This window comes from Dermacentor variabilis, chromosome 10 (assembly GCF_050947875.1).
Source record: "Dermacentor variabilis isolate Ectoservices chromosome 10, ASM5094787v1, whole genome shotgun sequence".
Classification (NCBI taxonomy): domain Eukaryota; kingdom Metazoa; phylum Arthropoda; class Arachnida; order Ixodida; family Ixodidae; genus Dermacentor; species Dermacentor variabilis.
Window position 1 is genome coordinate 59,063,576 of NC_134577.1, and position 129,780 is coordinate 59,193,355.

Sequence of the window (129,780 nt, forward strand, 5' to 3'; positions counted from 1 at the left end):
GTATTTGTATTTGGAGTATTTGTATGTCGCCATAACAGCGTGGCTACACAGCGGCGCGAAGTTGGAGCGATGGCTCGACTCTCCGCTGCGCAAAAAAAAAAAAAAAAAAAAGAGAAAAAAGAAAGCGCGTTCAGGATGCGTTCTACGTGACGCAGATGTTTGCGACGACTGAAACACTCTCCGTGGTTACGCAGGCTCTTGCCCACACTGCTCACTCATTTCATTTCTCACACAAATGATCACGATGATCATTTGTGTCAGATACCATTTTACATTCGATTTCAGCTTCCGCCAATGTTTACGCGTCGCAAAGCTTCAACACCTCGTACCGCTCGGCATTTGAACATCCTACGAAACAACAACCAGATATCGTTCTTCAAACACCCATATCTCGAAACAATTGCGACAGGACATTCATGGCTGACCCATAGAGCACTTTGTCATCGCACTGGCCCTCTTTGATGCACCCTGGCGCGAACGATCGCGTGGTTGCCTGCTTACTCCGCCATGCGTTACCCTCCCCAATCAGTGACTTCTCGTCCTCCTCCTGTCGATAACATATTATCAATATTTATCGAATGAGCGCGTCAGAATAAAGGTTCACTTACTTCGGCGCAGGAGGGTACGTAGGCAGGGGCTAATTTGTTTAATGACAGAAAAAGCCGCACCGCCGCGTTTCCGGTTTTGCAGGCGCATTGTAGACTTCATTATCGGCAAGATGATCAGCATATATATTATGTCCACTGAATGCCTGAATGAAAGAAGAAAACGACCCGCCGCTGTTGCTTGGTGGCTATGGTGTTGGGCAGCTAAGCATGAGGTCCTTGTATCGAATCCCGGCCACGGCGGCCCCATTTCGGTGGGGGCGAAATGCGAAAACCTCCGTGTACTTAGATTTAAATGCATGTTAAGGAACCTCCAGGTGGTCCAAATTTCTGGAGCCCCTCCCCTACGAAGTGCCTCATAATCACATCGTTGTTTTGCGCGCGTAATTAAAGCCCCCATAATTAGATTCTTTCAAGAAGAAAACTGTAGGATGAAGCATGACGTCAGGCATCCAGACCTCGCAAGCAAAGTTTATTTGACGCTCTTCTCTCCCGCCTTTTCTGCTTTGACTCGCCCAATGCTGACATCGCGTATTGAATCCCGGGAAACAGAATGCCTTGTAGTTTTCAGTGCCGCTTTACGCTCGAGCCTATATCAGCACCGCAAGTCCCCACCGCACGCGCGCGGTCGTGTAAAAAAATTGCCCACGTCGAACGCTTGCGCACAAATTTCTATTTACACCGTGTACGGTTAACACTGGGTCTACCGCGCAAACCGAAATTTTTGGGCAAGTGTTCGACATGTGCAATTTTTTTCGCACGACCGCACGCGTGCGGTGCGGCTTGCGGCGCTGCTCTGCTCCGAGCGTATATCGGCCTCTACCGTCGGTAGCCTGTATTTCATGGCTCCACTTCTCGGCTTCGACTCAAGTACTGTCTGTGCACGTCTCTCTCTCTTATCTCTCTTATCTCTCTCCCTTCTCCCTTGCCCCTGCGTAGGGTAGCCAACCAGACTCTTGACTGGTTAACATCCCTGCCTTCCTCTTCTCTCTCTCTCTCCCTCCCCATACTCGGCCTCGATACTCGGACGCATGTTGTTGCCGCAGCAACTGCAACTCTAGCTTTGGAGCGTCCGCACCATTACCCGCGTGTTACAACTTCGGAGCGGTTGCGCGAGTGGAACGACGAAGCCCACAGTGGAAGCACGCGGGACGACTAGAAAACAGTGCGTGCCATCGTGTGCTTGAGTGCCTTTTCCTCAGATTCCTCCTTTCCATTTTCTTTTACACCATAGGCTTCAAGATTGTCTCGCGACATTCCCTTCTATAATTGTTTTTCTTTTCTCCATGATCGCGAAGGGAGCATCCTTTCCCGATTATCACTATATTACCCCCGTGTTGAGCCAGCCTACTGGATCCTATATACCTGCAAATTTCCTTGTCTTATTACACCACCCAAACTACCTGCCGTCATCAACTGCGCTTCTCTTCTCAGCCGCCCACGCACAGTTTCAAGCGGTGACTGAATCACGCGTTAAAGAGAGGATATATTACTGGCCAAGATATTACTGGCCCATGGGCAGAAATGGTTAATAATGAACTTTTCAAAGCATAGAGCTTCCTAATCGAATTACTATAATGAAATCTGGTGCTGCGCTAGTTCAGATATAATCCATTAAAAAAATTCACCAACGATTACGATACTCATTAATGCGAAGTTTGAGCTCAAATCTATATGTGTTTACATTTCATGTGTCAATATTTAGCACTATGATTACATAGGCACACGCTTTCCATTAGGAAGAGAACGCTGTGAGTGGCGCACTTGGCGCGGACAATCTACATGTCTCGTGCGGTACATCCCAAACGGAGCGAAATGTGACGCGACTGCCTCGCTAATCGGGAGAGAGGGAGAGAAAAAAAATATATTTCAACCATCGAGGTCGTTGCTCTTGAGGTCGAGTGGGTGGTATCCTCATTCCAGGACTCCACTGGCCTTGGCTGCTCGACGAACTTGCTGAACGAACGTTTCTTGGCCCGCCAGGGTATCGCCGGACAGCTGTACCTCCCGCTGCTCAAATGACGTGCTAGGCGTCTTTAAGCGTCGAGGTTTGCTCCCGCAGCCTCACGAGATGTGGAAGAGCGTAGGGCGTGTGTCGGACGCACCAGGGGCAGATGCCGCGATACGTTAGTGGGTACATTGCGCTGTATCTGTGTAGGTTTGGGAATGTGTTTGTTTAGATAAGTCCGAGAGCTGCTGCCTCTGCATTGCTGAGCTTTTTTTGGAGGGGGAGGATAAATCCTGCGGTCGAGCCGCTGGATGTCGAGGCGTCCGCCGTAATTGTAAGCAGGGGCACGAACTCAATGGGCGGGAGTTGATGAGGCGATTGGTTTTGGCCCACTCGGTTGATTAGCGCTCGAGCTAAGGCGTTCGTCCTTTCATTTCCCTTGAGTCCCGCGTGGCCGGGCGTCCACGTGTTTCGATGGGAATCTTTGGATATGAATCCCCAGTTTAGACTGATCAATTACTCCTAAAACCTGATCTTCACTGATTTGGCGGGAGAAAATATGTAACTGTTGCTCTAGGAAATGAATGAGAAACTTGTATTTTAAAGTCGGAGACTTAGCGAGTAACCCCGCTTTTCCGCACGGGGTATGTGCGTTTCTAACCTCTTTGGTGGGCCGATCCTGGAGACAGGGAAATCGAAATATCAGTGCCGCTGGGGTCGCTGGGTATGCGCCACAGGTATGTTCCCCTGGTACGGTTCGCTGCCTTTGACATATCAGATAGCGAAGCTTTGATACGTCAAAGATAGCGGAAGCACTAGGGGTCTGTTCACTGGCTCGCGACTTCGTTTGAAAGCCGTAGCAAGCTGCGTCTCATATGGTGGCATGTCCCACGTACCGTACGTGATATATGAAAATATGCGGGGCTTGATTTCGTATCCCCATACGTTCGTATGATATTATTCGTATGTGGCGTCTGGGCTTCCTTTCAAAGCTTTCAGCTTTCTTTGGGAATCAACTGCAGTTTTCTTGCGACCGTCTAACCGCTTTCGTGGGCCGATCCCGAAGATAGAGCAGTCTAACACATCGGCACCACTGGTTCCACCAGTACCGCTTTCCACTTATACCGGCGCTACCGCATCGGTGACGGCACCAGTGGTGCGGTAGCAAGAGCAGCGTTCTCACATTCTTTCCCCCGTGACCGCTTGAAATTTGAGACGCCGTCGTTGGCGCCCACTGCACTGCCGGTGGCAGAAGGCACACGGGTTTCTGAACTGGTCCTTGAGGAATCGGCGCTCGAAGTACTCGTTGATTTATTTAGCCGGCACTCTTTGTGTTTGGATTACGGGGTTTTACGTGCCAAAAGCACTTTCTGATTATGAGGCACGCCGTAGCGGAGAACTCCGGAAATTTCGATCAACTGGGGTTCTTTAACGTGCACCTAAATGTAAGTACACGGGTGTTTTTCGCATTTCGCCCCCATCGGAATGCGGCCGCCGTGGTCGGGATTCGAACCCGCGACCTCGTGCTCAGCAGCCCAACACCATAGCCACTGAGCAACCACGGCGGCTCAGACATTGTATTTATTTGTATTTATTTTACTACCTTTGAGATGTTTTTTTTTTCTCTAACGCACATGTTGCAAGCTTTGTGATATTGTTCCTGTGTTTTAGTACTGAGATCTTTATGTTTGTAAAAAAAATTATCTATCTTTATACCGCTCATACGATAAGTTGTGTATGCGATTTAGTTATTCTTTTTTTTTATAAATTGCATGCATGTTACTTTACTGCGTTATTACAAAGCTTGAGAAATTCATCGTGAATTTGTCGTGAAGTGCTCGTGCACAATGCCAGCTGTTCTGCGGGTGATCAGGGCCTTGTCAGGCTCCTGCCTTTTGTCTTGGCGCCCTCTTTTCGTTGAAAGGAAATAAACCTTTACTTACACTTTCACTCCCGGGTTCGGATAAGGCACTAAGGGGAGCGCCACCCACAACACATAGTGCAACACAGATACCTCAAACAACCTCTCTAAAAGCATGCTAAACGCATTCTTGGGTTGCAACTGGGCTTGGCTCTTGAGAATATTTCTTTTTTCGCCGGAGTAGGGCTCGTGTCAGCCAATCAGCAACGAAAACTGGCTGCGTGTTCCAGAATAGAGAGGAAAGCACTCGCAATGTGCACTACTGCTAATCCTTTCGTAATCCTTCCGTTAGCCTTCCGTTAAGCTTCATCCCATTTGGCGTAGCGCGGAGCGGGATCAGCGGCAGACATTGGAAGAGTACGTCTCATAAGGTTCTATCTTCTGGTTGGCTTATGGGACCCGTAGCTCCGGGATATCAAAGAGGGAAGGTCGACGCGGGCAACGAACACATACACGACAGGACAGGCGTCAACTTTTAAACTGAGTCTTGTATGTTTTCGTTGTGTGCGTTTGCTTTGCGCCGTTGATTTACGGATCTCTGAGTCACCAACTAGCTGAAATCAAGGCTCTGCTTTGACTCGCATCTCTCGCTGCACCGCGAGGAGCTAGTGAGACGGAGTGTAGAAATTGGCACGACTGGCAAGCTTGCAGGGAAGCTGGTCATCGGAAAATTGCATCGCGCGGTCACCATGGTCTGCCCCACATCTGACTGAGTTGCAGCCGTAACCTCCAATATACGCGCTTTGTTCGGCGAGCGTCACGCCATGAAGATAAAATAGAGATAGCTGGTCTGCAAGGAGAGCAACGAATTCCCCCAGCCCCCCCCCCCCCCTTTCACGCCCCTTCCCTCCCCTTCAATACGCCTGTTACAGGCGTAACTATAGGAAAGAACGCTTATGAAAGAGAGCGAGATAAGGCCATTTTGCGAGTGCGGCGTGTCCGTTCCGGCGAGTGACCATTGTCTGCGCTAGTGGGGAACCGCTGTACACTTGCCGATACGACGCGTTTTGGCAACGTGTTGGGACAACATGGCGTCACGTGACGCTGTCACCTTTAAACGTGCGCTCGTAGAGAGGCCGTCAGACGCGACGTCACTGGAAGTTCCGGGTCGGGTGTTTCTCCAGTTGTGCAGGGGGGGGGGGGGGAGGCTATGCGCGAGAGGCACGCGTTTCGCGTGAATGAATCAGCCTTATGGGCCCCGATAGTACCTTTCATTGCAAAAAAAAAAAAAGAAGGATTGCGAATTGGACGAGTTGGGAAGGAAGGAAGGAAAAAGTGAAGAAGGAAAGGCAGGGAGGTTAACCAGTTTAGCTCAACCGGTTTGCTACCCTGCACATGGTAGCAGGATGGGGGGATGAAAGATGGGGAGCAAAGAGAGAGAGAGAGAGAGAGCACATAGCACATAGCACAGCACACACACACTGTCAGTTACAGTCCGTCACTCTTGCGTGGTACGCAGAATTCTTGTATTTGTATTCCTGCGGCGCTGTTCATAGAAAATAACTGGTTGCCCACCGCGATAGCTCAGTGGTTATAACGTTGCGCTGCTGTGCTCCAGCTCGCGGCTTTGATCTCGGTTGCTGCACCCGCATTTCCGTGAGGGCGAAACGAAAAAAAAAATGACAAAGAACGCTAGCGTGCTTTGATTTAGGTACACACTAAATAATTAACTCGATGTGGTCAAAATTAACGTGGGGTATCCCATTACGGCGGGCCTTATAATGCAGGCCATGATTGAGGGTCGTAAATCGGCAGAATTAAATTTTTTTTAGCTTGATTGCTAAAGCGGAAACAACGTAGAACGTGCTATTGGGTAGCGTTAGAATCGGGTAGAGTTAGTTATCGGGTAGTTATGGAAGCCTCCACTTTACGTTGACCGCACCACACTCTAAAAAACGTTTACACCATTTGGGGTATATATTTGCCACACAACAATAATCGTCATCTGTCTTGCCCGCATTTCCTTTCTTGAAAACGTTGCGCTCGTTACTTTGCTGTCGAGAATGCTCTGTCATGCTGATAACACGCATGTCGTTTGTGATTTGGAAGTACCGGGCTCGCAGCGTTAAAGAAAGGAAATGCGGGCAAGACAGATAACGATTATTGTTGTGTGGTAAATATACACCCCAAAGGGTGCAACTGTGTTTAGAATGTACTATACCGGCTAGATTGTGGCTTACGGCGTCAAACACGCGTGATAACTTATACGAACAGGCCGGCCGTGAGAAATATGTAAGGCAAAGAGTGGGGCTGTGTTTGTTAAATCTGCCTTTGCTGGAGCAACTTCTTTCCTCGCAATACGGAAGAATGGAACTATTTTCCAGATGAAGTCATTCAAGGTAGCTACAATTTTAACGATACACGAGAGGAACATCAGCGCCAATACACCTCAACTTGTTATGCGCGCAATTCAATTTCTAGTTTTTCTCGATACCATTACGTTCCTGTTCACCTCAGTAGTTTTTGCCGGCTGAATATAACGCCATAGTTCATGACGATCTTCGCACTTTCGCCTAATGGTTGAACTTTCGTATTTTTTTCGAAAGTTTTTTTTTGCAATGTTTATGTAAGCTTATGTGTCCTTGGTTATACCTGTGTATAAGCAAGAATTATGTCCCTTCTGCTAGGGCCCAATGACCTGCAGTATCTTGAAGTCAATAAGTTAAAGAATTAATTAATATTTGGGGTTTTACGTGCCAAAACCACTTTCTGATTATGAGGCACGCCGTAGTGGAGGACTCCGGAAATTTTGACTACCTGGGGTTCTTTAACGTGCACCTAAATCTAAGCACACGGGTGTTTTCGCATTTCGCCCCCATCGAAATGCGGCCGCCGTGGCCGGGATTCGATCCCGCGACCTCGTGCTCAGCAGCCCAACACCATAGCCACTGAGCAACCACGGCGGGTAATAAGTTAAAGAGCCCAGTTGGGAGCGCTTTACGAATGTTCATGATGACGAGTTAACTTTCACCACCCCTGGCACTTTACATTGCATCGCTGCTGAAATTAAGGGTCGCTTTTTATATTTCGATCCGTAGGATCGCAGAATTGAATGCTCCTGCTTAATGCTCAGCAGCCTAGTGCTTTAACGACCACGGCAGGTATTGTGGTCTACAACTTTCCATCGCGCCCCTGCATAAGACATAACACACTTGCCATATACTGTCGCAGCCAATCATCATCATCATCATCATCATCATCATCATCATCATCATCATCATCATCATCATCATCATCAACATCAACAACAACAACAACCTGTTGTGGAATACTCCTCGTTACTATCGTTATCATCACCATCATCACCCCACCACCAGCACCATCATAGTCATCATCATCATCTAACACCCGCTTCAGGACGAAGGCCTGTCTTAGCAATCTGCAGCTTCCCTTGTCTTGCGCCAAGCCACGTTATCCCGTACGTTCAAATGCACCCTTCTCATCCTGCCGCTTTCTACTGTGCTGCCTTTCCCTTGGCACGCACTCTGAGACTCCCACAGGTCGCCGGTTGTCTGCTGTACGCATCACATGACCTGCTAATCTGCCCCCTTTTCATCCTAACCTCATCGAGAATATAAGCTGCACTCGCCTTGTCTCTAGTCTTTGCCGCCTTCTGTATTTCAACGTGGCACTTATCGTTTACCCCTCCGTCACTCGTTGCGTGGTCCTTAGCTTCATTCCAAGCTTGTGTTACACTTCCAGTATCACAGCCGCGTGGGTTAGCCTTGGTAGCAGCCGCTCATGGCTTGATTGAGAATGCCAGCCGTTTCTCTCCCTACCTAATTTTTACTTATCGGGAGGTTTCTGTCATCTGATCTGGGTCTACCCTGTGACTACTTGGCCTAGTTGAATGATGTACAAGAGGCGGACTCCGATAAAAAAAATACTGTTCCCTCTTGTTAGGCTACTAGACACTACTTTAGTCATTTGCACGTTGCTTCTTTTTTCTGCGACTTGAGAGGCTTATGCAGGATGGTGTACAACGATATGCGTCTTTAACAACGCTACAGAACAACCGAAACGGTTCGAGTTGATTTTTCTAGCCTGGAGAAGCCTGAAAGCATATAGCTTGTTTACTAAACGACGATGTCGTTGTGACGGGTTCGATTCGATTTCCGGCTGTGTAGGAGGCACGTTGATGGACTTTCTGTCGTCAATAGCAGCCCTAGAAACCCGCAGAAGAAAGAGAAACGAAGGAACAGAAGAAGCCAACCCTGTTCACTCGAGAAGATTGATTGATCTATGGGATCCCAAGGCAACAAATAGGGCTACGAGTGACGTCACGTTGGTGTCCAGAATTCATGGTTTAAACAACTTTCTGCGTGCCGAACTGTCATGTGAAGGGGACTCTAGCTTCTTCAAGCGAAATCCTTTCGCTTTTGTTGTAGGCATAGTCTTCCTTGCTGAGTTACCGCCACTTTTCCGTAACGGGTATGCCTGTTTCCTAGCCTCTAGCCTATTTCATAGGCCCAAACCGAAGACAGCGCAGTCCAAAGAGAAAAAAGAAAGAAGAAAAAGGAACGTCTCACAACTGGTGATGTTGACAATGATGAATCATATAGTTTATATTTAGAGCCACGCCGACGGTGGCAATGATGATGGTGATGAGGCGGTTGTGATGGTTATGAAATTGATGACGACGACGATGATGATTATGGCGATGATGCTGGCAACTAATGAAGAAAAGTTCGAAGGCGATTCGATCTCTAGTGAAAGTCGACCGAATGTTGACGCTCCAGCTTGGCTTTCACAATCGATTACACGGTTCGTACACCCCATTCTCATCCGAACGCGTCCGAAAAGCCGTCTTTCATCGACTTCATCATCATCATCACCATAATCATCATAATCATCATCATCATCATCCTGGTTACGCCCACTGCAGGGCAAAGGCCTCTCCCATACTTCTCCAACAAACCCGGTCATGTACTAATTGTGGCCATGCGGTCCCTGCAAACTTCTTAATCTCATCCGTCCACCTAACTTTCTGCCGCTCCCTGCTACGCTTTCCTTCCCTTGAAATCCAGTCCGTAACCCTTAATGACCATCGGTTATCTTCCCTCCTCATTACATGTCCTGCCCATGCCCCCCATTTCATTTTTCTTGATTTCAACTAAGATGTCATTAACGCGCGTTTGTTCCCTCACCCAATCTTCTCTTTTCGTATCCCTTAACGTTACACCCATCATTCTTCTTTCCATAGCTCGTTGCGTCGTCCTCAATTTAAGTAGAACCCTTTTCGTAAGCCTCCAGGTTTCTGCCCCGCAGGTGAGTACTGGTAAGACACAGCTATTATACACTTTTCTCTTCAGGGATAATGGCAACCTGCTGTTCATGATCTGAGAATGCCTTACAAACGCACCCAAGCCCATTGTTATTCTTCTGATTATTTCCGTCTCATGATCCAGATCCGCCGTCACTACCTGCCCTAAGCAGATGTATTCCCTTACCACTTCCAGTGCGTCGCTACCTATTGTAAATTGCTGTTTTCTTCCGAGACTGTTAAACATTACTTTAGTTTTCTGCAGATTAATTTTTAGACCCACTCTTCTGCTTTGCCTTTCCAGGTCAGTGAGCATGCATTGCAATTGGTCCCCTAAGTTACTAAGCAAGGCAATATCATCAGCGAATCGCAAGTTACTAAGGTATTCTCCATTAACTTTTATCCCCAATTCTTCCGAATCCAGGTCTCTGAATACCTCCTGTAAACACGCTGTGAATAGCATTGGAGAGATCGTATATCCCTGCTTGACGCCTTTCTTTATTAGGATTTTGTTGCTTTCTTTATGGAGGACTACGGGGTTGTGGAGCCGCTATAGATATCTTTCAGTATTTTTACATACGGCTTGTCTACACCCTGATTCCGTAATGCCCCCATGACTGTTGAGATTTCGACAGAATCAAACGCTTTATCGTAATCAATGAAAGCTATATATAATGGTAGGTTATATTCCGCACATTTCTCTATCACCTGATTGATAGTGTGAATATGGTCTATTGTTGAGTAGCCTTTACGGAATCCTGCCTGGTCCTTTGCTTGACAGAAGTCTAAGGTGTTCCTGATTCTATTTGCGATTACCTTAGTAAATAGTTTGTAGGCAACTGACAGTAAGCTGATCGGTCTATAATTTTTCAAGTCTTTGGCGTCCCCTTGCTTATGGACAGTGGCGTAGCAACAGGGGGGGCCGGGGGGCCGTGGGCCCCGGGTGCAAGCGGCCAGAGAGGAGGGGGGGAGGGTGTCATATGCGTCTGAAGACACCCCTCTTTCCGCCAGCTACACCCGGGGAGGGGGGTGACAGAAGACCTATGGGCCCCGGGTGCCAGACGACCTAGCTACGCCACTGCTTATGGATTAGGATTATGTTAGCGTTCTTCCAAGATTCCGGTACGCTCGAGGTCATGAGGCATTACGTATACAGGGTGGCCAGTTTCTCTAGAACAATCTGCCCACCTTCAACCTTCAACATCTTCAACAAATCCTTCAACAAATCCTTCAAAAATCTGCTGTTACCTGATCCTCCCCAGCTGCCTTCCCCATTGCATAGCTCCCAAGGCTTTCTTTACTTCTTCCGGCGTTACCTGTGGGATTTTGAATTCCTCTAGACTATTCTCTCTTCCATTATCGTCGTGGGTGCCCCTGGTACTGTATAAATCTCTATAGAACTCCTCAGCCACTTGAACTATCTCATACATATTAGTAATGATATTGCCGGCTTTGTCCCTTAACGCATACATCTGATTCTTGCCAATTCCTAGTTTCTTCTTCACTGCTTTTAGGCTTCCTCCGTTCCTGAGAGCATGTTCAATTCTATCCATATTATACTTGCTTATGTCAGCTGTCTTACGCTTGTTGATTAATTTCGAAAGTTCTGCCAGTTCTATTCTGGCTGTTGGGTTAGAGGCATTCATACGTTGGCGTTTCTTGATCAGATATTCCGTCTCCTGCGACAGCTTACTGGTAACCTGTCTAACGGAGTTACCACCGACTTATATTGCACACGCCTTAATTATGCCCACAAGATTGTCGTTTATTGCTTCAACACTAAGGTCCTCTTCCTGAGTTAAAGCCGAATACCTGTTCTGTAGCTTGATCTGGAATTCCTCTATTTTCCCTCTTACCGCTAACTCATTGATCCGCTTCTTATGTACCAGTCTCTTCCGTTCCCTCCTCAGGTCTAGGCTAATTCGAGTTCTTACCATCCTATGGTCACTGCAGCGCACCTTGCTGAGCACGTCCACATCTTGTATGATGCCAGGGTTAGCGCAGAGTATGAGGTCTATTTCAGTCTCGCCGTTCGGGCTCCTCCAGGTCCACTTTCGACTATCTCGCTCGCGGAAGAAGGTATTCATTATCCGCATATTATTCTGTTCCGCAAACTCTACTAATAAACTCTCCCCGGCTATTCCTAGTGCCTATGCCATATTACCCCAGGCCGGTTTATGCACTTTTATCAACACGCGGATTTTTTTTTTTAATCCGGTGGAAAATTGCGCGGCACCGGGATTCGAACCACGGACCTCTTGCACGCGAGGTGGGTGGTCTACCTCTACGCCACCGCTGCACTTTGCTGCATCGACTTCAACCAGACTTTAAATCCGCTGAATAGCCTTCTAACTTTTTTCTAGCCTATTTCCGTTTCTAGAAAGGAAAATAAGCATTCTTCTCCTTCTGTTATAATACTGGCCACCTCGGCTTCCTTAATGTGCACCTAAATTTAAGAACACCAGGTGTTTCTTTCCCTTTTTTTGCATTTCGCTCTCATTGAATTACGCCCGCGGCGGCTGGGAAGCCGTCCCGGGACCTCGTGCTTAGTTAGCAGCCGCGCAGTCGAGCGAAATTATCACAACAGAAGCCTTGCGACGATTATTGCGCTACTGTTATTTCGCTACGCGAGAGACTCGATGCGTTCGCATAACAACACGCGAACTCGACAACGTCACCGACAGACAGCGCAGCTACCGTAGCTATCAAAAGCTACAGCTCGCGACGGCAAGCATATCTTGCTAAGGGTCTCAGTGTTTGCTTTGAATCCAGTGTTACGTAAATAAAAACGCGTGCTACTGGCGGTAACACCGACTTAGCAATCTCCCGAGCCGACTGTACGTCTTCTTGGTGGGTCTCCCCCTCCGCGGCCATCGTTATCGCGCTGCCGATAAAGCGAATTGGCGATATCGCCACGTTTCGCCACCTAATCGTCCTTTTTCAGACGCCGACGGCGCATCGTGCAACCAGTTCCCCTCCGGCTGCCGGAGGGTCAAGCAGCTCTCTTTCTTTTTTTCGTTCACAATGCACATCCACCGGTCCGTCGCCTTGGTCCTGTGCGGCCTGTCCTGGACGCTCGTCCTGGGCTCGGCCTCTGGCCTGGACGGCGACACAACTCCCAGGAGCGACGCAGCAAAGGATTCAGCCTACACCTCTACCACAGGACAGGACCTTACAGGCGGGGCCGCGCGCGACAGGGACGGTGTTTCAAACGACACCGACGTCGTGGTTTTCACGCCTCCGGGCCGCATCGACGTGCAGGAAGAACAAGACGTCGTCGTGCGGGTGTCCTTCACGACGCCCGGCAATCGTACGGTATCGGTGACCAGCGCCGACACCGGCGTCGCCACGGTGGACGTTTCGCAGGTGTACCTGCAGGCCGGGGTCAACGGCACCGGCTTCAACCTCACCGTCCGCGGAGTCTTCGTCAGCTACACCAAGATCTTTTTCAAGGTGAGCGCGGCACGAATGGGCGTTGTGTTACGAGGTTGCGGGTTGTCAAGTGAAGTGCCACGCAAAGTTGTGCGGAACAAAAGTAAAACGGGCTTTGTTTAAAGAAAATGAAACTAAAGGAAAGCATATCGAGTACCGCGTCGTGATTCCGGCGGTAACGAAATGCCCACGAAATCACAGACAAGAAAGACGCTGATCGTATGCACACTCTTGACTGCGACCGCAATGACAGCAGCCGACGCAGACAGAAACTGCAGTGCAAAACCGGTATTATGATGGACTGTTATACGGCCACGTCCCGCGCAGAACTAAGTCCTGAGCTCGACTACCAGCCATGATGGTCTCGTTCCGAAGCGGACGGCATGCAAAATTGTTCTTGTAGTTAGATTTAGTGGCACGTTAAACAACATCCAGACTGTCGAAATTATCCCGGAGCCCGCCGCCACGGCGTCCCCTAATGTCCCCTGTGTTGCTTTCGTACGCTAAACCCCATAATTTAATTCTGATGCATTCAGCCGGTGTTCGACAGGCGCCCGAATGTAGCGACCCGTGCTCGTAGGTAATCGCGTGACCGGTAATCGTATCACTGAAGTGCGTCTTCACGTTGTGAATACGGTACGCCCGCACTTCACCTGGCATACACAAATCTTCGCCGTTACGGATTTGAGCGCCCTGCGACAGTTTCGCTTCAAATGGTTCGCTGTGTATTCGTGTCGTTGCAAGCATACGAACCTTATACGGGGCATTTCTTGTAGAAAGCGACCGAGTGACACTAAGGAAAAAAAATCCGCCTGAGCTCATCTTACGTTGAGTTTCTGCGTAATTGCGATTAGCATTAAAGCAATGTGTCGGCACGCCACAGGGGAAACGTGTCCCTCATGATGCACGCGCTGCAGCGAGGCTCCTACTCTCTCGCACTTCCCTCTGGACACGTTGCGCCACCTAGCGCTGCCGCCGTAACTACCCCACGTGGCGAGCGCACGAATATATATCCGACGACTGCCTGAATGTCCATGACGCGGGTTCGTTCCGCCCAGCATCGGATAAAGGTTGAGGAGGAGGAGGAATAAACTTTATTTTAGGACAGCAGATTTCAGACCTAGGCCTCTCTACCTAGATGACGGCCTCGAGCCCTTGGGCCCTGGCGGCATTTTCGGCCTGCTGGATTGCCTTGAGTTGGTCTTCTGGTGCACAGCTGAGCAACACGGTCTTACACTGCTCTCTGGACTCGTGTATTTTATTCCGTGCGGGTGTCCGAGGACAAGCCCATACCATATCTTTGAGGTCGGCCCTTTCTTGACAGAATCTGCATCTATCCGGCTAAAGGTCCGGATATAGTAGCGGTGGTGGGCCACCGGATTCGCATATGTATCTTTTTGTAAGAGGCGCCATGCCGACGCTTGCGGTCTACTTAGCGAAGAGTGCGCAGGAGGGAAATGGGCCCTTCCCAATTTATAGCGTTTGGTGATCTCGTTAAAGCTGGTCATCCGGTCTCTCTCCGTTTCCAGTATTTGCTGCGTGTCGCCTGCTCGGCCCGTCTGTTCTCGAGTCAGGTTGTGCGCTATTTCGTTCCCGGGTCGGGAGGAGTGTGCGGGTGCCCATAGGATGTGAACGTCTCGATCTTCACGAAAGCTGGTCGAAATTCTCGGCGCTTGCATAGTTCTTGACGGCTGTCTGAGCTGCCCACACCCATTGGCTGTCACAGTGACGGCCGTCACCTAGGTAGAAAGGCCTAGGTTTCAAACCTGTTGTCCTAAAATAAAGTTTATTCCTCCTCCTCCTCAATATTTATCCTGTGCTGGGCGGAACTAGCCTGCGTCATATACATTCAGGCAAGCTTGTTCGGATATATTCATGTGCCCATACCCAGTGACCCAGGTTGTCATCAAGGAGTTCACTGAACAGCGGCGCATACCCACTATACGCATGCAAAAGGTGACCGCGTCTCGTGCATTAGGGGCACGTTACAGATCTCCCGGTGGTCGAAATTAATCCGGTGTCCTCCCCCCCCCCCCCCCCCATGGCTTGCTTCATAATCAAATCATCGTTCATCAAACTGAGAATCAGTTTTATTTTCCTCAAGATTCCGTGTAAAGCACGTAAAACCCTCACGTAAAACCCCCAGTATTCAATTCAATTCAAACTCCTTCATTTATTATATATGACACGTATTCTTACTGCAGCCGCACTGGGTGAACAACTTAGGCGACGCAGCGACACGCTGAAATAACTTTTGTGGGGGGCGAAATAACGTTCTTTTACTAGAAAGAGACAATAGAGGAGCACGTAAAAAAACAAGACTTGCCACATCCTGTCGCAGAGCCTCAATCGCAACTTTGCGCTTGTCCGTGTCGATACCCTGTCGCTTGTCTCTGAAATTTTGCGCAATATATTTTTCTCAACTGCCACCTACGATATCTGATAATTTCTTTTCTTTATCTGTCGCTGTGGAGGTTCATAGGCGTCTCGTTTGTTCCACAATCGCTAACACCGATAGACAAAGAAGCCTTCGACCACTTCGTAAAGTACGCATGGACTTCGCCTATACCGGATTGTAATTGCACCGCCCTTAATCAAGACGGACCAATGCTCCCGATGGGATTATTATTTTTCGGAACGCTCGGTAACTTGCGAAAGCGTCGGTTTCGTAAGTTACCCGGCTACCTCGCGAAAGCACCCAGCCAACTCGGCAAGCTCGTTAAATAATCGTAGCTGACATAAGTAACCTTTGTGATAGGCGCGTCAGTGCACCTGATGTCAGCGGCTATTCCTGTTGTACCCCGTACTGTCTACTGTTGCACTTTAGTGTTTTCAAAGTGCACCTTCCATTACACTCTAAAAACATGAATTTGATTATGTCGCTAGGTTTTGAGGCAAATGTAAGCAGTTTCTTGAAAAAAAAAAAAGGATAACCGTTGATTAATGATTTCTGTCGCTCACCCTTGAGTTGTATTTTTTTCCTCCATTGTATTTCTATTTCTTTGATACTGTCAACCCTGTTCCTGGGGTAATTACAGGGAGGGTAATGGGTCGAAAATACATGGTACATAATATTCATACATAAAGCATTATACTCTATGTAACACACAAATTCACTGATGCTATCGGTAATCAACAGCAGAAAAAACAAGGAACAAAGAACAGGGATTGTACAAAAAGTCAACAAGTAAATGCTCATGCCAATACATAGTATACATCATCACACACACAAAAACATATCTAGCACATTTTCAAAATCGACAGACCTTTCATTGCTCACAATCACGTTAGGCAAACTGTTCCACATTTCGAATGTGTCAGGAAAAAGAGAAAAGAAAAGCATCAGTGCGTGTTAAATAAGGTTGGATAGCTCCGCTATCGTTTAGACGATCGCATCTAAAACGATAGATGCGATCGTCAAACGCGAGTTAATGACATCTTAGTTGAAATCAAGAAAAAGAAATGGGCATGGGCAGGACATGTAATGAGGAGGGAAGATAACCGATGGTCATTAAGGGTTACGGACTGGATTCCAAGGGAAGGGAAGCGTAGCAGGGGGCGGCAGAAAGTTAGGTGGGCGGATGAGATTACGAAGTTTGCAGGGACGGCATGGCCACAATTAGTACATGACCGGGGCTGTTGGAGAAATATGGGAGAGGCCTTTGCCCTGCAGTGGGCGTAACCAGACTGATGATGATGATGATGATGATGATGATGATGATGATCTTCTTCCTGATGATATATATTCAGTTTTTCATACAAATAAAATAAGTTGAAAGTCAGTGCTCTTTTACTCTGCCTGTCTGTTATTGCTTTAACTCTGTGCACGCCGTGAGCAACGAAAGGCTACCGCCAAAAAAAAAAAAAAATAAAGAATATAAAGCGAATCGCTTTCTTTGCCTCTTTCGCCCGTTTTCCTGGATGTAGGGATGGTCGACTAATTAATTTATTTGATTGAAGATGAATAATTTGTCACCTGACCTTTAATAGATTAATCGCATTCGATGCAGGTATTTTTTAACTATTAATCGATAAAACATAATTATTGTCAGACACTTCAAGGAGGTTGAAACACAGTTATCTACTTTTGTAGGACCATACTTTAATGTTTTAGAGATGGAACCAAGTTAGAAATATACGGGTATAATGTTGGATAAAGAATAATCTTTAATTTGTTAAACACTAAATAGAGTTGGCACAAGTCTCCTTTCAAAAGATCAACAATATATGTTATAAGATGACAGAGTAGAATTAAACAAGATACGTGGCACTAGTCAGTTCCAGTACGGTACAGTTAAAGAAGAAAATAAGAAAATTTGCAAAAGTGAAAGGTGAAGTCCTACTAAAATAGGCAGGGCATTGAAGTATGCACAGGGGAAAAGAAATTTACTGACTTAGGACTGTAAACCACATGCACTTTTCTGCAGAGCGAAGGAACGTCAAGTGGCTGGGACCGTTTGCGAGAAACCGACACATTCTTTGAATAGCCGCGCGGCCAGCACGGGAGAATAGACGCTCAGAAGCTACAGCTTTGCCGGAATCGACACGAACTCCATCGCTATGTCATATACATGCTCCAACCTGTCGCGCGTGCTGCGCCACCTCTTTAGCGGTCTGGGAGCGACACGACGATCAACGACTGCGTTGCCATGGTATGCCTTGAATTGAGGACATTTCAAGCCTCCGTCTTCGGGTGGCGTGGTGGAGTGGGGGGCAGAGAGGGGAAGCGCTGGGCTTGTGCGATTCCATTATGGTACGATTTCAAAATTTTCGCGCCACTCCCGTCAAGCTCTAGAAAACGATTCATCGAACATGTCTAATCGATTAAGTCGATTAAATGAAAGGTGGACATCGATGAGGAATAAACGCTTTGCGGCATACCTTTCATCGATCAATAGTTCGTCGATATTACCAACCCTGTTTTATGGGTGGGTGATTCATGATGGGTGGTCAATCTCTGCAAAGGAAATCGTTCGTTCGTTCGTTCGTTCACGCTATTCGCTTACCTTGACAATGATCGTCAACGGTTTCAGCAATTTTTTCTTTATCCCCTGGAGCTTTGACTAAAAGTGGGGTACGAATTTTAGGGCGTCAAGCGCCCATGATCCCTGTAAAGTCGCTGAAGACTGGACGATAAGTTATCGCCCCGACGCTGATGTGACAAACGTGGGGCGAGTGAGGGTCGGTGACGGAACTCGCTCATAGAGAAAAACTACCACCCTCCGTAGTTAATATGGCGTGGATCTGCTGAGCACGAGGTCGCGGGTTCGACTCCCGACTGCGGCGGCCGCACTATGAAGCGGGGGAATACAAAGACGCTCGTGCACCGTGCTCGGGTGCACGTGGAAAAACCCCGGGTTGACAAATCTAACCCCGAGCCCTCCACAACGACGTTCCTCATAGGATCACATCCCACTACGTTAAACACCCCATCATTGTTTAACATCATAATAATTAAAAAATCCTCATCTGTGGCTGAGAGAGAGAAAGAGAGAGAGAGAGAGAGAGAGAGAGAGGCGTGTGAGTTTCAGCTTTCAGGATGGCAACGGCCTCCGAGATACGGTCTTAGGCTACCGTGGATTCACTGTTGATTCCTTCACGTGACCCTGGGCATAAATCTTTTGCATAACTAACCTACTTGCACCCTTGCTTTTCGAAGAAAAGAGTACAAATACATTACTATAAGGTAGCAATATGTTTTCCCCCTTTATCAAGTGTATGACTGTTCGTATGACTGTTTTTGACCTGCTCTGCAGGTCTGCGCTTTTCATGATTCCGAAGATGCATGACGCGGGGTGAAACTAAATGTCCAATGGACAGAGCTACTTGGCACTTGAAGGAAATATTTCTCGACGAAGTCAAGCCTGCCTGTCGAAGCGCTGGCCCGAGCCTGAAACGTCCCTTGACCAACCGTTGTTGAGCACTTCAAGCTTCCGTCGCCCTGTGAACCCCGCGTCACTGTTTCGACATCTCGGCTAACGTTTCAAAGTAACTACGGTGCCGCAAAAATACGCGATTTCCTGTCCCGTCTCTCGCCATTCAAACAATGCGCGGACTGAGGTGTAGCGCAAGATAAAAACTGAACAGTTTCTCGCCGGCTATGCCACTTCAAGGGAGACGAAAGTAAAACTTGCAGCGGGGAAACAAAGGGGCACGTTGCGTAAGCAGGGGTGTCCGTACCAACATAGCTTAAGGCGATAAAATGGGAGTCAAAGAATAGATAGCGACCACAGACTAAGGGGGCTCGTTAAACGATAACATTCAAAAGAACTGTTTTGAGAGCGAAAAAAAAAAGAAACGCGTGATTCTTGGCTTCGGGCTTGCCGTGGTTCGCTTACACTTGGTCACAAAAGCTTGTTGCCAAGCGCGCAGGTCGAATACAAAGTTTACCTTCGCATATACACGCGAAAGAAAAACCGAGCCTTTCTTTGGCTACGGTTGAACCCGTATAAAGCGAATTAATACCCATGTTCAGCACGCGAAACTTATTGACCGATACTCATGTGAAGTGATACCATCATTAGGAACTGAACATTGGATGTATCGAATATGGAAAGCCTACTCACCCGACTCTTCGGGGCGCGCTTTTGCCCTGGGCATGCCGCGCTGGCACTGTGCCGGCAATGAAGGAAGTCACTTGGATCAGGTCTAGGCAGCCTCTGTCATCGAGCACCGCTTCGTTAGCGACGCCGAGAAACAGTTCGAGGCGCACGCAGAAATTACTGTCTTTACTGCGCGTAGTCTTGTTTTCTGGAAGCGGATTCCTGCCTTGCTTCTCTCCCGCCCTGGACATATCCGATCCGCGTATAACTAACGCGTCGCAAGAGTTCGCGTGAGGTCGTTATAAGCGAATTCGAGCGCTTCAAATCCCCCGATCGATAGAAATATCTTGAGCGCATAAGTCCGCTCGTAATAACCGGTTTCGATTGTACGTTACCCGAACGGTGCAACGGAGAGTGAACAAAGACAAGCCTCCGCCTGGAGGGCAGCGTTTCGACAAGGGGACAAGTTAAACAACACACGTCATCACAAATGGTTTGTCAGAGAACATTGCTGGCGTACGCTGTGCTCAGGGGGTCTCGTAAGAATTGAAATCAAAGGATAGAACAGAAATTGGCAGAGTGCAGGATGTCCTCTGACGATCGATTCGACAGTATCTTACCCCGAAAAACGTTCATGACGTTTATTGCTCACATAACTTGGTACTTCGATCGTTCAGCTGAGCGCGCGCACGCAAACTCACCAAGCGCCGAAAAGAAATGAACAGAAAGGGCCAGCGCCTGTTTAACTCTACAATGTCCGTCTATCTGTTTAACTCTACAATGTCCAAAGGACCAGCCCTTTGTGAGCGCTGAGTTCAACAATGAATCATGTTACCAACTCGCCCGACTTTCAGTTCTATTGTAGCCTCGGTACTGCGATAGTAATATTCCGGAACAACCAGATCGGAACAGAGCTTTCTGGACAGCTTAAGGAGTTTGAGTGTAGTAGTACCACAAGGAAAACAAGGACAAAAAGAATGCTGCTTCGAGCGTGTGCATTATGCTTTTTGTTCTACTCGCATTAAGTACCCGAAGTCCGTGATGGCAGAGACTTGTCCGTGCGGGCTCATTATACATGAGGTGGTAGTGCGACGAGTGGCCTTTCTGCGCGGCTGTTTGTCAAGCGAAGGTGTTCCCTAGTTTGTTCTTTTCCCCCTCTCGGTGGCTGAAATTTATTTATGTCGGAACTTGCGACTCGTCTTGTGAAAGTAAGCTTGTGAAATGTTTTTACCTGCTCCCTTCGAAGAAACTTCCTCCCGTCCGTATTTCCGCAGAGACGATTCGCCGGATTAGGTTATTTTCGTGTGCCGCCATGTTTCGTTTCTCGCCGAGTATTCTATTTTTATTTTAGTCAACGTCGCAGCAGATGAGGAGCCGGCGCCTACACAAGGCGTCAACGTCTGCTTGCACAAATAAAACAAACAACAACAACAATACCGTCGCGTATGCAGCTGGTGGGTGGACGGGTGTTTTTATCAAGCAAACTCTTGTTAGAGAAACAGCCCCAGCTGCTTCGGACGAGAGGCGGTGTTTCGCACTGATTGTCGTTGATTTTTTTTTGGTTGACTGGGGAGGACGTTCAAAAAGTTGGCAACAAATGTGTCGCTGGTGCTTTCCCACAACGTTGTGGTCGAGGCAAGGGGCAGTGATCGTTCTCATGGCAGGAGTCATACTGGCAGTGCCGATGACGCTAGAGGCGTACCGAGATGATATTTTCTCGACTTTTCACATTTTTTTGCGTTTAATGAATGTTATGGGCCTCGGAACCCTAGGATAAAATAATAAGCGTAAGGAAGGCCTTACGTAATTTAATGCATTAGCTCTTCAACGAAACCAGTTTCGCATTCCTTATCCCAAGAAGTGTATGTGTCGTTACGTCATGATCAAGAAGGTGGTCACGTGGGTGCTGAATATCTCGTCGTTCTCGCAGTCGATCCGGCTTACGCGGTGATCTGTTTCTCTCCACACCGTGGCCCGATGTAGCGTCAGTGTAGACAGTCGAGCCAGCTGGCGCTAGTGCCCAATGTTTTGCTGAATCAGCTCCCACCCCCGACCACTTTCGGCGTCGTGACAAATTTGACACACACACACATCTCTTGGGAAATGAAACTAAAACTGTTTCCCAGGAAAGTCGTTATAGTAAATACTTTAGGGCGCTCTTGGGGCTTGCTAGTAATTCCATTTTTTCGGTAGGCTGTACCTTCATTTAACAAAAGGAGGGGGATGGAAACTAGAAGTCGAAAGTGTCGTATCAGTAATCGATTGATTCTATGCGGCTTGCGAGTTTCAGCTTTCAACTGACACGAGAGATGCATAAATGCCTAACTGCTACATACCGTGTAAGGGTGCTGGTTCAAACCCTGTCTTTGCTCTTTTTTACACTGTGCATTTACATATTAATGACGTGGCGCGCGAATGTAGTGGGTATTATTTATGGCCAGTTTCACACACACACACAAAAAAAACGCGTCTTTTTCGCGGTTGCTTCAGAGAAGAACGTTCGGCGCTTACGTGAGTTTCAAGCAGTAAGGAAAGGGTTAACGAAACTGATGTCTTGATGATCGTTCTTTTTCAGTGTAAAAAAAATTGCTCGGGCCAAACACTAACGTGTTATTGGGCAATCTGTAGCTAAAAGCCTCGACAGCGTTTTTTAACCAGGGATTTGTATGTCTATATTAACGTTCAGTATGCTTTCTGAAGTTTGAATTTGTTCGAGTGCTTTTCGCTGCTTTAAGAGGGGGGACTTTGGGCCCGTTGGTCCGACATCTTTAAAGAGGAAAATAACCACGACTTCAGACGGGACATGACGAGGTTCGTCCTGTTCACTCCTTCATCACGTCCTGTCTGAAGTCGCGGTTCTTTTCCTCTTTTCGCTGCTTATTTTGTATTATTGAATTTACTTGATCGACCGACTTGTGTTAATCGCAGAAGCTTGCTGTAGAACGGGGCATTTTCGTTTTTCTATATTGAGTGCTTAACCACGTTTGCGCGAGGTGGTTTATTGCGGGAGAGTTTTCGTATTACCTAGCGGTATCATCCTACGATAATGAAACCATTTCTCGTTTGTGGAAAATTTCGTGCAGATAAATATAAAATCAAGACCAACACTTTTTCGTTGCCCACCAGCCGCAAGTTACCTTGGGTGGCCCAGACTGTATCGGTGCCCCGGCATTTTGCTGCTGTTACGTCTTGCTAAAAGTAAAGAAGTAGACAAGAGATGCCTATGGACGAGAAGCGACGAACTCGCGGAGCGAAATAGCTGTGAAGCATGGAATGTGGTCCTGTTATGGGGACTGCTTGCTTTCGTCGCAACAGGAGTGAAGTTTCGTTCGTAGTTCTTCTGAGGTGGCTCGTTGCTTAGCGCGGAATTCGAAAAACCCCCTGGGCGTCCCAGGTTAAGGAAGCGTGCGTCACCGCAAACGACGTGACACGTCGGAGGGCTACGACATCAAAGGACGTCGCGCCCGCTCCTGCGCAGAAATTGGTGATTGCTCACGTGATTATATTCTCGACGAGGCATACACAGCTAAGCAGCAGTTCCGCGCGACTTGGCATTTCCTGTATTACTGCCGTATTGAAGGCTCGTTCTTCGTACTTGTCTGCCGCGTCTCTCTTGCAACGTGCCAATGCGTTTCAGCGACTCAAGAAAAACGATTCCCCGAGTATCCTTAAAAGATATGTTCACTTATTTATAAGAAAATTATTAAACACATAATAAAAATGAATTTTATTTTAGGGCGTTCTATTTCTTTTTTTTTTTTAGAACTCATAGCCAGGCCGGTGTCCGTGCTCGACCCTTTCTTGGCGTTCGCTAGGGAGGGCGGCCTCGTACACTTTAAACACGTGTACCCGCCGTGGTTGCTCAGTGGCTATGGTGTTGGGCTGCTGAGCACGAGGTCGCGGGATCGAATCCCGGCCACGGCGGCCGCTTTTCGATGGGGGCGAAATGCGAAAACACCCGTGTGCTTAGATTTAGGCGCACGTTAAAGAACCCCAGGTGGTCAAAATTTCCGGAGTCCTCCACTACGGCGTGCCTCATAATCAGAAAGTGGTTTTGGCACGTAAAACTCCAAATATTATTATTATTATTATTACTTTAAACACGTGACCTCGGCCAAGTTCCAGTTGCTCAGTTTGTTCCTTCCCCACAACCGCTTCTACAAAATAGGCTAAGAAACCGTCGCTATCTCAGTAAACATATATCCATCCACCCACCGTTTTAAAAGGCGTCGCTCACTAACTCACAATCGCAACGGACGCATCGCCACTTCATTAGAAACGTGAACTACGTCACCCCAAAATCATGGCCGCTGGTCAACGCAAGGTTGCTCGTTCGATTCCCGGAAGCGGTGGACGCTATGTTGCGGTTCAGTATTGCAAGAACGCTCACACGTATTTAGATTTGGGTGCAGGTTAAAAAGAAAACGTCGTGCGGGCATAAATTTTATCCGCAGCGAGTCGACTACAGCGCCTCTCGTAGCCTAGAGGTGAGACTCGGGAAAGTTAAACCCGAGATATGTACGTCACGCTCCACCGTACCGGCGCCCTGCAGACTCTACAGTCTCTGGAGGAGATTTCGCACGCAAGGCTGCTCTGACGGCGCAAGACTGTTTCCTTTTCACGATTGTCGATGGCCCACGATATCCGCCCCCCGCCCCCCCATACTCGTCTATTTGAGCCGTCCGCGAGGTAGTTTATCCACCCGCCAATTGTTACATGAACAGTGTGATCGTTACCGACGTATAGTCACGTCCCAAGAAACATTGGAGTCCTGAGCAAGATAGCCGCTATCGGCGATGCGAAAGCACGCACCTCAACAAAAGGGGGCGTCGGGCGCCCAGCCAGTTCGTTCGCAGATTGAAGACAAGCGTCGCAGTCTCTCAACGCGATGACATGTCCAAGAAGCAGCGCGTCCTATGTTGTCGTTATCGAGGAACCGATAGATATCGACACGAGGGGCGACCAACGAACTCCCGAGTCGAGAGCAGGTGTAGCTGCCATGTCTGCGGCAGCCTTCCAGTTGTCACCAATTGTGAGCGCGTCAGAGATAAAGCTCAGGAAGTAGCTTTAGGGCCTGTACGTAAAGTGTCTTATGCGACGTTCTTCTATTTCTTTTTTTTTTCGCCATACATGTTCACTCAAATGCGAATTGCCTAATACGATTGCGAGGATCATTCGCGATCTTCATTTCTGGTCCATCTTGGCCCGGACTTTCTGTAAAAACAAGACAAATATTAATGCACATACTAGATGCTCGTAAGGTGAACGATGCCGCGAGGTGCTGCGAAAACCTAAGTAGATAAAGGTCTCGTAAGTTACTGTAATAATGGGTGCAATATTTTGCTGTATGCTACTGTATCTTTAATGTTGCGGATATGGACTTACGTTCGAAATGTGCTGTTTGAACCTTGTTTGTTGTCATGTTTTTTTTACTGAGGCGAATAAACGAGGTGACGGCACCAGTAAACGGTTCTGGACAGTTCTTGGAATATGCAAAAAAGATGAGTCACGTGTTATCTACAGGCATCACGTGTATAGCACATGGAAAGCGAGAGAGATAAAAACAAATGGGAAAGGCAGGGATCTTAACTGGAAAAAGAAGGCTTCTACTTTGTTACTCTACGCTAGGAGAGGGTCACTCTAAATTCTTCTCAATATTTTCGATTTATGATAAAACGGAAACGAGATATAGCCGCGGTGGTGTCTACGGAGACCTATCCACGGCTTGCCATTTTATGGCGGAACTGAGCAACGCCCTTTGGTTCTCGCGTGCCTCCGTAACAAAAATAAAGAAAGAAAAAACAGAAATTGCGTCGCCCTAGCTTCTGTCTTCAAGGAGGCGAATCCGGCCGCTTATTGTACGTTCCGAGTACAGCGAGATAACGTCGCGCAGTGGCGAGCGAAAAAAAAAAAAAAACCTGTGCGAACGAACCCGACCTTGCCGTTACCTCGCCGAGGAGGAAGAAACTCTGTCGGAGTACACGCGGCCTGAGATCGGTAGCCCGCCCATGGCGCAGGTCACGGAGAAGGCACTCGCCGACCTGCGTATCTTTGGAGTGCTTGCAAGCGTGACTCGAGGACAGTTTTATCTTACGCAACATACGCGCAGTTCAAAACAAAGCGCCAGTACGTATAGTTTCCCAAGGAAATCAAGCGAGCGAGATATAGGTGCCTTGGCCCTCCCGACCTGGCAAGTTGCACTCGAGGATACAACGAAACTGAGAGAGAGAGAGAGAGAGAGAGAGAGAGATAGATAGATAGATAGATAGATAGATAGATAGATAGATAGATAGATAGATAGATAGATAGATAGATAGATAGATAGAGAGAGAGAGAGAGAGAGAGAGAGAGAGAGAGAGAGAGAGAGTGCAGCTGCAGCAAACCGTGAGACCCTGTCAACCGACGTGCCGACCTATTCCAGGTCGGCTGCCATAAAGCATGTACTTCAGAAAGAAAAAAAAATGCAATGGTACAGACACCTACGTTCCATGCTGGAACATTCATAGTGCTCTACACTGATAGTCCGCTGGAACCCACATGCTGAAATCGGCAGGCCGGTGATATCGGGGGCAAGTGCCTGTCGGTATGAGCTTACTCTTGTGTGTATTGTCTACAGCGCACGTCCGCGTATTGGACAACGTACATTGTACCATAACACAGTCACCAGCCACCTACCTTTCCCTGTATTTCCCACTTCCCCCTTCCCCAGTGAGGAGCAGCAGGGTAGAGACACGCTATCCAGGCCGACTTCTCCTCCTTTCTCTTCATCAAACTCTCCTACCTCCCTGATGTTTTGTGTCCAGGCAGGCCGGTCGCACGCGGCACTTGTGCCAGGGTAGTACAAAAGTTGTACATGAGACCTCTTCCCCACATGGAGCTGGGGTTTGGAGCGACAGAAATATACCGCCTACTTGAGGACCAGAACTCCAAATCAGTGGTAGTTGTCCCTCGTGGCAGTCTTTAATACGCATGTTGTCATTTGCGACACAGATGTACGACAGGAGATCCGCCGACTTCTCGTCAAAGGACATGTAAATCAAAGTTTAATACCGCTGTCTCACGTTATCTCTTTCTAATCGTTTAGCGAATATATCGAGTAGCATCTCAGCAACTGTTCTCGCTTCGACGAAAATGCCGGACTCTCCGGTGTGGCTTCAGCCGACGCTGGGCAATTGACGTCTTACCAAAGCTGAGGTCCTGAGAGCTCCACACCTTGGAAGCCCTGAAAGCCGCACGAGCACTTCTGTGCTACCTGAGCAGTGAACGCAACAAATTTGAGTGCCAGACTAGAATCAATATTTATTAGTGAAGGTTTGGGAATATTACAGGTACTTAGTAGGCAGAGTGAAGTCACCTCCTGCACGAAAAAATTATCATATATAAGCTCATGATAGCAAGGTAATGTATCGCAACATAAGAGTGAAAAAAAGTCAGTGATACGAAATAAACGAGAATAATTTACTAGCGTTGTTCCAAGGGCACTCCAAGAAAACGAACAAAGTAAATTGTCTTGTTAGTCTGCCCGCCACCGCGATGCGTTTTGTCTAGTGCACATAGCTAACGAACTCTCTTGCCTAGTTTCTCTTCCTTAACCCTATTTCCCTCCTTTACACGTGTACGGTAGGCAGCTGAACGTTTAGTCACTCTCTCCTCTCTCCCTTCAAATCATTTTTCTTTACTAACTCTGCGTGTATAATACGCAGACATGCCTGCTGGAGGACGACGCAGAGACGAACTGCACGGAGAACAGCTACCTGGTCGCCGTGCTTCGAAACCCCACGGTGCTTCAGCAGTCATTCCCGTACCTGATCGCGATCATCGTGTCCATCAACTACGTCAGCATGGGCTGTCAGATAGACCTGAAGCTCATCGTCGATACGCTCAAGAAGCCGCTGCCTCCGTTCCTGGGTTGCGCCTGCCAGTTCCTCTTCATGCCCCTGGTGAGAACTATGGTTACGTGTGTACAGTGTGGCCCCCTTGCGTGAGCTAGAGGAACTAAGTCCGGTTTGTTTAACTTGTAGCACTCGTTGAACGGCGCACCAGTACACGAGCACGGGAGAAAGGTTATTTTGTTCTCGTGCGAGGCTACGATTATTGTTTGATATGAAAACTCGCGTACAGTGCATAGAGAGTGAACTAGGGAAGGAGCATGCTGGCAGCTACCACCGAGAGGGGCACAAAGCCTGCCTTTAGTTAAGGCAGGAGTTCTGGTAGGAACAGTCGTCGCTGTAGCTCTGTGGTAGGGCATCGCACGCCAAATGCAGAAGCTGTTGGTACGGCTCCCACCGGATACAAGCTGTCTTTTCGTCCAAATTTGTTTTATTCTTCCTAATTATTTCTAGGTGCGTATCAATTAAAAGAAGTTAATTTCCTCTGTACCTTCCTTGGTTTCATTGTGTGCTGGTCTCTTGGGGTTGTCGCTGACGAAAACGTGAGCCTCGCGGTTCACTTTATTCTTCATCGAATAAGTGTATGTAAGTGACATATTAAGTGTTTGAGGTAAAGAGAGTTCGGGAGGTTGTTTTGCTGGAGATAAAAGTACTCGATTTGGTGCGTCGCGCGTGTTCGTGAGGTTGCGCGAGCGAGTGGTAATGATATGCGCACTGCCCCCTCACGCACTGTGACGCTGAAGTGTTGATACGAAATATACATAGGCGCCTACTGCTCTTATCTCACTAAAGTAATGCGTTGCTTCATCGATTTAAACGAATGGTGTCGCGTCAAGATTGTGCCTTATCAGTCGATCTACCTCATGCACTAGGTGTTTATTTCCTCCTCAACGTCCTGGTAGCTTCACTGCCAGTGGATACAATGAATACAATGGAGAGGGAAGTAGGTAATTTCCTATCCTTCCGCCAGACCCGCAATTTCTTATCGTGACTTCACCATAGCACTTATCTCTCTCGCCATGCTTGAGGCGCCAGCCCAGGGAAAAGATGTTTGTATTCCGCGTAAGTCTGGTCTGAGATCGATGAGTGCCACGGAGCAGCGGTCGCTGTTATCGTGTACAATCTCTTAGTACGGGGAATCCAAGGGACAGGACGAGGCCTCGTTGAATGGGGTCAGGGATGTTATTAGAGAGTTTTCGGTTACGGGAGGCAAGGGGCTTGTGCACGCAGGAACTAGGGTCGACGGTACTGCGCCTGCGCACGGCCTGACGTAGAAGTCTGCGCATGCGCAGTACCGTGGCCCCTAGTTCTTGCGTACGCAAGCCGCTTGCGTCCCTTAATCTAAAACTCTTTATTAAAACGTTTTCGACGACACAAGTTCTCCAAGCTGGGTTAACGCTAATGTTAAAATTGGGCGCAGGCTGACTACACTGTAGGCACGCACCCAGCTCCAAGATCTATAGCTGATCGATAGATTCAGCTAGATTCAGATAGATTCGGTAGATTCGTGCTCTGTCAAAACTCCAGTTGGTGTTGCCGCAGGGCGTAAAAGGAAGCTGCAGTTATCAGCTGGAAAGTACGGGATGAGCGTGCCCTGAATTTCTGTAAATTTCTTGGATTTTATTAAACACATAAGCTGCAGCTTAATGCTAAAAGGAAAACGAAAGTAAATCTTGAAATAATTAGGAGAACCGATTCTAGAGTCTGGGTTTTTATACCGCGGCTGTTTATTCCAAGCCGCGGTATATACGCCGTACGACGCCAGATTGATTGCCTTTCTCGTACAACCGTGCTCGCAGGAATCGCTCTAGCAGAGGGGGTGCCACCTTTGTCGCTAGGGCAGATGGGCACAATGCTGATGTGTCCGTAAAACCCGAGAGCACACGTGAACACGCGTCAGTTCCACGTGTTTATTTATGCGTATTTGTTTGACAGCGAAGAAAATATGACGCACATGCGGTGACCACAGCGGGCCCTCGATGACGCAGCTCGTGATATATGCAGTCAAACGCGAGCTACACGAAAGCCTTCTATCGTAAACCTGTTCGCGTGATATTATTGGCAACGTTCAGTGCTTCGTACGTCTGCATCGGCTCGCGGACTTGAATGGTTTGTTAAGTGGGTGTCAAGCTTCCCAATTCACTAGGAAAGGACTTCAGTGAACCTCAAGTAGCTTGTGAGCAATCTAATCTTAGACGTTCTTAGGAGTTAAACATTTGTTTCTCCCTGTCGAGTGCTCTTTCGAGTGAACACATACTGTCGCGAGTAACCCTTCTTCAAACATCTTGAGGCTTTTGTTTCTCGTCAGAAGCGTGAGGTTCCTCTTGAGCTGAGGGTTACACTTTCTTTTTTTGTCGTTGTGAAACGACAACGATACACACACTGCCGCGAGAAACACTTGTTCGAACATCTTGAGGCTTTTGTTTCTTGTCAGAAGTGAGTTTCCTCTTGAGCCGCTGAGAGTTATATCTTTTTTGTTGTTGTCGTTGTGAAACACATCTTGAGCCTTCACAGTGGCGAAAGTCGACTAGATTGCGCGCGCGCAGAGAATGTAAAGCTATAGATGTGGCTGCGGCAGCGCAAACAGACCGGATCGCATGCAGAGCATCTTATTTCTCACACAACCGACAAGGTGCACAAACATACACACACCAGCATCCATCCTTGAGCAAAGACTTAGACAATGCGCGTTCTACGAGCGCTTACGACCGTCTCACTCCCGTGCAAGAGCTACTGCTCGCCGGCCCGCACTTGTGCGGCACGTACGTCAGACGTGCTTGAACGCTCGCAGTGAACACAGCAGCACAGGTGCCATTGAAACAGACTTGTTTGCCAAGCGCGCACCAAGGCGGACGCCTCAGTCATTGACGTCTGCTTCTGTGGGAGTGTCCTCCGTGCCTCTAAGTGATTTCGAGGCCTTGCTCTAAAGAAAGTGAATTGGTAAAAAAAGAGACTGTGTAGTCACTCTTTTGTTCTACTAACTTAAAAACAATGTTATGGGGCTTCACGTCTCGGAACTGCGCAATGGCTTACGAGGGGCGCGGTAGTTATCGGCTACGAATGAAAGGGTGAGCATTCGCAAGCATACTCCGTATTTTGGTAAAGCTGACTAATTAACTTACTTCTTTAAAGCGCAAGCTTTACTGGCAGCGAACTTGCGATTTCGCCGTGGCGGTGCTCCGAGGAGGCACATGACGTCACAACGCGCGCCTCGTCGCGGATATTTTTCTCTCTCTCTCGCTACCTAGTCACTACTGCGCATGCGCCGCTAGTAGCACCGAGCCACAGGTGTTCCGCCGCTGCGCAGCGCCGCGCCTCCCCGCCGCCGTATGGTATGACGTCACACCGCGTTCCTCGTCGTTGCGTTCGCCTCCGCTCGCTTCACCAGCTGCGTCGCATGCCTGATAACATGTCGGAGGGATGAAAAGAAGAGCTCGCGTGCGCCGCAACCACAGTTGAGGTGGCAGTATGGACGGCGACAATTCTGATAAGCAGGAGGAGGCCTCGAATCGACATCGGAACGAGATGAAGAGGAAACAAATCACCCAGGAAACAGACGAACAGCACGCTGAACGACTGGCTAAACGCCGCAACATAGGTAGACAACCAGACTAACCTGGACTTGCAATCAAGATTAACCAAGGCTGGCCATGCTATGCCTTAGCTTTCGCTACGTTTATCCTGGCATCGCCGAGATAAGCCACTGCGAATTTTTTGCCATTCACCATTATTGAGCGGAAATGTTTAGACTGCGCTGGCTGTGTTTATACTGCATTTATACTGCGGTGTTTTTACCTGCAACTGTTACGACCATACGCCAGCGTTCTGGCATTTTGACACCATCGAAATACGGCCGCCAGGAAGTTAAACCTGCCCGACTTCTCCATGGGTTGGTAGGTTTTTAGGTGGTTTTGGGTAGGATTCTCTTCTCACCGAGCACCAACGGTGCCACCTGATGGACTGCTGGAAGCTCGTGGACAAAGCCGACGAGTCTGCATAAAGAGCAGTCGTCTTTCAGTAGCTGCACAGCCACGTGACTATGTGTAACGTAGGCACTGCATTGCGTTCGTCGAAAGCAGGTTCCGTCTTAAAGAAGCAGGCCCCCTGTGAGTACTTTTGCCCATAGTTTTTCTACAAAAGCAGCTATAATTACTAGAGCGAACTCTCGCGCTGCAGCCGTTCAGTTACCATTGGAATGGTAGTACACGGGCTTGTTTAATCTTGGTGCTTGCTGTTTCAAACACTCTTGTGACGTCATTTATTACGCTTCATCTTTCGATACTACCAGGCACTCAGTTTTCCAGACAGGGCTAGGCAAATAGTCCGTATTCACGCGCGTATTCATTGCGAATAGTCACACTTATGTTGCAATAATTTGTTCGGAATGATCACTGTGCACAGTCGCAAAGCCATTCGAAACTAGAAGGATGAAGTTCAGGCGAATCCACGTATAATCCATCATTTCAGTGCTGGCTGAACCGCCTTACCTACAGATCCCGAGGACACTATATTGCCGGAGTTTCCTTCAGAACATTTTAAAAGAAACTCTGTGTTTTCGCCAATACCCAGCAGCTTGTAGCCGCAGCCATGCGCTGTCTGCAGGGCGCGTCTGCTTGAGAGAGAGAGAGAGAGAGTAAACACATTTATCCTATCCACAGATATCTGACTCGCATGAAATGTGGGTAGGATATCGGGAGCCCTCAGTCCAAGGCCTCGCTTGTAGCGTTCTCCAGCGCGTCGCTGAAGCAGACCTCAAAGTACCGTTTGACCCTAATGTGAAGAAACCGTGGCCAGGCTCTTGGCAGTGGGTTTAAACCTGAGGGATGTGGAGGAGATTGGGGTGGTGTCATGTGGGGAAGCAGTCCCATGAAATGTCAGGATATTGGTGTAGTTTAAGCAGTGGCGGTACAGTGGTGGGTCTTCTCGACGTTGTTGACTAGTACGTATAGTCGAAGAACGGAAGCCTTAGCCTCGAGCAAACGCTTCGACTTGATGAATGCGTTATGAAGACTTCCTGCGAAGACTAGTCTCCTTGTGGATACGTCGAGTCTAGTCTTCCGCTGGCCCTGTCTTATTGGCAAGCAGGACATCCAAGACGTACGTGACGGATTCTCAGATCATACGCGAGGTGGCACGAGCACCTGCAGCAGACTCTAGGCACTATAAATTTCACGACACTTAAGTAATCTGCGGCACTGTCGATTCCTCTGCTGTTAGTTCCACGACAGTTGGTTGACTTATTCTGAACAGTTTTATTTCAGAGGACAGTTTGCCAAAGTGCGAATGGTTGAAGCTTGGGCCGGTCGCTGCATGGGCACATGTAGTGAGTGGTAAAACTGAATAGACTGACGGGACACAAAAAAGAGTGCTAGATCACTCTGATGATCCTTTGCTTACCCTGTCGTGCGCTGTTCCCTCATATCTAGCATGGCATGGCCTGGTCATGGTCAGCTAAAGCCCAATTTAGGCAAGTGACTTGTGCCCCTTTTACATGGCCAAACTTATAATGGACGGTCGACCTGCGTGGAAATATTCAAGAGTGGCTCACTTACGATTATGAGTGGTCTAACTGTACATCCATCAAGATGTTGATCGCGCGGCAGATTTTTCACGCACGTATAATGCTAGACGTGATTAGGTGGGGGCGAATTAGAAAGCCACCGGATGACACCAGATGTGCTGTTACTTCAACCTTCGCTTTGCAAGTCCGGGCAATGTGGTGAGCGAATATGTTGATGTGAGACATTTATTCGTGGGTTATCTTTTGCTAAGGTATATTTTCCCCCACATTTGTTGTAGCAGTGAGTCCTGAGCACGTCAACTGCAGCTGTCGATCGCGCTCGAGGATCGTTATGGGCATATCGATAGCAGAGTTTCAGCAAAACTTAAGTCAAGCGAGCTTGAAAATGGCCTTGAAGCAGTGCTCGATCTTCCCGGAGTTGGATCTCGATTGACTCTAGCGCAGCGGTGCCAGCGTAAAAGCGCAATTAACAAGACAGGTAGGCACAACAAGCGCGGTCTATAGTGTGCATCCATTTTGTTTTCTGTGCTTCTGCGGTGACTCGACCATGCATTCTAAAAAAGCGTCGCTTGCTTTTGTTCACTTGACTCAAGCACGCTAGAAACCGTCAGTGACAACATAACTTCAGATTACAGGAGCACTCGCTTGGCACCGGTGCCTACAACATGCACCACACGCAGTGTTTCATTGTTTTGAGCGAACTGATCCCTTCCGGGGCGATTGTCGTTTGTTTAGAGCACAAACATGGACTGTGGCGCAACCTTTTGGCCATGTACAGCTTCCGTGTACGCATCAGTGGGCTGTGCGGTGTGTCGACATCCTTTTGTGAGATAAAACGTGAATGTTTGCTCGTGTGGCCTTGTCGGTTCGCGTATTGCATGCGAATATTTCCCTATTACGTATGGAGAAGTGTCATCTCACTTGCGACCAAGTTTTTAGGTCTAGCCAACAGTGCTGGCGCAGGTTAACACTCCCAGAGTTACTTCTAGTTACGTAAATACCCCAGGTTACGTGAATACCCCAGAAAGTGAATGAGAAAACGGCACCGCAGTAGCTCACTTGGTAAGAGCATTGCACGCGTAATGCGAAGACGTGGGATCATTCCGCGCCTGCGGCAAGCTGTTTTTTCATCCACTTTCTTTACATTAATGTACCATTTCTTTAGTTCAGTTAGTCAGTACAAGCCATTTCTCCTATGTTGTCCTTGGCGTCTTTGTTTGTTGGCTGCTTATATATATATATATATGGAACATCACAGCAATGCCGATGACGTCGGCGACAATTCGCCTGTTAATTGCTATCGCAATAAAAGGGCAAGCATATGCATTGTATAATTGTCTATTACAGCAGCACTTTCATTCCAAAAAGGAAGTAGTAATATACCATACAGGCGATTACCAACTTTTGAACACACGCACAGTAACAAAAAAAATTCACTTCAATATAGAAAAATCAAGGTAAATGCAATAGACAAGCTAGAAGCTAAGTTTTGCAAACATCCGAGCGTCATGGTGTTCAGCAACGGATATAAAATGTGTGGCTTTATGCTTGTTCAATGAAAAAACTGGTGTGCTCTTTTTTGACCAGGGACATAACTATAACGTGGTGCGGAAGCTTGAGGATTTAATGTTTGGGCTTTTATCACCATAATTTGCCAGCATTTTCTGCGTAAAGCAATTAGTGTGTCGCCAATCGTAGGTTTGAAATTAACTACATAAAAAAGGCATCCGATTCGGTTTTTACACTTGTTGTCGAACTCCTATATTCTTCTTGATGACATACTTGCATCTACCATCTGCGTGTATTTTTACATAAATAGAGGGGTAGTATGGGTGCATCGTAGCGCAGTTTCATAAATTTTTTTTTTATTAATGGCAGGTTTAACGTATTAGTGTATGGTTTCCAAACGGGGAGGCGCAATGAAGACTGACGTGCGCGAATGGGTAGTATAATTTTTCTTTTCAGACACAGAGCGGTAAGTCTTTTAATCTGCAGATGATCCTAAGCGATTATGAAACACTGTTGTTCGAACTAGTTTCAGTGACTCTCGTTTCCGCTCTGAAGCAGGACAGTTCAACGGGATTCTACGAATAATAGAAAAAAAAAGCAACCGATGGCAGGGTTTGTAACGCAACTGCAAAGTCTGCGCGGTGTCCGGTTTACTCAGGCTATCTAATGAATAAGGCATTGAGATAGGCGGTGTGGTAGCGCGCGTCTGTGGTAATCTTAAGGACATCCTGATCAATCGTTGACACCATGCGCGATAAGCGCCTTTTTCGAAATGGACCCGAGGTACTTGCGCGAAAGAGGAGCTGCACGTTGCGATAGTGTTTTTGTAGCACCAGCCAAGAACTACCGTCAAGGATCCGTGACATCGGCTCGATGAAATATACTTCATGTGCAGGTAGATCGCGGACGACGAAGTCGTCGCGTAAACCACGTACGGGCGCCTACAAAAGTGGTATACTCCACGCAGTCCACGCTGCGGGAGCCGGAGCAACGGCAAAGTGCATCGCAACGCCATCTGCAGGCAGCATCTGAAATCATGTCTGCCGATAATAACGGGCGCCCATTGGCTGTCTCGATCCCAGATGCCGCCTGCAGATGGCGTCGCGATGCAGTGTGCCGCTGCTCCGGCTCCCGCACCGTAGACTACGTGGGGTATACCACTTTTGCCGGCGCCTGTACCTACGGAACATCATGAACAGACTTTAGAGCACGCCTCGGGCGGCCGTTCGTGCGGCGAGCGTCGGCTTTGTCCCTCGTAACCGAGCGAACGAGCGCAGTGAAGGATGAAAGCGAACGCGGAGCACAGCGGGAGACGAAAGACGGCGATCGCGAAAAGAGCACGAGGAGGAAAGCGGAAGAGGAGGGTGCAGCAGAACCATGAGGCGGAAAGTGGAGGAGGAGGGTATGGCGAGAGCGCGAGAGGAAAAGCGCAGTGCCATGCAAGAAGGGCTTTGCGGGCGACGATGGCTACGAGATGGCGCCGGAGTAGCGCGCGCCGTCTGTATGGAAACAAAGCGCTGCATGAGCCGAGGTCTGTCTGCGGCGACTGCTGTGAATCGCGCCTCTCGTGATCTCCGGATTAGAGGCAGTCGCGCTACACTTCACCCTGTTTGCAACGTACCGAACGAGACATTGTCCGAGCGAGCCAATATATCGCGAAAGGAAAACGCGTATGGAGCGGCGCTCAAATTTTGCATTACGGAGTATCGTAATGGTCGGGGAATTTGTTTATGATTGAGAGTAGCAATACTTTTCTTGCGAACCTACATCAAATCTACACGTGACCCGATCAAGCGTGATAACTGAAACGTGTTACCATAGTTTGAGATTAGGCTGCGCGCGCGCTACCAGATCTCGGTGGCTATCGTGTGACTTCACATATAGTTCCATAAAGAAATATTGCCGTTAAATCTGGCGCTAATGTCTGTTGATGCCCGTGTGGCGGATGGACGAGCATGGCATAGTGTACTTTAGTTTGCCTGACAGGAATGGCGCGCATTCGCAAGGTGGGGTTGGAAAATTTTTAAAGGACTCGTATCAACTTCGTCCTTCACGCATTGACCGAGCGTGCTGACGTCAGTTTATAATCGCGAATGTATTGTGTGACATTATTAGCTTGATTTATTTTTCCGGTTTCTCTCACTCTGCTTTCACGATGACTGTTTCAGAAGCCACGTCTGTTTTCACTGCGAATGACGCGCAGTGATGAATTTAACTGAGGCGTGGCGATATGTTTCAGCGAACACAGAACTCGTGAACGTTTTCCTCGGGTCGTTTCTCAAGCGCAGGGAGGAAGGTCGAACCGCCGTTCCCGAACCGGTCAAACACAGGTTTCTCTCTCGCGAAGCCTTTGGCACGCTGTTTCACGTGTTTTTCGCTATAGGAGTAATCGTCGAACACTGGCTTATCTTTGACCTACGAAAAAAATAAAGCTAACGGCGCCGCCTTGAAGTGGTTGTGGCTACCCGGTCCAAGCCCTTTGTGTATTTCGACCTTGCCGGAAAGCACGAGGCATTCTCATAGCGAATGGCTTCTGTTGTACGGCGGTTCGGTGAGCGTTGCGGGACTGATAGAGCGCGCGCGATTTCCCCAGCCAGGCTTTGGCTGTTTGTTCGGGCGGTGCTCCAAACCAGCAACACTTTCCGCACTGATTATGATGAGCCTCAAACATTGCACGTCCTTCGGTGTGTGCGAGAGATGGCGGGCGGGCGGGCCAGGAATCTGGCGATCAGCGCTCCGTTGCTAACTTTTGTTGCGGCGCAGCGAAGACTTGGGATATTCCAAGTGTGGTGTGACTCCACAGCAAGCGAAGTATATACTTGCTGTAGCGGGCAGTTGAAATTTGTCGTTCACGTTGTATCTATGCGCGGCCTTGTTTAACCGTGACGATAGCCTCATGCGCAGAGTCACCGACCTGTCTTTTTTAAAACCAAATGTAACTCTATATTAATCATGCTTTTTTTTTCATACCGTAATGCAACGATGTCTGAAAGGAACGCGTTCTTTGACTAGTTGGCAGACTTCAGATAAGCAGAAGTGCATTACGGAGTAAAGCACCCAACACGAGAGGCTATCAGGATGGGAATGCACTGGTCCCCTTATCTTCCGCAATAATTAGATGATAGTAGTTTCCCTTTGTCGCTCGTGCCACATTTACTCTAATCTAGGCATCCATTTTCCCCTTCATGCTTCTGATTACGATAGCAATGTAGGGTGCTCAGGCTTGTGGCAATGCACCATTCACGGACTTTACTTTCCGGCTCTTCCACGCCAATCAAGAGGAAAAGAAGGAGGAAAGGGGAGTGAGGATGGCTGTGAATATGGCGAAATATATAGTAGGTGTTGATTCAATCACGCATAATTTCTCTTTTTACATTCGTGCAGCTGTGCAAAATACCAAAAAGAATCGGTGAGCATTCAAAACCTTCAAGAACCTTACCTATTATAATAACTTACGTATATTGTCAACAGAAAAGCAATAAAGATTTATGCCGTATTTCTTGCGCTCATGCGTAACTATTGCCGCTCTACTTATTTAGGTGCGATAGTTCAGGAGCACGAGACAAAGCTGAATCCGAACGCTGTGTTAGCTAAGTCACTGCCCTTTGGTCCATACGCTATCCTACGTATTACTACGGAAAAATTTCGCCTCGTCGTTGTACTTTTTCATTTATGTTGGTATCAGTTACATGGTAATGAACTCAAAACTAATCTATTAACGCTCAGCATTCTTCCTCATGCTTGTACATCTGCATTTATATACTGTATTGACTTTGCTACAGTTCTCAAAACAGGTTTTTATTAGTCTGTATATCCATAGTCTGCTGACTGTGTTTTGTTCCTCCCAAGCAAACTAGAACGCCGGTGAGAAGCGTGTGTGCTCGGTACGTCCTTTCAACTCAACATTTTTCGCACGTGTTAATGATTGATCTATACATGGGGAGGGCTTGTACCTACGAAGGCCTGCTCTCTTACCTTGCAGGTTTCCTATGGCATGGGCCTGCTCTTGCTCGAGAATGCTCTCATGCGGTTCGGAATCTTCATGCTCGGGTGCTCGCCTGGTGGAAACTCGAGCAACCTCTGGACTCTGATTTTCAACGGCGATGTTGCGCTCAGCGTCACCATGACGTTCGTCAGCACCATTGCCAGCATAGGTGAGCTTTTGCGTGCCTCATAATCAGAAAGTGGTTTTGGCACGTAAAACCCTAAATATTATTATTATTATAGGTGAGCTTTAGGGAGACTAGACGTCTTTAGGAAACAGTTCTTTTTTTCTTCTTTTTTTTCTGAGTCCTCTTCGCTTTCGTGTCGGTGCTAAGCCTAGCGTAGCGAGAATGCACCGATTCTTAGGCACATTCGACTGGTCGTTTCCTAGCGCTTCTGCGAAGCTGGAAAAGCCATTTAACACACACGCACAGACAGACGGACGGACGGACGTGTGTATGTGTATGTATGTGTATGTGTATGTATGTGTATGTATGCGTATGTATGTATGTGTATATGTATGTATATATTTATATATCCGGAATACACGCTACTAAAGTCATTTGTCTCAGTAATAAAGCTTCGTTGTCGTTTTACACTACCATCAGAGCGCTTTGAAAGCGCTATGAAAAAGCGCTCTTGAAAGTCAAATTTGCCATTAGCTAACCGCACTGTTGAGCGGGAGGTAATTGTGATGATTTCCAATGGCATTTCCTTCCAAACTGGCTGACGAATAAGTCAGATCATATAGTAAAGCCAACAAAGCATTTTATATATATTACAGTCTAACGTGCTGCCTATCTCTCTTTATCTTGTGAAGTTACTAACTGTGCTTGTAACGACCCCGACTCAATGTCTTTCAGAAGAGTTGCGATGTGGATCAGTTGGTACATATTCTTGAGATTTCAAGGAGTCAAAATACACGAAGTCAGTGTCAGTGACCACCAAAAAACAATCTTTTCCTATTATGTGCAATTACTTCAATCTCTTAGCATTGAATTTCGCACAGTACTTGTACTAATGAGACCTCTGATATATAATTCACGTGTCGGACACGCACGTACACTGTAACGTATTCGCGAGGCGCGATATTGTATGTATTGTATGCATTTGTACGTAGCTGTATTTGTTAGTAGTTTGTATGCGGTTATAATGTTGGTAGTTCATTTCAATGCATTCAGCTGTGAGTGCATTGTTGAATCCAGCTGAGAGAGAGAGAGAGAGAGAGAGAGAGAGAGAGAGAGAGAGAGAGAGAGAGAGGGAGGGGGGAGGAAAGGGGAGAGCCAGGGAGGTTAAACAGATGGGAAGATCCGGTTTGCTACCCTACGCTGGGGAGAGAGGGGAGGGGAGGTAAAGTGACAACAAAGTAGAGATAAAGGGTTGTAATTAAGGGTTGCACATCACATGACTATGCTTCTGAATTTCTCTTATGTATGCTTCCCCCCTCCCCCCTTGTGTAATACCCCGACAGAGGCCTTTAAACCTGACGATGAGAACGATGACGATGAGAACGGAACGGATCATGCCCTTCCACTTCACCTCTCTTGACTGATTGGCGCGCATGCGCATTTCAGTGGCCGGTGCGCCCCATAGCGGAAATGGCCTGAAATACAGCAACTGCGCCAATGAATTGCTAATGCCTCGGGTTAACGCAAAGCTTCACTACAAGTCTTATTGCGAGTTTGCACTTCTCTGCACCTACTCTATAGCATGATCATTATTTTATCCGCAGGAATGATGCCCCTGTGGGTGTTCATCCTTGGGCGGCACATGTCACCCGAGACGGGCGCGTTGCGCATACCCTTCTCCAACATCATTGCCAGCCTTGCAGGCCTGGCCGTACCCTTGGCCATCGGCATGGCCGTCCATAGGTTCAAGCCTAAATGGGCCCTGGCGTTGACTAAGTACATCAAGCCCATTACCATCATCGTGTTGATCGCCATCCTCGTCTTGAGCGTCACCGTCAACAAGTAAGGGTTGATCGCGCGCAAATTGCTTGCATTCCTATCGTTTTGGGCCGGCCTATAACAGTAAGGAGGGTTATTTATCATCGCCTCGCTCTCGTTGATCTATCCGATCTGCGTTATGTTATAGTTTTTTTCTCTGAATTTCGCCGAATGTATTAGGTAGCTATATATATATATATATATATATATATATATATAGTTAGCTATATATTAGGTAGCTATGGGCAGGTATTAGTGGTTAAAAAATCTGGACAACATTAATTGATGTTGTCAAGTTGTAGTGACGGTGAAGAACACGGTATTGCGAAACTGTGAATCAAGAAACTAACTTTTTATTTGGACGCGGACTTGTGCCCACAAGGTGAAAGCGGCGAGCAGAGTCGGCGGTTGTCGAAATCTGATTTGCGGCTCAAGCGCGTTGGCTTTTATGCACGACTCGTCGAAGGTTCTAGTGGAATCGCTGGGGCCTGCGTGCCTTCTAGAAATCACTATGCAATTTGCCTGACGCGCGCACATTCATATAGCACAAGGTTCGGTTACAACATACAACTGATTGGACTATCGATAACATTCGAGAAACTTTCGATGCATGCGGGTGCATCCTGAGCCGAGCGATTCCATTTAACATTTGTTAGCCGGAGAAATATAAAGAAGTACACGTGTCAATGCCCCCATCTTAAAAAAGCATCGTCCTGACGCTGTAAACACCAAAGTCAAAAACAAAACCAGCGTAGTAAAGAAAGAAAAGAAAATTGTCGCCGTCCATACTGCCGCCTCTACTGTGGCTGCGGCCCACGCGAGCTCTCCTTTTCAATCCTCCGACATATCAGGCATGCGACGCAGCTGGCAAAGCGAGTGGAGGCGAGCGCAACGACGAGGAACGCGGTGTGACGTCATACCAGACGGTGGCGGTGAAAAAGGCGCGGCGCTGTGCAGCGGCGGAACACCTGTGGCTCGGTGCTACTAGTGGCGCATGCGCAGTAGTGGCTAGGGAGCGAGCGAGAAAGAAAATTGGCAGTGGCTTAGCTCGGCTATGACAGGATATGCGTATCGAAAGCTAAGGCATAGCATGGTTAGCCTTGGTTAATCTTGATTGCAAGTCCAGGTTAGTCTGGTTGTCTATTTATGTTGCGGCGTTTAGCCAGTCGTTCGGCACGCTGTTCGTCTGTTTCCTGGGCGATTTGTTTCCTCTTCATCTCGTTCCGATGTCGATTCCAGGCCTCCTTCTGCTTATCAGAATTGTAGTCGTCCATACTGCCGCCCCTACTGTGGCTGCGGCCCACGCGAGCTCTCCTTTTCAATCCTCCGACATATCAGGCATGCGACGCAGCTGGCAAAGCGAGTGGAGGTGAGCGCAACGACGAGGAACGCGGTGTGACGTCATACCAGACGGTGGCGGTGAAAAAGGCGCGGCGCTGTGCAGCGGCGGAACACCTGTGGCTCGGTGCTACTAGTGGCGCATGCGCAGTAGTGGCTAGGGAGCGAGCGAGAAAGAAAATTGGCAGTGGCTTAGCTCGGCTATGACAGGATATGCGTATCGAAAGCTAAGGCATAGCATGGTTAGCCTTGGTTAATCTTGATTGCAAGTCCAGGTTAGTCTGGTTGTCTATTTATGTTGCGGCGTTTAGCCAGTCGTTCGGCACGCTGTTCGTCTGTTTCCTGGGCGATTTGTTTCCTCTTCATCTCGTTCCGATGTCGATTCCAGGCCTCCTTCTGCTTATCAGAATTGTAGTCGTCCATACTGCCGCCTCAACTGTGGTTGCGGAGCACGCGAGCTCTCCTTTTCAATCCTCCGCTATGTTATCAGGCATGCGACGCAGCTGGCGAAGCGAGCGGAGGCGAGCGCAACGACGAGGAACGTGGTGTGACGTCATACCAAACGGCGACGGCGGAAAGGCGCGGCGAAACACCTGTGGCTCGGCGCTACTAGTGGCGCATGCGCAGCAGTGACTAGGGAGCGCGAGAGAGAAATATCCGCGGCGAGGCGCGCGTTGTGACGTCATGTGCCTCCTCGGAGCACCGCAACGGCGAAATCGCAAGTTCGCGGCCAGTAAAGCTTTCGCTTTAAAAAGAAATCCGAGGACACCTAAGCACTTATAAATTGCGAGTGCGAAAGCATTAATGTTCCCTTGAACGCGGCCGAGTGGTCCTTCGAGTTAGAAACTAATTCTCGCTGGCAAGCGAGCGCGTTCAGACGCTTGGCGCGTTTTGATTTGGCCCTATCACGGTTGGAACGCAGGCGAGAGCTTGCGCGGACGAGGAGAGAGAGATTCCTGATTGGGGGGGGGGGGTGAAAGGTGGGGCTAAGTGCAGCGTGGTAACTGTAACTGACGGAGAAGGAAGGCACGGACAACGGCTTGCGAGAGCGAGGGTGATGCCGCGGCGACGCCCTCTCCCCTCACTCAACACCTGCCGCGCCATCGCAGCAGCGGGTGTCCCCTTTGGCCCACTCTGCTCCATCGAGATGCGCTCTGACGTGGCGTCGCTGCAAATGGGGAATTTTCCTGCCGTTTCGCTCCTGCAGTTGACAGACGCCCGATTTTTCGCTCAGTGGGCCATTTGACGTTTTCGCATCAAAATATGCGATGCACAGAACCAAGGTAGTGTTGTTTGGCGACGCGCAAAACAAGTCGGACAATATTTCGTATGTTGCTTAATTGCATAATTGCATAATCAATCAGAAAATTGTAGACTCTCATGAGAAATTCCCGATCCAGAGAGAGACAAAAGGGGAGGAAAGACAGGGAGGCGTTAGTCAGTGTAAGTACCGGCTGGCGACCCTGTGCTGAGGAAAGGGGTAAAGGGAATAAAAGGAGAAAGAAAAATAAGAAACCAAGAAAAATTCACACAGTAACGCGATGCTACGCGCTACAACGTTCAAAGACGGTCGCACAATTCACAGGTCCTTAAGAACTTCAGCAAAGCCCTTAAGGCATTGAGTTCCAAATCCCGTCTGGACCAGTGTCCTAGAACATTTTCTTCTGTGAAAGGGCGATCGTCCAGTTTTCCGAGCGCGATCCGCCTTTCTGTTGCTCTACAGGTGCTACGTAAAACATTTTTTCCAAGCCTGAAAGAAGCCAGCAAAAGCACTCCAAAAAGTTCCGCGCGACTAGTTGCGTGGAACTTTGTTGGGGTTTTCGGGATTTCGGGGTTACCGCAGTGCTTACGTGTTATTTGTGCCTTCGAGTTAACGTGCACTTGGGCTATCATGCAGACCTCGCTTGTAGGGTACGTATCGGGATGCGCGTTTTATTATCGAACGCAGTCACTGTGATCCTAAACGCCCCTCGTTTTCCGCCACTTTCAGGTACATTTTCCTGCTCATGACGTGGCAAGCCCTGCTATGCGGTGCCCTCGTCTCCTGGAGCGCCTACGCATTCGGCGCGCTGGCCGCTTTCGTGGGTCGCCTCAGCCGAGCGCAGATCATCGCCGTGGCCATCGAGATCGCCTTCCAAAACAGCGGCATCGCCGTCGTCATCCTGTACACGTCACTTCCGCTTCCCGACGCCGATCTCGTCATTGTGCCTGTCGTCTGCCAGGCGATCCTGCAGGGCGTGCCCCTGTACGTGCTGTACACGGCGAAGCGCATCCAATCGTGCGTGTCCAAGCGGCTGCATCCGGACGAGAAGCGAATTCCCGAATCCACTTCCTCCGAACCGGAAGTGGAAAGCGGACTATTTCCGGCGAAGGCCGCCGATGGAGACGCTCGGGCCTCTGCGATGCCTAACAAGGATGCCCTGCAGGAGCTCCAAGACGTGGCCACCGACTTCGAGGAGAAGAAATCTCGGCTGTGATGTGTGCACGAAAGAGGCCGGACTAAGAACTTCAGAAAGGAATATATCGGTCCCTTTCGATTCGGCCAGTGATAATCTCTCGCGCATTCCTGCGCGCAGGTTTGCGCGTGGACGTGGTGTGTGGTTTTTGAAGTGGCCTTTAACAGTGTAATATATGCATTGTCACCTGTCGCGTGCTCTCTGTACAGTATATAGTTCTTCAGTAAGGATTGGTGACGCCGGTGCGGGTGCGATTGTGCTCAGTGTTTTAACGTGTGCTCTTTTTATGGGATTGAGCGGCAAGATGTAGAATCTGCGGGTATATGTCTATATTTCATATGCGCTTGCGGTCACAATTTTTCCACGGTCATAAGACGTACCGTGGAGTTATTCGGGTATTCGCCTTGTAAGGACGCTTTCGCTGAATTGACATTGAGGTTGTCCGTTAATCCGGGGGATATGAGGAAAAGCGGAGAAGTGCGTATTATTTCAACTCACTATTTTATCACTTTTCAAATGCACAAGCTGGAGAACGCAAGGTGTGCACTTCGTTTGAATTCAACACCGATCTTTTATCGTTATATAAAGAAATGACGTTTTATTGCTTCTACATTTTGTGACTGTGCATGCGGGTTCACTGTTCTAAGTTCGCCCCAGTTTATATATAATTTTAACATTGTGTCTACTGGATATATTATCTGTTGGATGTAATTTTAGTCAATAATATAGGTTCATTGTATTTTTTTAGCGGGGAAGCATGTTAGTCCCTGCCATCTGCCGGATGTATTGTTGATACCTTTTCTCGCTTCGGCATTGCTGCGCGTTACAGTTTGTTGTAGGTTTTAATCTGACCTTTTATACTGCCTTCTGTTCGTGCACTGATGATTCAAGCGACAATTGCGCCCTTTAGTTTTTCAATGCAGAATTGTCATCGTTCAGTGCCCCCATTTTAAGCACGGTTATATATAATGGTAGTTGTTCACCACTCCTAGAGTTTTAACTGTTTTTTTTTAAACTTCAATGCGAATATGTTCATGTTGAAGAAGTTATTGCAGTTAAACCGCAGGAAACTGCAGAGCATTTTAACCGTCGGTGTTGTTTTAGTGATACTGTACATTTCTGAGTGTTCGATTCAGAACTTCCTAAAATGCGAGTACGTTGTGTGCGCGTTACGTAACTCTTAGCTCTCTTCCGGCGAGAAATACAACCGAGAAACGCTTTTGTAGAACATGTGTGCGCTCAATGCGATATTTGGGTGTGTTGCGCCGCTGTACATGACGTTAAGATTTGTAGTTGACACCGATGCCAAGAGCGACTTAATTGTGCAATAAACACATTTATTTTTTTCAAATTGAAAGCGATGATGCCTGTCACTGACGTATGTTCACTTCCCCATCGCAGCAGCTTATATATTCCTTCTAGGCGCTCTGTGCAGAATTGTGTACGCCAAGATACTGCTCAATAAGCTGTCGCGATAAAAAATAATTCGATGCTTATACCGCGGATATTAAACAAGAAAAGAAATTCTGATTGGACCTTTTCTGAAAGATTGAATATTGCGTTCAGCATGCATTAGTAAAACGAGCTGGAAGGTAGAGGCGTACGGTCCTTGGCTTTACGTGTCAGTATGCCACGCAGTGGGTTCACTTGTTTCGTGGTCTTTAGGCAATGCTTTACATCAGATATATACTTTTTGAAGAGATTGGAAGGGTGCTTTCGAAGTACGGTGAACATGAAATAGTTTACATTCAGACATCTGAGATTCCTGCTGAGAGCTCAGGCACGGAGTCCGCCATTCGGTCAATGCGATAAATCTCGCTAAATAACTAGAAACACTAAATCCGATCTGCTGCGGTAAGCTTTCTGATTCTGAAGAATCGACAAATAGGGGTCGAACCAAATTTTGTGTGGACATAATTAGTTTTCAACTCAAGGGGATATTCCTGTTGTTGCGCAAGTTCAATAACCACATATAATTGCTGGGGGTGTTCATGCTATAGCCCTACTGTGCGGGATCACTTATTGAGCAGCTTGACCAGCTTTCGGACGGAAAATTCCGCCTGCAGTAAAAGCCGCAGGCCGGGACACCATCGCGGAAATATATATATATATTTTATTCAGTAGGAAACACGAATGTGTTCATTCGCCCAGGAAGTATTCGGGAACTCTATGCGCACTGCGCCAATATAAAATGGATCACTTAATGCGTGTGCGAACCGGAGTTGCGGAGCGCTAACTATGGATTTGAAATGGTTTCAGAATCATCCTGTATTTCTTAAACAGCTGGAGCGGAATGAGAATGGAACGATGGCATCAGTCAGGTAGATTAGGTGTAAATAGAACGGGAGCCTGAGATTTCGGAATGGAGTTAAATTGGAATGGGCACCTAGTCCCTGAGCACGGAACGTTGCTCATAAGCGAGCCTACAAAACCGTCACGTTTGCCGTTTAGACGAAACTTGACTTGGCTAGTATATTGGATTTCTCTATTTTTACTCAATAGCCGCTCTTTTGATACCTACCTGGAGGTACCTCTGCCGCGGTAATCGTAAACAGCATGGTATTCTACAGATCCGGCACTTGAGAAGACCTGGCAACCGTTCTGCGTTACGAGGTACTGTATTTAAAGACAGCAACTTCTAGATGTCCAGGCTATACTTCGGTTTAGCAAGAGCCTCGAAAAAATGGTCCCCGCTGTTATGTAATTAAATGTGAAAAAAAAATGTCCTGCAAAGCGTAATAATGTGTTTCGCTTTTATGTCGGTCATCGAAGTGAGAGATTAGTCTAGTTGGATGCGTGGTATGCACAACGGCGTAAGGTTGTTTTGTACTTTGCTTCGCGCGAATAAAAATGGTTTCAAAGAACTATAGATTTTTGGAAATAGTGGACTTCCTTTAGATGAAAAGCCTTGTTCGTACATCGCAGGGTGCGATATCATCGTGAACCGCCCAACACTTGGGCGTCTAGTGTGAAACTAACGTCAGCAGAAACTAATCTCAGCAGTCCCGAGCGGCCGTGAAACTGTGCACCATGCTGTCGGTGTACCGTGCTGTCCGAATTTATCGTCACGCTCGGCTCCAAATAAATACTTCTACTAAATTGAAGTATAACCGCGTAAACACGCCGGAGCGTAGTTACAATTATCAAAGCCTCAATAATTATAGAATTCTCTTTTTTGACTTTGACGACGTCTGGAGGGGGATCGTCTGCTCTGTGACTTTGTTTTTTTTTTCCTTATTGAGACTAAGGCGGGTCTTCGGAAGAGGAGACTGCATGACAGGCGGTCACCACGAATTGACAAGTTTTGGGGGCATTTCGATCTTAATAACTGAATATATTTTGCACAACCATGATATATTCGTGGCTTCTAACCTGCCAAGCATGCATAGCTGTTTGTTGACGCTATTTGATGAGGAAGGCAATGAAGTTTAACAATGTTTTATGTATTTCTTTCTCTAACCTTGTTACAGCTGTAATAATTGTCTCGAGTACTCATCTAGGATATTTGGGAAACAAACTTCTTAAAGTACAGGTACTGTGTTGGCGAGACTTGTGCTCTATTAGTAACAGGCATATGCTTTGCCATTCGAGTGTTCGTGCAATGATTATTTTGGTGCCTCATGATAGTCTTCACAGCACATAGGCTGACAGGTTTCTGGCGAAAGTAAAGCTGACTATGGGTTCTTTTAAAGCAGCGGAAATCACGGAGATTAATAGCAACAACGCTCTGCAAAGATACAGGCCACAAAGCGTGTTTCTTCTTGTGCAAGAAAATTGCACGTAACATTATTTGTAACGTTGTTAGGCATCAAAAATGTGTTTTTTTAGTTACGAGGGACGCAAGCTCACGTAAATAACTTGTAGAGAAAGCCTTTATTGCCGGAATTGAAGGAATGGACTTGATAATTTCCGCCGCTCTAAGGGTGGGAATGTCCCGGCTCTCACCATTCGGAGAACTTAAAAGGAATCGGGAAATAGGTGTAACTCCGCTGTTCCCAATTCGACTGTGGCTGCAACGGAGGGTCCCACTTCGCTGCTCTGGTTCAAACTGTTTCCTGCATACATGTAATCACGTTAAAGAATCCTCCTCGCTGAAGTTCTATTTTTCTATGTTTCAGGGCAGGAATCGGGAACAATTACTACCATTAACGGAAAATTTAGTCTCCATATTATATTAGTACATTGTCTGCACATTCTGTAGATTTCATACTTTTGCATGTACTATCACACTCTGTACAGCCTATTGCGATTGGGCGCCGTGTCTATACGAGATAGTTTTTTTTCCTAAACAGCAAAATATAGCTATGCTGTTTTGCCTCGTGCCTTAAGACACGGTCAACATATTCCCTTCAGTGAAGAATTATAATGAAGCGTCGTTGATAAAGGTAGAGGAGGTACATAATTTCATTCTAAGGTCCAGCAAACTCCACTGAAAGGAAGTCAAAGCGGGGTAGCATGATGTTTTCCATATTGTCTGGTCAGCCCTCATAATGATGGATATGATTGATTTGGTCTTCAGTCAAGCATGTCGCGTTCTTTTTCGCACAACACGTGAATCATGCACACGCCGTGAAAGCATGTGAACAAGTCAGTTATTGGCTGCAACCTATGCGGGAAAGGAAAAGTTGCTTTTTCACTGTTGTTCGACGGAACTCGACACGTTGATCGTGCCGTCAAACATGGCAGCGCGTTCAGCAAGCTGGCTGTGTGTACCGATACACTGAAGTGAAACGTGGCCCCATTTAGTATGCAGGGGTTTCATGTCCGCGGCTGTTTTCTTGCCAGTCCGCTGAATAGAATTGGCAAAGGCAACACTCCTACACAAATGCGTACGTAGTTACTGAAGGTGACATCATTGAAATGGCGAATACGTAAGGCCGCAGGTGCGGTCTGTGCGGAGCACACAAATTTACTCAGCGTTCAGTAAGCGACCGAAGTGTCGATTAGCTTTGCCGCCATATGTCGTGAATCTGGTTGAGCGAGAAGGCCAGCCTAGCGGTTTTGAAAAGGGTCTATTGTACGCGTCAAAGTTACGAATAACGATAGCGAGTACTATCGCGAATAGTAGGACTCGAAACTCATGGCAGCTAAAGTCCCTGTATGTAGGCTTTTTTTTTTCAGCGTACCTTGGAACTTTAGCACTGATCAGTACGCTGGCACCTACCTCTGCCGCGATGCTAATATTTCTACTCGTTCACTTTGGACAAATAGGACTCTGCATTAAAAAGAAAGAAATCACCGACAGTGACGATACTGCCTAATGCGAAATTAGAGCGCAGCTGTTTAGGTGTTTTGAATTCGCGATAAATTGAGACAAATAACTTGAATCTGAGCGTCAGAGTCCTCTCGGAAGCGGCACTGAGCGTCTGCTTGAATAGTTCGTTTAGCAGCTGTGGCAGACGAAACACTTCCACCGGTTGCATCGCTCATTGTTCAGAAAGAAAGCGGGCACACGGGAAGGGGTGGCTCGCGCGGAGAGCATTTTCTAGCGGCGGTGGCGGCGCAAGCGAAGTAGCGCATGCGCAGTTGGTACGAAGCCCATGCTAGCGCTTTGTTCCCACGTGTGATATTGGTGGACGGGCTCACCGCATGTCTTAGTAATGACGTCATCGACGGCCGGGTGGCGGCGCACTCTACTATGGCGCCATCTCGTAGCGGGTCGCCGCCGTGCAGCACGTCTCGTGCGGCGCACCGCTTTCCTCCTCACCTTTTCGCCGTGCCCTTAGCCTCAGCTTTCCTCCTCGCGCTTTCTCTGTGCCCCCTCCTCAGCTTTCCTCCTCGCACTCTCTTCGCTATCGCCGCATTCAAATGCGCTCCTCTCATTCGTTCTGCCGGTTGCGCCGACGCCGATGCCGAGACCGACGCCGTGGTCGGCGCTCAACTCAGTTACAGGTGCCTAAGAGCTACGTTCTAAAGATGTTACGCCGCCCCACAGTCGCAGTCTGAGATGTAAGCACTTCGTAGTTCAATTTATAATTGCTTGATATTTGTGTTTTTTAACTGACGATTGCTTGAAACTCGCCAAGTTATCTTCGGCACTGATGGCATTGCTGTTTCTAATTAAAAGCAGAGTCATTTCATTCTTAGTAACAGTGTGTTTTCCACTGCCTTAAAATTTTGTTTGTCTTAATGCGATGTATGTGGAAGGATGGTTTGATGGTGAGGCTGAAAGCCTGAGAATCCGTCCTTTCAGGAGTCGGACTCTCCACCAAATCGAAGCGCACCTACAATTTGAAATCTATACGACCCCTTACGATCTAATTAAAATAAATTGTGAAGGTCGCGAAACTGCACAGTGTGTTAGTTAAGGTGCCATGGCTAGTAGAGGGTACTGGATTTTGACCACCTGAGATTTGTCAACGCGCACGCACAGCATGGTACATGAGCGTTTTTTGCATTCCGTCCTCCACCTGACATGCCTTCGCCACAGAGTCTGATGGGTCTGCTGAATTTGACCTCACCCTCCTGGCGCCTGCCGCTGCGTCTTTTATGTATTGCTCCCGAATCATCCTAGGAAAAGATGCCGACAGTGGTGCTTTGCTGCATTGATTGCCTCGCACAAACACACGTGCGTACGTTTCCATTCAATGAAAATTCTTGCGAAACGAAAATTTGATTTTGTCTGCTACAAAAAAAAAAAGAACTGCGACAACATAAACAATGATCTGTGGCGAAACTAAGAGCAACCCGCCGTGGTTGCTCAGTGGCTATGGTGTTGGGCTGCTTAGCACGAGGTCGCGGGATCGAATCCCGGCCACGGCGGCCGCATTTCGATGGGGGCGAAATGCGAAAACACCCGTGTGCTTAGATTTAGGTGCACGTTAAAGAACCCCAGGTGGTCAAAATTTCCGGAGTCCTCCACTACGGCGTGCCTCATAATCAGAAAGTGGTTTTGGCACGTAAAACCCCAAATATTATTGAAACTAAGAGCGATGTGCCAATCTTTCGAAACCGAAAAAGTGACCGAAGCTGTCGTATCACGTGACCAAAGCGATTCCGTTGCGTCATTTTGGCGGGGGCCTGCGCTCGGAGGAACAACGCGCGGCGCCAGGCGACGGTTGCTGCATCGCCGAATGCAGTGGTGCATGAGTTGCCACTTTTTTTTTTACTGTGTGATTCTCTGTGATTTTTTTTTCTATTTTTCTTTGTGCGCCGATAACTGCGGCTTGAAGCTATTGTCATCTCGGTTACCACGCAGTCCTCCACTGGCAGCCTAACACGTGAGTAGATCGTCTTTTTTTTTCCTTTCCTTTTTCCGTTCAAGCGTCGACAAGGCGTCGTTTCCTCTATGGTTTTCTGCTCATTGCCTTGCTCGAAACTTCCGCAGTAAAGGCACGTTCACACCGAAGGCGGAGCGGGCAAGCGGACAAGCGGATCCGGCCAAGCGGCCGCGGATTTTCCGCTTTGCGGAAAATACGCGGCCGCTTGGCCGGATCGCGCCCGGACCGATTTTTTCCGCGCGGATAAGTTGGCCGCTTTGGCCGCAGCCAATCAGAACCCGACATTGCGGAAGCGCTGGTGAAGGAATCTAAACGAATGTCTTTCTCTGGGCTTTTCGCTTGTTATTCAAAAGCGTCAAAACGGCAAGTTGGGCTAGTTAGTTGGGATTGATAGTAAGGTTTGTTACAGCGCAACACAAGACGAGGACAAAAGAAGATATAAAACAACGACACGGCGCCGTGTCGTCGCTTTAAACCTTCTTTTGTCCTTGCCTTGTGTTGCGCTGTAACAAATCTTGAAAATCGACTAGACGAGTGGCGAGTAAAATGCCAACGATCTCGTCTTCTTCGTCTGAGCTCATCATTTTGCAGAAGTAGATAGCGAACGGGAGCGCGCCGACCCACGAAGAAAAAAATATCGAAAGTGCGCGCACAAACCCAAAGTGCCGCGAGATGGCGGCACGTCCCTGAAATTGCTAAAGAAATTGCGAGATGCCCCGCCCTCCTGGCGGCGCGGATAGCCAGACAACGCGGCCGGTCTGAACAGGCGCGGGCGTTCGTCGCCTCGCCGCTTTGAAAATCCGCTTGTCCGCTTAGACGCTCCGCTTTCGGTGTGAATGTGCCTTAAAGCCGCCCAGGCCGAGCGCGTTAGTCTATGTCGTATAAAACGAGGTCCATCTTCAAGACTTCGCTAAGTGACATATTCGAAGCCACTGCGAAAAGTGTACCAGCCTAAGTGCGCACAATAGCACAGGTGGCCCGTGAAGTATCGTAAGGGGACGTGCTAAACGGGGCCACTCGACAGTTGTTGTTCTTAATGCTACGGAACAGACATTGTTGAGCAAAGCGATTAAATTCGCGTGGGAGCCCAATGCACATAGGCCCCTGCGTGTGTAATGCCTCTTTTATTCAAAACTGTGCAGCCTACCATGAGACTCATTTATCTATTTGATGGTTTAGCTGCACTCTGAAAACCCTCGCTAATCTGCCTTAACCTATCGCTTTCCGGTCTGGCACCACTCCTCACTCATGGTACAACTTTGAAAACGTCGCACTACCAATTGCAAATTATTGCCACGTGTAGTCGGGGCGTTTTAAGTTGCAGGCGAGGTACTCTATAGGCTACTGACCTTACGGGGCGTGTTCCTTTTATGAAGTGCATTTCCTCTTAAATGTTCCACACGGACGATATGTGCAAAGCTGAGCCGTATAACTCATTTTGTAATCCAACTGCAGACTATGCCCAATGCGGGCTTCTTGCTACGTTCTCAACATGTCTCTTCCGTTTCGTCTGACCAGGGACACTGTAGAACACATGGAGAAAGTTGAAGCGTACGTTGTACGATACGCCACAGTTTACTCGTCTCGTATGCTTTATCGCAACTGCGTGGCATGAAATGACTTGGCAGTCATTTGCTTTGCCAAAGAAAAGTAAATGCCATGCACTTGAGATGTGGCAGCTTCTTACCTTTTTTTGCAGACAATATTGGTGACGTGTAACAGCTTCATCTGTCTCGTATTAAGTATGGTGGCGTGACGCGTTTTCTTCATACTCGATTACTGAAGCTGCTAGAAGTACCTTTATAAGGTTGTTTATTTATTCTCTAAATCGATATTGCATCTTCCATTCACTGTGTGGTGTGTGCTGTTCCTCGTTGCCAAGTTTGTCTTATCCTTTGTAGAAAGGCCCTTGGAAGATTATTGTTTCAACTGTTCGATGCTACTGTCTTGCATTTTGCTCGAGACCTTGTTCAAACTCGTCTAAGTAGACGCCCAGAATGGTTGTCATTTCATAAGGGTGGGCTCCGGGTGCTCTTATTGCGCCGCTGAGGTCGACATCGTGAGTACGATCCCGGCAACGGCGGCCATATTTTAATCGACGGAAATGCAAAATTCTCGTCGACGATTTAAGTGCACGTTAAGTGACCCCATGAGATCAATATTAATCCTGATCCCCCTACTACGCTTGCGTCATAATAAGATTGATTTTGGCATGTAAAGCCCTTGTATTTAATTTTTTATGCTTTTCTTATGATGGGTGTATGGGTATGGGTGTATGGGTGCAATGGATTGTTAGATATAAATGCAGAAAGGCAAGACAATGCAATTGCGCATTGCCTTCTTTCCCTCTATATTGTCACGCGTAGATTGGCTCGTTTTCCTGCCGGTGATCGTTTTTCACCGGATCATCACTGCTATTGAGTAATCGCTTGGCCCAAGGCGCAGCTAAATTACCCGGAATTTCTTAAATGTTGATAGCCGATTCCATAACGGGACAGGCTTATCAGATAGCGCGCGTGACTCGACTGCTGCTTCAGACTCACCAATGTGCGCGAGTACCAGCGATAACCTGCATGCAGTGTGCGCTGATGCACGTATAGATAGCCGACGGACCTTGACCCGCTAGTTGAGATTTCGGAGACCGGTGACCGCATTAACTGTTTTCATTGTGATTTTACCGTTGGTTGCCTTTGTGGGCACGAGTACGCTGCATAGAGTGTCTCAGAATCTTAACTAGCGCGCTTGGCAGTGTTTGTCGTTTTTTCACCGTTACTACAACGCGGCAATATGCTCCTCCCTTTGCAGGTTGTTTTATAGTTTTTAAAGCTGTCATGGGAACGTCAGGTTCAATGCGTCACTGTTGTTTTGATTCTTCTTCAGATTTTACTTTTGTTTCTATGTTAACGATCTTTTGCGGCATTGGTATGCTTCAAAAGTTTCGATTCCTTGCGATGTCTTTTGAATTTCCTACCCAACAGCTGATGTGTATTTCAGAAAGAACATACATGACGTCGTAAATATTTCTGTACAATGTTACAGCAACGTCTACAATGTTCAGCTATTGTTACATGTCGATAACTTCAACGTCATGTTTGCTGCAGTGGAGTTAACAGGCAGACTAGGCACAGAGCGCGCGAGAACTTGCTTCCCTGTAATCTATTTCACTTCTGTGTTGGCTAGGGCGCTACGAGTGCTGTGAGAATCGTGGTCGCTTACCAGCGTGAACAGACGAGATCGAGACGAGTGTGGACGACACCCATGGAGGGCGCTGACTTTCAACTGCATTTGTGTCCGGAATTGCGAGAAATGTATATCATAAATCGGAGAAAGAGATCAACGATCGCGAGTACGTGGTCGTCGCTTAGTCATAACTGCTTATTCCTCTAAACATACCCACCGATAAACGCACGCGCAATCCAGGCAGTGGATTCACAGCGCACGTCCAGATACGATGGCACTCTCTGGTCCAGCCAATGCAGCCGCTGCCACGGGCGAGCGCAGTCGAAAGAAACGTGCGTAGCCCTCTTTGTTTTTATATTCAAATGAGCAACACCATCGTGCTTAGCCTTACTGCCACGCAACGTTAAGAAATTTTGCTCTGCATCAAGATCAATAGCACTAACAATGGAACTTGCTACAGGTTTCCTACTTAGTGGACGCCGATCGATTTTCGATTCAGCGATTGTAACATGCGCTTCATCTCAGATAAGATGCCAGCAATAATCACCGCATTTATGTAACTGGTGATTCTCGCAAAGACCCTTGCCAGCTATGAATATTGGCCAACACAAGCTATCATTTTGTCTCGAATTGCCAGTACCCATTAAAAAAGAGCAAAATATGGTTAGCTATATTAATGCAATACCTACTCTGCAATGTGTAGGGTAGCCAACCGGGCACACCCTTGGTTAACCTCGCTTCCTATTGCTTTTTGTTTTTCTCTCTCTCTCTGCAATAACGAGAAAAGACGCTGTTATCGTGAGAGGAGGCTTTATAATCCAGAAAACACGCAATAGCGAACGACATCTGGCGACGCCGCCTTGAAGTTCCCGCACCCACTCTTCGTGACGTCATAGATTTTGATGGTATGTGATGGGGCCTAGTTAAAAACTTACCGGCAAAAAATAGAAAAAGAGCAAGACTTCGATTGTGTTACAAAGTAGCCAAAGACTGAATTTAACAAGTTTCGAGTACTTATAATGCGCCAAGGCAGCCACAGTAAACAGAAAATAAACTCATATCTGTTAAGTCATGCTGACGAACCGCCGCAAATGTTTCGGAGCGAAATTGAAAAAAAAGGCATTTAGCATTTCGCCTTCTTTATTGAAATGAAAATAAAAGGAAGAGATGTAGTCACCCTATAATGGTGACGACTACGGCCTTTTCTCATAGCAGAAATAACAATATATAAAAAAATGCATAGAAGGAAAATGAAAAGAAACGACGTCACAGGGTCAAAAATCCACAGCACGCAGTCCTATACAGCCGCTAACGTATAAACATAGAAGGCAAAAGAAAGTCGCACCCCAATGAGTTTGTAAACAAAGTCACACAAACGGCCACGATGTAGACTGCGATGAGCATGGGAACCGGTGAGTAATTGCAGAGTTCTCGCAGCAATAAAATCTAATTGCGTAAAATAAACAAAAAATGTATCCTTGCAAGAATACTCCATCAATCAGATTCAGTGTTTCGCTTTAATGTCCCGTAAGCACTTGGAGAGTAGTCGTAGCTGCCACCACATCACGCTGGACACCTGCAGCAGTCGAGCTGAGTGGCGAAACAGCATTATCGCGCTCTTCAAGAAAAAAAAAAAGAAGAGAAACAAATGAGGAACGGGAAATTATTTTTATTAAACCTTGAGTCATGACGGTGCGTCGGTACTTTGCTCTCAACCAACGGAAGGCTTCTCAAAAGAAGACAGAAAAAGCGGCAAACGTTTTGGTTTCACTTGAATTCCGTGGTTCTTGGTTTATTCCGGAAGTTTTGTTTGGCGTTTCAAGTGCAAATCACTGCACGGCCGCAGCAGCGAGGGTACGCTCCTACTCCTGGAAATACCTGACGACACATTCTCTCGGAAGCCAGACGGCACCTGCATAGAAAGAAACTTATTTAACTTAGGGATGGGCGAATCTTCGTTTCTTTTTCACATATGAATCGGATACGAATAGCAAGTAACGAATATGGAATAGTTAAACGCAGGCGCGTATATCTATAGCAGGAATATTTAGTTTGGTATATTTGAGTACCAGGCCTGTACAGAGAGGCAAAATAAGCGCCCAATTATCGCGGACAGTTAGTGTCAGTGTTAAGCACAACATCACCAGTTCCAAATAAAAGGACTCAACGAATAGCCTCTCAAAATCCTTAAAGGGCGGTTGGAAACAAACTTTCCAAAAGTGAATGACTACTGTATGACTAGCTTTCCAAAAACGCTAAGAAAATTGTTGTTGAAAAAAAGATCAGAAGTTGTGTAAAAAGAAAAGGAAAAGCTGCTGAAGGATTTTTGCGCCCTAGAAACATGTAACATGGCCTGTTCAAACGAGAACATCACGGGGTGTAGTGTAAAGGAGGAATTTGCTGCCGGACTAGATTGCGAGAAACACTAAATTACAGGCTACTGACAAGGCTCACGGAGTTGATGTCTAGACTTGCGCCGCGAAACCGAAAACAAAGCTTGCATCACTAATTTGTTCTTGTGCATTTCTTCAGAAACATTTGCCGTTTTAATTTTCATCATTTAGGTTACTTTGCTTAGAAGAGGCCCCACAGTTCCCCTACTTTAACAGTCCGTTGTTGCGAAATAGTTAGTTAGTTAGTTGCGGTATTCGAAAATACTGAATGGCCCACTTTCGAGTACGAATGGGTTGCGGATAATATGCGATTCGTATTCGACACATCGAATAATTGCCCACCCCTAATTTTATCCGAAAGCCGGCGGCGTTACAGTAAGCAAATTGCAAACGTTCGTTTTTATAGGAAGCCATTCGTGGAATTATTACATGTTGGGATCTGCTAGCTTCGGTTTCACAACGGTTTCCGCAGAAGACTACTAGGGAGCATAGACCCTTCCCCGATCCTGCGTCCTTCGGAAGACGCACGCCTCTCCACCGAATACAGTCCTTTGCGACTCATTTTCCCCATCTTGTTACCTTCCATGGCGCGTTATGTCTTCTTTCCGTTCCCAGCATTGAGCTTTCTCATGAGCCTTCTTTCTGGCTGCGTTCGTCTCATGACTTCGTCTACTTTCTCTCTCCTTCCGTACATGTTCTCCGTCTCTCAATTGTGTGGTATTCCTGTATTGTTATTCATTATGTGTCTGTTTAACCTGTTAATTTTGTTTTTGTTTCTTCCTTCTATTTTTTTTTGTCGTAGCTCGTCTATATCTTTACCTTTTTGTTTTTACGTGGACCAGCGCCCAGGCCTCACGTTTGTTGCTGGGCATGTTAAGTAAACTATTGGTTTATTGACTCATTGATTGAATGTTATTATAATTTAATTCTACGAACGTAATCAAATACCACAAGTACAAATGACTTGCCCTAACCATATTCATTCAATTTACATTTTCTGCATAACAAAGACGCTTACGTGAAGTCCTTCCCTGATAAGGCCTCTTAAAATAATTTTCGTTATAAATATCTGATGTACATGATACCTTTTCTTTCTTTATTTTTATATAGCTGCTCTTTTAAGTTGTATTCTGTCACCTACGTCATTTTTCTTTGTATGTGCAACTTGTTTCTTGAGATCTATAGATATGTTTTAATTTTAAGGCTATATATGTATTTGTGCGTGTGTGTTTCTTGATAATGTTGATTTAGTTTGTTTTGATTGGTGTTGCGAGCGTGCCAGGACAACACCCTCAAAGTCTTTTTCTGCTCACTCTGCAGAACTATCATGATTTATTCATTTAGTGATCGACTGACTGATTGATTGAATATGAAACTTCGCAACGCGCTGCCCCCGAATATACGGCTCTCGAGATCTGCACTAAACATGACGCACGATTCCGTGCGATAAGCTTAAGAAGCGTACGCGGTTTCGCTAGTTATTGAACGGACAGTTTATTGAGCATTTTTCGGCAAGAAATCGAACTATTAATTGTTTTTTACTTTGTCGAGTTTAAGGGCGGCAGTATACAGACGAACGCCTCTATAACAAACTGCTTATAGGGCCTCCCAAATTTATTGTTGGGGAGAGCCAGCACTGAAACTTCGCGAGGCAACATCAGTGCCGGAACACACAGCTCTAACGAATGGTGGAAACATTTTTTTTTTCAGCAGCCCACGCTGCGAATCACGTCAGCAGAGTCGCCACTGACCTTGAGGGACACGCGTCCAGGTTCTGGCCTGACTGGGAACCGGAGTGCCAGAACGCATGCGCAGATGCACTTCTCCGACGCGCACAGGTGTGGCCAGAGCTCGGCTGTACGCATATAGAGCTAAAGCAAAATGTTGATGCAAGTGTGCGTCAGTTATCGTCCAAAATGTCGAACCATTTTTGTGGCCTCCCTAGTGTATGGTGTCGGCACATTTAAGCTGCACATTCAAATTGCCGTACCGCCTCCTAGCCAGCGCTGGTTCCACAGGTGACTTCGTAATAATGATTGTGCACCGTACCGCTCGTAATACAGCAGGTTAGACAGGTTCAACGAGAAAACAACAACAACGCTTATTTAACATGAATTCAACATAGGCTTAGTCAATTCGCTATATTGAGTGTAAACTGGTACAACGTGCGAATGGAGCCGACCTAACTGCATCAAGGCTCACACCACGCTGTGTGTGTGTAGTGATTATTAGGTGAAGGGAAGAGAGAAGTGCAGTGCCGTAACTGTCTCTCAAAGGAGGACACCTCAACAGCACTGCACAGGGTAGGGGAAGTGGGGAGAAAAAGATTAGAGAGAATGAAAGAGAGCGGGAAAAAAAATTGGAGGACGCTTAAGCTTCGCCTTCAAGAGTGGAACGCGACAGCGTTCCCGTCGACCCGCCAAGGGGTGTAAGACAATGGGCTACGGCGCAGCGACAACGCGCCCCGCATCGGACGCGGTGAGCGTCGAGCAACGCAGCGTTCGGCGCGACAACGAAATGTGCGCCTGAGCAAGCGACGCACGCCTGAGCCTTAGAAACAGCTCGTTTCTAAGGCAACATCGCGTTCACTAGAGGCGCTTTTGTACCGCTTTGAAGCATCGAACTCGTGGCTCAGTGGTAACATCTCCGTCTCACACTCCGGAGACCCTGGTTCGATTCCCGCCCAGCCCATCTTGGAAGTTGCTTTTTATTTATGAAGTGCCTGCCGTGATTTATCGCTCACGGCCAACGCCGCGGACGCCGACACCGACGCCGACGACACCGGCTTTTCTGCGACACGAGCTCCTTAACGCTATCGCGTTAAAAAGAAAAGACAAGAGGGTTGAAAAAGAAGAAGCAATGCGGGGCTTATAGCCGCGCTCTGACACTCACACCATGCTCTGCGGCGAAACGCGAGGCAACGCCACGTATACACTGCTGCACGCCGGCGAATGTATTCAGCTATCGCCTTTCTTGCCGTCAGATTTACTTGTCCGCTTTACAGGCTGTTCATCGCTGTTGCCTCCGTTGACGTTACTGTCCTTTACGCCCCAGCAAACTGCGCAAAACGCCGTTGGTAGTCGGTTACGATAACATCATCGCATCCTCGTCAGCTGCGACGTATTTCGGCGTTACAACAAGTAGCGTAAGAGTTGAGCGATTCAGGAACCAGTGCAGTAGCACTCGCTGATCATTCGCTGACATCCGCACGCTCGTCAAGTGCGTAGATAGCGCTGCCGTTAGCGCTGACACAGATCATAGCTAAGTGGTGCCTGCTGAGGGCAGGGAACGCGGTGTTCGCTGCAAAGCGACAAATATCCATCGTGGCGCCTAAATTCCTTCGTTCTATAGACAAATTTGTTGTAGTGGTTTTTTTTAATGTAGAGGCGTTCACACTGCAATTGAAATGTAGGAATTCGGCCGGGGCATAATCTGTCCTTCGTTATAAAGGTTATTTTGTTGTAGTAGCGTTCGTTGCAGAGGCGTTCGACTGTATGCGGCGAGGCTCGGGGGGGGGGGGGGGAAGGATCGCGGCGGGCCCGCCAGTTTGTTTCTCGAGCTCTGGATTTAGTGCGTGGTGTGTGCCACCGGTATATTAACCAATATAGCACGTAGTTAAGCTGCCGGGGAGAGTTGCGTGATACGTAGCCCAGGGAAAGCTGCGTACAGGGATAAAAAGGTTGCCCCTAAAAGGTGCTCCCACATTGTCCGACATTCGATAACCAACACACCCCGGTCAAGTACTACAGTGAGGGCACAGCGTATCACTATCTACTACGCTACAATGAGGGCTAAAGTTAAGGTATGTCTGCCGGCAATGGAAAACAGAAAAGCGTCGTAAGATACGTTTGTCCAAACCGAGCACGATTTCAAAGCGTCAGGGTCGAGCGCCGCCACGGAGGGATCGCTCTCCCTGCCTTTAAACAATCGTTTTCTCTTTTTGACGCAACCTTTTTTACAAGAAGTGCTGGCTCCTGGAGTTTCGCCTACAGGAGTCTCAAGTATGGTGGCTCATTCAGCATGAGAATGATGGTTAGCATCTTAATTTGCCTAAACTTCATCCTTATTGCTCCAGTGAACTTAGTAACTTCGAAAATTGGCAATATCCGACAGGAAAGCGCGGTATAAATGCAACAGTTTAGTTACGCATGCGTGCAGTGATTAACTGCCTCGCTTTTGTTTTTAGAAAACTGCGAGATTGAGAATGACAGATAATGTGATAAGTATAACGTCGCAGGATCGTTTGCGGCCAGGAGCACGAAGATTAGACGAATTCCAAATGACGCCTATAATTCCCTCAACAATCGAACACCCGCAGTGGCAGACTTCCTTCCGAGTAATTTTAGCGAGAAACTATGCATTCGTCCCACCCAGAGCTCTTTAACGTACACCCAGAGCGCGGTACACGTGCGGGTTTTGCATTACCGCCGGTGCCGGAATTCGGCCACCACGGCCGGGAGTCGAACTCTCTACCTCGCACTCTGCAGCAGTATATGCCTCAGCTGCTTAGCTACCGGTGCGGTTGCTGTGAGCGGCGGGTGTGTCAGGACAGCATTACCTATTTCTCGCGCATTTAGTTGTTATTTTTCCTGCGCACACTTGTGCGTGTGCAGTAAATGTTCGAGCGGGTCACCTCGACGGAGATAAACTTTGCCGAGCACAATATTAGCTTACCTTTCTGTCGTAAGTTCTCCGTCAAGGCACTTGTAGCGTTCGCAGGGCTGTTCCGCGCTTAACTCCTCCCTGTTCTCGAGCGTGTAACCTCCTTCTATTCGACATCCACCTGCGTGAAGGTGGTGCCATGGTTAGAACTCACCAACGCTCTTCAACTTACGTTCGCGTTCCCCGTGCGCGTCGGATTTATTGCGGAGATTTAGCGTGTTCCCGAAACGTATCACAGTTTACGAAGTGCTGGAATCTGAGACCTATAGTGCGGAAGTAGCCTTAAAGCCCCCTAAACTTCGTAAAGTAGCGGCACGCTTTGAAGAATGCCGCCTCCTCCTCGCGCGCTCTGGCCAAGGCCGACGACGCGTCGCTATTGGCCTAATAGCATCACGTGGGCCCTCGCGCCGTGCTTCAGCGCCATTTTCGCTCGAGAAGCGTCTACGGAGTGGCGAGGAGCGCATGTTGGCGCCGTTGCTACGCTCGATCGGTGTAGGCGACGGTCGAGGAGGGAGCGTGAGAGAGAGGAGAAACGGGGAGGAGTCAAGGTGGAGGAGGAGAGTGTCGCTACTTTACGAAGTTTAAGGGGCTTTAAGTAGCCTACGCTGGTAACGCCGTCTTGCGACGCTGTCTTGAACCGCCACCTGTTGCAGACGGTCTTGTGCATGCGCAATCCTCTCGTGTAAGCGGGAAAGGAAAGTTTGATACACGCTAACTATTGTTCATGCCAACGCCTCTGTAGTAGAATGTGGGCAGAATATGGTCGTTTAATATTGTAGTTCTGTGTGCTGTACTTAAGGTCAGCGCCACGAGATGGTGCTACCAGCGCTGCTGCACCCGTCTGTGCATATTTACCCTAGACTGAAACTCTCTATTCCCGCCTTTATTTATAGGTTATACGAGAAATGCTTCGAACGCGGATTCGAATGAACTTTTCGGTGTGATCCGTGGACAATAAAAGTTAAAGAAACGGACAAAGGAAGGACGGAAGGAAGCAAAAGGCCTAGTTTCAGATAACGTAGGCGTAGGACTCTCTGCGTACAAAATTTTACGCTAGAAGTACGAGTGGATGGTTAATTAATTGTGGGGCAAATATGAGGCTATTTTCGTATTTCGCGTGTTTTCCTTATAACGCGGGAAAAAATAATTACGCGAGACATGACACCATGAAAACAACTGAATCCGGTGTTTTAAAACACTATTATTACTTTTTATCAAAATTAGTGCCCTTAATTCAGTAATGAAAAAGTTTGTTAATTGATCTCGTGCAATTATTGATAGTTCGGTTCCAAGGACTTCGAGCCGCCACCTGAGACCGCCACAACCAAACCTGTTGGACCATTCTTTTAATAAAATTCCTTCTCTTCTTCTCCTGGTGCGGTACGTCACAGCTGACAGAATGCCATTGGTTGTTAGGGTAATATAGGCAAAAACGGCATGGTAGTAAAGGTAAAAAAAATCAATAAGAACAATTTTGAAAAGAAGAGTGCACATATAAGAAGGCGCAAGGTGAATGTAATATAAAAAGGGGGAGAAGGGCAGCTCAACAATATGTGCAATAATGACTATAACTGTTTCTCAGAACAGGCACCGAGGCATTTATATTTAGTGATGGGTGAAGCTTACGGGATGCACACATTAGGGAGGAAAATGTATAAGACCTTGCCACAGAAATTGGCGATCAAGCAATGCTGCTGAAGTGACCAGAAGGACAGAAAGTCCAGCAACAGGCTGCATTTGTTCTCCATGTAATGATATTAATGAGAATATGTAAGCGTGTTCCAATGAATTCCGGACACATCCAATTCACCAAGAGGGATTACTCTATGCATGCTAAGGTAAGATAAGGCAGTTTCAATAAAAGAGATGACCTCATCAGACAAAACAGGGGAAACATTAAAATTCAGCGGCACATAGAAAGCTGCAACGAACACTTTTTCACAGCGCGCTAGGCTGACTTCTAGCCAAATGGACTCCTGCACACTTTCCGTTTCGTTGCGCCGAACACATCTCTGCCAGTGGTCATCAGCAGCCGGTACGCCATCACCTTTTTGTCGAGATCCACTGAAGTCCCGGTCACAGCGGGAGACGTTGTTGTGCGGTGGAAAGAAATATAAAGATGAAGTTTCACTGCACAGCCATGTTTCAGCCAAAACCAAATAGGAATGATGAAATGACATTACAGAAAAACTCATGTGCTTTGGTGCGGAGTCTACGAGAGTTTTGCTAAAAGATGTCCAAATTACACGCCACTGTGATCCCTGGCGGTTATCTCAGAAGCATGAAGCATGTCGTCGCGTAGCACCCCACGGAACGACTTGAAGAGGCATCCCATTGGTCACATTGACGGGTCGTTCACGGGCTAAAGGACTTCACCATCGATGGATGCATGAAAAGAAGAACAGTCGCGTAGCACCCCACGGAATGACTTGAAGATGCATCCCATTGGTCACATTGACGGGTCGTTCAGGGGCTAAAGGACTTCACCATCGATGGATGCATGAAAAGAACAGCCGCGTAGCACCCCACGGAACGACTTGAAGAGGCATCCCATTGGTCACATTGACGGGTCGTTCACGGGCTAAAGGACTTCACCATCGATGGATGCATGAAAAGAAGAACAGTCGCGTAGCGCCCCACGGAATGACTTGAAGATGCATCCCATTGGTCACACTGACGGGTCGTTCAGGGGCTAAAGGACTTCACCATCGATGGATGCATGAAAAGAACAGTCGCGTAGCACCCCACGGAATGACTTGAAGAGGCATCCCATTGGTCACATTGACGGGTCGTTCAGGGGCTAAAGGACTTCACCATCGATGGATGCATGAAAAGAACAGTTGCGTAGCACCCCACGGAACGACTTGAAGAGGCATCCCATTGGTCACATTGACGGGTCGTTCAGGGGCTAAAGGACTTCACCATGGATGGATGCATGAAAAGAACAGTCGCGTAGCACCCCACGGAACGACTTGAAGAGGCATCCCATTGGTCACATTGACGGGTCGTTCACGGGCTAAAGGACTTCACCATCGATGGATGCATGAAAAGAACAGTCGCATAGCACCCCACGGAACGACTTGAAGAGGCATCCCATTGGTCACACTGACGGGTCGTTCAGGGGCTAGAGGACTTCACCATCGATGGATGCATGAAAAGAAGAACATGGCTGATATTTTGTTCTAAGTCGCCGGAGAGAAGAGAAATATTCAATGCATCTAACGGGCCAGGTCTGGTCATTTTTAGCTGACAAGCGCAGAGCGTACAACGCTCGCTAACGATCGTGTCTGTTAAGTATTACATTCCTACGTGCCGTGTAAAAAGCTTATATTTCAAACCAAACGCCGTCTGCCCTTCTCCTCGCGGGCGACTCGCTCCCAGTGGGAGAGTCGACGTCAATCGCACGAATGCGCCTACATACGTAGTAGTGCTGTGACGTCACGCACAGTGGCATATAGCTTCGAGAATTATTCAACGAAACACAAGTTATTTGTTTAATCTGTTTCTTTTTTTTTTAATTCTGGTGTTATAAGTGCCAAAACCACTTTCTGATTATGAGGCACGCCGTAGTGGAGGACTCCGCAAATTTTGACCACCTGGGCTTCTTTAACGTGCACCTAAATCTAAGTACACGGGTGTTTTCGCATTTCGCCCTCATCGAACTGCAGCCACCCTGGCCGGGATTCGATCCTGCGACCTCCTGCTCAGCAGCCCAACACCATAGTCACTGAGCAACCACGGTGGGTTGTTTAATCTGTTGCCTCAATAGACGAATTTAAGGATAGAGACATAATAAAAGATGCAAACAGAACATCTGCATGATTTTGTTACTTCGTACCGTAGCAAGATAGATGTACTTCCGTTTAGTCTGCTTTTCCCACGTCGTGGGGTCGCGCGCGCGGAGAACGAAACTATGTAATTTTTTTACCGGATTCCAGCGCCTCACTCATGCTCTTTCATCCTCTCGCGCCTGCCTCAGTCTCAGTGCAGTGGCGGTGACGCTCGCCTCCTGAAATCACGGGTTCGCAGCTTTTCAAATATTTCTCTAGCGGCCATTAATGAAATAATGTGAAAAATTCTTGCGGTAGGACACTCGATCCTTAGAGTGCACGTAACAACTTCCGGTGAATAATGAAAATTTGCCGTCTGGCCTGGTGAGGGGCACTTCAAGCAGCTCCCGGCAGGCGAGCGATAGTTTCGGTTTCAAGGAACGCGCGCGCTCTTAGCGGTTGAAGGCCATCGCAATATCTGCTGGAACGAAGCAGATGTGGACGTTCGCATTCCTTGTCGCTGGCAAGTTTTCAGAAATAAAGAAGTTTGAGCGAACGGCAAATAACTGTTCTTTCTGTTTAGTTATATTTTTACTTTTCATTTCGTGAATTTTATATCGGGCGAAGCGCGGAAGTGGTTGTCTTCGTGTGTCCGTCGAGCTCGCCTGCGCTCGCCCTTGCCACTGCGTCTTCGATATCACAAGTCGGATCGCGCTTGGTCATCTGCTTCGGTTGACGTGCCAAGTGTGAAGATGGGAAAGATAAGACATGGAAGCTCGATCAAGCGTGCAAAGGACGGAAGACGCCGGAAACCAGGTCTATCGAGCATTAAACAAAGATGGCTATAAATCGGGGGCATCACACGTCTTACGCGACTCTGGGGCGTTCTAGCCCCGGGAATTGCCGTTCTGCGAAGTTTTCCAGGTTTCGTAATGACAGCAGGTAAGCACAAGTATTTCACTTTATTTTCTGAGCAGGTATTCGTTTTGCATGAGTAAACCAGTTCTGTGCAAGCCTGAGTAGACTGACGTAAAAGCAGTGTCGCTCGACCCATTCGTTGTCGGCAGCCCATCTGCTGTCGGTGAAATGCTTGTACTGAAGGGCTTGAGTGCGTGTTTGTCGGGCCATACATCTTGTTCATTCTTTACTTTTTCGACACGTACAGCCAACGCAAAAGTAAAGACGAAAAAGGTACAGCCGTGATGTTTTACCAAATTTCAAGAGCAATGACGGTTAAACGATGCACGCACGTAACTCCTCGTTGCGTTTTGATTCACCACCACTAAGATATCGTACCGAAGAAGGTTTAAGCTCTCTTATTTTCTCTGAATTTTGGAGCGTAGACGGCGCCATGTGCTTAATTACGTTGCCTGAGGCTCAGCTTCGGTGTGCGCAAGTTTTCGAGCACTTGTAGAATAAACGAGGCGCAATATTATTTGTTAATATTAGTTGTACTATGTTATAGTTATAGAAGCAGAACTATAACAGCTAATACAACTAATAATAAAGTTTCCGATAGTACAGCCTTTCGCAAACGTGGCATGTTCTCGCGCGGAAAAGATCCTTGCTTTAGGTCAATTTCGGTGTAATCAGGAAGAAAGGACTGCAGAAGAGGAATCGATGCTGCATCATAGCGAGTATTTCCCCAATTTCGTGAAAACATTGCCAGAACTTCGGGTGCGTCTCTTAGGATTATCCGAATCGATTGCGTCTGCAACTGAAGCAGCGAGCGTCGCCGATGTACTACCTCGCACTAACACAACCCTCCAACCTGAAATATATTATTTTGATCTTAATGGTACTTCTTCTATATGTAGTTGAAAAAAAATTGTTTATGCAAAATTTAACGTCATCGTTGTATTTGTGCTGTACGCGGTATTTCAGAGCGACACAACGTTGTGCTTTTGAAAAAAAAGTTGCGCGAAATACTGAGCACTTACTTACCGCCCTTTCTCAGGGTGCGTTCACGAACTCCACAGTGGCAGTCCAGTTGCCCGTAACGCAGTGCCACAAGGAGACCCCTCCACCTTACTTTGATATCCATTTTTCCAAGTCGATACGGGACTCTATTCAGAGTCCTTGCTGAAATGCAATCCGTCACAACTTTAACCCGAAAACTGAAAGATTACTTCCACTAGTACTCCAAAAACCATTTCATGCACGTAATGTTCCCATTCGAAAACCGTGGTATTTATTTTGTTCATCTCAGTTATTTCCAAAACAATGTAGAAATACAGTGCGAAAAAAAGAACAGCAGCAGATCGCTCCTTTATTACAGGTCTTCAGAGACGCGCATTGCGTTTCGCTGCAAAATCGACGAAGCAAAATGGGCGCACCATCACCTTTTGCTGAAGCGGCACTGCCCAAAGAGATTTTGAAAAAAAAAAAAAAAGTCCTGGAGTGGAGATAATGTCTCAAAACTGAAGCCACGCCGTCGCCATGTTACTCGGGGCGCGAAGAGACATCAGAGGATAGCGAAGAGGAAACGTTGTCTTTTCATTTGCTTTGTACTTAAGATGAATAATTTTGCCGTACATATCCTACTGTATCATTGTGTCACTGGCTTTAGGAGGAAGCCTGAACGACGTGGAACATTTTTTTGGTAGATCTTTATGTGAATACTGAGCCAAAGGAAATACTTTAGCTAGAAAAAAGAAGCATTTAAGCATTTAAAAAAGCATTTAAGTTGTAACCGGACTCTAGCTAGCGCTGTACTCTTTTCAAAGGTGAAATCAGGGCAAGCGCTGGCTTCGCTTCTGCTGGTAAGAAGTTGCTAGAACCATAACGTAGAAATTATTTTACAGCGAAGCTGTATATGACGCGGATCCTGGGATTTCTTCTCCGTCGACAGAACAGTCGACAGAAAACCATTCCACTAATTGAAGCGAAAAGTGCCCATCTCCATTAGAATTACGCGTGCAAGACACACCCAAATATTCGTTTCAATGAAAAAATGCCCAAGACAAGTGCCGAACGCACATGATTGATGACAAAGCGCGACCCGCCGTGGCTGCTTATTGGCTATGGTGTCGCGCTGCTGAACACGAGCTCGCGGTATCAAATCCCGGACACAGCGGCCGCATTTCCATGAGTGCGAAATGCAGAAACACCCGTGTACTTAGATTTAGGTGCTCGTTAAAGAACCCCACGTGGTCAAAATTAACCCCGAGTCTCCCACTACGGCGTGCCTCATAACAGCAGATCGTACCTTTGGCTCGTCAAAGCCCGTAATAAAATAAAATAAATGATAAGGCGCGTTCGAACGATGTGACGCACGTAGCGTTCGCCGCAGGCGTTTACCGGTAAAGACTACGGTTGCATTAGCTGCAACTGCCGGGAAGCGGCAACTGTAGCATACGAAGTAGGGAGTAGCGTCACTACACTTTCATATGTAAACTACGAAGCCGCCTAACGATTGATTTCATTTATGTTGCGATAGCGCGCCACACATAGTCAGGACTCCAGAAAAGCAGCGTGAACAGCAGGAGCGGCGACGGGAACGGCAACGTTAATATGCACAACGGCGTCGTGCTCAGGCTTATATTAAGCGTGAGATGCTTTCAGCTCCCCTTGTCGGCGACCTTCAAATGACCTTGAGCCAAAGGCCAGAGACATTATCCGGGTGCTCAAACGAGGACAGCCGGGCACCAACGAAGAAGACGACAGGGCTTGAGCCATTGATGATGATGATGATTGTTTCTGCTCGCAGACGCCACGAAACCCCGGATATGAGCCATTTACAGCTTCGCTGGGAACTAGTAAAACATTTATATTCTTTATTTGTTCGGTACATCGGGAGTACTGCTCTGGTCCCTTCGAAATCAAGATTGCCATGTGATCCATTACTTCAGAAATCTCCTGTTCCTCGCTTACAACTGTGGTATGAACGTAAAGTACAATATAAGGTATAGCACATGTAATACATCATACTTGATATAAACAAAACAGATTAGCAAATGAAATAATAAATGGTGTCTGCTTAACACTGGCTTCGCCACACACAACAACAACAACAACAAAACGTCATTACAGCGTCCACGCACGGACATTATCGTCAGCCTCGAATTTACGAAAGACACCCGGGGCACATACAAATACAAAGACTCGGCTCAGGCAAACAGAATTGAGCATTATTCTGGCTGTAGAATGACTTTGCCTCGGGAGACGGTTATGTACCGCGTAGACCAGCGGCGAAGAAACTCAGCTTCAACGAGTTTGAACAACTGTTCTTCAAGATGACCCCGTACTATCACCCGTAGTTTCCGCATTCTGCGGTACAATTGCTCTATTTGACTGTCGAGATCGTTCTGCAACGCTGCGAAAGCCCCACAAGACGTAGCTAGCGCTGTAGTAGACGAGACTCACAAAGCGATCTAGGCGGTGTGGTGGTCGCACGATGGATATTCCAAACATTCTTGCAACTAGCTTCCAGAAGGTCCGTGCTACAAGCGCTCCTTTACTACATGCGCGTTGGTCTCTGTTTGTGCGCAATGCACGCATTCATCATTCGCTACCATACGCCAGCGTTCAAGTCTGTCTGTTGTAGGTAGAATGCCCCACTGGTATTGCCGATGAAAATCCTTCACTTGAGAGGGCAAATCAGGTGAAAGCACGGCTGTCCATGTTTGTGTAGTAGCTGTACATGGAGGTACAGCTGTCTCACGCGCCATTTCACAAAGCCTAGAAACTGGTGTCGCACGCCATTTTGTAATTCTTAGTTGTACGAGCTGGCTTTGCAAGCGCGCAGCCGCCGCATACTGCGGTGCTGGCGTTACCGCTGTCTGAAGCAAGTTGCCTGTACTCTGCGGCATAAGCTTTCGACGGTAATGACCCAACCAATAAAGGAGCAGTGGCCTACCTGATACTCATCATCATCAAGCAGATCACATTTAATTTTACTGCGCAACAGCCTGCCAAATGTAACTATGCACGGCCATCTCCAGCCTCCGTTGGATTTCGGCAGATACAAAAAAATGCTGCGCTACGTATTGCCACTTGTTTAGCCAGAACCACGAGAAAATAAGGGAGTTTACTGCGCGCACTGTTGGTGACGGCGGGAGAGCTACCCTTGCAGCAAACCACAGTTTACTGCACAATACGTTCTTAATAAAGTAAGCCCTTTCTGCCAGTGGTAGTGGCGACGCAGTCACTGCTTCCGTCTGTTATTGAATGCAGCTGAGAATGTCGCGCCACGTGTGTGGTGAAACACCACTTGTACAAAATGTGATGCCTAGTATTTGCATATGCTCGGTCTGTTTAATGTCCCCTGGTAGTGTTATCTCAGCGCGACCTAAATTTAGTGCTTCACATTACCTCATATTTCTTTTGCCCCCTGACATTGAAGCATATTGATTACAAATACGAAATACCTCTACAAGACTGTCCCCATCCCGTAAAAACAAAGGGATGTCATCCGCATACGCCGGTACCTTTATGCACCCCGTTCCCGGCATAGGAAGACCTCTTAGGAGCGGGCTCTCGCTAAAACGCTTTATCAACTGGCCAATCGCAAGCACGAACAATATGGGAGATGAAGGACAGCCCTGCCGCACTCCCCTTGTCACATCAAGTCTAGGCGTCAAAATGCTGTTAAGTATTAGCGCAGCTGTTGTTCCCGAATACAACATCCGCAGGATGTCTACAAACTCTTCAGGGAAGTTATAGCATCGTAAAACTTCAAATAAGTAGTGGTGTTCTAAGCGGTCGAACGCTTTGGCTTGATCCAAGCTCTCTAATACTCCTGAGGTCTCACGAGCTGTTGTGTATTGTATGATATCACGTGTTAAGTTGAGAGACGAAAATGTACTCCGACCAGGCACGGAGCATGTTTGATGTACATTGACTATTTTCGGCAATAATATCGTCATGCGATTTACAAGAAGGGTTGTCAATATATTATAGTCTGTGTTGAGCAGCGTTATAGGCCTCCAGGATGAGGGTTCTGCAAGGTTGGAGTCTGCCTTTGGCAAGAGCATTACGCGACCCCGATTAAACGATTTAGGAATACCTTCCTGTGCAAGAATGCCGTTAAGGAGCGATACTAAGGCAGTGCCTACTGCCTTCCAGCAAGACCGGTAAAATTCGACTGGCAAGTCATCTGAACCGGGTGTTGATCCGCTGTTCACAGATCGTATAACATCAAAAACTTTTTGTAGATTTGTTGGAGACAGTAAATTCTGGCCTTCTGTATCTTCCACTTGAGGTAGGTTAGCGCAAAAATCCGAAATTTCTTCACTCATGAGTTGGGCATTTTAAATCTTTGTAATGCGTCTCAAACCGCAGCGAAGACACATGTGATGGAGGCGTATGAACAGCAACTCAAATGTGAGTCTCTTTCGTTCCAGCCGGAATAATTGCTCAATATTTTTAACAGCTCTTCTAAAATTACTTCCCTGAATAACAAATATTTCGCAGTGATGGAATATTATTTACACTATACTTCATAAGAAGCACTAAATCTTATTTCAAACTAACAAATATAAGGAACCAATTGCGGTTTAACGCCTAATTATTGGGCTAGAAGCGTTTACGCAGGTTATTCCAGGAAATATGAGTGGCAAAAGTTAAGCAGGGAGCTGCAGTTGACATCTACGTAATGCGAAGCATGGTCGCTTTGGAAGAGAATTACGAAGCATAAAAGTTTTCTGTGTTGCGCCGCAAAAGGTTACTGCTCTTGAGAAACCGCCAGTGCAAATTTCTAGTAAATTCAGCCAGTAAGTTCATCCCTGACGTCCAATTATTTATTTAGAATTATATAACGCTTTGTTTTTCTAATTGTCAAGATGTCAACTAGGCGGTTGTAGAGAATCGTAGGACACATGAAAATGACGTGCTGACAGCAAGACGCAGCACATCGTGTGTGTACGTTTTCCGTGAGATACAGAAAGCCCGCGAAATATGAAAAAGAAAATACCACGTGACCGCGCCCCGTGCGTACTAAAGCTACTGGATCTTCGAAACTTAGTTAAAGGCTTTGTTTGACCTTGCAGTCGAGCTACGCGATTGGACAATGACATCAGCACGCCCCCTGGTGTGGGGCAAGAGACGCTAGCTGGTAGAACGAGTTGCGCATGCACTTGTTCACCGTCCACACGTTGCTTTCACAATCGCAATGGTCCATAGACCGGCACGGGCGGGCCGTCGCCACGTAGTAACCTAAAGGAAAAGGTAAAGCTAGGAGCGAAGGGTTTTGTAAGGGACGCCGAACTATAGCGGATTTTCCGCCCAATGTCGGACGGCTGCTTAGCAACGCGGCGCGGGAGGCGCGCGAAATTTGAACATGTATCTCCTGGCTCAAACCACAGGAAGCCGTCACGTACGACGGCTATCTATATACTGGCTGCTTTTTTTTTTTAGACCGCACTGTATTTGTGATCGGCCCACGAAAACGGTCATAATGGCAGCCCAAGTACTGGGTTGACCTGCAGAAGAATGCTGGACATTAAAAGTACGCGCAAGGTAAAGCTTGGCTCTTTGGATGGCGTGCTTAATCAAGATGATGCGAACCACAGAAAAAATATGCGCAACGGGTGCCTGTAATCTTCATTGCACGTTATTCAAATGAGACGACGAGTCCGTTTGGCTACAGTAAGTAAATCGGACCCAAATCGAGACTTGGACGTCTTTAATCGACACTCGTCTTTAACGGTATCGGAACATGCATTGCGTTAGTAATCTTCTGGCGTAATCTTAGTAAACGTTGCGTTAGTAATCTTCTGGCGTAATCTTAGTAAACGTTGCGTTAGTAATCTTCTGGCGTAATCTTAGTAAACATTCCGTTAGTAATCTTATTGCGTAAAGTGACGGCCGCAAACGCGCAAATCCTGGCGCCGATCGGATAGCGGCAGTCCGACGCGCCACAGCCAATCCGCTCGTCTGCTGCGTTGCAGAGGGACACGATGTCGCAGCTTGACATATTGCCAGTCGCTACGTTTGCGATCCACAACGCAACAAAGTCGAATGATAGTGCCCGCGAAATGTCTGAGACCGACTCTGACCGCGGAGCTCTCGCCAAAATGGCGCACGTTGTGACACAAGCAGACGACGCTTTCTCTGTGCCGGAAGTGCTTAAGTGTAGCGAGAAATTGCTCTTGTGCACTCTCTTTCTGTTACTTTATTTTTATAGCAACAAATTAACTAACATCCCAACTATTATGAACATCATTTGTGCACCATAAAAGAGGAAAAATCATCGATGACGCGCCCTGGGCAGCCAATCGGATAGCTCGCCCCAATGACGTCAATTGGGTGATTTACGTCATATGCGTAGGGGCGGCTGGAAATACGGCCGAGCAGTGTGCTGCGATAAGCAGCGATGTACATTTTTGAAAAGAACTATATAATAAATTACCCGCTTTACGTGGAGCACTTAGATGCGTCAATTAGTGATCAGGAAGACCTACTCTAACGACTCAGTACATATGTAGAATATCGTCAAAATGGTTTCGGATTCCCTTTAACAGGCACACATACTAAGTGAGTACGTTTATGCAGCAATACGTTTAATATAGCTTTCTTTTTTTCGGGTATATTCGTCAGTGGTACCGAGCTCACACTTTACGATAAATACCACCTCATCGCAAAACCTGTCTTTGTTAGGCTGATAAGACACGACGATTAAGGGTAGCACTAAGGATAGTATTCACCTAGCTCCTCTCCCGTGCTTTCATACACATGATCCGCACCGTCACGGCTTGTTTTATAAGCAGGGCTTTCTATTGGACCGTACAAATTTTCAATAAAAAAACACTATAAGGGCCGCGAACATGGTGTCATTGCACAGGAGTTCCTAGCTGAGATCGACATACTCTACGGCTGATAATGTGAGCTTCAGAAGACTGATTAAGAAATAAATTATTAACCTGTCTGTGAGAGCTTTAGAGGCAGTTGCTCAAAGGCGAATTTGAAGGCAGTCACATTTTAATGCATCCTCGTTTTTTTTTTTTTTGGGGGGGGGGGGAGTGTTAGCCAGCGCCAGCTCTCATAAATCTTGGCCGCCGAGGTTTGTGAGTTGTGGCGCTGGCTAGCACTCCCAAGGTTTGGGCTAGTGGTAAAACATAAATACCCAAGAACATGGATGGGGAAAACGGCGCCGCGGTAGCTCAATTGGTTAGAGCATCGCACGCATATAGTGCGAAGACGTGGGATCGTTCCCCACCTGCGGCAAGTTTTTTTCATCCACTTCCATTGCCATTAATTTATCATTTACTTATTTCAATGAGAAAGTACAAGTAATTTGCCCTATGCTGTCCTTGGTGTGCTTGTCGGTTTGTCGTGATACGATATAAATATATCGTCTTCATTAATGCATTTAACATGACATAATCCAAAACATCCCGCGCTAAGCTCGAATACGAGCGTTGGAGCAGCGAGTGAGGAGAAGATCCAAGTGTCGCATACGCTTCACTCGCGCAAGAGAAGACAGAGCTCGTTGACGGCACTGGCGGGCGCGTCAGGTCACGCAGACTTGCTTGAACACGTGCGCGCGCTCTAGTTTCCATGAGGACGCATCCGACGCAGGAATAAAACGGGCGAGCCATACTCGACCTTAATTACCACTATCTATCGCCGCGTATTTCTTTCTCTGCCCTCCCTCCACTCCTCCCCCCCCGCCCCACCCATGATACCGTACGTCTCTCCTTTCCGGTCTTCTCGCGACAAACATTTAAGCATCGCCTTCGTTCTCGTTGCGCTACTGTCTCGACGTTTCGCATTAATACGCGTGAACTGCTGTTTGGGTTTCGGCATAGCTTTCGAGCGGTGTATATAGTGCACGAATTCAGAAACAGTGCACGGGATTACACATCGCATACGGGGACAGCAAAGACAAGTGTGCGCGTCGCATTTACTTAATTAACCGCTTCACTCGAGCGTCGCTTGAGGAAGAATTTTCTGCAGTGACTACTTTATCGTGTATGATGGACTGCCGGTTTCCTCCATTTATCGCTCTCTTTGCGTGTTGGAGTTGGAGTTGGAGTTTATTTCACCACAGTGATTCAATGTTTACATATTCATACATGAGGCAAAGATACAATGTGTGGTGTGGAATGCCGGAAAAAAGCTGCGACATAAACGCAGCTTGACTGGCCCCACATCCCAGCAATACAAGGCAGAAAAGTGACAGCATTCGTAGTCATGGAAACAAGTAAATAGGCACATAAATACATAGTGTGCGTGTGTTATATCAGAGACATTCCCCGTGAGCCTCTTTCTTGGCTCCGGGTTTGCTCGCTGTATTTTGCCACAAACAGCAATATAGTTTAAACCAACGAACACTGGGGAGCTAAGACGGTGCTCTCGAGGGGCATACACAGGCGCGCTAATTGGCCTACTGCGATACGCGATGCGCCAGAATACGTGCCGGCAGTCGAGATAGAACAAGTTGCGGGTGCAGTAGGGCGTGCGGGCAACTGCTGGCCATTTTAGCAGCCATGACTGCATGCGCTCGGTCCGTACGCATCCGCCGATACATATTCTCAACGGCTTGTCATCGATGGCGCAGAGACGGGCGTGGAACAGTGTACAACGACTGTGCAATACTGCGCACTGTTGGGCGTGTTGGCGCTGATCGATACTGATCAATAAATTGAGCGGAAGAAATTGCCGGGAAAGAAGGGAGCTCAGGCGGACAGGACGGACGGCGCGTTGTGGCGGCTTTCCTGTAAATTTGCCCTCTCTTTTAATCCTCCCGACAGTCTTTTACCTCTCAGCGCAATGATCGATGTGCAACGAAACACGTCTGCTCAAAGCCCGGGCCGCGGAGTCCCGATGGCGGAATAGAGTCGTACATTCGACTGTCTCACTGCCTATGCGCCCAGCGTTGCTTCGCGGGTGCGTGGTTTCGGCAGCTGTGACAAGGGTGCGCCACAGCCGCTAACAGCCTCTGCTACACGTTGCGGGTTAGCGCACTTCAATGCGATAGCAATGAGATGCGGCCGCGCAGCAAAAGGCCGCGTGGCGCGGCAACGTTTCGGCGAGGAGATATGGCTGGTGGCCTCATATGTGCTGTCTTCTCTAGCGTCTAGTGTTAGATGTTGCGTAATGTCAAGTTTCGGAGACTCGTTGAAGAGGGAGGCAGCGCGAAGAGTTTCCTCCGCCTCTGCCGGCGCTCTTCATAACGCCGGCGTTGCGACAGGCAGTGTTCGCGCTCATCAAGTGAGATTTTCTTTTAATGTTTTCCTTTGCCCACGTGACACATTGCTTGTTGATTTAATCAGTAAGAGAACATTTGCTGTGCCCCCACTTTGGGAAATAACATCTCGAAACTGGCGTCATCCTCGAGATTCATTGCAAGTGGATACGCCTTTCAAGCTCACCGGCTACGATTAATAACTTGCAATATGTGCCGCCATATAACTAATTAAGAGAATAATTATTCAAATTTCTTTTTGATTAGCTAAATATGTGTTTCGATTTGTAGTGTTAGTAATATTCGCCTCTTAAAATAATCCAGCTAAAGGACAGGAATCATGCTACCTGCCACAGGGGATATCTAAAAATTCAGGAAGACATAAGAAGGATCACCCCGTAGAGTTGGAAAGAAAGCTTGTCTGAGTATGCCAAGGATGCTATATGAAAATAGCGTTGCTCTTGGGAATCGTATTCTGTGTGCGGAAATTTGCTTGACAAACTTCGCACCCGCTTTTACAATAAGAGCTCTGGGAAAACTCAAGTAGCCGATATTCTGTTATTTCCCATGGTTTACAAAAGATTACGAAGGTATTGCAAATTGTAATGATCCCCACACATCATGTCGTCATACATATGGTGTCATATTTATATCCCAAGAAAACAAATGTATACCAGTTACGCCGGAGTAAAATTTCGTCTGGAAGACTTCAATATTCGCGACGCTTCATGTTAGAGCTTTTAACAAAGATTGAAGGTGTGTGTGCATCTGAAGTAAGGCGTGAAAGATATATAGAACGAATAATTATCGAATAAGTGGAATAAGCGACATTTACCGGCGTAAATAATTTATTAAGGAAAATTGATGACTGGGTTGCTGATGTGGGTAAAATTAAAGCAATTGCCTCTCGTAACATTTTCGCGTGTCACCTGATATCGAGTGGACTCCTTTGCGTTAGAACACGGAGATTAAAATTACTGTAACGAATTAAGATGTGCGATGGCGTTCTGGAAGCGCTGTTTAGCGTAGCTTCTTCCGTGTTCTGCGTTTTTAAAGAAGAGCGCTTCGTTTAAGATGAAAAATGAGCTACTTACGAAGAGGGAAGAGGGCCGTCGCCAACTGGTGAGTTTTAGTCTACAACGAAGTAAGCGTCGCGTTGCGTTAGTCCCGTACATCATGTATATACCCTGAGCAATTTGAGTATTACAAAATCCATGTTCGTTTGCCGTTCGCGTTTGTTTTATAGTCTGAAATAAACAGCTGACGAAACAAACAGGAATACGAGTATTCATTGCTATTTGATTTTTTTTCTTTAAGGTTTTTCCAGATGGGGAAACAGCTTCATTATAGCGGGGCTAGGGGCTGCAGCTGTGGTTCAAAATGCACGCTTATTGTAATTTATTGTTTTCCTTATGGGCGGGCGGGGGGACTATATATGAACGTTCTCTTTTTTTTCTTTTGCCGCATAGCACTCAAATTTTACATTTCACTATGGGACTGATGTCTTGAAGAGCTCATTATACGTTAGGGACTGTGTCCTCGGGGCACTTCTCCCGGGGATTTTTATAGTTAGCCTTATACTTTGCGAGTTCGATCCCATGCAGTGACATCCGTGAAAGCACTCATAAAAGGTTCATGAAAGGGCATGCGGTTGGGCAATTTCTCCCTTCACTGCATCACCCAAACCGCAGCGGGCGCGCAGAACGGTTTTTGCAGACAGTGCTTCGGAACGCCACTGCAACAAGCAGATTAGAAGCAAGCTTGTCAGAATTTTTTTGACAACATAGCGAAATACGCCTTGCGCACAAAATGTATCCGGCTTACCCATCAGACCTGCACTCGCCTGGCTGCAACTGAATAAGCGCTGGTGTAGAGCGTACGCGCCAAGCGTTTCCCACGGCATGCTCTGGGACGTCCTACTGGGCCGTGTTAGGGTTGGCGTCTGACACCACGTGACGACAGGTCATTCACCCTACCCTTCCTGAACCAGAGCCCACGTGCACCGGAGAGGTCATTCAACCGACCTTCTCTGAACCGGAGCCCACGTGCAGCGGAGGGGTCATTCACCCGACCGGATTCGTCGCTGAGAGGATCGACCTCTCCTACCTGTGTTTGGTATTGCAGGAGGAGGGGCCCTCTCTCCGTGCCTGTCACGTGTCATCGATGGAAGCAAGATCCCGCCCACACTTGTAGAGAGCTATATAAGGGGCTCTGAAATGTACTTTGATATACTTCTTACTTGAGACTTCATACTTCATGCTTTTCTTATTTTCTTTCAACTACCTTTGAATAAACAGTGCAAGTTTCGCACTAGCAAATCGTCTCGCCCCTGCTTGGTCGCCATGATCTACCGGATGCCTGCAGCCCGCCGACTACGCCACGCTACCCAATAAGCAATGTCGGTCGAGCTTCGATAGGCAGGCGCCGCTACTTCTCGGAAGCAGTACGGTACGCTACCCGGGAGTGCGCAACAGCCGTCAGTTCTAACGTGACAGCGTTAAGGGCACCTTGTCGCAGAAAATCTGGCGTTTCGTGTCGTGTGACCAGCGTCGACCATCGTATCGGCAAAAGTCATTCTGGACCACGCATACCCGTTAAGTACGAAGTACACCCAACCTACATACACGGTAGCATCGGATTGTAACACGCGCGCGCGCGCGCACACACACACACACACACACACAGACACACACACACACACACACACACAGACACACAGACACACACGCACACGCACGCACACGCACACGCACACGCACACGCACACACACACACACACACACACACACACACACACACACACACACACACACACACACACACACACACACACACACACACACACACACACACACACAACTCGCCTTCATGCATGGCGTTCGCCGCCAGCGTTTCCCGGTAAACATTACGGTTACATAATGCTACAACTGCTACAACTGTTACAACTGCTACATAAGTAGCAGTTGTCGGGAAGCATGAGAAGCACTCAAGTATCCTTGAATGCTATCGCGTTCCAATCTTAAAGGCGAAACTTAAGCGTCCTCCAAATTTTCCTTTTGATTTCCTTCGTATTTAGGATGAATAATATGGCTGTAAAGATTGTACTGATTGTCTCTGTTTTTATCACTAGATTGAGGAAGAAACCTGAACGACGTGACACATTTTATGGTATAAGTTCATGTAAACGCTGAGTGAAAAGAAATAGCTTGAAAAAAGAAAACTAGCTTTTAATTTCCAATTACTCTAGCCATTACATTAGCATAGCAAAATCACTGAAGTTGTGAGCGGACTCGAGCTGGCGCTGTATTCCTTTCAGAGATGAAGTCAAGGCAAGCGCTGGCATCGCCTCTGTTGGTAAGAAGTTGGGTTAGCTCCCACTCCAGAACCATTTTTACAGCGGAGCTGTCCATGGCTGGGACGCCGCTTTTTTTTTTTTGTGGCTTAACATCGACAGGAAACTATCATAATCTATTGCTCACGCCCCCACACGCAATGGCTCATACCACCGTAAGGCCGAGGCTACAAGTACTCAGAAAGTGTAGGGAACAGTGCATACATTCTTTGGAATCACGCATACAACGTACAGAACACCATACGTTCCAATAAGGAACGAGCTCAAAGCAAGCATCCCAATCACGTGACTGATGATAATGTGCTACTGCGCCTACATGCAGTGCTAGGCACGTAGCGCTCGCCGCTTACGTTTCCAGTTAAAGATTACTGTTGCGCAAACTGCTGCGGCGACGGCAGCTTGACTGTGGCATACGAAGCAGAGAGTGACGTAGGCACACCTTCGTACTTAGAACAGCCCGCCTATCAAATTATTTGCATTGTGACAGTGCTGTGGGAAGGCCACGTGTAGTGAGGGCTCCCGAAAAGCAGCGTGCATATGATGCGCGGCGAATTTGTCTTCTCTCCTGTCCACTCTTTGCACGTGCACCAAGTAGCGGCGCAAGCTAAGTCGCACGCCGTCGAAGCGTCTTAGGCTAATAATTAGGCAGAGTGGACGTGAATGTTGCCACGCAAATAATCTCAACCTACGTCGCAATGGCTACTCGTTGTGTAGCTGTCGTTTGCAGCTTCGTTCTCTAACCACCTTCACAGCGCGGACTGAAGACCCTTCTTTTTTTAACTCTCCTCAGCTCAGCCAGAGCCAGTGCACATTTATGGCTGCCGCTACTATTGCACGCGCGCTGCGCGCACGTTGATTAGCGTTCCTGTTAAGCAGCCGTATGCAAATCACACCCCGGTGCACACACTGCATGGTCCGTTCGGAACGGACAGCAGCCGTGGTTTTGGGCGCTGACGAGCGCCGATGGTTCTCCTTGTGTCTCGGGCGCCATCCACACGTGACGCCTGTGACGCCGTTGGCTGTCCTTCCTGTCGCGCCAGCTTTCCAAGACGAGCTCATCTCAACGATAAACCTTCCTATTGCTCAAGTTCTTAAGGACATATGAATTGTGCGAACGCCTTTGACTATTGTTGCGCGTAACATCGCGTTACTGTGTGCATTTTTCTTGTTTTTTTTTCTCTCTTCCTTCTCCTTTTATTACCTTTACCCCTTTCCCCAGCACAGGGTAGCCAGCCGCTATTTACACTTGCTAACCTCCCTGTCTTTCCTTCCCTTTTGTCTCTCTCTCGCTTCCTATTGCTTTCAATGCTTCGCCTTCGGGTTGGAACTGCCAGAACATTTTTTTTTAAAACTCATGTGGCCGGAAACAAGGCGAGACAGGAGCCTGCCTTCCTACCACAAAGTGCCTGGGTGAGCTCATATGATGCTACGTGTTAACGTGAGGAACAGAGCGTCAGTGTAGCGTGAAGAGTAGAGTTAAAGTTTTGTCTACAAAGAAGTAAAGGAAAAAATGAGAATGCAACGCAATTAAAAGGGAAGTTAAAGATACGAAAATATTTTCACATAAACAGGTTACATACAAAACTAACAACTATATCATGCTCGTTTCAAAGACTAGTCACTGCGACGGGCTGATATTAACAATGTATCTTAGTCTAGAAACAGTACCGCGCCTCGCAATTTACACACCTCTAATTTACATCTGTATTAAAAAAAATCAAGCAGGGGTACATCGGTAATATTGTTTTTTTTGAACTCTAAGGAAACCCTTTGTTCCATTGCTTCAGAAACTTTCTGTTCCGCGTTTGTGTCTAGTTGTTCAGGCAAGTATTAGCGATGTGTCTCATACAAAAATAAGTTTATTGACGTGAGATATCATATCTCAGTTCATCTTGTACACTTTTCGAGTGCACAAAAGCCTAAAACGGACAATGATATATACAATATACTAATCAAAGGACGGGTTGACAATATTATTTACGATCTTGTTTCCATTATAAAAGCGTAATGACCATGCCTTCAGCGAATTTATATGCACTTGTTGAAGTTTTGCATTCACACTTGATTGTATGAAGTATTATTACATCATTACATCATTAAACAATTTCTACGTGACGACTCTTGTTACGCAAGTATTAGCACAGCCCTAATTCGTGAGCATTGTTGTGGATATGCCTTCTTAGGCGCCATAGGAAATATGTGACACACTGGCTAATGATAGATGATCGGTGAATTAATGTTGTCATTTTTAATTGTCCAGAAACGAGTATGCCACTTCCTTAAGAAGTGGTCTACTGTATTTGCTGCCTAGTCATCGGTAAGAATTTCACTCAAGACACGTGCACGCTTGAAAACCGGAGACATATTTTTTTGTTTTTCTTTTCAATTCAGCTAGTCCTCTTCTTTTCCAAAGACTGTACATAATCACTATTGTTAGTAATCTTTCGAAGAGGTTTTTCCTTTTGTTCGCTTTTAACAGTTTTGATATGGAAGTTTCTAGAGGCCATTATCCACACAAGTTTGGGTGAAATATATTCGTTCAGGGCATGTCTTTGTGACTGTGGATTCTGGCAGTTGCTGTATAAAAACAGTTGCACCCTTTGGGGTGTATATTTGCCTCAGAACAATAATCGTCATCTGCCTTGACCGCATTTCCTTTCTTTAACGTTGCGAGCCGGGCACTTCCAAGTTAGGAGCAGCATGCGCGTTATCAGTGTGACAGAGCATTCCTGACAGAAAAGTAACGAGCGCAGCGTTTTCAAGGAAGGAAACGCAAGCAAGCAACAAGTCGCTAGGCATTAACATCCAGTGGGTCACTATTAGATTCTTCCTGTAGAACAATTATTTCTTGATTGAAAGAGGCGGGTTTATTTTTGTGAGTAATTAGTGTATTTAACGTTTCTATTAATTTCGGGCCAGTTATGTAAAAAAAGTGTAATAAAATCCGGTTCAAGTGACACCTGGCCCTGGAGCGGTTGCTTTCGTCATACTTCGAATCGTTTCTAATACCTCTTCTATTGTCACTGAGGCGCAGAATTGTTCTTTATTTTCACCAGATACTTGTGGTAGGTCTCGGAACCAACTGGGATTTTCTGATATTCGAATAGGGCTATCATCTTGCAAAAGAGAGAGAAAAAAAACATTTATTCGGACAATCGAGGTGGTTGCTCTTGAGGTCGAGTGGGTGGTGTCCTCATTCCAGGACTCCACTGGCCATGGCTGCTCGACGTACTTGCTGGACGAGAGCTTCTTGTCCCGCCAGGGTATCGCCGGTCGGCTGTACCTCCCACCGCTCAAATGACGTGCTAGGAGTCTTTAAGTGTTGAGGTTTGCCCCCGCACCTCCACGAGATGTGAAAGAGTGTAGGGCGTGTGTCGCCGCACCAGGGGCAGATGCCGCCATATGTATGTGGGAGCATTTTACTGTACCTGTGTAGGTTTGGAAATGTGTTGGTCTGAATAAGTTGGATACGGTATCTTCAGCGCTGAGCTTTCTGGGAGGCGGAGGATAAGTCCTGCGGTTGAGTCGCTGGATCTCGAGTCAGCCGCAGTAATTGGACGGCAGGGGCATGAAGGTAAAAGGTGGGGATTGATGAGACGATTAGTCTTGCCCCGCTCGGTTGATTAGCGCTCGAGTTTGGGCGTTCGCCCTTTCGTTCCCCTCCAGACCCGCGTGGCCCGGCGTACACGTGATTTGATGGTATTCTTGCAGCCTCGGGCCTAGAATCTGAGCCGCCAGCAGCGGTGTTCGTCCGTTGGTAAAGTTACGGCAGGCCAGTTGCGAGTCGGTAACGACATGGACTTCCTTGCCTATCCTGTCTTCTTGCTTTATTACCAGCGCCGCGGCTATGGTCTCAGCCGCAGCTGGGGTCTCTGCCCTTACGGAGGCCGCGAGGGTCAAGGAGTTGTCCCGTTCACGGCGGCTACCGCGAAGTGGCCGCCTACAGGGTATGCCGCCACGTCCACGTACGTTACGTACGGGTCACCCTTGAATTGTCGGTGCTGTCTGTCGACGCGAGCCTTCCGTCGTCCTTCATGGAGTTCATGACTCATGTGCTTCGCTATCGGCTTCGCCTTGATCTTGCCTCTGACATCCGAAAGTGTTACACGACGGTTACTTTGACAAATTTATGATCTGTCGTTATGTTGCCGTTGATATACGGATTTCATCAATTTTGCATTTGTTCCTGGTATTTAGACTGCGGTCGAATGTTGCTTGTTCCACGTTAGCTTGTTCGCCTTTATGGGTTTCAGTTTGTCGGTTTGTAGCACCTCGTAATTCTTTCAAACATTTAGCACATTTGGTGCGTAAGGATTCCAAATATTCTTGCATGCAGAAAGTTAAATTCCCGCCTCTTTCTATAGTGCGGATTCTGCGTAATACGTCATTCAGTGTATTCGGGATTCTTATTTTCCTTCTTTCACCCGCCTGGATAAGGATTTCTTTAAAAATTTCTTTCAAAATAAGCCCACTTGCGGCTTTTTCATTTTTGTCGAGACATTTTTCGAGTTTCTGCTGGATAACTTCGCATTCTTCTTTGTCAAGTACCAATGCCATATCCATTCGCCAGAGTCATGGGTTACTGACGCATCCGCTCTGACCTTTTAACCTGAAACTTTATGGCTTACGGTCGCTGAATATTTTGGAACCTTCTGGGACCTCTATTATGTCGATTTCTGTTAGTTCTGCGATTAAACGTGGTGGCAGGTAGGCTCTATCTAATCTTCTTTCTGTTTGGCCGCATGAACGCGGGCTCCGAAAGGTGTTGCCATGCACCACAACCCAAGCATCTAACATGGAGTGGTAAGCTAATAGCCTTCGGAGCTCTCGTGCGTGGTAATTCGGTTTCCCCTGTACGGGCCCACGGATGTCTCTAATTGGATCGAGGACACAATTAAAGACGACGACCACTACACAAGGTGAATTAGCAAGTATATAATCCCATAAGGAATTAAAAAAATCATTGGTTAAGCTTCTTGTCACCGGCGCGAATATATTGATTAATCTAATTTTTGTGCCTCCAAGAAAAATATCTAGGCATGTAATTCTGCCTTTAGTGTCACAAGTACCAAATGCTCCATGCCGATAACGGTTCGTCACAAAGACTCCACCTGTACTGCAAGACTTGTCTCTACTCCATTAGCTCTACTCCATTACTCCAAGACTCCACTCTACTCCGCTCTACTCTACTCCGCTCTACTCCAAGACTCTACTCCATTAGCTTCCCGAAAAGCCATCACATCTTGTAGCGTGCGCATATTGGTTTCCTGTAATAACCGAATGTCTGTCATTGTCCTAGGCAATACGCGAGAGATCTTTTTGTTTCTCGATACTCCGTAGACCTCTGACATTACAGGAAACGCAATGCAGAATTTCCATTTGTATCGAACTTATGGAATAAACAAAACTGCTAAAAGGGAGAGGAAAAAGTAGATGTTTCTATAACATCCTCTCGTGCTGTAGTCCCGCCTTGGGATTATTCTCGCATTTGTCATCACTAGATGACGATGTTTTCGGCGTGTTTAGGCGAATGAGTCCGTGGTCTTCTTGGATTTAATTATCGGAACTGCGTCGCTGTCAGTGCTTGTGTCGGGTTTGCTACGACGTGGCGTGTTTGTATGATCAAGGTGTTCTTCCCGTGGTTTCTCGCTTTCAAGGCTGTGTTTGGCATCCTTTCCCTACAATTTGATCTTGAACGGCGCCTCTCCTTGTTCTTTTTCGGTCGTTCGTCGGGCAACCTTCCCAACATCTAGCGTGCCATTCAAGCTTGCATTCTCTGTTAATGTTTTTTCCTCAGTGGCCTGTAGAGCCTCGGGGATCGCGTAGTATCTGCTGGCCGTTGTTGGCCGGTTACCGATGTGTTGAGGAGTGTTCTTCGTGTTGCAGTTTAGTCGTAGTTCTATCATGTTGCTCGGACTGTGACTATGACGTCGACATCATGGCCTCTGGTGATGAGCCTCCTTCAGCTTCTGTTGTTGGGATGGCTTGAACATCTGTTGAAGCCGAATCACCGAGCTCGTCGACTTTGTCACTATAGCTGAGAAGCAGCTCGTGAAAGCGCTGTTTCTTTCCTCGTTTTCAGTTTTGTCTCCACCGTTCCAATAATTGGGCGTAGATGTCGGCATACGTGTAACACGGGGCTTTAACACCTCTAGGAAGACTTGATGGGCTCTAGTTTATGCAAGGGAGGGGACTTCGTGTGTTCATGGTTTGAACCTACCAGGTTAGTGGACGGACGGCCCCGGGCCGCCTCGACGCGCGACTTTTACCTAAAGCAAGACTTCGTAGCATGGCGTCCACTACACGGCTTGCATTCTTCTTCACATGTATCTCTCTGTCTCATGTCCAAAGATGCCACAACGCTTGCAATAACGGTCTGTGCAAGCAGTTTCCATTTGCCCATCATCGCCGCACCTTGTACAAACTCTACGCATGCCACGGTATTCAAGGATTACTCGGTGGTCCTGAATGGTCATGAAATTAGGTACTGGCCTACTCATTTCCGTTCGGGCCACTCGAACACCACTCCACTTATTATGATGACTAAGCACACTCGAGTGTAACACGCCTTTCACTTTCCCGTACGATGGCTGAGCAAAAAGCAGTACATCTTCAGGGATGTAAAGCGGGAGCTTGTAGAGGTTAACGAAAATCGTAGGAGGTCCCACCGCTTCCACTGAAACATTAACGTGATTGACTTTAAAGCCCTCTGAAAGCATGAACTTAGTCGCCTGTGCAGCCGTGCGCAAACATACTAAAAACTTAGTGCCCGGCATGTGCTGCAGGCCAAGGACACTATCGTCTCGGGCAGTTAGTTCTACGGCATCAATAAGGTCATCTACTGACACGTCACCATCAGGCCCGTGGAACAAGAAACAGTTCTTCCTCAAAGGGATCTCACGAGTTGTGCCCATCTCGGGGGCCATTGCAGCGAAGGCGCTGGTTGCCTCCAAGACGAGTAGCTTGTGCTGGTTGACTGATGGTGTGCAGCTAGCGCTGGGCGCCTCTGCACTCTGGTAGGGCTGGGTCCACACCAGGCTGCATGGTAATCGATGGATGCGGTAGGCAGCTCTGGAAACCTCGGCAGTGCTAGGCTCATCAACTGCTCTGCAGGGGGCGTCAGGAAGCCTCCACCTCGTAGTACGTCCCGGACAGCAGGATCCGGGACAGCAAGCAGGAAAGGCCTCCCCGGATTGGGCCAATCCTGTTGGCAGTGCACCAGGGGTCCAAGCCTCTCCAGGTCCTGGTGGCACTGCAGTACCTGTCCGGAGGAAGTGGGCCGGTCCTCGTGGTAGTCCGCCAAGGGTCAAAGCTCCTCCATGTCCAGGATCAGCGCCAAGACCAGGACTCGTAGACGTTCGGACGAACGCACTTGAAACCAGGGGAGGTCCCAGGCGCATACGACACTTTTATCTCAGAAGAAGAGGTGAGGGAGACAAATAATAAGGTACTCAAATGTGAGGCTCTTTCGTTGCACGAGGAATATTTGCGCGAGGTTCTTAAGCAGCTCTTGTAAAACAGCTTATAAAAACATTTTGTAGTTATTAAATTCCTTTTGATTATACTTCATAAGAAGCACGTAATCTTATTTCAAACTCTCGAATACAGAGAAGCAACGGTGCTTTAAGGCTTAGTTATTGGGGTAGAAATGTTACTAATGGTTATTCCAGAAGGTAGGGGTGGAAGTTAAGCAGGCAACTACAGTTAACATTTGCATAATGCGAAGCATGCTCAGTATGGAAGCGAACGATTGGCATGAAGCATATAAGTTTTGTGTTGTGCCGCGAAAGCTTACTGCTTTTGCTGAGAAACCGCCAGTGCAAATTTCTAGTAAATTCCGCCATTAAATTCCTCCTTGACGTTCAATTATTAGTTAGGATTATCTAACGCTTTAATTGTTGTTTTAATTGTCCAGATTTCAATTAGGTGGTCGCAGAGAATCGTAAGACGCGTGAAAATGACGTGCTGACAACAAGGTGCAACACGGCGTGTGCGTACTTTCTCTCGGCAAATAAAGAAAACCCACGATATATGAAAAGATACCACGTGACTGCGCCCCGTGCGCACAAAAGCTGCTGAAAGCTACTGGATTTTCGAAAAGTAGCGAAAGGCTTTGATCTCGCCGTCGAACTACGCGATTGGGCAAACACTTCGGCGCGCCCCCTGGTGTGGGTAGGAGACGCTAGCAGGTCGCTCGCGCTGCGCGTGCTCTCAATTGCTCTCCATGCATGCATTGCTACGGCAATTGCAGTGATCCATAGACTGGCACGGCAGGGCCGTCTACACGTAGTAACTCAAATGAAAATAGTAACTAAAGGCAAAGGTATAACGAGGAGCGAAGGGCTTTGTGAGAGACGCCGAAGCAGCCAATTTCCCACCTAATGTCGGACGGCTGCTTAATAACGCGGCGCGTCAGGCACACGAAATTTAAATATATTTCTGTCGACACAAACCACAAGAAGCCATGTACGAGGACTATCTATTTGTTGATTGCGTGTCTTAGACTGCGCTCTCCTTGGGGTCGGCTCTGCGCGTTTCGACAAGGCGTATTTCGACATCGCGAAATACGCCTTGCGTGACAGCGCGCGAAGAAATTTGGAGGACGCTTAAGCTTCGCCTTTAAGAGTAACGCGATAGCATTCAAAGACCCCAGACTGTTTCTGACGCTTCCCTGCAAATGCATCCAATGTAGCCGTAATGCTTCCCTAGAAACACTTGCTGCGAACGCTATGCACGAAGGCGATCTTCCTGGTTCATTTTTCTTGGGCGCCGCTGCTGCCGCGGATGCGCGGAGGCGAGCGCCACCTGGATGGTGTTGCAAAGAACCGAGCGGGTCGCTCCGCTTCTACTAAGACGAGCCTCAAACGGCAGCTGGAAAAGGCGACTGTGTTTCAGTTTCCGCGTAACAGAATCTTGCTTTCTCGGATATTCAAATTACGATCCGACGTTATCATGTCTGTAGGTTCTTTGTAAGTCGTATGTTACCAATTTTCTGACCCATTGTAGAAAAGGAACCCAGTTAGTTCAGTAACGCCCTCTGCGCCTCACGGAGGGCCTGCGGGGATCGGGATGCGTGGTTCGGCATGATCTTTCTCATACGGACATCGCCGCCGGCCGGCGTCGACGCCCGGTTTTTCTGCGACACAGGCTGCTTAATGTTATCGCGTTGAAATGTGTATCCTGCTTACCTGTCAGATCTGCACTAGCCTGGGTGCAATTTAACAAGCGCTTCGGCATAGCGCACGCACCCTGCGTTCGAAACGGCACACTCTGGGCCGGCCTATACTGACGGCGTGTTTTCAAGTATGCGACAACATGTTCGTACGCAGTTTCAGGGACAGACCACTGTAGCTTGACGCAACTGTACGCCAGCCGACTGGCCTGGTGCCCTACGAGGTCAGACTACGACCACATTCAGTACCTAAAGACGCCACTTTTACCGTGAGACGAGGCCTCGCAGGCCACAATATACGCAAGGAAGGAAAACGTGCGGTGATGCCAGCCTTGAAGTCCGCGCACCAGCTCGCAGTAACATTAGCGAGCTTGACGGCGGCGTCCGCTATGGCTCAGTTAACGTTGTATGGCTAAATATATAGCGCACTGAAATCTAAAAAGAAAGAGTCAAGGACTGAACTTAACAAGTTTTAAGAATCGTTATACTGAGCCACCAACGACCCGAACACGGAAATATACATTGAAATACGTGAAGTACCACTGCCATCCGCTGGGGTTTCAGCGAGAGAATCACAAATCGGAACTTTTGACCTATTTCTCTCCTATATAGGCAACCTATTACCGCGAGATTGCGGATAATAGTTACGAAACCGTGTTATGTCTAAATCGACCTATTGTTTCTTTTCTGTGTCCCTTTAAACATCTTACAAAAAGAAATGTAATAATGCCGTCTTTTTGCAGCCAGTGCTCGCCGCAGTATTTAGGAAGGCTAATTAATGTTCGAAGAATGCCAATAAAATTTGTATGTTATGCACCCACAATCGGAGAGGCACGCCGCTGCCGATTCAGGTAGGTGCATCGGCAATGAACCACCGCGCACGTAAATGTGATGTGATCTATATCGCAAGGTGTACAGTGGTTTCGTCTCAACATCACTTCCGTATACGGTGGCTCACAGGCCGCTCCAGGGGTATTGGTGAAAGGTTAATTGAAAGAGGCGATACTGCAGCGTCGCACAGGATAGTGTCTCAGAACAGCCGATGACTGGCTATAGTCAACGTTCGAGAGGTGGGTCAGGAATCGAAGCTCTTTGGGAAGGAAAAGTACGCTGCTGAGAACGCGTTAGTCGGCAGGAGCAACACTCCGATTCCGATCGCACTATAACCGATAGATGGGAATGTTTCCGATTGATGATCACTACAACTCGCCTGCGCTAACATTGGTTTTGCTTCGTATGAGTCTAGACTAGCCTGAAAAAATCTTATTGCGTAAAACTCAGTAGTAGTGGGTAACATTTTGTCTGCAGAAAAACAGTGCTATTACAGAGTTCCTTCTCGGTCATTTTGGGCGTCCGCTGAGAATTTCATGCCTGCCTGCTTAGTCACAGAAGAGCCGGCACGTTTATAACACAGGCACCTTGCGCCGGCCACAGGTAGCGATGACGCTTTCAATTAACGCCCCAGTGTCGCCGACACCGACCGCTAGGGGTGCAAATAAAATCAGATTACAAACTATTGCCACGCTTGCTTGATCTCTCGTCGGGAGCATTGCGCGCCGTGCTTTTCCGGGTTCAAGCTCACGAAATTTTCGCGCTTCTGATCTTGATCGCAAACGTTGACAAACATGTGCAGCATGCGCACTTCGACGTTTGGCAGATCTCGAACAATCTTGCCTCGCGATTATGTGATCAGAGAGGTGTCACCGTGAGTGAACAGCGCAGTCCACCGTTAATAATAATAATATTTGGGGTTTTACGTGCCAAAACCACTTTCTGATTATGAGGCACGCCGTAGTGGAGGACTCCGGAAATTTTGACCACCCAGGGTTCTTTAACGTGCACCTAAATCTAAGCACACGGGTGTCTTCGCATTTCGCCCCCATCGAAATGCGGCCGCCGTGGCCGGGATTCGATCCCAAGTCCACCGTTTAAAGGGAACACCTATCATGTGTGCCTCTCACCCTGCTAGCGCATGCAGTTGTTGGAGTAAAACTTGAAGCAGCGCGAAGAGGACGACAATCGAAAACACAACACACAGCAGGGCGAGTGCTGTACTGCCAACTGGAAATTTTATTGAAAGATCAGACGCTTTTATACAGCATTCCATATTATGCACAGCATTCTATACGTACAGCATTTTATACAACTTTCCATATAAAGAATAGAGAAAAAAACTGTGTTAGGGATACTTCTGTGACCCTCTTTAAAAGCGGAATGTCATATCTTGACAGATTTGGCAGATAATGCCTTGTGGTCCTTGTGCGCATGTCTGTGATTTTTCTTATATTTGCTGATTTTTAAGTGAATAAAGGTAGATAAAGTTTGCGCTTTCCTGTGTCACTATCCCTTTCGTGATCGTCTTAGTTGGCGCTGTTTTTTCCTAGGTCAAGTATACGCCATCTCGCCCAAATGACTGTTGTTCTGAACCAAGCTTTTATAAAATGTCAAAAATATCAACAATAACCAAAAGGTTGAAGGACATGCGTACTGCCTACAAGTAGAGGAGCTTACCTAGAAAATTTATCTCAAGTTTTGTTAGGATCAGTGATGCTGTGCTAACGAATTGATCTCCTGCTTTGGTAATGTGGTAAGCTTCTACAATTTCTCTTTCTTTTGTGCTCTTTGCGTGCTTCAGAAACGTGGTGTCATTGGACATCGGGTTACATGAGCATTTGTTGCAATGCGCAGCTAAATGGCTACCGTACCTGTTTTTTACATTGTTTTTTTGCTGCCTAGCTGTATCATTAAAACATTGCCCTGTTTTTTTTGTTCTTTTTTTTTTTTGCTGCCTAGCTGTATCATTATAACATTGCCCGGAATGTCGGATGTACAGTTGTCCGTAGTCTAAATGTATTTCGTAAACTACGCCAGAAGTGCACTTGGTGAATTGTCTTTCGTGATTCGTGGTGCATTCCTGGATTTTCAAATTTTTCACAGCAATACATAATTTCGAAAGTTTACAGGGAGCGGAAAACACTAAGTTTATTTGGTGCCTATTGGCCACTTTCTTTAGATTGGTGGATAACTTGTGAACATATGGTATTACATGAAAAGGAATCTTTTCTTTTTCCTGCTTTTCGATTTTGCTTCCTGAGCGCTTTTTTATTTTCAGAAGCGTTTCCCACACGGCTGTAATGACAGAAGAAGGGTACCCGGCTTCTTTAAGACGTTCTCTCTGCTGTAGGATGCTATTTTTCATTTGGTGGTCACAGACTGTGTTCATTGCAGCTCGAATACAGGAGATGGCTGTTCCCCTTTTTCCGAGTTTTGAATGAGTGCTATCATAGGGAAGCATGCCTTGCTTAGACCTAGGTTGGTAAGCCCAGCAAACATGGTGGTTTGAAGCAAATGAAAGATTAATATCTAAGAATTTAATGTTAATTTTATTCGGCAGTTCAAAGACGAACTTCAGTCCCCCAGCATGCGTACTAAAAATTCTCAGAATATTTTTCACTTCGTCAAAGCAATAACCAGGTCGCTGCTTTAAAAGAACCAGGTAGTCGTCGACGTAGCAATAAATGAGCGTAACTGGTGAGATCAACTAAAGCATCGTAAATGCGTTTTTCAATGCTAGATCAAAATATATCGCTAAGCATGGGTGTGATGGATGAACCGATACAAATACCGGTGTGTTGGATATAGAAATTTCTACCCGCCGTGGTTGCTCAGTGGCTATGGTGTTGGGCTGCTGAGCACGAGGTCGCGGGATCGAATCTCGGCCACGGTGGCCGCATTTCGATGGAGGCGAAATGCGAAAACACCCGTGTGCTTAGATTTAGGTAACCCCAGGTGGCCAAAATTTCCGGAGTCCTCCACTACGGCGTGCCTCATAATGAGAAAGTGGTTTTGGCACGTAAAACCACATAATTTAATTTAATATAGAAATTTCTCGTAACTATTGATGGCTGTCGAATGAAGATAAAATTCTAAGAGCGTTGTGAAATTGTCAACCTTTATGCCTACTGAGTTTTGAAATTCTTGTTCGCCTGTTTCATTTATTATTTCACGTACAGTAAAAGTGGTTGGGAAGTGTGTCTGGAAGCTACGTCAATACAACAATGCAATCGCAAGGTGGCAATTGGGGGCATTAACGATTTAAATGTATTGGCTATAATAGTGTCTGAACACGAAGGGAGTGATGCTTCACTGACAATGAAACAGTCACTACAACCGCTGTTGAATTATGTGAAGAATGTTTTCGATTAGCAGTGGGCGGAGGGAGATGTTTGGTTGTTTGCCTCTACGGATGACTCATAACAACTATGGGGGATTGGCCATGAATCGGGTGACTTAAAAGCCATTAAACGAATCTAAGAAGAAGCACCATTGAAAATTTGGAATAGCTGAAAGAATCAATTCAGATAAAGTTTAAGAATTTAGCAATGGAATCGTCCTGATTCAACTAGGTGTCTCACAGCAGCTGAACCAACATCGCCATGATAGGGTCCCAGAAAAGAGGCTCCGAAAGATAGAATATCAGGAATCGTCATACTCGATCCAGCATCATGAAATTGCCTATCTAAAGTATATTTTCTTAATGATGAAAGACGGCGACATGACATGAAGAAGCATTCCATTGTCTCGTGCTCACCACAGTGAGAGCGCAAAGGGGAGGGCGCTGGACCAGATCGATGCAGATAATACTTTAATGTAGGTATTCGACATCTAAACTTTGTAAAGACGACATCAGTTTTCTATTTGTATTAGTTTACTATTAGTTATTAGTTTTCTATTTCTATTCGTTTTCTATAGACACAACGTTTTCTATTACGGCAGTAGCATCTGCTCCTAGGAAATAGGAGCTGTCGGTAATCGGTTAAATTTATTAATGATAGGTTCAAAGAGTCTTGCATGGCGGCGCGTCTCCTGAACCTAGCAGCACTTATGAAAGCTGATACGGGAAAGATCGGAATTACTGTACCACTAAAGGCCGTTCTCGCCAAGCTTTCTGCCAATTCATTAATAACTAATCCTTTGTGACCAGGCACCCATACCAATCTGATTAGTGTTAAGTGTGAGGGTATTAGACAATGAAATGTACGTGAAATATGTGAACCACTTTTTGCATTGAGAGTTGGACATAAAGATGAAGAATCCGTTACTATTCCAACTTCCGAGATTGAGGAGTGCACTTTTCTTAAAGCCAATGTAACTGCCAGAAACTCTGCTAAAACTCCCGGCATGTAGTCAGGAAGTCTTAAAGAGAACGACCAGTCTAAAACGGAAGGGAAAATTTCAATTCTCAATTTTTCTTCTGATTGCGATGCGTCTGTCGCTATGACGGCGTTTATTTTTAGCTCCAATAACTGATTTTGTAACAGCCCATTTATTACATCGTAAGAAAAGCATTTCACGTTGTTTGAATATATGTCGTCAAATATAGTCTGTAGATTCTCTCTCACTGCCAAAAGAAGGGACCTGACATAATCGTACATCTAAGGGACCAACAACTGCCTGTACGAAGACGACCTGAGGACTGGGCAATCGAGGGGAGGAAGATTGAAAAAAAAATGTATTAAAGGCTGAGATAAGAAAATATTTGTAATCTTATGGAGGATTCGTAGATCTTCAAGAACGTTTATAGTGTTACTAGCCGAAATATACACAAAATAGACGGTAAGTGTGCTTGTAGTTGTAGTACAATGTTGGCAACGACCTTTGGTAAACTAAGGCACAGGCGTAAAGCGTCCCCTTCTAGAAGAGCCAGGGGATGTAAGTTATAACGCATCCAAATTCCAAAATTGGCCGTATTTACATTTTATAATCACAAGGTCATCTCTCCGCATCCCCGATCAACTGTTGCCAAGCCTTCTGAGCATTCCAGCCGCTCGCGCTCCCTTTTTATCTATATATTCAACGTGCTTGTGCCAACAAAGCTGGTTATCATATATTATGCCAAGTTATTTTACCGAGTCCACCTGAGGTTTATTCTGCAGGCGGTAGGTAAGGTTTATATGCATTATATCCCTTATGCAGGTGTAAATGTATATCATTGTGGTCTACTGGCACGTACCCACTCAGAGGGATCGGCCAAAATCAGGTAGGTTATAGTAAAGCGTAAAATAAGCCAAAATTTTATAATAGGCAAGCTATAATCGAAAGGAGGAGGAGCATATTTTAATGGAGAGAAAGGAGGAGAGGTCGGCCTGGAGAGCGTGTCTCTAGCCTGCTACTCCTCACTGGGGAAAGGGGAAGTGGGAAATACAGGGAAAGGTAGGTGGCGGATGATTATGATATGGTACAATGAGATACTATATATACACGTTGGCCAATATGCGGATGCGCACTGGAGACGCAATACACTAAGAGTAATCTTGTCCATACAAAAAGTAATCTTGCCACAAAAAGTTTTTGCGCAAACACATTTCGCACTGACTACACGTCTCACAGCTTCTAGAGGCGATCGTCTAAACCAGTCTCACTTAAAAAGTTCAAAAGTGCTTTTATGGCACGTTGGGCACAGTCAACACTCCTCCACGCGCCCAAAACCTTTTCTTCTGAAAAGGGGCGGGAGTCCAAGCTGTCAACTGTAGATTTGAGTTTTCTTCGTTCGGCCGCATATTGAGGGCACACGCAAAGTACGTGAGCTATTGTCTCGAGAGTGTGACAGACGCTACATTCAGGGTCCCGTGTTTGTCCAATCTTGTGAAGGTATCGATTGGTGTATGCCACACCCAGCCGTAATCGATGAATGAGCGTTTCCTGGCTTCTCCGCAACCGAAGTGGATGCCGGAATTGTAATCCAGCGTCAAGTCTATGGAGGCGCTCTTGTCGATGTTCGGGGTTGTCCCAATGTTGCGCCGTAGAAGTTTTAAGGGAGGTATGGAGCAAGGCGCTAATGTCACACCGGGAAAAATGAATTTGTATAATAGTTCCGTCAGTGTGTGCCTGTTTTGCTTCTGCGTCAGCCTGTTCGTTTCCAGCTATTCCACAATGGCCAGGAATCCACTGCAGCACGATGGTATGTCCGGAATGAGACGCCTCAGCAAGCAGATACATGATGTCATAAACCAGGGGACTATATGCGGTTCTGTCACTCATATAATTGCTGATGAGTTGCAGTGCTGGTTTTGAGTCGCAGAACACTGTCCACTTCTCGAGACTTTGTTGCAGTATGCAGCGAACTGCTTCTCGAACTCCGGTCAACTCAGCTGCTGTAGACGACGTCCTGTGTCCTATCTTGAACCGTTGTGCGATCCCCATTCCTGGCACAGTGTAGGCCGCCGCGGAAGAGGTCTGTGTCACAGAACCATCTGTAAAAATATGTTCGTAATATCCATACATGTAAGTAATGTATGATAGCGCGAAATGCTTGAGGCCAGCAAGCGGCATCTTCGACTTCTTCGTTATTCCAGGGATGGAGAGCCTCACCGTTGGCTTTGCCAATGTCCAGAGTGGAACTTCGGGTATGTCATACGGTTCGAAGTCCGACGGCAATAAGTCTTGCTGGTATAGATTGTAGAGCCTGTATGATTTTATGAAACCGAAAATTTTACCGTTACCATAAATTAAAGCAAACTTCAGTTTTGATGAAAAAAAAAACCTAGGCTAAAAATTTTGTATTCAGAGTTTAAATCTCATTGATCCTAAAAGAAATTGTTGGATGGCAGCGCTAATCTTCCCGTCGCCATGCCCAGGTGTAGAGGCACATAAAGAAAACACATTTTGAACGGTTGGGCCAGATTGGTGCGCTATCCCAAGCGATGTGTCTCCAACACGAAACGCGCAAACCACTTCATTTTTCAGTCCAGACACATCCACCTTGAAATCACCGACAACGACCACAGGAGTAGCGTCAACGAAACTGACCCAAGTGTTGTATTTAAGTAGGAGCACTTGAAGTAGTGCTTACTGTCATTATGTCTTTTTGCAGTTCATTTAAACACTTGTTGTTCGCTTGCCGCATTATGCAAGGAAAAGCAGGTTCCTCTTCAGAGGCAACGCTTGCGACGAATTAGCAAGCCGTTTCAATTGCTTGTTTCGAAAACTCGAAATCGCGCAACACGTCGAGAAAGTTAATTTATTTAGTCCTTTTCTGAACATTGAAATGCGCAATGTTTGCGTGAAGGCTAAAGGTGGATTATCTTGTCGCCGATCCCAACTCCGCTGCTCCTATCCACCGTCCCGCTTATTTAGTATTAGTAAAAGCTGTCATATGTCCCTCTTCTCGGCACCGCATATCTGGGGAATGCGCAGGGCTTGTGCAGTATTTCAGCTTCGTGTACTCTGAATCACAGTATCTATAGGATGCCCAATGCCGAGAGTAGTTGTTCTTATAGGTAGAAGATATAGTAACATACGGCTGGTTACCTTGGAGCAGTGCTCCCAATGCAACGGGAAGTTATGCTGCGGTAACTGTAACCGAGGAATGGGCCCTTTAGTGTAACGTATGTGGCGCAACCCAACATGTAACGCAGCCGAATCACAAGCTCCGCAAAAAAAAAAGAGGCTAGAAAGAATGAACAAAAACACGTTTTATCACTTATGAGGATGTTGGATCAACGTCTTTATTTCCCATAATATGCGACAGAGCTGCAGACGACACGTTCAAGTTACATTAAAAAGTAAAATTGCAAATCATTCTGATGTATCCACGTCTGTAATTAGTATACATTTGGTAGGGGACACAAATGTGAGAAAGACGATATCATACGCGGTTATAAGTTCTGCCAAAATATGAAATAGAAACTCGCCATTAAAACAAGTCCTGTATTTTCCTGCTCTTACGCTTCACGGCCTGCACACCACATTCGCTCTCAGTGTTGCACTCAGGTCACGGACGATCGAGGTTAAGATGCGCGCAGAGTTGCATTCTAGCATCATCAGCACTGAACCCTCGAATTGTGACTTGCATTAAGAAGAAAGTGTGAAGCGAAGTCGAGGCGTACACGCATAAAGGATTATCTTTTAGGTCCAAACATAATCTAGAAATATAAAAGTTAAATCAGTAAGCTTTGCGAAACTAAAACGCGTTTCGGAAAAAAAGTGCACAATAGGGGTGTAGAGAGAAGCGATGGCTGCCGTAGCAGTATGTATGCATACGCGTAAAGTGGAAATGCGAGATCGGTAGGCCGTGAAGTCAACGCTACGTGAAGAAACGGCACTGGCTTAGATCGTCTTCTTCCGCGTGCCTCTTGGCGCAGCCGAAGACGGAGCCGAGGTCGGGCAGGCTGCGCACGGCCGAGTTGCAGCCGGTGCCGGTGCTGCAGAAGCGGCGGCAGTAGGTCAGAAAGAAGAGCTGGTGCGACGTGTAGCGCAGGGCGTTGCCGTACGAGTCGAGGATGTCCAGCGCCTCGACCGTTGACGAATCGCCACTGGAGGAGAGGGAAACGCACACGAACTAAATTAGCGCAATGGTACAAGTGGCGGCTTTTGCTTATCGGTACATACCCCGATTTTCCCCCAGTTTTCGTACCCTGGGAGGGCTTCGTAGTAGCCCTTCCAGCCCCGTTTCTCTCAGATAAGTTTTATTCTATATCTGTGGTAATTCTATTGGCTGTCTAAAGAGTACGGAAGAAGAGAGGATAGCTCTCCGTGGAAATAAATGTAGGTTCTGGTGAAACTTTCGAGTGTTAAGGCCCACGGTGAGGTCTCATGATCGTAAGGGCACAAGGACAGGCACACTAAAGCGAAGAAAAGTGACAGAGCGAAAACATTCAGGCTCACAAAATTTCGCTGCCTCATTCCTATTTGCATTTCCCCTCCTAACGTTTGTTCGACGTGAACCGTCTTTCAAAACGGTCAAAGGGGATCGCTTGCAGAAACCGATGTGGCGAAAAACATGTCGCAGCATTCTCGCTGATATCTTTGCAACCCCATGCAGTTAATTTTGGTATGATTGCGTAGAGAAAAGAAGTAACCGCTCGACCATGATGGTGTCACACGCGCAGATGATGTCGTTGTCAAGCCACGCGTGACCCAATTGGAGCTAAATTTAGCCTGGCGCGCGGTGCATTCAGAGGCTTAGCTAAGCAGTTACCTTTGTCTGTCCGAGCAGGAATGGTCCCGTTTGAGAGACCTCACTATGCCATAGTCGGTGTAATTTGTCAAACTCAAACTGACACTCATCAGAAATCTTAAAGGATACAAACGTGCAATACGTTCCACAAAATTTTACGATTGCTCAGATATAGCTTCTTTTGTTGTACACTAATGTAAAGTAATTTTACAATAAATTCTTGGGTTGCCGACTCTTGCCGAAACTGCGATCTGATTATGAAGCACGCTGTATTGTTGGTCTCTGAATCGCTTGTAACCATCTCTCTCTCTCTCTCTCTCTGTGTGTGTGTGTGTGTGTGTGTGTGTGTGTGTGTTTGTGTTTGTGTTTGTGTGTGTGTGTGTGTGTGCGTGTGCGCGCGCGTGTGCGTGTGTGTGTTTATGGGCACTTAAGAACGCGGACGTTCTTGCATTTCGCCCCATCGAAATGCGGCCACCGCGGCTAGGGTCGAACTTTTGTGCAACAAAATAGTTCCGATGTACAAATTAATTAAAAGGAACGTCGAAGCTTTTATGCTAGCTTTCGCCGTACTATTGCACCGATAACTTGTTTTATTTGACATAAGGGTTAGCGCAGCGTCTCAATTGTGTCGGTTCCCAATCAATGCGACATAAAGAACCGCGCATTGATTCGGAACCTGTTGTTGCTTTGTCCCGTGGGTAACGCCCCTGTCTTTAGAGCTACTAACGATTTTATTGGACATGACAGCGAGCGATAGCTACACGTGCGATGCGAAAAAGACAGTTGAAAAAGGCTTAATTATTTTAACCACTTTGGACGCAGAGAAATATCTGACAAGAGAATTGATGGCGACACATTTGAAAGTTTATTTAATGCACTTTTCTTGTCGTCTACGGCAGATACCATAATATTTACTTGCCACAAAAAAAGTCGGCAAACTTCACTGGTCCTCGCCAACGATTCGATCTTACCCCTTAAACGCGAGGGCGTTAGCCGTATGACGTCCAAACACCATTTATGCACAGCTAAAGATGCAAATTTTTGTAAAAAAAGTGAAGGTGCGACCCAGAACGTATGCAAGCCTACAAAGGACCTTGAAGAAATATGGCCGTGCGGACATTTGCCGCAATACAGAGGTGGAACTGCATAGACTTATTCACAAGGCGCACTGGGCGTGGCTTACCGCGACCAAGCGTTCTTGTAGGCTTCCCAGGCGACGCGAAGGCTGGCCACCTGCAGCATGTTTTCGCCGATGACGCTGCTGCACTGAAACCTGCGGTACAGCTGTCTCTCGGCACGCGGGCTCATCCAGGCCATGGCCTCGCCTTCGTCTATTCGAATGCCCTGCGAACGCATAGCGGGGGCTCATCGAACGTGAACGAACCTTTATGGCAAGGATGGGGGCCGAGTGGCCCAAGCAGGGGGTGAGCGTCGCTGGTGGGCATCATGACGCAAGCAAAGAAATATAAAAGAATATGTGCGCAAGCCTCCGGTCTAATCCCATACAGAGTTGATAGTTGACAGATAGTCCGCCTGAGGAAGCAAAACATCGTGGCACAGAAAGGCGAACAGGACCTGCGTTGAAAGCACGCCGGAACTGCTTACAATCCATGTAGCACGTTATGTCTTTTCATAAAAACGGAACAGTTTCTTCAATATTTGATCGAATGAGAGGCTAACACTAAAGGGGCAAAGCCTACCAAATGTTTCACAACTGCACTCGGCGACACTTCAATACAGAGTGCTTCACAAATGTACACAAAAGTCAACGTAGAGTTACAAACGACATAGACATCAAGGGGTCAATGTAGAATTCCCGTTTAACTATACAAAGAATTTCACGTATATAGCACTATGTGACAAAATGGACAAAACATTTGGCGCCCTTTGGCCATAATTGGCCCTTGCGCCACAGAACACTACATTCATCATCAGACAAAACATTCCAGCATCGTTAACTTTTCTTCGCCTCATACAGCTACGATACTATAGTATGAGATTTGAACACCAAGTAAAAAGCCGTAAACAAAATAAGGCATGCACGAAAGTAATAGCAAGGTGTGCAAACACTAAGCATTGAAACAAGCTCACCCCGTTTAACATCTAACTTGTTCTTTTTTCACTTTCTTGGGTGTTTCTAGTTTATCCCCTCTTGAAAATTGCACTGTCGTTGTCACGAGACAACAAAGTGATAAGCTGGCTCTGCGCAGAGTTGTTAACGAACGTATAACGGCAGCCTATTAACCATCGTTACCGCTAGAAATGGGCTTACTTTCGGTGCTTTTATGCTTTCACATATTTATCTCAAGACGTAGTAGTCCCGTACTGCGATATAATAAATTACAGGCGTGTCACTGGCGTGTCAAAGTTGCACTTGATATTAGTCGAACACAAATATGAAAACAACACAAGCTCCAGAGCATCTACCGTTGTTTGAGACATCGTTAACACAGCCTATACGTAGGATCAGAACACCGACAAGCTGAGAGCGTCTTCTGTATCTGCAGTGTTGCTGTCATTTTAAAGCTTACGCTGCCGAGCGGACCAAAACGCGAAAGTTTAGCCCTTTTTATTGAAGTGCTGGCAGCACTGTAGGCTAGTTTCGATGATATCACCAGTCGAAGTTTCATTTTTCCAGACTCCACAATCTTCTGGAAATTGTCAAATATAACAAATAAAGTTCAGTCGTCGTTTCAGACGGTCGATGATGTATGTTGCTAGTAGAAAAATTCCAACTAAAACCTTTAACAACGCGTAGAAAAACGCTCGATTAAACTGATCGCTTCATGTAGGCGCGGTAAGGAAAGAGTTAAGAAATATGCGTACCGTAGAGAAGTTCTACGAGCAGAGACCTTTATGTTTGCACTAAGTCTTTACGAACAGCAATTTTTGAGACCGAATCAAACGCGAATCGTATTGTGTAGGAACCGAATTGAAACGAATGTCAAATAGTTTTTCAGTCAATGAACAGCCTTTTTCTACATCAATACGAATCAAATTTCTCAGCCTAGTAATAACAAAATTAGCAAATGTATATCATAACACTGCACATTATGAAGGATGTTTTATTAAAACCACGTACGGAGCATTACAAAAAAAAAAAACGGCAGAGGGTTACAACAAGATAGAGGCTAGAAGTGGTGAACAGTGGGAGAACGAAAAAAAAAACACAGGCGCGAGGCGACAATTCCGATAGAGGATTTGTTCATGGCACGGTTCGCAGCGTTTGTGTAAATGAATGGAGCAAGACTAATAAGCATTATGTTCACATATATGTATACTGACTCGTCGAAGCATACGGGGTCAAAAATTATTATAACCGAGCTTAGAAAGGCAATATTAAAGGGCAGATAGCATCTGCAAACAAAAAAAATAAATCACCATAACAGGTTCACGTCACTGACCCAAGTGAAAAGATTATTTACGTTTTGGATGGAACCTCACACAAGTTCCTTGTTATCAATGCCTTTGCAACGGAAGGCACTGTGAACAAGGAGTCCACATGCCACAATTCGTGCTGATTCTCCCGAGTTTTTCGCTCTGGGCTCGTTCTATACGATTTTACGAAGGTTTAAGAAAAATAAATTCTGGTCCCAAAAATGTATTAAAGGTCTTAAAATAAGGACTGATGCAATATTGAAAAAACGAAATGTACGCACGGAAAAAAGAAATAGGTGATTGTACCTGTGTCGCCCTCTTGTGGCAGCATGCTTAGTTTAGATGGCAAAGCGCCATGTAAACCAGAGAGTACTTGCTTCGAGTTATGTATATAAAAAAACACAAAAAAGAAGTCCGTCAACAGGCGAGATCGACAAAAGAGTCGCTGAAAAAATAAAAAAAAATCTAAAAGCAAAGTTCTGATCGTAGGTATCTGCTTTCTAAAAAAAAAAAAAAACTCCGGTGCTAGTCTGCACCTATAAAGCTAAACAATCGTTAATAACGTCCGTATGTATCCCACAACCAGCGTGTGCTCGGGCAGGCTTGAAAATAAATGCGTGCTGTCCTCCCTCCCACTCCTTTTTCGCAGTTTGCGCGACTTTTACACACCTTAAAGTTCACACGTTTGAAGGCATGCACAGTACACACCTGTAGCACTGCCTTGTACACCAGTACACCTTGTAGCATACGGTTTCCTATTATAGAACGCAGCTCTTTTACGCGCTCGTTCCTGCTGCGAGCATCGGCGTCGTAACGGAGCGAACGAGCACAGCGAAAGATGAAAGAGCGAATGCAGAGCGGGAGAAAGACGCGAGCCGTGAACGGAGGTGACTAAAGCCCCTTAAACTTCGTAAAGTAGTGCCACTCTCCTCCTCCGCCTTCACTCCTCCTCGTTTCTCCTCTCTTTCCCGCTCCCTCCTCGACTATGGCGCCACCTACATTGCTCGAGCGTAGCAACGGCCCCAACATGCGCTCCTCGCCACTCCGTAGACGCTTCTCGAGCAAAAATGGCGCTGAAGCAAGGCGCGTGGGCCCACGTGATGCTATTAGGCCAATAGCGACACGGCGGCGGCCTCGGACAGAGCGCGCGAGGAGGAGGCGGCATTCTTCAAAGCGTGGCACTACTTTACGAAGTTTAAGGGGTTTTAGAGGTGACCAGTGAGAGCGGCCCGTTCAGTCACGTGCGCGCGGGAAACTGGTGTCGTGCGGATCCACCCGACCGCTCGATGCGTACTCGTATTTGGTCTCAGCCGGACCGCTCGTTGCGTAATAGTGTCTGCTAGCGTCAGCTCTCGCTCGCGCTTGCATATGGTTAGCTTTGCTGAGTCTCGTTCCCGCTTGTTTCGATTCTCATGGTTTGCGATTGTTTTGCAATCTGATTGTATGCGAGACGCGGAGGCTGTAGCACTTCCTGGAAGCCACGCGGTTCCAGCGATTACACTGGAACCTTCGATGAGTCATGCATAAAAGCCGCCGTGCTTGACCCGCACATCAGACTTTCGACGATTGCCGACCCTGCTATACGTGTCCGAGTCCCTCAAATTCTTTGCCTCAATATGTCGCCTAATGGAAACGCGAATACAGCTGCGCTCAAATTTCGCATTCTGGAGAATAGTAACCGTCGGTGGAATTTTTTTTTCGCTTGTACAATTGTACTTGTACTTCCACAATTGCACTTGCACTGTATTTTACTTGTACTGTACAATAATTGTACAATTGTGAAGGCAATGTGAACAAGTAACCCGCGTGGGGTTCTGAAACGTCGATTAGCTTCCGATTGGGTCAGTGACCGCAAGCTTTTTTTTTTCTTCTTTTCAACATGCCATCTCACTCGAACTGTCGATCTACGCGAAGCGTAGATCGACAGTTCTCGTTTGTCGAACACTCGTTTCTCGTTTGTCGAACTCACTCGTTTGTCGAACATTCTGAGCGCGGCTTCCAGGAAGGCAGTGGCCAGGCCTCCGAAGCTGGCCGCGCTCAGGACGCCGCCCCCGCTGTAGTCGGCGTAGAAGAGCGGACTGGCGGTCGCGGCGTGCGTCACTGTCAGCGTGTTGCTCAGGTAGCGGTACAGCAGTCCGCGGTACGGATTCACCAGCCGGCCCTCGCCCTCGTAAAAGCGCCACGCCTCGCCGCCCTCGGAGATTCGCTTCGTCGTCGGGGCGGTCAGGATGTCGATGAATTCCTGAAGCAGCGTGCGGGACGCGCCCAGTTTATAGATGCAAAGAAACCGGAGCACGTCTAGCTCTGTGGCATTTCGCTTTCTTTTCCGCGTACGCAGCAAATCCATTCATTGTACAAAATGAAGCATTTTAACGGTATGGTCATTCACATATTTCACATATTCATCATGTTTTTGGTAAATTTAACATTGGACCTGAAACTTACTTAACACACAGCATGTCTAGGCAAACTGGACACACATGTGCTCATACTCTTGAACCTTACTTTGCGCGCACATTTTTTTTATGTAATCTTTTTTTTCTTCCTCGGACCATAAAAGAATGGAATGCGTTACCGTTGGAAGCATTTCGTGATGGGGATAATTCTGACTCTGAGAGCTGTGTACCTTTCTGTTTATGACCACACAGTACGATATGTGGTGTTCTTTTTTCGAACTGTGTATCTGTTTGGATGTGTTTTGAACTGTTTGGTTGTGCTTTCCACTTTTGCTCAGTCCTGCTGACTTTTGATTATAATTATGTATTATACTGTCTTCTACCGTTTCACTGTGTTCTTTTGTGTTTTTCGAATTTCTTTCGTCAACTACTTTTGTTGCGCCCCCCCTGCTCGGTCTTTAGACCACAGTATGTTGTCAATAAAAACAAATAAAATAAAACTGGCACAGAGCTGCCCGCGGTGACTGAATAGCTGTGATGGCATAGCGCTGCTGCTAGGTACAAGGTGACGAGTTCGGTTCCTGGTCGCGGAGGCGCAATCCCAACGAGGGCGGAACGCATCAAAAGCGCTTGCATGCCGAGCTTCGAGAACGCGTCGTAAAAGTGCGAGGTCGTTAAGCCTGCCGGGGAGGCTTCGAGAAACACTGTCGGCACTGTTTAGTCTTGCATATGCACTGAAATATCCGACAAAGTTAAAAGGAGCATTGCCACCGCCGGTAACTCAGTTGTTAAGCACCTTTTCCGCGTAATGCGCAAGGTGTCGGTTCAGATCCCACATCCTACAAGTTATCTTTTCGTCCCCTTCCGTTTCCCAATTACCTTGTTATTTCTACATTTCAATTAAGCGTAACAATAATGTCCCCAGCGCTTTGTCTGTCTTCATTGTCTGTTATTGATAGCGACTAACATATTATTGATAGTGATTATTGTCTTCATTGATAGCCATTAATAAATAGATATGAGGTCCTCAGATATTATTCTCGCCCACTAGCGTCACTGGTGCGACCGAGCGAAGTCGTACGCGCTAAGTGCGCTTTTACACATGTCGGATTCAGGAACATTCCCTATATTTAACATTTTACATCGAAGCTGTATATGGCATGTGTCCGTCCGTCTGTCGCCTGTACGCCGAAAACTCTTCCGGCGTAAAACCACGCACATGCGCGAAAAAATAAGAAAGGCGCGAAATTGGCTGCGTCAGTAGTGACGTCGTTGCTCTCCGTCGCAGCCGAGCGCGCACGCAGCAGTTTCTCTCCGGTGATAGTTTCTCTCTGAAATGGCTAGGCCACGCGTCATGCGTACTCCTGAGGAGCAGGCAGCTTTCGATCAGCAGCGCCGTGAGCAGAACCGGGAACGCCGTGCCGGTCGCTGCAACCCGGGCACAAGAACAGACTCGTGCAGCCGTGCTCAAGCAGCGACTACGTACCGAGTATCTAGCAGCCTACCAAGCCGTTGTTTAAATGAACCATAGGGATAAACCCAGTGTGATAAACACCGGCGACGCACGATTCAGCTTCGCTGGTTAACCACCCGTACGGAGTGCATGGGCGGTAATTTTTGTAGGATTTGTCTCATTTCTGTGCCATCGGCGTTTGCATGGTTTTACGAACGACTCTATATTGTGGATACTTCATGAGTACCTACGAGTGCATCAAGAAACACAGACAGCCGTAGCACAGACGCTTAGAAACATGGACGTTCTAATGCTCTAAGCACCAGTCCTGTAAGCTAGATGTCTTTCTGCTTCAGTCTACTGTCCCTTTATTCAATACACACGACGAATTTGAACCGACTAGCCCCGCCTTCACAACTTGCGTGTATCGTCAAAGGCTTCAAGAACTTACAGCTCACAGCTCAAGAACAAGCGCAATCGACATGACAACACATCGTTTAGGGCACAGCCCACGCTGATGCCTGTAGCTCGGCAACAAATCGCTGGTTCGAATTCCGGGAGCAGCGGCTATACTTTGAGACGGGTTAGGTGCGAAAGGGCTGGCGTTCTGATACTTTAATGCCCGATATTCAATCCCAGGTGGATAAATACAGACGTAATAGTAGCCTTCTCCAATTAATTGCAATAAATGAAGTTCGTGGGCATTGAAATCCTAGAATGAGTACTCGCAAGTCTCAGAAATAAAATAATATTACTGTAAATACCTTTCTTTAGGTACCACTTTCAGCTCAGTTTCCCAGGAGGTGCGTTTGTCATGGCGTCATAACGCGAAAGTTGGTGCCACGTGCAAGAAGAACAGAGTGACGTTTCGGCACTCGCTTTGGGATTGTTCGGTCATGTGCTGTGCTGCTATAGCGGGCCGCCAAGCAAGTAGAAGAATATTTATAGCAGACGACTGAGCGACCTAAATAGAGTGCGGTGATGTCACGACAGATAAGTCTCAGGACTGCGAACCTATACTGAGAGACGTTCTTAGAACAGCTGGCATAAATGTATCTATGTTAAATTATTTGTGTCGCTCTAAGGCTTACTAATACGTCCTTTAAGATTTCAAAGCCCAACACCTTGACTTAGCGCAAAAAAAAAACGAAAAAAGAAAGAACTCGACAACACTATGTCAGTATTCCTTTAAGGCATCCCGAAGGCATCCTTCGTACGGCGTCCGTGTGCACTGCGTCCGCTCATTCGCCATCGCTCACTCAGTCCTACCTTAGCGGAACTCGACCAGACTTCGGACAGCGCGCCGCTGCTCGCCTCCTCCGGCTCCTGCGAGGTCACCACGCTCATCTCGCCCAGCCTGCGGACCATGGCGCGCCGCGTCGTCTCGTCGGTCCACGAGGTCGCCCCGACGGCCCGGCGGACGTCTCCGAGCAGAGCCCGCAGGAAGTCGTCTACGGCGCGCCTTTCGTCGGCCGCGGTGACGTGCGCGACGCTGCCGTACAGCGTGGGCCCGAACCAGGCCGCGGCCAGGTCGAAGCAGTTCGCCTTCTTCAAGCTTCCCGATTCCATCTGCGCGTATCGCCGTATATATAGCCTCTCGCAAACCTTTCACGAGAGGCTGGCCACGCGACTCGTTTTTCTTTAAAAGTGAATGGCCTTCCATTGCCTTTCCTTCGTCGGTTTTGCACGGTGGCCAGGCTTTCTTTACCGCCCACAGAAAGACGCCGGTGCAAAGGGTATATATATACTGGGTATCGCCCAACCGAGCTACACGGGAGGCGTCCGCCGTCGAACGCCATCTATTATCGCTCGTTGAGAGGCACGTAGCAAAACAAAAAAAAAAGGAAGTTTCGCTTTAAATGCTTAAAATTCATGCGCACGTCATTCAATGCATCATCGCCAAGGGACTATATACACCGCGCCACGTCCGAACAAGACAACTCGCACGATAGAGGCGGAACAGGGCAATCTGTCTGCAGGATTCTATAGATGCCAGCGAACTTCTTACGAGCGCGATACATCGGGGCTCCGTTATACCTCGTTCCCTCCGATCAGCAGGCGAGCCTTGCTGGAGGCCATCACGGCGCACAGCTGGGCGAACCACCAGGCGATGTGCTCCATGAGCCGGTCCTTGCCGAAATTGCCCAGCAGCTCGTCCAGGGCGACGACGAACCGTCCGCTCTCGACGTAGACGCGGCTGCGCTCGTGGATCCCCGAGGCGTTGAAGAAGGACAGGAGGAACTGGGCGAGCGGGATGTCGTCCAAGTGGCTGAAGAGCGACTCGAGACGGCCGACCGTCGTGTCGACGGCCTCGCGGCCGGTCTCGTTGGCGACGGCCGCCAGCGCCGTCAGCACATCTCGTTCGGTCCTTAGGTGCCTGTCGGCGGTCGCCGCGTCGGGGACGGGCACGCCGTAGAGGCTGCGCGGGGAGTTGGATGCGCGCCGGTAATGTGCCCAGCCAGGCTCATGAACCAACTCTTCGTGGACAGCCCCGCACCTTTACCGATTTGTTTATCGCGCTCTATACCGGTGGGCTATAATGTGTAGTGCACAGCGAAGAAGACGAATAAGATATAAGTGCGGTTGACAGATTTGCAGTCAAAGTAGGAAATCAATGTTTAAACACGCTTCTATTGGTAAGCATATTTACCCGGGCTCATTTGTTCGGTTATGTTTCTTTTGCTGTTTTTTTAGTTAATGGTTTGTTCGCTCATTCTCGCGCGCGCGCGTGTCTCACAAGGGCACGATGAGGGCCTGTGGTTAAATAGCCAGAGTCTAGAAAGGCATAAAAAATGTTACTTTAATATAGCGACCAGACGCTCAAAGGTGTCGCACTGTATCTAACAAAAATAGCAGACCCGAGCCGGTATTTACAGAGCTTTTCGTTTTTAACTTGTTTGCCATAGGCATGGTGCACCTTGGTTAATGTATGTGCAAGAAAACAATTTGCTGTATTTTTTCCTTATGAACAGTTCTTGCATAGGAACTTTTGTCTTTTTTTCTGTGTAAGCGATTACGCGCGCAGGTTTCCCGTGCTTTCAGCCGGACTCTCGCTTGTTCTACTTGTATATATACCTGTGTATGTCTTTGTAGTACGCCCTGCGTCCTTCGTTCGCGTCGAGCGCGTCGACCAAGCCCAACCAGGCGGAGGCCATATCTGCCCTGCGTACCACCAGCATGGGCGGTATCGGTTTTTGACGCCTGCGTTTCAACACGGCTATCTGGAGAAAAAGAAGACGTCGTGGAATATCAGCCGAGCGTATGTTAGCACTCCTTCAATGCATGCGGTAATCGTAAAGAAATGGTTTCGAAACCTTTCTTGAGTACTCGACGTGAAGCTCAGTGGAAGGCTTGCTGCCTCATAGTTCATTCCATAACGGGTAGCAAGACTCGTCAGACGAAACGTGCAAAACAAGGCCATGTACCCAAAGCATGATACACGAGTATTTCTTTGCGTCCCGTAACCCACCGCAGGGATGCACGCAACCACCGCAGCAGGGAGTCGAACCTACGATCTCGTGCTCCGAAGCACAATGGCATGGCCAGTGAGCCACGGCGGCGAGTAATTTGTCTTGTACCTCTCTGTTTCAGTTGACCTTCATTCGTAGTCTGCGTGCGCGTGCTGCCATTGTTCTCCGCATTCACCCTCGTTCTGCCCTCGTTCTGCTCGAGATAAAGGCACCGAGTCACCACGGCCGGGTGATTTGGAAATTCATTACGTTTCGAGAATCACTGTTCGCACGCTTCTTAGGTGTAGTAACAGGGGCCAACAGGCCGAACCAAGAAGGCGCCGAAAGGCGCTGAACCCTTACTGTGAACTTCTTGTGTGTTTCGGCAAAGGAACGGCACCGCGATGACGGCTTGCTCGACAGCTATATAGCGTACAGCGTAAGCTTACAAACGGGACGCATAAAAGAAGAAAGGCAACGCAACATCTGACACCGTGCGATCGTGTTGCCTCCGCCATGTCTTTCTGTCATGCATAGGCAGATCTCAGAGCGCGAAACCTCTATTGACTTGCCTGACACCACAGATCCAGGCCCCAAAGCACGTCCAGCCGCATGAGCACTTCGAACGGGTGGGTGTCCGGCACCGAGGGATGATTCGCGTCGTACGGCCACGGGATACCCAGGCGTGCCGCGAAATCGCGCACGCTGAGAAGGCTGTGCGGGTCATCGTCCTTCTGGGCGATACACTTGCGCAGGAACGCCGATACGACCTTGCGCTGCGCGCCCAGTGCGCCTCCCTAAAGACGGGAGGGGAAAATGCGTCATTAGAGAGTTTTAGGGGACGCAAGCAGCTTGCGTACGCGAGGACTAGGGGCCATGGTACTGCGCATGCGCTCACGCCTACGTTAGGGTCTGCACATGCGCAGTACCGTCGCACCAGGACTAAGGGCCACGGTACTGCGCATGCGCGGAACACTACGTCGGTTTCTGCGCATGCTCAGTACCGTCACCCCCAGTTCTTGCGTACGCAAGCCGCTTGCGTCGCCTAACCTAAATCTCGCTATTATTCACCCGTCCAACGGGTGAGGCCGAAAGGAGTTTGGCTGTCTCGTAACCTATCAGTTTCACAGGGGTGTTAAGTAAATAGTAGCGCAATCAGTGCACACGACTCGTACCGCTAGACCCCTGGTTGACTTCCCGCTCAGATTGCGCACGGATTTCGGTGGATTTGCCTTAGAACCACGTTTGCGCGCGTTGCTTGCCTGTTTAGTTAGCAACAAAGCCTAAGTGCGCGTCTTCCGCGGCGACGCAACTGGGGAAAAAAAAATGGGAAAGAAATGTGGAGTTTACTGAAAGTGAACGTTAGCACCACCTGCCATTGCTACAGTGGGATGCGCCTCACACCGTAACGGTGACAGACGGGAGCACTGTTTCGTTGCGTAAGAACACTATTCGTTACTGATCTTGTTACGGTGCATTTAGACAGGACCGTGTTCGCAAGAGGGAGGAGGATGTGGTAGACTGCCTCCTGGAGCTGTGACCTTTGTGCCAGCCTGCGCGATTACCACTAACTTTTCGCCATGTAAATAGTTGTACATACATTTGTGCATCGGGCTTCCTTTCCTTAAGATTATTATTATTATTATTATTATTATTATTATTATTATTATTATTATTATTATTATTATTATTATTAATACACCAAATATACCCACGTATTATTGGCCCAAGACGACAAAGACAGGGGAGCTTGAACCCCCCTCGGGTGTAGTCTCACCGCGTCCAAAGCCTCAGATGTGGCGTCCCCAGTCAGCGACTCCGTGGCCCTCAGCGCCCAGGCCAGAGTCATCTGTCCAGCAAGGTTCGAAGCCATGGGGCTAGATGGCGACCAGAGGGAGCAGACGTGGGCGTCCAGGTCCACGCAGGGGTCTCTTCGTCTGTTCAGACTGCGGCGGAAGAACGAAGCGTGCTCTTGGCAGCCAGCCGTCACGCATGCGCGGGTCGCCAGCGCCCCTTGACCCTGAAGTGCGCCCGACGGCGCGGAGCGGTAGAAGTAGTAGACCGCTGCCAGAGCACACGCCACGCCCACGGACAGTGCCAGCAGAGCCAGGGCTCTCGAGGAAACCGCTGGGCATTGCCGTCGCTGGAGCCTGACGCGTTGTGGCTGCAGAAGGGAGCTCACCACGCTCGCCTGCGGGACGATCACGAAAAAAAAAAAAGAACGGACATGCTCGAAAGTTGCACGCAAGCCGGAAAGAAAAACCCGCGCGGGTTTCTAGGAAAGAAAGCTCTGCGGTTGAAGAAAGGTTCGTCGGGGTCCAGGTGATCGAATTCGGGAGCAACGAATTTGCATTCTATAGCATCCGAGTTAACCCGAAGACTTGCAGACTGCCAGAGGGAGGCCCTGCTAGTTCACCACTCAAAGCACAGGAGCACCGAATCTAAAGGGGGAGAAAGTGTGTTGTAGTCAAACCGATGTGCTATTTGCTTGAAGTACAGCTGGAAATGGTTACCAGTTTATATTGCCCACAGGTAGTGATGCCACGATAACAACTTAGTTGATAACCTGCGCTGCCAAAACCGGCGGTGCGGTCCCTGCAATTTTAGGGAACCTACATTCGCGCGAGGCTTCCTATTCAATTTGTCACTACAGCAACCGACGTGACTTATTTGTTCCTCTGCAAACAACGCTTGCGACTGAATTGTAGACGGCTATTGGCGGCGAGGAGCTACGGAGTCGCCATCTATCGGAAGCGCCTCGCTGGCGTAGTATGAGGGATCACGTGGCGCGCTCCTCATAGGTTTTGCTGTCAGCGCTCACTGAAAACACCACCCGCGAGCTCTCCCGGACATTTCTGTAAGTACTTTCGAAACGAGAGAAGTTTCTTACTGTCTAAATAATAATCTTGGGCAAACTGAAAGCACACAATCGTTTACAGACGCTATCTCTTTACCGAATACGTACAGTGAACGCCACTGCGCGCAGTCGCCGCGATGGAGTCTCCCGAACCGGCTTCTTGCGTGAAAGGTAGGTAAATGCTGAGAGCAAACTATCTGAAGTATGTTCTTATAGTGCTTGTATAACTAAATGGAGCGTAATAGAATGAAGCCTCAATGCAGCGATCGCGCAGATTCGCAGCGACCGACTGCGCGTCTGCATGCTTGTCCGCGCACTGTTTCGCTTTCTCCGCGCGCGCGTTTTGGCACCGTGCCATGAGCTTTAGGCCGCAGAATATGAGCATTTGACAGTATACAAGCAACCATTGTTGCGTGGGCGCTATCAGAGCTGTTCAAAAATAATTTCATTGTAGAGTCTTCGACGCCTACGGGGACTGTGATGTGCCGTCGCGACGATTCAATCTTTTTTTTCTACTAAATTCTTTGACCTTTCAATACTATTTCTCGAGTTGCGTCGCACTGTGTTTATAGGTGTTCTCAGCGTGCATTCCCCGCTGCTCCTTTTTTGTAATCCAGTGCATTAATTCATAACACAAACATGACCATATGCCATGCTTTTTTTAAATGTGCTTCTTACCGCTGCCTTTCCACTCCACTGAACTTGCCAGTATCTACAGCATCGACAAGTTCATAGACCAAACCGTCATGACATTAGTCGGGCAGCGGACTCGGGCGAGCGTCTCAGTGCGCGTTTCCTGAACATAGCAGACCGGGCGCCGTAGCAGAAATCTTCCTCGCGTCTGTGCTTGCTGCATACCCGAGTTGTAGCGGATGACTGTTTGCCGGTTTTATGTTTCGCGAGCCAAGCTTCACACAGCTTCTTGTCCTGCGGCTACGTGTGAATAAGGCTGACACCGTGCTCCGTCGCGTGCGTCCGACATTGCGGCACCGAGCAGTAGCCTACCATGTTGTGCGCCTTCAGAGGCAGCCACTACCTATTGTAGTGCTTTCAAGCGTTGTAAAGGAGACACTCGAAGCGGGAAAATCTCGCCACTAAATGAGGACCGCAGCGTACGAGGGAATTTAAACTCTCGTTTTCAGCTCGTTTCGGCGCGCCCGAAGCAGCCGACGCGGCCGCTATGTCCACGTGATCCCTCCTAGCACGTCACGCCGACGGTGGCGCCAGCTTTTCCAGTGGTGGAGCTCGAGGCCAATTTCAACGTGCGCGCGCATGATGATCTTGTGGAACTTGACGCCAGCGCATCGCTTGCTTACGCAATTGAGACTGTTGATGTTTAGGCACTTTCCCGTCACTTTTACTCCGAACACATTGATTTGCGCCGCTTCTCCAATTGCTGTTTCGGCGTTGTCGGATGGTCTCCATATTTTGTGCCTGAAGTACTCGAGCCCACTCGTGCCCGCTCAGAGAGTTTTGTCGCCGCTGTTAAACGCCCGTGCGCGAGCGTTTGAATTCCAACTGGTGCTAACCTATAAGTGAGCAACTGGAGACAACAACACCGCCAGGTGTACTCTACTCTCTTGTTCTTCTAGTCCGCTCCATGCAATCCCCTTTCTCGCCCACAGCACCTTTCATAATAGGAGACTGTAGACAGCGCGAGGAAATGCAAATGAAGAAAGGAATAGCTACGACGAGGATTGACTTGTCACCTATCGCGAGTTCCTTTGTAGGACTGTTTCTTCGCCTCTTTTTGGTGCTGACCCGCGTCCTCCTGCAGTCTCAGAGCGAAGCACCTTATAGACCTAACCGACGTTCCTCACTCCTTCTCCTGATTTCTAGCTACTTGGAAGTTTCTGTGACATAGTAATTCTCCTTGGGCGTGTTCGGCGCCTGGAGACTTGTCATGTTGCGAGTCGGTGTCCGTCGCCGCATATCCCGCCGCAAGGAAGGTGTGCGCCGCACAGAAATAAAGAAAAAAAAAAGGGGGGGGGGATTTGTTCCAGAACTATCAGCGCCGCCGAGTCTGGGTACTGCCAGTTAACGTTCCTTGTGAAGATGTGCGTGCACCTGTCTCTGGTTCCGCGGTGAGGAGCAGCGCACACAAGCAGGAGTAGCTCGTCAGTGCTTATCCTTGTCCCCCCCCCCCCACCTTAATAGAGCGCTGGTCCGCCTTCAATATAAGATTCTTATTCAGTGCACCTTATCATGACTATATATACGCTCTAAAACAAAATTGCACCCTTTGGGTTGTGTCTTGACACACAACAATAAATGTCATCTGTCTTGTCCGCATTTCCATTCTTTAACGCTGCGAGCCCGGTATACTTCCCAGTAACGAACGGCATGCGCGTTATCAGCATGACATAGCGTTCCCGACAGGAAAGCAGCGGGCGCGGCGTTTTCAGGAAAGGAAACGCAAGCAAGGCAGATGACGATTATCGTTGTGTGGCAGGTATACATACACCTAAGAGGGTGTACCCTTGTCTAAGAGTGTATATATGACGACACTTTTTTTTTCGGAACGAGATCCAACACTGCGAGTGCCAGTGGTGCCTCACCCCACTGCGCAGTGGGGAGCGGCTCGGGGTCCCCTTTCCCGCGCTCTCGGCCTCCTCCGGGTACTGCGACGTCAGCACGGCAGCGGGCGCCGACGTGGTGGACACCGACGTCGCCACCGCTGGCTTGCTCGGAGAGGCCGCGGCCGAAGCGGGAAGGACACGCCTGTGGTGCCTCAAGTGATGCATGCCGCGTTCCGACCTCGCGCCTCTCCTTGTCGGCTTGTTTCTGCCTCCGCGAGACGGAGAATCGCTCTCGCTGCCGGTCTTCTTTCCTGGGGGAGGGGAGCCGGGGCTTCGCGGCATGCGAACCGGCGACCTTGGGCGAGAGGAGGAGCCAGGGGGCGAGTGCCGTGACGATTTGGGCTCGACGTTCAGCAGCGAAGCGGCGGCTTTGAGATCCATGGCTTCGCTACCTGCGTCGCTATAAGGAGGCGCTTCACTTGAGCAGTTGAGCAGCTCAGTCTCTTCTGAGCAGGTCCAAGGTCCATCTAAATTAGGCAGCGCAGCTTGGAACAAAAAGCGTGCAAAAAAAAAAAGAACTATTTCCACAGATGTCAGTTAGTGGTACACGATGGAATCGCCACTAGTTGAGGAGGGAACAAACAGTAAAACTAGGAAACCGATGTGAAAATTTTTTTTTTCGAAATTTTAAACCACAATACTATCGTAATAGTGAATATTCCGTTTCAAATATTTTTGCTGTACTAGAGCAACAAATGTTATTCTTCTTGTATTTCACAATTTATTAGTTCGTTCTTGGTGACCCCTACCTACCAATGTTTCTGGCACAAGACTTGGCAAGACTGTACAAGACAGCTGTTATGTCGTGTGAAATGGCGTTCTATTTAACGCGGCGCCTACGTACGAGCTCTTTTATTTTCTTGCGTATTTGTTCAAAGCGTGGCGTGCGCTTCACTTCAAATGTTACGTGACCTAGCGCGCGGCATTCATTGGCGAAAGGGGCGAGTTCAGGCTTTTCGCTATTGTGCAAGAATTCACGCGACGGCATCCGACGCGCTGTGTCTCATCGTGACGATAAATGAGGAACGCTCCGCGAAAAACGTCGTAATATGTTCGTTCACTCTCCGTAACGCCGGCTCTGCAATAGCCCTTTCAGCCGCGAATTATATAGTGGGTTGTCGATAAAGATAAATGTGTCCAAGGTGCATAAGTTTATTCCAAAGCGCTGCTAAATCAATCGAAAGAAATTCACTGTGGTACGGTAATGCTTTGCGCATATTCTAGTAAGTGCTCATAATTAACAAGTAAATAAACTTTGGTTTGTTGCACGGTCACTTGCGTTGCGTCTTTTCACGAAAAGAAACTGAATCTCAGGCTCGAAGCACGTGCTGTTCATTATTAGCTGCAAGCGCTCGGAGAAAAAAAAAAAAAAAGAAACTATTATTTCACGAGAGCATGCCGGAACGCGCCACGTCGAACATCCTGTCAAACATATGCTAGTGCCTTTGACACTGGGTGCAAGCACAAGTAGCATCATCATCGGGACGGAGGACAGCCGCCGGACGCGCAAGTGCGTCGCCAGAGCCTTGGGCGTGGGTTTCGAAGTAGCCGCAAACATTCGGGGCTCAAGAGCGAGAAGAAAACCGAGACGAGGGTCGGATTCCTGAGTGCCGTATACGCTAAAAAAATGAAGGGTCAAACAAGTGTCGACGCGCTAAGCAAGACATGGTTGACGTAATTGCGCGCGAACAATACGATACGATTAAGATACGAATTGAGTGCACGCGTTAAACAAACCTAGGTGGCACGAATTAATTCCAGGATCCTCCATATCGGCGTTGCTCATAATCATGCCGTGGCTTGGGCACGTAAAAACCACATAATTTAATTTGAATAAATCTGCAGAACATATATTCCTGCACACCGTCTGTAGTCGGTACCATCGGACGGTCTGCAGAAAGGGACATGGGGGGGGGGGGGGGGGGGGTATAGTTGAACGTGTGCATGGCAGCAAGGTTGTAAATTGTATAGGCTTCTTGAGTGGGTGGGCGCGTGCTCGGGTGGACCGTACATCGCGATTTCCTAAACTGACTTCGTCAATCGAAATTTGTTGGCCTTCTGATAGATGTCGCACAACGATATTCCGGTCTTGTCTGTTTCTGCGCATATGTGCATCCTACGTTTCCTATATACCCATTGGTGCCATTTCTGTTTCCGTAAAAGTCAATTTCCACTTAATTGCGACTAATCTCTACGGTTTCACATTCATTGATTATCGTGCTGTCCTGCAGACCTGTGCCATATTTGAAGTTTTTTTTTCTCTCTCTCTCATTATGTCACTAGGGCCCGCTCCCAGCTGTACGCAAGCGAGAAATTTTGAAAGTCGCGGCTGCGCACAATGCCGTTCACGTAGTTGTCCCATGTCCCTCCCGCGAATGCGTCGCCTCCTCTGTTCTTAACGCCGCTGACAAAGAACTGAAGTCACCGCTTACCTGTCAACGATGAGGAAGGATGAAACGCTGCCGGCTGTATCGGCTTTGTTCACGTCTTCTTATCGCAATTTCACGTGGTCACGTGCACATATGACGGCATAAAACTGTGACGCACACCCACTACGGGGGATGTGCACAAAGCGAAGTGCACGCTTCCCTTCCTCGAATTTAGTTATTTTCTCACCGCAGCCTCAGCACCGTACACCAATGTGACGTCACGAATTTTTAAGTATTTTATCGTATATTTGGGTTCTTTGGCGCAACAAACCTTCAAGGGAAATGTTTGTATTGTGTCTTCGTTTAGAAAGCATTGTGCAGTTCTCCTTTGCCGATAAACGTTTGTCTAACTCGGGTAGACGTAGTAAAAAAAAGAAAAATGAACATCACGTACCAGGCACAGCTGGTGCGAGAACTTCAAGGTGATGTCACGGACCATATTTCGCTTTTGTCGCTTCTCTGCATTACCAAATCTCCTCCCCCGAAAGCAGTGGCCGCATTGCTGTTGTACAGCATAATTTACCGAAATACCTTACCTAAAGTAGTATAGATTGACATATTTCGGGCTCTCTTCAATATTTTTATCAGTTAAAGTGAAGGTCCTCCAGGACCTCTAAATCCCAGAAGAAAATGCTGAACTGCCGCTTCGAACATTTTCAGCTAGCAAAACATATGTGTCATCGAAACTTCAAAACTTTACAATTAAACAAATTTAGGGGTTTTACGAGCCGAAAAAATTCAATGCCTTTCCGCCATGCCCCATTGGACAACGAATATCCGCAGGACGCCCGGAACGCCCGAGAGAGAACCCAACGTCCAGAGCCGTCAGCGGACGTCCGACGGACGATCGTAAGACGTTCACAATCTGAGTGATATGTTGTGTCCAAAAAGCGCAGCTGCTTATATACCGCCGCGACGCCGCGAGCGACGGCGCGAGTTGGAGCCCCGTTTCTCCTCTGTCGTGACGTCACGGTGTCACGTGGTCAGCCTTGAAGGCGACACCGCCGCGCCTGAGGAGCTGGGTTGAGCTGTATTAATATGCTTCGCATAAAATGAAAATCCTGTGGACGTCCGCACAAAATCACCCGCTGCCGTATTAGTATACGTTTTGTTTCGTTCACGAGGGTTGCGATGTGAGGTTGTTGGTAATGCATCTTCAAGGGGAGTATGGTAGCGCGATTCAAAGACGGGACAAGAGAAGACACAAAGATATTTCGTACTGCAAATGGACGTCCACAGGACAACGCCTGCGGAGTTTTGTTAATTACGCTGGATGCAGATTGTGTACTGCAGAAATGCATGCGGGCTGTTGTGCTTGGCTGCTGCGCTTTCTGGGAAGCAGTTTAACCATTTTTAACAATTTTGTCCATGTGCGTGGATTACATTTACTCATGGGCCGTGTAAATAACTATGTAAATTTCTGGACAGTCAGTGCGCAGGGCCCGCTGTAAATGCACATTATGCACCGTCTTCGTCACCAATTACGCCATCGCATTAACATCGCACGATGCATGTGTAATCATTACTAAGCGTAACGGAGACGCGCTCATTAAACACTACAGAAAAAATAACGTATTCAGACACACACGCATCCCCCGATATGTTGTTATCCCGAATAGCTCCCCTCTCCTGTAATGCGGCTTCGCCGCGTCGCCTGGTGCCCGCGGCAGTAGGTGTGATTGAAGCGCATTGCGAGTGTGGCCGTGCTAACGCCACGTAACAGCGGGGTTACTTGGGCGCGGAAAGGAGAAGGAAAAGAGGCGGCGCGGACGTTCTGCGCGTGCGCCGGTCCGTGCTTCTGCGAGACCGTCTCGCGAGGCCTCGTTCGAACGCGCCTCCGTTCGCGTGACCGTACGCGCGAACGACCAGGCGTTCTTCATTGGTGTCCTTCCATCAGCGAGGTTTTCTATCTGTAGCCTAATGAAATCATGACAAAAAGATTCATATTTTGTCTATTTTACACATATATACCCCACGGTGATCTACCCATGAACACAGAACTCTCAAAGATCGAAGTTGAGAGACCACGGACAGTATAGAATAGCATGTTTATCCAGTGTAATGAAAATCTCGTTGCAAACACAAATGCCCATGGGCGGCCTTCTCTTTTCTACAATAAGGAATTTGTGCCTAATACAATATAAGCTGTCATTTTTCGTATATCTTTTTTGGTCTACCGCCAGCCTTCGTGTTTGTTTGCAGAGGTGTGTACTAGAATAGGATTGAGTGGAACGAGCTGCTGGGGCGGCGCATGCTTTGCCGTGAGGCCTCAAATACGTATCCGTAGCAAAAAGGTGTCAATGCAAATTTGCCGTTGAAAACGAAGCACCATTTTAAGAGCGTGCGCTCGCAATCGGTCTCAGCGCCCGCAGCGGAATCACGTTGAATCTGCTGCGAAGTGCGTCGCCGCCGCAATTCATTTCGCTCGCAGCGCCCTCGCACAATTTTTCCACATGCGACGCGTCAGCGGGAGAGCGTGGTCCGAATCCCTCGACCCGAGTTTACGCTCAACGACAATGATAGTGGTGATAGACTCAACAAAAGTCCTAACTTGGAAAATAAATGAAGCATGCGCTTTATAATGTTATGATAATTTATTATACAACAAAAAAATGTTCGCAGTATTGTCGTGAGCACGGGGCATTGGTCGCAAGCTCTACAAGCGAGACAAGATGACGGCTGCGGCTTCGGCCAATGCATTGCTTCGGCTTACACTTGGATTCCCGCGCATTTTGTATTTGCGTAGGGCCGCGGTCGCTAAGATCCGGGCCTTCGTCGTTCGTTTTGTTTTTCCATTGCACCTCTCGAAGAACTAAAGTTGCCGAGCTACTTCAGTACCTGTGCTTACTTCTGGCAAGAAGGTGAGTCTCGTTTCTTCTAAATTTGTTGTCTCGAAATGCTGGTATCTGAAAACGCAATTTGAGCTGAGATACCATTCTTCGCATACCATGTCAATTTTACAGAGGGAACATTATACAGACTACGCGCCTGCGAGCATTGTGCGGAAAGCGAACAGTACGACGCCAGTGACAGTTGCGGTGACAATGGGGATTCAATAACAGATTGCGCGACGCCATTTTTCGAGCCGATCGCAACGCGATACCGCACTCCGTATCCAGAATGTGATGGTGCAGTGACCGGCGAGGAGGAGTAGGAGTAGATTTTAATGAAGACAAAGGGAGAGGTCGGCCTGGAGAGCGTGTCTCTAGCCTGCTACTCCTCGCTGGGGAAAGGGGAAGTGGGAAATACAGGGAAAGGTAGGTGGCGGGTGATTATGTTACGGTACAATGAGCTACTATATACACGTCCAATTTGTGGATGCACACTGTAGACGCGATACACGCAAGAGTAATCTTGCCCACACAAAAAGAAATCTTGTCACAGAAAGTTATGGCACAAACACATTTCGCACTGTCTGCACGTCTCACAGGTTCTAGAGGCGATCGTCTAAACCAGTGTCACTTAGAAAGTTCAAAAGTGATCTTATGGCAGGTTAAGCACAGTCAACACTGTTGGAGACTCCTTACGGCGCAGGGTGGTAGACAGCTGTTTCACTAAAAGGCCACTCACTCATCAGTTAAAATTGTTGAACCAGCAAAACGGCTTCTCGGATCTCCCGTACGATGCGAACGACGCGGGCGGCCTCCTTACAGATTCTGCCAAAACCTGCAGCGACAAGTTCTCAGGTATTGTCAAGAGTACCGGCGAGTACATCCACTTTGGATTCGTGTCTGGCCGGCCGCGTACGGTAAGGCACGTAGAAAACCTTCCTCCTGTCGACCTGCTCACTGTAAACATGCATGCGATTCCACTGGCCAGGAGCTCTAAAACACAACTCTGTTTAATTCAGTGGGCCATTCATATCTGGTAGTCTTGCACCATTTATAGTAGGGGCATACGCAGGTCTCTTGAAGCCAACATTTGTGAATGAATTGCTGCTTATAGGCACATTCAAAAACATACTGAAAAATAATTTTTGGGAGATGCCGTTTAATGCCAGTCAATGAAAACTAATAAATAGCCGTGTATTGCATTTGGACCTGTTATTTATTACTTTTCTTTGCGTTCACATCCCTCCAACTGCTGGGTACTGCAACTTGAAGTACTGCATTGTTTTGCACTCAATTCAACTTCACCTGCAGTGAGTCGGCTGCCGGATGGAAAGACTGCTACTGTTGAGGCTGTGGGGTTCTCACCCGTGCTCATGGGATGAAGGAACGACAACAGAGTAGTGCAGACAATCACAAGAGCATTTATTGCACCTTTCATAGATCAATGCCTGCTAGCCGAGTTGCTATCCACAAAACATGCCGGTGGGCGCGCGACAAATCGCGGAAGTCTGACTCACCGCTACTGGATAACGAGCGAATATGTTCGCCCTATGCTGGATACCAACGCCTGGTAGTTTGCGCGTATGGTCACGCGAACGGAGGCGCGTTCGAACAAGGCCTCGCGAGACGGCCCCGCAGAAGCACGGACCGGCGCACGCGCGGAACGTCCGCGCCGCTTTCCGAGCTCGAGCCAAAGAGGAAGAGCCTTCTCCGTCCCGCGCCCAAGTAACCCCGCTGTTACGTGGCGTTAGCACGGCCACACTCGCAATGCGCTTCAATCACACCGACTGCCGCGGGCACCAGGCGACGCGGCGAAGCCGGATTACAGGAGAGGGGAGCTATTCGGGATAACAACATGTCGGGGGATGCGTGAAAGTCACGCATCCCCGCATCCCTCCAACCTTAAATCACTACATATTCCGGCGAAACATGTCACACAGTCTAACATCAACGCGTGCTTCGCGAACAAGGTAGTACATGCAACAGTGGCCGCGCCGAGGAAATGTCCACACGCTGTACATAACATGCGAGCCAACATTGTCCTAAGGTACACCTCTAGCGTCTACTTGCCACAGCAGCAGCTCGGCAAACTCGATGGCACGATTCCAGGCTAGGACTCCGGAAACGGCGACGCAGTAGTCGGTACGAGTTAGCGTCGCTCGCGCTGGCGCGCACTGCTGGCGAGAGCCGCAGTAGCTGTTGGTGACCGCCGGCTCTTTTCTCTGCCGCCGAGGGTTGCGGGCCGGATACAGGCGGCCGCCGAAGTCGCTGCGCCGAACTGGCCACAGCATCACCATTGGCCGGGGTGGCTCGATCGTAGTCCGGGGCAGCAGCGCAGACGATGCGCAGGTAACAGCGAGCCAGGGGTGACTCCGCTCACGCTGCGCACACTCAACGCACTCGGCAAACACTAAAGCAGTGCAAGTGAGAGAAATTCTGCATGCGCATCGCCCACGCGGTACGATGTTCAACTCGGGTAGCAAAAGATCGGGCGGCTACTTAGATGCTAAGTTCACGTGAAGGAAGCTCGCTTCCTTGAGTCGAACGAGTAATTTCAATTCATGCGAGGTAAACTAGAATGAGGGGAGCAAAGTGCAACACCTCAACTCCTCGGTACACCCGGTTGTGTCCCTGCACGTGCGATAGGCAGCTTCGTAAAGCCTTAGGTCTAACGCGTCGCTACCCTGACAACAACCGGCATCCAAAAAACAACACCCAAAATGAGCGCAAAATAGGAAGCCGCGAGGAGACATAGCTCCAAGGAGGTGGTCCTACTCCGCTCGGTGCACACAGCATCCGAGTTGACGGCGCCCACCGTCCCAGACGGTGTCGGAGCGACCGGTGCCAGGCCACAATACCAGTCAGCCCGTAGCGGCACCCGGCTCCCAGAGCCGCGACTTCATCAGAGTCAAAGAGATAGAAGGAGCTATTTACATAAGAAATTCGGACCACCTACGAGGCTTCCGTGCTCACTCGCTTCAGGCTTGCCAATGCTCCGCGGGCGCTAAGCCTCGCTCTCCCAGGATGTAGACCACGTGGCTCTCGTACCGACAAATGCCATTAAAAAAAAAAAAACACTTGCGAAAGGCTTAACATGTTGAGAAGTTCAAACACACTACGGCCACCGTCGCCTCGCTCAAGAAAGCACGCTGGCAACGCTAGCGATCAAAATCCACGCTGGCCCTACGCTTCGGTTCAAACAGGTCTCGAACGAAGCAAAACTGTTAAAAACTATCGTCCGATGCCCCAAGAGGTCCACAGTGGGCAGCCAGATGTGGGGTTCGACCCGTGCTCTTGGGACAAAGGGACGACAACACAGTAGTGCAAACAATCGCAAGGGCATTTAATGCACGTGCCTTTCATAGATCAATGCCTGTTAGCCGAGTTGCTATCCACAAAACATGCCGATGGGCGCGCGACAACTTGCGGAAATCCGACTCACCGCGACCGGATAACGAGCGAATATGTTCGCCTTATGCTGGACACCACGCCTGGTCGTTCGCGCGTACGGTCGCGCGAACGGAGGCACGTTCGAACGAGGCCTCGCGAGGCAGTCTCGTAGAAGCATGGATCGGCGCACGCGCGGAACGTCCGCGCCGCTAGCCGAACTCGAGCCAAAGAGGAAGCGCCTTCTCCTTTCCGCGCCCAAGTAACCCCGCTGTGAGGTGGCGTTAGCAGAGCCACGCTCGCAATGCACCTCAACCACACCGACTGCTGCAGGCACCAGGCCACGCGGCGAAACCGGATTACAGGAGATTGGAGCTATGCGGGAAAACAACATATCAGGGGACGCGTGGAGTCACGCATCCTCACAAGGGACATATCAAGTCATGGTTGTGCCCCAGCATCTCAAAGCAATACTTGAAAAAGACTCATAAGGTCTGTACAGAATTCTTAAAAATCTAAAATGCCTTTAAGCTTTGTATTAAACTTTTCCATCTTACACAAGAAAAAAATAATTTCTACACAAAACTCTAGACATATCAGAGAAAAAAATTCCTTACAGATTTTATGAGCAACTCAAGCAGGTGTCGTTACTTGAGTGTTTGTCAAGTATTTCTTTTTTTGCTGCGTTGGCTTTAAAGTGGTACTGACCTTATATTTTCAACAAACCTGTTTCTGTTCCATTAAAAAATGATCTAGACCTCTAAACTCTAGAAACTATTGTGACAATCTTGAGAGTGCTCTACAAAATTTATTATAGTATCTTTCCCTGGAGTACACTGTGTTTGATGTCATGACATGGTATGGGGTCACATCAAAACGTGACGTTTTGACACTTTCTCTGGCTTGCTTGGTCACCTTGTATGCTATTATTTGTTCCGAGAACCGGTGTAGCGGCATAGTGCACAGCAGAGTGAGCCGAAGCGAGTGTCAAAGTGTCACAATGTCCTGCTTTGACATGACCACATATTAGGTCATGACGTCACAACACAGCAGAAACGAAACTGAGGCTAGCGGTAGAAAAGCTATTATATTATATCATTTAGAGTCCTCTGAGGCTTGGAAGTATTTCTTCTGGATTTAGAGGTACTGCATCTTCATTTAAAGACAGAAAAGAAGACTTGAAAATGTTCGGTCATTACCTTTTCAATTCTAATACATTGACGCTACACTGTTCAGAATCTTGTATCTTGTATTTTAGCTCCACAGCGAGCTAGTGAGGATCTACTGTTCACTTTTTCTACCCATAAAGATATATGCCTTGGCAAAGTGCGACATTTACGTTTACTTTGTGACATTAAAAGTGCCCAGTAGACAATTTGTGTTATTTATCATTTTGCCAACATATATTGGTGTCTTTAGCCAAAGTGTCTGTAATAAATTATCCGTCTGAAATTTTTCCTATTACTTGTGCCTTCCTTTGCAGCCTTGTGATTCTCTTCACGTTAGATCATATGCCAAGTGATAACCATCCGTTTTAACATCATGATATTTTTTATTCACTTATGCTAAATATAATGTGTAACCGGTAGCAAAGTATAGCTAGTTATGTTTGCAAGAAGCCTCTCCCAATTTTAAAATTGGGCTCAGTCCAAGTTGCATAATCTGTGTGGCTTGGGTAGTTCAATAATTGTACTATTAGTTAATTATTGTAGCAAATTTGATGTTGATGCCAATATTTCCTTACGTGTTTTGCAACTTGCAACTTTTCAGAAATGGTATTGACAAACATGTTCATCTCTGTACCTGTCCTAATGATGTCATGTAGCAAATGTGACTTATTTATGGGTTTTATCAACTTGTATGCATACTGTCATGCATGCCTTATGATAGAGACAAATTATTTCAGTTTAAATAGCATAGTTGCAGCAGCATATTTGTGTGTGATGTGCACTTCAGTGTTTAGCTGTGAGGTGAGTGACTGAGTAGCAGGATAATTTGTACACTTTTTGCTCAAGCATATGGCGTTATGTGCAAACGTGTGTGAAGTATTGTTTTTCACCCGAAGGAAATTAACTGTTCCATTATATTGAATGTATGAATGGTATCTTGTATCTCCTGCATTTTGTCAACAGTGAGTTCTATGTCAAACAGTGTCATCTGTAATGACATTTAAGCTTAGTTTGGAAGACAATTTTTTGTGGTAACCTGCCATGGTGGTGCAGTGTTTTTGGCATTGTTCTGCTAAGCCCGAGGGCGCACTGTCAAATCCCAGCCATAGCGGTTGCATTTTGATGGGAGTGAAATGCAAAAACGCGTACCTTTCATCGGGTGCACGTTAACGAACCCCAGGTGGTCAAAAATTATACCGGAGTTTCCCTGCTACGGTGTGCGTCATAATCATATCGTGGTTTTGGCACATAAGGACCTCAGAATATCTATTTTAACATATTTGTGTTATTTATTAAAGGTGTCTGAAATATATTATGTCACTCATGTTTATTATCCGATTCATAACGTCTTTGCTGTGGAATGATCCTTCTCGTGTAAGAGATTGTGCCACGTCATACCATTCATGTTGGCATCATATTTTCTTCTCTTAATTCACTATTTGCAACAAATTCATTTATACGATATATGCTTACTTCTGAGATGTAGTCGGTACTCAGTTCTTCATCATTTGCCCTTTTTTTGTGACCTAGTTTCAGTACACCATGTAGTCAATATTTTGTCTTTTTGAAGTTAGGCTTTATTGTGTGGAACTTCACCATTTGCTGTTGCTGCTTTTACTAACAAAAAGATGTGTACCTGTTTTAGCCTCTCGATGCCTTAATTCCTGATGTAAATGCTTTCTGACATGTGCACACACTCTTAATGGCATGTACAGAAGTAAAGTTTGCACAAGCCAACAGTGCCCACATATATAGCTGAAATGGGACAAGAGCTCTAGTGATAGAATAAGCTGCACTATATGCAGTAAATGCTCAGTAAAGATTGAAAATGGCTGCTGCCAATATGATTTTTTTAATGCAAATAATGTGCGCACTGTAAGAGTAGCAGTATACAGAACAGCGCGTTTTTCCCTCGTGAATTCCCTTGTGCCCTTGTGCACTGCCTTTTTCTGTTTATGTATATGTACTAGTGAGCCAGTGTCTGTTCTATACTTCATTCGCGCTTTGTGTGGTGACATCTAATTTGAAAGAGTGTGCGTAAAAACACTACAACGATGTCAAGCAAAGATTACACAATCTCTTGACACAAATGCAAATTTCAGCAGCTTTGAAATTTTGCCTCTCGCATATGTTGACAGCGACTTGTACAAATATTCCTAATGATTACTGTATACTTGTGAAATAAATGGCACAACACAACCAGCGAAACAAGGGAAATAACAGGTTCTCACAGGGCATAGAGCCTATACAGTAAGGCAGTACAGTACAGTATGACGTACAAAGAGAAAAAGCTGTTGTGGACAAATTTGCATGGAAATTAAAAAAAATAGTGACCACAATTTAGATTACTGCTGCTCTACCGGTGTGTGCACATTTGCATTTGAAAAACTCAATTTCCCAGTTGACAGCTCTCAGGGTGCTTTTTTAGCATACAGATTTTTTCATGAAAGAAAGCTCCGAGTGTAGCAAACTTGGCATTTTGGCGGTGGAGTTTCCTAGGCGAGGCGGACATACTTTTTCTGCTAATAGCATGAGTTTCAGAACAGTTAGCAAATTCATTCTAATTACTATTTTATTAGTGCTTTGCATGAGGTTAATCGAAATGCCAAACTTGGAGCCAGTCAAATTTGAATGCGCCCCCATAAAAAAAAAAGAACAATCTTTAAAATTGCACCTCGTTCAAGGTATACCCATCAGCGAATTTCAATGCTCAATCCAGGCCATATCGAAACCGAGCACACCAGGAGTACAGAAAAGGCAGCCCCGCTGTCATGTCAGATAGAAAGGCTCTGTAATGAAAAGTTTGAAGAAGCTTGAAACTGAGCATCGTGGCAGATACTGATACAGCACGTTTTGCTTGGCAAACCTATGCCACAATGTGCAGTATCATTATTTGCCTCGACATGCCATCCTAAACTTAGTCACAGGACATTTCCGTGTGATGTAGCGGTGAGGCGTGCTCGGTTTCGATATTGCTTGGATTGAACTTGACATTCGATGAAGAAAGTCCACGAATTAGATACAATTTTCAAGATAAAAGAAAAGAAGAAATGCATTAAAATTTGACTGCCTCCAAGTTTTCTTTCTAAACAACTGCCCCTGCAGGCATTAATGAAGCAATTATTACTAATTTAGGTTATTTCTGAAATTAGCATAATTAGCGGCAAAGTATGCCCGCGCCGCCTGGAACCCCTTTACAAATGTCTGCAGAAGGTTCGCTAGTTTGACATCCTCAGGATGTCCAAGCACCACAGAAAATCCTGCCCTGGGCATGCTCTGGACATTTGGATATCCTGCAGACGTTGGACGTCGTGAAAAGCGGTAACAAAATTTGTAAACGTCCAAACATCCGTTTTTGATGTGTTTCGTACGGACCAGCCCAGGATGTACAATTCCTTTGTGGATTATTGTTCTCCGGACATCCAGTAACATGTCCCATGGATTTCTTTCGTAGGGCCTGCGGACATTCTTAATGTCTGGCAACGTGATCCAAAGGATGTCCTAGGGTTGTCTGTTGTCCATTGGGGCAAACATGGATGACTAGCGGAGCTATAAGCATCATGGTAAGAACCCTGATGGTAAAGACTTTATTGCATCGCTCATTGTTACTTAGTAACCTACGGTCACAATGGCTTTGTGGTCGCTATGATATACACTGATTGGCCCACTTGCAGCTGCAAACACATTCTTTGATAATGTCAAATCGATGCATGTATGCCGCTGAGGGGTCAGTTGGGCCAGATTGGTGTGGCATTGCAAGCGATATGTCTGCAACACGAAACGTGCAAACCATTCCCTTTTCGGTCCAGACACATTCACATTGAAATTACCGACAACTACCACAGGTGTAGTGTCATCACACCTAACCCATGCAACATGAGTAGCCATAAACCTTACAGGGCCATGAGCCATTGCGTATTTTGCTTGCTTACAGGGGTATATATGAGCCATTGCTTATGGGGGTATGTGAGCCATTGATGATGACAGTTTTCAACATGCTGTTTGGTATGTTGTAGGTGTGATTTGAAATAATGTAAGCACTGTTCACTTCACTTTGCTGTGTGCTTCTAGCTTCTGCCTTACGGGGCTGTGAGCCATTGCATTTTTCGCTTGCTTACGGGGTGAGTGCTTACAAGGGTATGAGCCATTGAAGATGATAGTAGTTGTGTGCGGACAAGAAAATTCTATGGTACCCTAGCCATGTGCAGCTCCGCTGTAAAACGATCCGATTACGAGGCACACCATACTGGGGCACTGTGGATTAATTCTGAGTGCCTGGGGTTCCTTGACGTGCACCCAAGGCTCAGCACACAGGCGTTCTTGCCTTTCTGCCCACAACGAAATGCGGCTGCCGCGGCCCGGATTTGATCTCGCAAACTCGTGCTTAGCGGCACAGTGCCTTAGCCAATAAGCTACCACGGCGGTTTTTCAAAAGTTTGGCTGTCATTTGCTCATTGACACTTTTCATCTAATTATAGCATTTAAGAAGTTGATTAAGACTAATTACGCAATTAGGCAGAATGCAATAAATAATCGGAGTATCTCCAAGTGATGGCAAACAACATTACCTTGGTTCTGTCCAGCTACGTGGCATTTGCATATCTATAAATCTTGGTGCACGATAGCTGGGGCACCCTGTATATAGCTTAGTGCACGCAAAGCA

General features: G+C 47.4%; 3 protein-coding genes across 3 annotated transcripts; 1 reads left to right on the forward strand and 2 right to left on the reverse strand.

The window, feature by feature from the left end:
• The first annotated feature begins 12,664 nt into the window (after window positions 1-12,664).
• Window positions 12,665-45,705, forward strand: LOC142560599 (ileal sodium/bile acid cotransporter-like). The gene is made up of 5 exons (XM_075672813.1): window positions 12,665-13,190; window positions 27,415-27,651; window positions 38,613-38,784; window positions 40,347-40,584; window positions 43,889-45,705. Exons 1-5 carry the CDS (start codon window positions 12,762-12,764, stop codon window positions 44,373-44,375), a joined length of 1,563 nt encoding a protein of 520 aa, XP_075528928.1. The 5' UTR covers window positions 12,665-12,761; the 3' UTR covers window positions 44,376-45,705.
• A 10,707-nt stretch (window positions 45,706-56,412) lies between these two features.
• LOC142560600 (uncharacterized) lies at window positions 56,413-77,996 on the reverse strand. The gene is made up of 4 exons (XM_075672814.1): window positions 77,802-77,996; window positions 67,524-67,661; window positions 61,822-61,930; window positions 56,413-56,666 (listed from the first exon to the last, which is right to left on the reverse strand). The coding sequence occupies exons 2-4, from the start codon at window positions 67,621-67,623 to the stop codon at window positions 56,573-56,575; spliced, it is 303 nt and encodes a 100-aa protein (XP_075528929.1). The 5' UTR covers window positions 67,624-67,661; window positions 77,802-77,996; the 3' UTR covers window positions 56,413-56,572.
• Window positions 77,997-98,316: 20,320 nt separating this feature from the next.
• On the reverse strand, window positions 98,317-108,001 carry LOC142559819 (uncharacterized). The gene is made up of 4 exons (XM_075671490.1): window positions 107,686-108,001; window positions 104,537-104,809; window positions 100,373-100,533; window positions 98,317-98,545 (listed from the first exon to the last, which is right to left on the reverse strand). The coding sequence occupies exons 1-4, from the start codon at window positions 107,983-107,985 to the stop codon at window positions 98,317-98,319; spliced, it is 963 nt and encodes a 320-aa protein (XP_075527605.1). The 5' UTR covers window positions 107,986-108,001.
• Between the last annotated feature and the right edge of the window lie 21,779 nt (window positions 108,002-129,780).

What these genes read in the sequence shown, in the direction of transcription:
- LOC142560599 (XM_075672813.1), top strand. Translation starts at nt 12,762, where the DNA reads ATGCACATCCACCGGTCCGTCGCCTTGGTCCTGTGCGGCCTGTCCTGG. An exon ending in ACACCAAGATCTTTTTCAAG is followed by an intron (nt 13,191 to 27,414) that starts GTGAGCGCGGCA and finishes TATAATACGCAG; the next exon opens with ACATGCCTGCTGGAGGACGA. An exon ending in AGTTCCTCTTCATGCCCCTG is followed by an intron (nt 27,652 to 38,612) that starts GTGAGAACTATG and finishes CTTACCTTGCAG; the next exon opens with GTTTCCTATGGCATGGGCCT.
- LOC142560600 (XM_075672814.1), bottom strand. Translation starts at nt 67,623, where the DNA reads ATGGATATCAAAGTAAGGTGGAGGGGTCTCCTTGTGGCACTGCGTTAC. An exon ending in ACGCACCCTGAGAAAGGGCG is followed by an intron (nt 61,931 to 67,523) that starts GTAAGTAAGTGC and finishes ACCTTCACGCAG; the next exon opens with GTGGATGTCGAATAGAAGGA. An exon ending in GGAGAACTTACGACAGAAAG is followed by an intron (nt 56,667 to 61,821) that starts GTAAGCTAATAT and finishes CTTTCTATGCAG; the next exon opens with GTGCCGTCTGGCTTCCGAGA.
- LOC142559819 (XM_075671490.1), bottom strand. Translation starts at nt 107,985, where the DNA reads ATGGAATCGGGAAGCTTGAAGAAGGCGAACTGCTTCGACCTGGCCGCG. An exon ending in TCAGAATGTTCGACAAACGA is followed by an intron (nt 100,534 to 104,536) that starts GTGAGTTCGACA and finishes ATGCGTTCGCAG; the next exon opens with GGCATTCGAATAGACGAAGG. An exon ending in TACAAGAACGCTTGGTCGCG is followed by an intron (nt 98,546 to 100,372) that starts GTAAGCCACGCC and finishes CCTCTCCTCCAG; the next exon opens with TGGCGATTCGTCAACGGTCG.